Source organism: Camelina sativa, chromosome 13 (genome assembly GCF_030686135.1).
Source record: "Camelina sativa cultivar CO46 ecotype springtype chromosome 13, ASM3068613v1".
In the NCBI taxonomy this organism is placed as follows: domain Eukaryota; kingdom Viridiplantae; phylum Streptophyta; class Magnoliopsida; order Brassicales; family Brassicaceae; genus Camelina; species Camelina sativa.
The window spans coordinates 17,702,730-17,846,908 of record NC_141892.1 but is presented as its reverse complement, the minus strand read 5'-3'; positions in this window follow the sequence as shown (position 1 = coordinate 17,846,908).

Sequence of the window (144,179 nt, the reverse complement as noted above, 5' to 3'; positions counted from 1 at the left end):
CTTATAATTAGTCAAATGTATTAGATTGTTACATATATTGACCCTAGAAAGAGTAACATAGCTGTTTACTGCTTCGAATCAATGTTTTCTCTCAGTTTTAGCTTGTTTTCTTGGTTTAAGCCTGTTTTGGGATAAAACGGGTTTAAGTGTTGTCGAAACACTCGAAATTCATCCCGAACTCTTAAAATTAGTCAATTGCATTGGAATGTCACACATTCTGACCCTAGAAACAGTAACAACGCTGTTTATTGCTTAGAATCAATATTTTCTCAGTTTTAGCCTGTTTCAAGACAAAATGGGTATAAGTGGTGTTTAAACACTCCAAATTCAACCCGAACTATTATAATTAGTCAAATGCATTGGATTGTTACATATTTTGACCCTAGAAAGAGTAACATAGCTTTTTACTGCTTCGAATACATGTTTTCTCATGGTTTTCGCCTGTTTTCTCGGTTTAAGCCTTTTTCGGGACAAAATGGGTATAAGTGGTGTCTAAACACTCCAAATTCAACCCGAACTCTTATAATTAGTAAAATGCACTGGATTGTTATATATTTTGACCCTAGCAAGAGTAACATAGCTGTTTACTGCTTCGAATCAATGTTTTCTCTCGGTTCTAGCCTGTTTTCTCGGTTTAAGCCTGTTTTGGGATAAACGGGGTTAAGTGTTGTCTAAACACTCCAAATTCATCCCGAACTCTTACAATTAGTAAATTTCATTGAAATGTCACACATTCTGACTCTAGAAACAGTAACAACGCTGTTTACTGCTTAGAATCAATGTTTTCTCAGTTTTAGCCTGTTTCAAGACAAAATGGGTATAAGTGGTGTTTAAACACTCCAACTTCAACCCGAACTATTATAATTAGTCAAATGCATTGGATTGTTACATATTTTGATCCTATAAAGAGTAACATAGCTGTTTACTGCTTCAGATCAATGTTTTCTCTCGGTTTAGCTTTTTAAAGCCTGTTTTGGGATAAAACGGGTTTAATTGTTGTCTAAACACTCCAAATTCATCCAGAACTCTTACAATTAGTCAAATGCATTGGATTGTCACACATTCTTACCCTAGAAACAGTAACAAAGCTGTTTACTGCATCAAATCTGTATTTTCTTGGTTTTAGCCTGTTTCGGGACAAAATGGGTAAAAGTGGTGTCTAAACACTCCAAATTGAACACAAACTATTATAATTAGTCACATGCATTGGATTGTTACATATTTTGACCCTATAGAGAGTAACATACTTGCTTACAGATTCGAATCAATGTTTTCTCTCGGTTTTAGCCTGTTTTCTCATTTTAATCATGTTTCGGGACAAAATGGGTATAAGTGGTGTCTAAACACTCCAAATTCAACCCGAACTCTTAAAATTAGTCAATTGGATTGGAATGTCACACATTCTAACCCTAGAAACAGTAAAAACGCTGTTTACTGCTTAGAATCAATGTTTTCTCAGTTTTAGCCTGTCTCAAGACCAAATGGGTATAAGTGGTGTTTAAACACTCAAAATTCAACCCGAACACTTATAATTAGTCAAATGCAATGGATTGTTACATATTTTGACCCTATAAAGAGTAACATAGCTGTTTACTGCTTTGAATCAAAGTTTTCTCTCGGTTTTAGCCTATTTAAGCCTGTTTTGGGATAAAACGGGTTTAAGTGTTGTCTAAACACTCCAAATTCATCCCGAACTCTAACAATTAGTCAAATGCATTGGATTGTCACACATTATTACCCTAGAAACAGTAAAAAAGCTGTTTACTGCTTCAAATCTATATTTCTCGGTTTTAGCCTGTTTTGGGACAAAATGGGTAAAAGTGGTGTCTAAACACTGAAAATTAAACCCAAACTCGTATAATTAGTCAAATGCATTGGATTATTCCATATTTTGACCCTAGAAAGAGTAACATAGCTGTTTACTGCTTCGAATCAATATTTTCGCGGTATAAGCCTGTTTTGGGATAAAACGGGTTTACGTGTTGTCTAAACACTCCAAATTCTTCTCGAACTCTTAAAATTAGTCAATTGCATTGGAATGTCACACATTCTGACCCTAGAAACAGTAACAATGCTGTTTACTGCTAAAAATCAATGTTTTCTTAGTTTTAGCCTGTTTCAAGACAAAATGGGTATAAGTGGTGTTTAAACACTCCAAATTCAACCCGAACTCTTATAATTAGTCAAATGCATTTGTTTGTTACATATTTTGACCCTAGAAAGAGTAACATAGATGTTTATTGCTTCGAATCAATGTTTTCTCTCGGGTTTAGCCTGTTTTCTCTAGGTTTAAGCCTGTTTCGGGACAAAATGGGTATAAGTGGTGTCTAAACACTCCAAATAACTCTTATAATGAGTAAAATGCAGTGGATTATTACATATTTTGACCCTAGAAAGAGTAACATAGCTGTTTACTGCTTCGAATCAATGTTTTCTCTCGGTTTTAGCCTTTTTAAGCCTGTTTTGGGATAAAACGGGTTTAAGTGTTGTCTAAACACTTAAAATTCATCCCGAACTCTTACAATTAGTCAAATGCATTGGATTGTCACACATTCTTACCCTAGAAGCAGTAACAAAGCTGATTTCTGCTTCAAATCTATATTTTCTCGGTTTTAGCTTGTTTCGGGACAACATGGGTAAAAGTGGTGTCTAAACACTCCAAATTCAACCCAAACTCTTATAATTAGTCAAATGTATTGGATTGTTACATATATTGACCCTAGAAAGAGTAACATAGCTGTTTACTGCTTCGAATCAATGTTTTCTCTCAGTTTTAGCTTGTTTTCTCGGTTTAAGCCTGTTTTGGGATAAAACGGGTTTAAGTGTTGTCTAAACACTCGAAATTCATCCCGAACTCTTAAAATTAGTCAATTGCATTGGAATGTCACACATTCTGACCCTAGAAACAGTAACAACGCTGTTTATTGCTTAGAATCAATATTTTCTCAGTTTTAGCCTGTTTCAAGACAAAATGGGTATAAGTGGTGTTTAAACACTCCAAATTCAACCCGAACTATTATAATTAGTCAAATGCATTGGATTGTTACAAATTTTGATCCTATAAAGAGTAACATAGCTGTTTACTGCTTCGGATCAATGTTTTCTCTCGGTTTTAGCTTTTTAAAGCCTGTTTTGGGATAAAACGGGTTTAATTGTTGTCTAAACACTCCAAATTCATCCAAAACTCTTACAATTAGTCAAATAAATTGGATTGCCACACATTCTTACCCTAGAAACAGTAACAAAGCTGTTTACTGCTTCAAATCTGTATTTTCTTGGTTTTAGCCTGTTTCGGGACAAAATGGGTAAAAGTGGTGTCTAAACACTCCAAATTGAACACAAACTATTATAATTAGTCACATGCATTGGATTGTTACATATTTTGACCCTATAGAGAGTAACATACTTGCTTACAGATTCGAATCAATGTTTTCTCTCGGTTTTAGCCTGTTTTCTCATTTTAATCATGTTTCGGGACAAAATGGGTATAAGTGGTGTCTAAACACTCCAAATTCAACCCGAACTCTTAAAATTAGTCAATTGCATTGGAATGTCACACATTCTGACCCTAGAAACAGTAACAACGCTGTTTACCGCTTAGAATCAATGTTTTCTCAGTTTTAGCCTGTTTCAAGACCAAATGGGTATAAGTGGTGTTTAAACACTTAAAATTCAACCCGAACTCTTATAATTAGTCAAATGCATTGGATTGTTACATATTTTGACCCTATAAAGAGTAACATAGCTGTTTACTGCTTCGAATCAAAGTTTTCTCTCGGTTTTAGCCTGTTTAAGCATGTTTTGGGATAAAACGGGTTTAAGTGTTGTCTAAACACTCCAAATTCATCCCGAACTCTAACAATTAGTCAAATGCATTGGATTGTCACACATTCTTACCCTAGAAACAGTAACAAAGCTGTTTACTGCTTCAAATCTATATTTTCTCGGTTTTAACCTGTTTTGGGACAAAATGGGTAAAAGTGGTGTCTAAACACTCAAAATTAAACCCAAACTCGTATAATTAGTCAAATGCATTGGATTATTCCATATATTGACCCTAGAAAGAGTAACATAGCTGTTTACTGCTTCGAATCAATATTTTCGCGGTATAAGCCTGTTTTGGGATAAAACGGGTTTAAGTGTTGGAATGTCACACATTCTGACCCTAGAAACAGTAACAATGCTGTTTACTGCTAAAAATCAATGTTTTCTTACTTTTAGCCTGTTTCAAGACAAAATGGGTATAAGTGGTGTTTAAACACTCCAAATTCAACCCGAACTCTTATAATTAGTCAAATGCATTTGTTTGTGACATATTTTGACCCTAGAAAGAGTAACATAGATGTTTATTGCTTTGAATCAATGTTTTCTCTCGGGTTTAGCCTGTTTTCTCTAGGTTTAAGCCTGTTTCGGGACAAAATGGGTATAAGTGGTGTCTAAACACTCCAAATAACTCTTATAATTAGTAAAATGCAGTGGATTGTTACATATTTTGACCCTAGAAAGAGTAACATAGCTGTTTACTGCTTCGAATCACTGTTTTCTCTCGGTTTTAGCCTTTTTAAGCCTGTTTTGGGATAAAACGGGTTTAAGTGTTGTCTAAACACTCGAAATTCATCCCGAACTCTTACAATGAGTCAAATGCATTGGATTGTCACACATTCTTACCCTAGAAACAGTAACAAAGCTGATTTCTGCTTCAAATCTATATTTTCTCGGTTTTAGCCTGTTTCGGGACAACATGGGTAAAAGTGGTGTCTAAACACTCCAAATTCAACCCAAACTCTTATAATTAGTCAAATGTATTAGATTGTTACATATATTGACCCTAGAAAGAGTAACATAGCTGTTTACTGCTTCGAATCAATGTTTTCTCTCAGTTTTAGCTTGTTTTCTTGGTTTAAGCCTGTTTTGGGATAAAACGGGTTTAAGTGTTGTCGAAACACTCGAAATTCATCCCGAACTCTTAAAATTAGTCAATTGCATTGGAATGTCACACATTCTGACCCTAGAAACAGTAACAACGCTGTTTATTGCTTAGAATCAATATTTTCTCAGTTTTAGCCTGTTTCAAGACAAAATGGGTATAAGTGGTGTTTAAACACTCCAAATTCAACCCGAACTATTATAATTAGTCAAATGCATTGGATTGTTACATATTTTGACCCTAGAAAGAGTAACATAGCTTTTTACTGCTTCGAATACATGTTTTCTCATGGTTTTCGCCTGTTTTCTCGGTTTAAGCCTTTTTCGGGACAAAATGGGTATAAGTGGTGTCTAAACACTCCAAATTCAACCCGAACTCTTATAATTAGTAAAATGCACTGGATTGTTATATATTTTGACCCTAGCAAGAGTAACATAGCTGTTTACTGCTTCGAATCAATGTTTTCTCTCGGTTCTAGCCTGTTTTCTCGGTTTAAGCCTGTTTTGGGATAAACGGGGTTAAGTGTTGTCTAAACACTCCAAATTCATCCCGAACTCTTACAATTAGTAAATTTCATTGAAATGTCACACATTCTGACTCTAGAAACAGTAACAACGCTGTTTACTGCTTAGAATCAATGTTTTCTCAGTTTTAGCCTGTTTCAAGACAAAATGGGTATAAGTGGTGTTTAAACACTCCAACTTCAACCCGAACTATTATAATTAGTCAAATGCATTGGATTGTTACATATTTTGATCCTATAAAGAGTAACATAGCTGTTTACTGCTTCAGATCAATGTTTTCTCTCGGTTTAGCTTTTTAAAGCCTGTTTTGGGATAAAACGGGTTTAATTGTTGTCTAAACACTCCAAATTCATCCAGAACTCTTACAATTAGTCAAATGCATTGGATTGTCACACATTCTTACCCTAGAAACAGTAACAAAGCTGTTTACTGCATCAAATCTGTATTTTCTTGGTTTTAGCCTGTTTCGGGACAAAATGGGTAAAAGTGGTGTCTAAACACTCCAAATTGAACACAAACTATTATAATTAGTCACATGCATTGGATTGTTACATATTTTGACCCTATAGAGAGTAACATACTTGCTTACAGATTCGAATCAATGTTTTCTCTCGGTTTTAGCCTGTTTTCTCATTTTAATCATGTTTCGGGACAAAATGGGTATAAGTGGTGTCTAAACACTCCAAATTCAACCCGAACTCTTAAAATTAGTCAATTGGATTGGAATGTCACACATTCTAACCCTAGAAACAGTAAAAACGCTGTTTACTGCTTAGAATCAATGTTTTCTCAGTTTTAGCCTGTCTCAAGACCAAATGGGTATAAGTGGTGTTTAAACACTCAAAATTCAACCCGAACACTTATAATTAGTCAAATGCAATGGATTGTTACATATTTTGACCCTATAAAGAGTAACATAGCTGTTTACTGCTTTGAATCAAAGTTTTCTCTCGGTTTTAGCCTATTTAAGCCTGTTTTGGGATAAAACGGGTTTAAGTGTTGTCTAAACACTCCAAATTCATCCCGAACTCTAACAATTAGTCAAATGCATTGGATTGTCACACATTATTACCCTAGAAACAGTAAAAAAGCTGTTTACTGCTTCAAATCTATATTTCTCGGTTTTAGCCTGTTTTGGGACAAAATATTAGAATGTACCAAGGAGGAGAGAGGAGAGGCCGGTAAGGCCGAACCTTGGAAGAAGAGAAGAAAGGCCGGAAAGGCCATGTAAAGGCCGGTAAGGCCATGTCCGTGTCCGTGAGCGACCATGTACCGTGTCCGGTACCATGTACCGTGTCCGTGAACGGACCCATGTCCGGTGAGCGGCCAGGTAGGCCGTGAACACCAGGAAGAGAAGGCCCATGAAGATGCCCGTCCGTACAGGTCCGTCCGTACAGGCCCGTCCGTACAGGCCCGTCCGTACAGGCCCGTCCGTACGGTCTCGGCCTGTTACGTCCGTACGGCCTGCGCTTGGTCCAAGGGGCCTCACAAGAGAAAGGCCGAGTTTGAGAGAAGGAAAACAAGGCCTTACAAGAGAGAGAGGCCCATGGGAAGAAGAGAAGAAAAGAGAGGCCAATGGGAAGAAGAAGAAGGGAAAAGCGCACAAGGAAGGAAGGGAAGGAAGAATCACGTGGCCTTTGGTTGGTGAAGGAAGGAGCTGTCCCTTTCACCATTGTCTTGCCCAAGAGAAGACCACTTTATGTCCCTATCTCCCTTCTTCTCTCTCTAACGGTCATATAACATTTTGTACTCATATATTACATTGTATACACTCTCATATGTAATAACACAACAATAATATTGAATAAAAGAAGAGAAACGATTTTTCCTCTCTCTACCTTGTGTTCTTGTTCATGTCACCAATGTAGAGAGATTAGGGTAAACGATTTAGGGGCTGCCCTTAAGGCAGCCTATTCTCTTCTCAAATCCACCTAAAATCTTCCTTATTTACTGTTTTCTATAGCCTAGATTACTGATTCTTAATCCTCTTTCTCCTAAGTACACAAACTTGAGTGTTGTGATACTAGAAGAGGATAAGTCTCAAACTAGGCTGTTTGTTCCTCATAGATCCGATTTATATCTAGTATTTGGGGTCTATTGAGGTTGTTTGTGGGGAGTTCATCACAAGTTGATGTCCTCTCCTTCCCCCTTGAGAATGAGCTAGTTTGTTGTGGGTATAAGGAGATTCAATCCTTGGGAGTTGTCTCTCCTTTGTCAAGAGCCATCTCTCTTGAAATCCCAACATGGTATCAGAGCCCAGGTTCTGTTCTTGGTGATTCAAACTCGTTCTCAAGGTTTAAATCTCTTAGGAGATAGCTTAGTGAAAGTTTTAAACTTTGCTTAAGTGTTAATTCGCTTAGCCTTGTTCTTTAAAGCTTTAACTTTGCTTTTGTTGTTAAAAACGATTCTCTAACAGCTCAATGTTGAGTAAGCTTGGTCTCTTGTCTTGTTAGAACTTGTAGACCAAGTGTGTAAAGAGAAATCGATTTTACAGCCCCATCCTTAAGCTTTAAAAGCCTCATTCTTAAGCTTTACCGATTTGGTGAAAGTTGGGTACAAAATGAGGTAGTGATGAACTAATGAGCAAATCGGTTGTGTTCATGGTTAGGATTCACGCTTGAGGAAGAGAGAGACCTTGTTTTTCGCATATATGGTCTGCTTGGTCAAAGAGATTAAAGCTGGTCCAAGAATGCTTTGTTTTAACCGATGGACAATAGGGTGTTCCAAAGGCTCTTTTGTTTCTTGTTTGCTTGTGACCACGAAAAGCATCTTCTTTATGTTATTTTCGTGGATCTAAAGCCTTAAGATCTTGGAGAACACTTTGTTTAAGTGATTCTACCATGAAATTTGTCTAAACCGTTGGAGAGATTAATTTTCCAATCGGTCCATGTGTTTCAGCCACTAAAGCACCAAAAGAGATTGTCTTGTTGGTTGTTCTTGGCTGTCAAAGTTGTCTCAAACTCAAGAAAACAGAGTATAACTCTGTCCATTGGAACTCTTGAGTCCAATTCTACACTCCATCCATCTTATACTACCCCCCATTCTCTTATATATATACTCTATTATACTCTCTTTGGTTACTTATTCTCCATTTACACTCTATACTCTACTCTACACTCTATACTCTAACCCCTAACAATCTCTTGTTTAGAATCTGTCCCATTAAATTTTGGTTTCAGTTTCAAACTTGAAGATTGTGTGGAGCTCACTTGCTATCTCAAGAAGAAGTGGCGAGGTTGAAGGCTACAAAGAAGCCATGAGAAGGCGCAGCACAATGCTTGGAGTTAGAACCAATGGCCATCAAGCTTCTTAGACCACACGTTTCACCACCATAGTAATAAACTCCGGCGGTCAGGTTTACCCGAGGAGAGCAGAAGACTCTTTTGAGCGAGGTAACCTATTAAGCTGACCGAGAGAGATAAAGCTTTGGGTATTAAACTCCGGCGGTTAGACTCATCCGAGGAGAGCAGAAGACTCTTTTGAGCGAGGTGGTCTATTTAAGGCTGACCGAGAGAGATAAAGCTATGGAGGAAGTTCTAGTGGAGAGAGCTGGTGGAAGGTGATGAATCAGCCCAAGGACATGTGTATTAGTGCCAAGTTGTTGATCGGATGTGCACAATGGTCTTTAGGAAAGGTGATGCACAAGGTTTCAACTGTTGATTGGATGTGCACAAGAACGGTGATGCACAAGGCTTCAACTGAGGTGATGAGGTTTCAGCCCATCATCAAGTAAAGGTTACGGGGGAGATCAAGTGACTTCAGACCGTACCTCACAGATTCTGCTCGGCCACAAGCAAAAGTCTTTACTTAAAGCTCAGCCGAAGCGTCTCAAAGATCGACTCGGACGAAACCCTTCCACTGCGATTCGGCTTCCGCGTTCTTCATTAAAGTTCGAGACCACAGAGTCATCTTGCCAGTGGAAGTGGAATCATACCAATCCGAGCAGCCGTTCGAAAGTTATGTCCGATTCAGTGGGCATGTGTCAGTCTGACAAATAAAACTGACCAGGTTTAAAAACCATGGTTAGAGTAGGAGCGGTCTCAAGGAGGAATTCCAAACCGCAACAGTGATCAACTCTCTCCCTCCTATCCATCAAAACACCATAAAGGCTGTGCTCTAAACTCTTCTCTATTTTAATTCATAAATTCATTACCTTAGTTTCATTACTAGTCTTTAGTCTTTAATATGTTCTCTTAAATGGTCACACTTTTAGAAATTTTCTTTGATATTCCTCATAGCAAACCCTTATTCTTTTCTTCTTTATCACTTGTTTAAGGGGTAAAGGAGACTATGAGAGCCTCAAAGAAATTCTAAAGGCGCAAGGATGGAGATCATAAGGAATGTGCTAAAGGCAAGGTGGGCTAAGGAGTAGGAGCGGTTCAAATCATGAAGAGAAGGGAGCTAGTTCTTTGCAAACCAAGGTCAAGGGACATCATGGATAGTGGAGTCTATACTCTTTTTCCCTTAACAAAGTTTTATCCCAAGAGGTTTTCTTTGTTGAGGTTTTTAATGAGGTAGATGACACTAGTCCACCCTTGATCTTTGGTCCCCATGGTGTCCCACCGATCAAGCGTGCGGGGGAGTATTAGAATGTACCAAGGAGGAGAGAGGAGAGGCCGGTAAGGCCGAACCTTGGAAGAAGAGAAGAAAGGCCGGAAAGGCCATGTAAAGGCCGGTAAGGCCATGTCCGTGTCCGTGAGCGACCATGTACCGTGTCCGGTACCATGTACCGTGTCCGTGAACGGACCCATGTCCGGTGAGCGGCCAGGTAGGCCGTGAACACCAGGAAGAGAAGGCCCATGAAGATGCCCGTCCGTACAGGTCCGTCCGTACAGGCCCGTCCGTACAGGCCCGTCCGTACAGGCCCGTCCGTACGGTCTCGGCCTGTTACGTCCGTACGGCCTGCGCTTGGTCCAAGGGGCCTCACAAGAGAAAGGCCGAGTTTGAGAGAAGGAAAACAAGGCCTTACAAGAGAGAGAGGCCCATGGGAAGAAGAGAAGAAAAGAGAGGCCAATGGGAAGAAGAAGAAGGGAAAAGCGCACAAGGAAGGAAGGGAAGGAAGAATCACGTGGCCTTTGGTTGGTGAAGGAAGGAGCTGTCCCTTTCACCATTGTCTTGCCCAAGAGAAGACCACTTTATGTCCCTATCTCCCTTCTTCTCTCTCTAACGGTCATATAACATTTTGTACTCATATATTACATTGTATACACTCTCATATGTAATAACACAACAATAATATTGAATAAAAGAAGAGAAACGATTTTTCCTCTCTCTACCTTGTGTTCTTGTTCATGTCACCAATGTAGAGAGATTAGGGTAAACGATTTAGGGGCTGCCCTTAAGGCAGCCTATTCTCTTCTCAAATCCACCTAAAATCTTCCTTATTTACTGTTTTCTATAGCCTAGATTACTGATTCTTAATCCTCTTTCTCCTAAGTACACAAACTTGAGTGTTGTGATACTAGAAGAGGATAAGTCTCAAACTAGGCTGTTTGTTCCTCATAGATCCGATTTATATCTAGTATTTGGGGTCTATTGAGGTTGTTTGTGGGGAGTTCATCACAAGTTGATGTCCTCTCCTTCCCCCTTGAGAATGAGCTAGTTTGTTGTGGGTATAAGGAGATTCAATCCTTGGGAGTTGTCTCTCCTTTGTCAAGAGCCATCTCTCTTGAAATCCCAACACAAAATGGGTAAAAGTGGTGTCTAAACACTGAAAATTAAACCCAAACTCGTATAATTAGTCAAATGCATTGGATTATTCCATATTTTGACCCTAGAAAGAGTAACATAGCTGTTTACTGCTTCGAATCAATATTTTCGCGGTATAAGCCTGTTTTGGGATAAAACGGGTTTACGTGTTGTCTAAACACTCCAAATTCTTCTCGAACTCTTAAAATTAGTCAATTGCATTGGAATGTCACACATTCTGACCCTAGAAACAGTAACAATGCTGTTTACTGCTAAAAATCAATGTTTTCTTAGTTTTAGCCTGTTTCAAGACAAAATGGGTATAAGTGGTGTTTAAACACTCCAAATTCAACCCGAACTCTTATAATTAGTCAAATGCATTTGTTTGTTACATATTTTGACCCTAGAAAGAGTAACATAGATGTTTATTGCTTCGAATCAATGTTTTCTCTCGGGTTTAGCCTGTTTTCTCTAGGTTTAAGCCTGTTTCGGGACAAAATGGGTATAAGTGGTGTCTAAACACTCCAAATAACTCTTATAATGAGTAAAATGCAGTGGATTATTACATATTTTGACCCTAGAAAGAGTAACATAGCTGTTTACTGCTTCGAATCAATGTTTTCTCTCGGTTTTAGCCTTTTTAAGCCTGTTTTGGGATAAAACGGGTTTAAGTGTTGTCTAAACACTTAAAATTCATCCCGAACTCTTACAATTAGTCAAATGCATTGGATTGTCACACATTCTTACCCTAGAAGCAGTAACAAAGCTGATTTCTGCTTCAAATCTATATTTTCTCGGTTTTAGCTTGTTTCGGGACAACATGGGTAAAAGTGGTGTCTAAACACTCCAAATTCAACCCAAACTCTTATAATTAGTCAAATGTATTGGATTGTTACATATATTGACCCTAGAAAGAGTAACATAGCTGTTTACTGCTTCGAATCAATGTTTTCTCTCAGTTTTAGCTTGTTTTCTCGGTTTAAGCCTGTTTTGGGATAAAACGGGTTTAAGTGTTGTCTAAACACTCGAAATTCATCCCGAACTCTTAAAATTAGTCAATTGCATTGGAATTCATCCTAGAAACAGTAACAACGCTGTTTATTGCTTAGAATCAATATTTTCTCAGTTTTAGCCTGTTTCAAGACAAAATGGGTATAAGTGGTGTTTAAACACTCCAAATTCAACCCGAACTATTATAATTAGTCAAATGCATTGGATTGTTACATATTTTGACTCTAGAAAGAGTAACATAGCTTTTTACCGCTTCGAATACATGTTTTCTCAAGGTTTTAGCCTGTTTTCTCGGTTTAAGCCTTTTTCGGGACAAAATGGGTATAAGTGGTGTCTAAAAACTCCACATTCAACCCGAACTCTTATAATTAGTAAAATGCAGTGGATTGTTATATCTTTTGACCCTAGCAAGAGTAACATAGCTGTTTACTGCTTCGAATCAATGTTTTCTCTCGGTTTTAACCTGTTTTCTCGGTTTAAGCTTGTTTTGGGATAAAACGGGTTATGTGTTGTCTAAACACTCAAATTCATCCCGAACTCTTACAATTAGTAAATTTCATTGGAATGTCACACATTCTGACTCTAGAAACAGTAACAACGCTGTTCACTGCTTAGAATCAATGTTTTCTCAGTTTTAGCCTGTTTCAAGACAAAATGGGTATAAGTGGTGTTTAAACACTCTAAATTCAACCCGAACTATTATAATTAGTCAAATGCATTGGATTGTTACAGATTTTCATCCTATAAAGAGTAACATAGTTGTTTACTGCTTCAGATCAATGTTTTCTCTCGGTTTTAGCTTTTCAAAGCCTGTTTTGGGATAAAACGGGTTTAATTGTTGTCTAAACACTCCAAATTCATCCAGAACTCTTACAATTAGTCAAATGCAATGGATTGTCACACATTCTTACCCTAGAAACAGTAACAAAGCTGTTTACTGCTTCAAATCTGTATTTTCTTTGTTTTAGCCTGTTTCGGGACAAAATGGGTAAAAGTGGTGTCTAAACACTCCAAATTGAACACAAACTCTTATAATTAGTCACATGCATTGGATTGTTACATATTTTGACCCTATAGAGAGTAACATAGCTGCTTACAGATTCGAATCAATGTTTTCTCTCGGTTTTAGCCTGTTTTCTCATTTTAAGCATGTTTCGGGACAAAATGGGTATAAGTGGTGTCTAAACACTCCAAATTCAACCCGAACTCTTAAAATTAGTCAATTGCATTGGAATGTCACACATTCTGACCCTAAAAACAGTAACAACGCTGTTTACTGCTTATAATCAATGTTTTCTCAGTTTTAGCCTGTTTCAAGACAAAATGGGTATAAGTGGTGTTTAAACACTCAAAAATCAACCCGAACTCTTATAATTAGTCAAATGCATTGGATTGTTACATATTTTGACCCTATAAAGAGTAACATAGCTGTTTACTGCTTCGAATCGAAGTTTTCTCTCGGTTTTAGCCTGTTTTCTCGGTTTAAACCTGTTTTGGGATAAAACGGGTTTAAGTGTTGTCTAAACAATCCAAATTCATCCCGAACTCTTACAATTAGTAAAATGCAGTGGATTGTTATATATTTTTACCCTAGCAAGAGTAACATAGCTGTTTACTGCTTCGAATCAATGTTTTCTCTCGGTTTTAGCCTGTTTTCTCGGTTTAAGCCTGTTTTGGGATAAAACGGGTTTAAGTGTTGTCTAAACACTCCAAATTCATCCCGAACTCTTACAGTTAGTAAATTTCATTGTAATGTCACACATTCTGACTCTAGAAACAGTACAAAGCTGTTTACTGCTTAGAATCAATGTTTTCTCAGTTTTAGCCTGTTTCAAGACAAAATGGGTATAAGTGGTGTTTAAACACTCCAAATTCAACCCGAACTATTATAATTAGTCAAATGCATTGGATTGTTACATATTTTGATCCTATAAAGAGTAACATAGCTGTTTACTGCTTCGGATCAATGTTTTCTCTCGGTTTTAACTTTTTAAAGCCTGTTTTGGGATAAAACGGGTTTAATTGTTGTCTAAACACTCCAAATTCATCCAGAAATCTTACAATTAGTCAAATGCATTGGATTGTCACACATTCTTACCCTAGAAACAGTAACAAAGCTGTTTACTGCTTCAAATCTGTATTTTCTTGGTTTTAGCCTGTTTCGGGACAAAATGGGTAAAAGTGGTGTCTAAACACTCCAAATTGAACACAAACTATTATAATTAGTCACATGCATTGGATTGTTACATATTTTGACCCTATAGAGAGTAACATACTTGCTTACAGATTCGAATCAATGTTTTCTCTCGGTTTTAGCCTGTTTTCTCATTTTAATCATGTTTCGGGACAAAATGGGTATAAGTGGTGTCTAAACACTCCAAATTCAACCCGAACTCTTAAAATTAGTCAATTGCATTGGAATGTCACACATTCTGACCCTAGAAACTGTAACAACGCTGTTTACTGCTTAGAATCAATGTTTTCTCTGTTTTAGCCTGTTTCAAGACCAAATGGGTATAAGTGGTGTTTAAACACTCAAAATTCAACCCGAACTCTTATAATTAGTCAAATGCATTGGATTGTTACATAGTTTGACCCTATAAAGAGTAACATAGCTGTTTACTGCTTCGAATCAAAGTTTTCTCTCGGTTTTAGCCTGTTTAAGCCTGTTTTGGGATAAAACGGGTTTAAGTGTTGTCTAAACACTCCAAATTCATCCCGAACTCTAACAATTAGTCAAATGCATTGGATTGTCACACATTCTTACCCTAGAAACAGTAACAAAGCTGTTTACTGCTTCAAATCTATATTTTCTCGGTTTTAACCTGTTTTGGGACAAAATGGGTAAAAGTGGTGTCTAAACACTCAAAATTAAACCCAAACTCGTATAATTAGTCAAATGCAATGGATTATTCCATATATTGACCCTAGAAAGAGTAACATAGCTGTTTACTGCTTCGAATCAATATTTTCGCGGTATAAGCCTGTTTTGGGATAAAACGGGTTTAAGTGTTGTCTAAACACTCCAAATTCTTCTCGAATTCTTAAAATTAGTCAATTGCATTGGAATGTCACACATTCTGACCCTAGAAACAGTAACAATGCTGTTTAATGCTAAAAATCAATGTTTTCTTAGTTTTAGCCTGTTTCAAGACAAAATGGGTATAAGTGGTGTTTAAACACTCCAAATTCAACCCGAACTCTTATAATTAGTCAAATGCATTTGTTTGTTACATATTTTGACCCTAGAAAGAGTAACATAGATGTTTATTGCTTTGAATCAATGTTTTCTCTCGGATTTAGCCTGTTTTCTCTAGGTTTAAGCCTGTTTCGGGACAAAATGGGTATAAGTGTTGTCTAAACACTCCAAATAACTCTTATAATTAGTAAAATGCAGTGGATTGTTACATATTTTGACCCTAGAAAGAGTAACATAGCTGTTTACTGCTTCGAATCACTGTTTTCTCTCGGTTTTAGCCTTTTTAAGCCTGTTTTGGGATAAAACGGGTTTAAGTGTTGTCTAAACACTCGAAATTCATCCCGAACTCTTACAATGAGTCAAATGCATTGGATTGTCACACATTCTTACCCTAGAAACAGTAACAAAGCTGATTTCTGCTTCAAATCTATATTTTCTCGGTTTTAGCCTGTTTCGGGACAACATGGGTAAAAGTGGTGTCTAAACACTCCAAATTCAACCCAAACTCTTATAATTAGTCAAATGTATTAGATTGTTACATATATTGACCCTAGAAAGAGTAACATAGCTGTTTACTGCTTCGAATCAATGTTTTCTCTCAGTTTTAGCTTGTTTTCTTGGTTTAAGCCTGTTTTGGGATAAAACGGGTTTAAGTGTTGTCGAAACACTCGAAATTCATCCCGAACTCTTAAAATTAGTCAATTACATTGGAATGTCACACATTCTGACCCTAGAAACAGTAACAACGCTGTTTATTGCTTAGAATCAATATTTTCTCAGTTTTAGCCTGTTTCAAGACAAAATGGGTATAAGTGGTGTTTAAACACTCCAAATTCAACCCGAACTATTATAATTAGTCAAATGCATTGGATTGTTACATATTTTGACTCTAGAAAGAGTAACATAGCTTTTTACTGCTTCGAATACATGTTTTCTCAAGGTTTTAGCTTGTTTTATCGGTTTAAGCCTTTTTCGGGACAAAATGGGTATAAGTGGTGTCTAAACACTCCAAATTCAACCCGAACTCTTATAATTAGTAAAATGCAGTGGATTGTTATATATTTTGATCCTAGCAAGAGTAACATAGCTGTTTACTGCTTCGAATCAATGTTTTCTCTCGGTTTTAGCCTGTTTTCTCGGTTTAAGCCTGTTTTGGGATAAAACGGGTTTAAGTGTTGTCTAAACACTCCAAATTCATCCCGAACTCTTACAATTAGTAAATTTCATTGTAATGTCACACATTCTGACTCTAGAAACAGTAACAACGCTGTTTACTGCTTAGAATCAATGTTTTCTCAGTTTTAGCCTGTTTCAAGACAAAATGGGTATAAGTGGTGTTTAAACACTCCAAATTCAACCCGAACTATTATAATTAGTCAAATGCATTGGATTGTTACATATTTTGATCCTATAAAGAGTAACATAGCTGTTTACTGCTTCGAATCAAAGTTTTCTCTCGGTTTTAGCCTGTTTAAGCCTGTTTTGGGATAAAACGGGTTTAAGTGTTGTCTAAACACTCCAAATTCATCCCGAACTCTAACAATTAGTCAAATGCATTGGATTGTCACACATTCTTACCCTAGAAACAGTAACAAAGCTGTTTACTGCTTCAAATCTATATTTTCTCGGTTTTAACCTGTTTTGGGACAAAATGGGTAAAAGTGGTGTCTAAACACTCAAAATTAAACCCAAACTCGTATAATTAGTCAAATGCATTGGATTATTCCATATATTGACCCTAGAAAGAGTAACATAGCTGTTTACTGCTTCGAATCAATATTTTCGCGGTATAAGTCTGTTTTGGGATAAAACGGGTTTAAGTGTTGTCTAAACACTCCAAATTCTTCTCGAATTCTTAAAATTAGTCAATTGCATTGGAATGTCACACATTCTAACCCTAGAAACAGTAACAATGCTGTTTACTGCTAAAAATCAATGTTTTCTTAGTTTTAGCCTGTTTCAAGACAAAATGGGTATAAGTGGTGTTTAAACACTCCAAATTCAACCCGAACTCTTATAATTAGTCAAATGCATTTGTTTGTTACATATTTTGACCCTAGAAAGAGTAACATAGATGTTTATTGCTTTGAATCAATGTTTTCTCTCGGGTTTAGCCTGTTTTCTCTAGGTTTAAGCCTGTTTCGGGACAAAATGGGTATAAGTGGTGTCTAAACACTCCAAATAACTCTTATAATTAGTAAAATGCAGTGGATTGTTACATATTTTGACCCTAGAAAGAGTAACATAGCTGTTTACTGCTTCGAATCAATGTTTTCTCTCGATTTTAGCCTTTTTAAGCCTGTTTTGGGATAAAACGGGTTTAAGTGTTGTCTAAACACTCGAAATTCATCCCGAACTCTTACAATGAGTCAAATGCATTGGATTGTCACATATTCTTACCATAGAAACAGTAACAACGCTGATTTCTGCTTCAAATCTATATTTTCTCGGTTTTAGCCTGTTTCGGGACAACATGGGTAAAAGTGGTGTCTAAACACTCCAAATTCAACCCAAACTCTTATAATTAGTCAAATGTATTGGATTGTTACATATATTGACCCTAGAAAGAGTAACATAGCTGTTTACTGCTTCGAATCAATGTTTTCTCTCAGTTTTAGCTTGTTTTCTCGGTTTAAGCCTGTTTTGGGATAAAACGGGTTTAAGTGTTGTCTAAACACTCGAAATTCATCCCGAACTCTTAAAATTAGTCAATTGCATTGGAATGTCACACATTCTGACCCTAGAAACAGTAACAACGCTGTTTATTGCTTAGAATCAATATTTTCTCAGTTTTAGCCTGTTTCAAGACAAAATGGGTATAAGTGGTGTTTAAACACTCCAAATTCAACCCGAACTATTATAATTAGTCAAATGCATTGGATTGTTACATATTTTGACTCTAGAAAGAGTAACATAGCTTTTTACTGCTTCGAATACATGTTTTCTCAAGGTTTTAGCTTGTTTTATCGGTTTAAGCCTTTTTCGGGACAAAATGAGTATAAGTGGTGTCTAAACACTCCAAATTCAACCCGAACTCTTATAATTAGTAAAATGCAGTGGATTGTTATATATTTTGATCCTAGCAAGAGTAACATAGCTGTTTACTGCTTCGAATCAATGTTTTCTCTCGGTTTTAGCCTGTTTTCTCGGTTTAAGCCTGTTTTGGGATAAAACGGGTTTAAGTGTTGTCTAAACACTCCAAATTCATCCCGAACTCTTACAATTAGTAAATTTCATTGTAATGTCACACATTCTGACTCTAGAAACAGTAACAACGCTGTTTACTGCTTAGAATCAATGTTTTCTCAGTTTTACAATGTTTCAAGACAAAATGGGTATAAGTGGTGTTTAAACACTCAAAATTCAACCCGAACTCTTATAATTAGTCAAATACATTGGATTGTTACATATTTTGACCCTATAAAGAGTAACATAGCTGTTTACTGCTTCGAATCAAAGTTTTCTCTCGGTTTTAGCCTGTTTAAGCCTGTTTTGGGATAAAACGGGTTTAAGTGTTGTCTAAACACTCCAAATTCATCCCGAACTCTAACAATTAGTCAAATGCATTGGATTGTCACACATTCTTACCCTAGAAACAGTAACAAAGCTGTTTACTGCTTCAAATCTATATTTTCTCGGTTTTAGCCTGTTTTGGGACAAAATGGGTAGAAGTGGTGTCTAAACACTCAAAATTAAACCCAAACTCGTATAATTAGTCAAATGCATTGGATTATTCCATATTTTGACCCTAGAAAGAGTAACATAGCTGTTTACTGCTTCGAATCAATATTTTCGCGGTATAAGTCTGTTTTGGGATAAAACGGGTTTAAGTGTTGTCTAAACACTCCAAATTCTTCTCAAATTCTTAAAATTAGTCAATTGCATTGGAATATCACACATTCTGACCCTAGAAACAGTAACAATGCTGTTTACTGCTAAAAATCAATGTTTTCTTAGTTTTAGCCTGTTTCAAGACAAAATGGGTATAAGTGGTGTTTAAACACTCCAAATTCAACCCGAACTCTTATAATTAGTCAAATGCATTTGTTTGTTACATATTTTGACCCTAGAAAGAGTAACATAGATGTTTATTGCTTCAAATCAATGTTTTCTCTCGGGTTTAGCCTGTTTTCTCTAGGTTTAAGCCTGTTTCGGGACAAAATGGGTATAAGTGGTGTCTAAACACTCCAAATAACTCTTATAATTAGTCAAATGCAGTGGATTGTTACATATTTTGACCCTAGAAAGAGTAACATAGCTGTTTACTGCTTCGAATCAATGTTTTCTCTCGGTTTTAGCCTTTTTAAGCCTGTTTTGGGATAAAACGGGTTTAAGTGTTGTCTAAACACTCCAAATTCATCCCGAACTCTAACAATTAGTCAAATGCATTGGATTGTCACACATTCTTACCCTAGAAACAGTAACAAAGCTGTTTACTGCTTCAAATCTATATTTTCTCGGTTTTAACCTGTTTTGGGACAAAATGGGTAAAAGTGGTGTCTAAACACTCAAAATTAAACCCAAACTCGTATAATTAGTCAAATGCATTGGATTATTCCATATATTGACCCTAGAAAGAGTAACATAGCTGTTTACTGCTTCGAATCAATATTTTCGCGGTATAAGTCTGTTTTGGGATAAAACGGGTTTAAGTGTTGTCTAAACACTCCAAATTCTTCTCGAATTCTTAAAATTAGTCAATTGCATTGGAATGTCACACATTCTAACCCTAGAAACAGTAACAATGCTGTTTACTGCTAAAAATCAATGTTTTCTTAGTTTTAGCCTGTTTCAAGACAAAATGGGTATAAGTGGTGTTTAAACACTCCAAATTCAACCCGAACTCTTATAATTAGTCAAATGCATTTGTTTGTTACATATTTTGACCCTAGAAAGAGTAACATAGATGTTTATTGCTTTGAATCAATGTTTTCTCTCGGGTTTAGCCTGTTTTCTCTAGGTTTAAGCCTGTTTCGGGACAAAATGGGTATAAGTGGTGTCTAAACACTCCAAATAACTCTTATAATTAGTAAAATGCAGTGGATTGTTACATATTTTGACCCTAGAAAGAGTAACATAGCTGTTTACTGCTTCGAATCAATGTTTTCTCTCGATTTTAGCCTTTTTAAGCCTGTTTTGGGATAAAACGGGTTTAAGTGTTGTCTAAACACTCGAAATTCATCCCGAACTCTTACAATGAGTCAAATGCATTGGATTGTCACATATTCTTACCATAGAAACAGTAACAACGCTGATTTCTGCTTCAAATCTATATTTTCTCGGTTTTAGCCTGTTTCGGGACAACATGGGTAAAAGTGGTGTCTAAACACTCCAAATTCAACCCAAACTCTTATAATTAGTCAAATGTATTGGATTGTTACATATATTGACCCTAGAAAGAGTAACATAGCTGTTTACTGCTTCGAATCAATGTTTTCTCTCAGTTTTAGCTTGTTTTCTCGGTTTAAGCCTGTTTTGGGATAAAACGGGTTTAAGTGTTGTCTAAACACTCGAAATTCATCCCGAACTCTTAAAATTAGTCAATTGCATTGGAATGTCACACATTCTGACCCTAGAAACAGTAACAACGCTGTTTATTGCTTAGAATCAATATTTTCTCAGTTTTAGCCTGTTTCAAGACAAAATGGGTATAAGTGGTGTTTAAACACTCCAAATTCAACCCGAACTATTATAATTAGTCAAATGCATTGGATTGTTACATATTTTGACTCTAGAAAGAGTAACATAGCTTTTTACTGCTTCGAATACATGTTTTCTCAAGGTTTTAGCTTGTTTTATCGGTTTAAGCCTTTTTCGGGACAAAATGAGTATAAGTGGTGTCTAAACACTCCAAATTCAACCCGAACTCTTATAATTAGTAAAATGCAGTGGATTGTTATATATTTTGATCCTAGCAAGAGTAACATAGCTGTTTACTGCTTCGAATCAATGTTTTCTCTCGGTTTTAGCCTGTTTTCTCGGTTTAAGCCTGTTTTGGGATAAAACGGGTTTAAGTGTTGTCTAAACACTCCAAATTCATCCCGAACTCTTACAATTAGTAAATTTCATTGTAATGTCACACATTCTGACTCTAGAAACAGTAACAACGCTGTTTACTGCTTAGAATCAATGTTTTCTCAGTTTTACAATGTTTCAAGACAAAATGGGTATAAGTGGTGTTTAAACACTCAAAATTCAACCCGAACTCTTATAATTAGTCAAATACATTGGATTGTTACATATTTTGACCCTATAAAGAGTAACATAGCTGTTTACTGCTTCGAATCAAAGTTTTCTCTCGGTTTTAGCCTGTTTAAGCCTGTTTTGGGATAAAACGGGTTTAAGTGTTGTCTAAACACTCCAAATTCATCCCGAACTCTAACAATTAGTCAAATGCATTGGATTGTCACACATTCTTACCCTAGAAACAGTAACAAAGCTGTTTACTGCTTCAAATCTATATTTTCTCGGTTTTAGCCTGTTTTGGGACAAAATGGGTAGAAGTGGTGTCTAAACACTCAAAATTAAACCCAAACTCGTATAATTAGTCAAATGCATTGGATTATTCCATATTTTGACCCTAGAAAGAGTAACATAGCTGTTTACTGCTTCGAATCAATATTTTCGCGGTATAAGTCTGTTTTGGGATAAAACGGGTTTAAGTGTTGTCTAAACACTCCAAATTCTTCTCAAATTCTTAAAATTAGTCAATTGCATTGGAATATCACACATTCTGACCCTAGAAACAGTAACAATGCTGTTTACTGCTAAAAATCAATGTTTTCTTAGTTTTAGCCTGTTTCAAGACAAAATGGGTATAAGTGGTGTTTAAACACTCCAAATTCAACCCGAACTCTTATAATTAGTCAAATGCATTTGTTTGTTACATATTTTGACCCTAGAAAGAGTAACATAGATGTTTATTGCTTCAAATCAATGTTTTCTCTCGGGTTTAGCCTGTTTTCTCTAGGTTTAAGCCTGTTTCGGGACAAAATGGGTATAAGTGGTGTCTAAACACTCCAAATAACTCTTATAATTAGTCAAATGCAGTGGATTGTTACATATTTTGACCCTAGAAAGAGTAACATAGCTGTTTACTGCTTCGAATCAATGTTTTCTCTCGGTTTTAGCCTTTTTAAGCCTGTTTTGGGATAAAACGGGTTTAAGTGTTGTCTAAACACTCGAAATTCATCCCGAACTCTTACAATGAGTCAAATGCATTGGATTGTCACACATTATTACCCTAGAAACAGTAACAAAGCTGATTTCTGCTTCAAATCTATATTTTCTCGGTTTTAGCCTGTTTCGGGACAACATGGGTAAAAGTGGTGTCTAAACACTCCAAATTCAACCCAAACTCTTATAATTAGTCAAATGTATTGGATTGTTACATATATTGACCCTAGAAAGAGTAACATAGCTGTTTACTACTTCGAATCAATGTTTTCTCTCAGTTTTAGCTTGTTTTCTCGGTTTAAGCCTGGTTTGGGATAAAACGGGCTTAAGTGTTGTCTAAACACTCGAAATTCATCCCGAACTCTTAAAATTAGTCAATTGCATTGGAATGTCACACATTCTGACCCTAGAAACAGTAACAACGCTGTTTATTTCTTAGAATCAATATTTTCTCAGTTTTAGCCTGTTTCAAGACAAAATGGGTATAAGTGGTGTTTAAACACTCCAAATTCAACCCAAACTGTTATAATTAGTCAAATGCATTGGATTATTACATATTTTGACCCTAGAAAGAGTAACATAGCTTTTTACTGCTTCGAATACATGTTTTCTCAAGGTTTTAGCCTGTTTTCTCGGTTTAAGCCTTTTTCGGGACAAAATGGGTATAAGTGATGTCTAAACACTCCAAATTCAACCCGAACTCTTATAATTAGTAAAATGCAGTGGATTGTTATATATTTTGACCCTAGCAAGAGTAACATACTTGCTTACAGATTCGAATCAATGTTTTCTCTTGGTTTTAGCCTGTTTTCTCATTTTAATCATGTTTCGGGACAAAATGGGTATAAGTGGTGTCTAAACACTCCAAATTCAACCCGAACTCTTAAAATTAGTCAATTGCATTGGAATGTCACACATTCTAACCCTAGAAACTGTAAAAACGCTGTTTACTGCTTAGAATCAATGTTTTCTCAGTTTTAGCCTGTTTCAAGACCAAATGGGTATAATATGAACCGGCACACACACTTGTCCGTACGACCGTACGGACGTCCGTACGACCAACCAACGGGCCATCCTCAAATAGAAGTCTTCATGAGCCCAATCCACCAAAGAGATCCTCCAACGGTCGCCATTCATCTCGATCCTTCCTTTGTAGCCGTTGGAGCAAGTTGTAAGAGAGAAGAGGAGATCACATGTTAGAATAAGGAGATGTCGCTTTCTCCTCATATTAGTGTGCATAGGATCCTAAGAGAATATCCTATTTGTATATGTCTTTAAAAAGTTTGTAAGTATCATACTAATAGAAGTAAGAAAAGAGTTTATTCTCTTTCTCCAACACTCTCTCTCTCAATCGTTCACTCTCCTCACTCTTTACACGATTTCACTCTCTTCCATAATCTCTTGATTACTCTACTCTCAAACTTACATGGTATCAGAGCAGATTTGATTCTGTTCTTGCCTCAAATCTCCATCACTCCCTTCCGCATTCTCTTTCTTGTTCTTGAAATTTCTTGTTCTTGAATCTTCTTTCTTTAACCGTTGGACAATAGCTTTAACCAACGGTCTCTTCATCTTTTTCCATGGAAACTACCAAAACTCTCATTGTTCCAGTTACTCTCAAGGGAGAGAATTACTTACTGTGGGCTAGAACCACAAAGACAGCCCTATGCGGCCGAGGACTTTGGTCCCATGTTGAGACGAGCGAAGCTCCTAGTGGCGAGACCACCAAAGACGGCAAGGATCTTGTCGATGAGAAGAACAAGTGGTTTCAAGAAGATCAGGGAGTCCTAGCTATCATTCAAAACTCCCTAGATGCACCTATACTTGAAGCTTACTCTTATTGCGAGACAGCAAAAGACTTGTGGGACACTCTCAAGAATGTTTTTGGGAATGTTACAAATGTAGACCGAATTTTTGAGATTAAGAGGGCCATCAACAACCTCAACCAAGAAGACATGGAGTTCACCAAGCACTTTGGGAAGTTTAGGTCCCTTTGGGCTGAACTAGAGATGCTCCGGCCGGCGACTATAGATCCGGCCATTCTGAATGAGAGGCGTGAACAAGATAAGGTGTTCGGCCTTCTCTTGACCTTGAACCCCTCCTACAATGACCTTATCAAGCATATTCTACGGTCGGACAAGCTCCCTAGCCTTGATGATGTCTGTAACCAAATTCAAAAGGAGCATGGCTCCATGGGATTGTTTGGCGGCAAGGGAGAACTTGTGACCGCTAACAAAGCTGAGACGGCATCAGCAAACAAGGGCTACTACAAGCCGGAGGACAAGAACAACCCGCCATTTTGTGAGCATTGTAAGAAGCTTGGTCACTTCAAGAGCCGCTGCTGGATTCTACACCCTCATCTAGCACCACCGCCGGGTACCATCCGAGGTGGACGACCAAACCGCGGAGGACCACCGAGAGCTCATCAAGCAGTAGCCATGGGGGAGTCATCAATCTCTGAGCAACCTCAACAAGTGACCAGTGGAACTGCTCTTGCTGCAGCATCGTCCGAGCTGGTAAGGCGGTCCGACCTTGATGCGCTCATCAAAGCCATCAAAGAGGCCACCGGTAAGGCGTTTCTTGCCTCAAACAAAATTAAACCCCTCATAGTTGATTCTGGTGCATCCCATCACATGATTAGTGATTCTAGGCTAATTAGTGATATTAAACCTGCTAATGGTAATGTGATAATAGCAAATGGTGAGAAAGTACCAGTTAAAGGCATTGGAAACTTGAAACTATTTGATAAGGAGACTAAGGCATTTTATATGCCAAACTTTACTTCTAACTTGCTATCAGTTAAGAGAGCCACTACTGATTTAAATTGTTATGCTATATTTGGTCCTAACAATGTTCATTTTCAGGATATTGAGACAAGTAAGGTTCTTGGTCAAGGAGGATCCAAGGATGACCTCTATGTGTTTGAGGACTTGAACTTATCTTCTAATGCATCTTGTTTTAATTCGGTTATTATGAAACCTAGTGATTCTATTTTACATGCTAGGCTAGGACACCCTCACACAAGAGCTTTATCTTTAATATTTCCTAATGTTTCTTTTCAAAATGATGAGTGTGAGGCTTGTATTCTTGGTAAACATTGCAAGGCTGTTTTTCCTAAATCTATTACTATTTATGAAAAATGTTTTGATTTAATTCATTCTGATGTTTGGACATCTCCTTGCTTATCTAGAGATAATCAAAAGTATTTTGTGACTTTTATTGATGAAAAATCAAAATATACTTGGATAACTTTACTTCCCTCTAAGGATAGAGTCCTTGAGGCCTTTACTAATTTTCAAAATTATGTCACTAACCACTTTCATGCCAAGATTAAAATTTTGAGATCAGATAATGGTGGAGAGTACACAAGCCATGCGTTTAAGCAATATCTAGCCAAACATGGAATTCTTCATCAAACTAGCTGTCCTTACACACCACAACAAAATGGAGTGGCTGAGAGAAAGAATAGGCATCTCATGGAAGTAGCAAGGTCTATGATGTTTCACACAAGGGTTCCAAAGAGGTTTTGGGGAGATGCTGTGCTAGCCGCTTGTTATCTTATTAACCGCACACCAACAAAGATCCTAAAGGATGTGTCTCCATTTGAGGTATTAACGAATGACAAACCTACATTTGATCACTTACGAGTGTTTGGTTGTGTGTGCTATGTGTTGCGACCAGGTGAGCTAAGAGACAAGCTTGATGCAAAGAGTACAAAGGCTATGTTTCTTGGCTACTCCACCACACAGAAGGGGTATAAGTGCTATGAACCTACAACAAGGAGGGTTCTAGTATCTCGTGATGTCAAGTTCATGGAGACACAAGGTTTTTACGATGAGAAGAATTGGGATGAGCTCCGTAACCTCTCTGATTCACCATCTGATCGGACGCGCAACCTCCGAGTAATCCTTGAGCGACTAGGTCTTGAAAACGATCGGATCACTACCGAGTCAGCCAGACCAGCATCACCAGAGCAACCTGAGCCATTTACTGAGCCTGAGCCTGCTACACATGCCGATGACCATACTGAGCAGCATGAGGAAGCACCCGAGTCACTCGCGGACAACACGGCCGAAACAACCGAGGAGACGGCTGAACAGCTTGAGGAGATCATTACTCCAGGACGAGCCAACTCCGAAGCTGGGGCTATAGTTCCTCTTCGGCGCAGCCAACGTATTAGGTATCCTCCTAGTCATTGGAAGAACACCCGTGTGTACTACAACAACATGGCCGTTGCTCATCCGATTCAGGCCGTGTGCACCTTGGCTCATTTTCCGATAGAGCATCAAGTGTTTCTTGGCCATATTGATGAGGATTGGATCCCCAAGACCTATGATGAGGCTAAGCAGCACAAAGTATGGAGAGATGCAGTGGATGCCGAGAATACGGCCATGGTGCAAAATCATACATGGGACGAGGCTGACTTACCCAAGGGCAAGAAGGCTGTCACCTCTCGGTATATCTTCACAATCAAATATAAGAGCAATGGGGAGATTGAACGCCACAAAGCCCGCCTAGTCGCACGAGGGTTCACGCAAACGTATGGGGAGGACTATCTTGATACGTTTGCTCCGGTGGCTAAGCTTCACACGGTTCGAGTTGTACTCTCTCTCGCCACCAACCTCGACTGGGAACTTTGGCAAATGGACGTGAAGAACGCCTTCTTGCAAGGAGAACTGGAGGATGAAGTGTATATGCGACCACCACCGGGTTTGGAGGATACTATTGGTCCGGGAAAGGTCTTGAAACTCAACAAAGCTATCTATGGCTTGAAGCAGTCACCAAGGGCTTGGTATCACAAGCTTAGCACCACACTCCTTGACAAAGGCTTTCGCAAATCCGAAGCTGACCACACCTTGTTCACCTTACCAAGCGCCAAAGGTATAGTAGTCATTCTAGTGTATGTTGATGATATCATCATCACTGGAAGTGACTCGGTAGGTATTCAAGACTCTAAAACATTCTTGAAATCAGTTTTTGATATTAAAGATCTTGGAGAGTTGAAATACTTTCTTGGGATAGAAGTTTATAGATCAAATGAAGGGTTATTGTTGTCTCAAAGAAAGTATGCACTAGACTTATTGAGTGAAACAGGAAAACTAGGAGCTAAGGCAGTAACAACGCCCCTAGAAGAGAATTACAAGGATGGAGGACAGGGGGAGCTTGACACCGCTCCATTCGAGGACGTTAGCCTCTACCGGCGGCTAGTCGGTAAGCTCATTTATTTGACTATCACACGGCCTGACATTTGCTTTGCCGTGAACCAGGTAAGCCAGCATATGAAGAACCCCACCGTGCACCATTGGAACATGCTGACACGGATCCTCAAGTACATCAAGGGCTCACCCGGCCAAGGCATATGGATGGGACGCAACAAGAGCACTGAGTTGGTAGGCTACTGCGACGCTGACTATGCCGGAGATCGTGGGGACCGACGCTCAACCACAGGCTATTGCACGTTCCTTGGAGGGAACCTGGTCACATGGAAGAGCAAGAAGCAAAAGGTCGTCTCACTCTCAAGTGCCGAATCCGAGTATAGAGCTATGAGGAAGCTAACGACGGAGCTAATGTGGCTGAAGATGTTACTCAAGGATCTTGGAATAGAATCAACAAAGCCGATCACCATGCACTGTGATAACGAAGCAGCCATTCATATAGCAACCAATTCAGTGTTCCATGAGCGGACCAAGCACATTGAAGTGGATTGCCATAAGGTCCGAGAACAAATCAAGCTTGGAGTTGTCTTACCTTGCCATACCGAAAGCAAAGAACAACTTGCAGACGTCCTGACTAAAGCTGCGAGCCCCCAAGTGTGTGAATACATCCATCCTAAGCTTGGCCTCCTAAACCTCACTCGGCCATGACTTGCTTTGTTTTGGCGCCTACACTCTTTTTCCCTTAAGTATAGTTTTCCCAAGAGGTTTTTCTATACTAAGGTTTTTAATGAGGTGGGTGCCTATGTTGTCAAGCTTGACTAGTTCCCCAAGTCAAGCTTGAGGGGGAGTATGAACCGGCACACACACTTGTCCGTACGACCGTACGGACGTCCGTACGACCAACCAACGGGCCATCCTCAAATAGAAGTCTTCATGAGCCCAATCCACCAAAGAGATCCTCCAACGGTCGCCATTCATCTCGATCCTTCCTTTGTAGCCGTTGGAGCAAGTTGTAAGAGAGAAGAGGAGATCACATGTTAGAATAAGGAGATGTCGCTTTCTCCTCATATTAGTGTGCATAGGATCCTAAGAGAATATCCTATTTGTATATGTCTTTAAATAGTTTGTAAGTATCATACTAATACAAGTAAGAAAAGAGTTTATTCTCTTTCTCCAACACTCTCTCTCTCAATCGTTCACTCTCCTCACTCTTTACACGATTTCACTCTCTTCCATAATCTCTTGATTACTCTACTCTCAAACTTACATATAAGTGGTGTTTAAACACTCAAAATTCAACCCGAACTCTTATAATTAGTCAAATGCATTGGATTGTTACATATTTTGACCCTATAAAGAGTAACATAGCTGTTTACTGCTTCGAATCAAAGTTTTCTCTCGGTTTTAGCCTGTTTAAGCCTGTTTTGGGATAAAACGGGTTTAAGTGTTGTCTAAACACTCCAAATTCATCCCGAACTCTAACAATTAGTCAAATGCATTGGATTGTCACACATTCTTACCCTAGAAACAGTAACAAAGCTGTTTACTGCTTCAAATCTATATTTTCTCGGTTTTAGCCTGTTTTGGGACAAAATGGGTAAAAGTGGTTTCTAAACACTCAAAATTAAACCCAAACTCGTATAATTAGTCAAATGCATTGGATTGTTCCATATTTTGACCCTAGAAAGAGTAACATACTTGCTTACAGATTCGAATCAATGTTTTCTCTCGATTTTAGCCTGTTTTCTCATTTTAATCATGTTTCGGGACAAAATGGGTATAAGTGGTGTCTAAACACTCCAAATTCAACCCGAACTCTTTAAATTAGTCAATTGCATTGGAATGTCACACATTCTGACCCTAGAAACAGTAAAAACGCTGTTTACTGCTTAGAATCAATGTTTTCTCAGTTTTAGCCTGTTTCAAGACCAAATGGGTATAAGTGGTGTTTAAACACTCAAAATTCAACCCGAACTCTTATAATTAGTCAAATGCATTGGATTGTTACATATTTTGACCCTATATAGAGTAACATAGCTGTTTACTGCTTTGAATCAAAGTTTTCTCTCGGTTTTAGCCTGTTTAAGCCTGTTTTGGGATAAAACGGGTTTAAGTGTTGTCTAAACACTCCAAATTCATCCCGAACTCTAACAATTAGTCAAATGCATTGGATTGTCACACATTCTTACCCTAGAAACAGTAACAAAGCTGTTTACTGCTTCAAATCTATATTTTCTCGGTTTTAGCCTGTTTTGGGACAAAATGGGTAAAAGTGGTGTCTAAACACTCAAAATGAAACCCAAACTCGTATAATTAGTCAAATGCATTGGATTATTCCATATTTTGACCCTAGAAAGAGTAACATAGCTGTTTACTGCTTCGAATCAATATTTTCGCGGTATAAGCCTGTTTTGGGATAAAACGGGTTTAAGTGTTGTCTAAACACTCCAAATTCTTCTCGAATTCTTAAAATTAGTCAATTGCATTGGAATGTCACACATTCTGACCCTAGAAACAGTAACAATGCTGTTTAATGCTAAAAATCAATGTTTTCTTAGTTTTAGCCTGTTTCAAGACAAAATGGGTATAAGTGGTGTTTAAACACTCCAAATTCAACCCGAACTCTTATAATTAGTCAAATGCATTTGTTTGTTACATATTTTGACCCTAGAAAGAGTAACATAGATGTTTATTGCTTTGAATCAATGTTTTCTCTCGGATTTAGCCTGTTTTCTCTAGGTTTAAGCCTGTTTCGGGACAAAATGGGTATAAGTGTTGTCTAAACACTCCAAATAACTCTTATAATTAGTAAAATGCAGTGGATTGTTACATATTTTGACCCTAGAAAGAGTAACATAGCTGTTTACTGCTTCGAATCAATGTTTTCTCTCGGTTTTAGCCTTTTTAAGCCTATTTTGGGATAAAACGGGTTTAAGTGTTGTCTAAACACTCGAAATTCATCCCGAACTCTTACAATGAGTCAAATGCCTTGGATTGTCACACATTCTTATCCTAGAAACAGTAACAACGCTGATTTCTGCTTCAAATCTATATTTTCTCGGTTTTAGCCTGTTTCGGGACAACATGGGTAAAAGTGGTGTCTAAACACTCCAAATTCAACCCAAACTCTTATAATTAGTCAAATGTATTGGATTGTTACATATATTGACCCTAGAAAGAGTAACATAGCTGTTTACTGCTTCGAATCAATGTTTTCTCTCAGTTTTAGCTTGTTTTCTCGGTTTAAGCCTGTTTTGGGATAAAACGGGTTTAAGTGTTGTCTAAACACTCGAAATTCATCCCGAACTCTTAAAATTAGTCAATTACATTGGAATGTCACACATTCTGACCCTAGAAACAGTAACAACGCTGTTTATTGCTTAGAATCAATATTTTCTCAGTTTTAGCCTGTTTCAAGACAAAATGGGTATAAGTGGTGTTTAAACACTCCAAATTCAACCCGAACTATTATAATTAGTCAAATGCATTGGATTGTTACATATTTTGACTCTAGAAAGAGTAACATAGCTTTTTACTGCTTCGAATACATGTTTTCTCAAGGTTTTAGCTTGTTTTATCGGTTTAAGCCTTTTTCGGGACAAAATGGGTATAAGTGGTGTCTAAACACTCCAAATTCAACCCGAACTCTTATAATTAGTAAAATGCAGTGGATTGTTATATATTTTGATCCTAGCAAGAGTAACATAGCTGTTTACTGCTTCGAATCAATGTTTTCTCTCGGTTTTAGCCTGTTTTCTCGGTTTAAGCCTGTTTTGGGATAAAACGGGTTTAAGTGTTGTCTAAACACTCCAAATTCATCCCGAACTCTTACAATTAGTAAATTTCATTGTAATGTCACACATTCTGACTCTAGAAACAGTAACAACGCTGTTTACTGCTTAGAATCAATGTTTTCTCAGTTTTAGCCTGTTTCAAGACAAAATGGGTATAAGTGGTGTTTAAACACTCCAAATTCAACCCGAACTATTATAATTAGTCAAATGCATTGGATTGTTACATATTTTTACCCTATAAAGAGTAACATAGCTGTTTACTGCTTCGAATCAAAGTTTTCTCTCGGTTTTAGCCTGTTTAAGCCTGTTTTGGGATAAAACGGGTTTAAGTGTTGTCTAAACACTCCAAATTCATCCCGAACTCTAACAATTAGTCAAATGCATTGGATTGTCACACATTCTTACCCTAGAAACAGTAACAAAGCTGTTTACTGCTTCAAATCTATATTTTCTCGGTTTTAACCTGTTTTGGGACAAAATGGGTAAAAGTGGTGTCTAAACACTCAAAATTAAACCCAAACTCGTATAATTAGTCAAATGCATTGGATTATTCCATATATTGACCCTAGAAAGAGTAACATAGCTGTTTACTGCTTCGAATCAATATTTTCGCGGTATAAGTCTGTTTTGGGATAAAACGGGTTTAAGTGTTGTCTAAACACTCCAAATTCTTCTCGAATTCTTAAAATTAGTCAATTGCATTGGAATGTCACACATTCTAACCCTAGAAACAGTAACAATGCTGTTTACTGCTAAAAATCAATGTTTTCTTAGTTTTAGCCTGTTTCAAGACAAAATGGGTATAAGTGGTGTTTAAACACTCCAAATTCAACCCGAACTCTTATAATTAGTCAAATGCATTTGTTTGTTACATATTTTGACCCTAGAAAGAGTAACATAGATGTTTATTGCTTTGAATCAATGTTTTCTCTCGGGTTTAGCCTGTTTTCTCTAGGTTTAAGCCTGTTTCGGGACAAAATGGGTATAAGTGGTGTCTAAACACTCCAAATAACTCTTATAATTAGTAAAATGCAGTGGATTGTTACATATTTTGACCCTAGAAAGAGTAACATAGCTGTTTACTGCTTCGAATCAATGTTTTCTCTCGGTTTTAGCCTTTTTAAGCCTGTTTTGGGATAAAACGGGTTTAAGTGTTGTCTAAACACTCGAAATTCATCCCGAACTCTTACAATGAGTCAAATGCATTGGATTGTCACATATTCTTACCCTAGAAACAGTAACAACGCTGATTTCTGCTTCAAATCTATATTTTCTTGGTTTTAGCCTGTTTCGGGACAACATGGGTAAAAGTGGTGTCTAAACACTCCAAATTCAACCCAAACTCTTATAATTAGTCAAATGTATTGGATTGTTACATATATTGACCCTAGAAAGAGTAACATAGCTGTTTACTGCTTCGAATCAATGTTTTCTCTCAGTTTTAGCTTGTTTTCTCGGTTTAAGCCTGTTTTGGGATAAAACGGGTTTAAGTGTTGTCTAAACACTCGAAATTCATCCCGAACTCTTAAAATTAGTCAATTGCATTGGAATGTCACACATTCTGACCCTAGAAACAGTAACAACGCTGTTTATTGCTTAGAATCAATATTTTCTCAGTTTTAGCCTGTTTCAAGACAAAATGGGTATAAGTGGTGTTTAAACACTCCAAATTCAACCCGAACTATTATAATTAGTCAAATGCATTGGATTGTTACATATTTTGACTCTAGAAAGAGTAACATAGCTTTTTACTGCTTCGAATACATGTTTTCTCAAGGTTTTAGCTTGTTTTATCGGTTTAAGCCTTTTTCGGGACAAAATGAGTATAAGTGGTGTCTAAACACTCCAAATTCAACCCGAATGTTGGTTTAAATTGAGTATGCGGAAGCAAATTAGAGAGAATGTGAGATAAAATGAGAGCTTGTATTAGAATAGCTTTTACAATGTCGGCCAAAGGCCTTAAATAGAATGAAAACTAGGTTAACAATCCCACCAACTCGACAACTTGTAGATAGAGACATGAAGAGAGAGAAGGGAGCGATCCCAAGATAGAAAGCGACGTGACCTTGTCTCCCTAAGGGAAGCTATCTCGTGACTCTTATCCTCCAACGGTCACATTCTTCTTCGAGATCCTTCTAATGGGCTTGGTATTGTTTCCAACCCCAAGCCTTCTCATTTCTCTCAATAGGCCTCAACCTTAAGGGTGGCCATTAGGACGATCGTACGGACGTCCGTACGGACAACCTCCAAGTCTTAAGTAACATGGTCAATACTCCCCCTCAAGCTTAGCCAAGTGAAACGGCTAAGCTTGGAACCCGCACAAGACCACCTCGTTAAAAACCTTAATATGGAAAACCACATGGGACAAAACCATATCAAGGAAAAGAGTGTGCTCTCCACGGGTTAGAGGAGTCTTCTCATGGATGTGTAGGATCGACTAGTCCAAGTTTGCTAGAGATATACTCGCAAATCTGTGGACTAGTGGCTTTTGTGAAAATATCGGCCAGTTGGTCCTTGCTCGGCGTGTGACACGGTAAGACAACCCCTTCTTCAATCTTCTCTCGCACTGTGTGGCAGTCTACTTCGATATGCTTGGTCCTCTCATGGAAAACAGAGTTGGTTGCTATATGTATTGCAGCCTTGTTGTCACAGTGCATAGTGATGGGTTCATCTATCTCCACTCCAAGGTCCTTGAGAAGACCTTTGAGCCAAGTTAGCTCGTTTGTGAGCTTCTTCATGGCCCTATATTCTGACTCGGCACTAGATTGAGACACCACCTTCTGTTTCTTCGACTTCCAAGTGACTAGGTTCCCACCAACAAACGTACAGTATCCTGTTGTAGACCTTCTATCGGTTGTGTCGCCCGCATAATCCGCGTCGCAATAGCCAACAAGCTCGGTATTGTTGTTCTTTCCCATCCAAATGCCGCGGCCAGGGCTTCCCTTTAGATAGCATAGGATCCTCTCAACAGTGTTCCAATCAAAGTTTGTTGGTGCTTTCATGTGCTGGCTTACTTGGTTCACAGCATAGCACAGATCCGGCCGTGTGATGGTGAGGTAAATCAGCTTCCCAACCAGCCGCCTATATCTGCCCACGTCCTCATATGGCTCAGCCAACTTGTTCGGTAACGTCTTCATCTCCCCCTTTCGCTTGACCTGGTAGCCTTCTTCTAGTGGCGTAGAGACCGGTTTAGCCCCCAGCTTACCAGTTTCCTTGAGCAAGTCCAGCGTGTACTTCCGTTGGGAGAGAAAGAGTCCTTCCGGCGATCGGGAGATTTCAATCCCAAGAAAATATTTCAGTTCGCCGAGGTCCTTGATGTCAAAGGCTGAGTGAAGGAGAGTCTTGGTAGTGGAAATACCTTCCTTGTCATCGCCAGTGATGATTATATCATCGACATAGACGAGCACCACGACGCGACCGCCGGCAGTCCGTAGAGTGAACAATGTGTGGTCGGCTTCCGAGCGTCGAAAACCATTGGTGCGAAGTGTCGAGCTGAGTTTGTGGTACCACGCCCGAGGGGATTGTTTGAGGCCGTAGATGGCCTTGCGAAGGCGGAGAACTTTGCCCGGAGCCACAAGATGTTCGAAGCCCGGAGGTGGGTGCATATACACTTCTTCTTCAAGCTCCCCCTGAAGGAAGGCATTCTTGACGTCCATCTGCCAAAGGTCCCACGAGAGGTTTGTAGCCAAGGAGAGAACGACACGAACGGTGTGCAGCTTGGCGACCGGGGCAAACGTGTCCGTATAGTCGGTACCGTATGTTTGTGTGAAACCGCGAGCCACAAGGCGAGCCTTATAGCGCTCCACGTCGCCATTGCTCAGGTACTTAATTGTGAAGACCCATTTTGAGCTGACCACCTTCTTTCCCTTGGGAAGATCCGCTTCGTCCCAAGTGTGGTTCCTGATCATAGCATCGGTCTCAGCATCAACCGCCGCTAACCACTCTTTGTGCTCTTTGGCTTCATCATAGGTTTGAGGAACGAATTGAGCATCAATCTTGGTGAGGAAGGCAGCGTGTTCCTGAGGGACCAGGTCAAGTGAACACACCGCTTGGATAGGATGGGCCACGGCCTGATTGTTGTAGTAGACCCGCTTATCTTTCCATGTCGAAGGATGAAACTTTAGACGTTGACTTCGCCGGGGAAGAGCAACCATAGATTCCCGTGGGAGAGCATCGGTTGAGGTCACGAGATGATCATTGTCCTCATGAGTAGGCTCGGCACATGGTTCAGCCGGAGGAGGAACAGGCGGCACGGAGGCATTTTCTTGAACTTCTTCTTCTACGGGTGAGATAGCGGGTACATCCGGTTCATGTGAGGTCGGAGTAGGCTGAGCATGGCTCGACGGGCTTGATGGAGTGGTGATGCCGAGGTGATCGAGGAGGAACCGTAGGTTGGCCGAACGATCAGAGTTGGACCGAGAGAGATCCTTGAGACTGTCCCAATCCTTTGTCGCATAGTATCCTTGGTGTTCAAGGAACCGCACTTCTCGAGAGATATGTAGGCGGCCAGCAGCTGGATCATAGCACTTATAGCCCTTCTGACTTGTCGAGTAGCCAATGAACATACATTTGGTGCTTTTGGCGTCGAGCTTAGTCCTTTGTTCCCCTGGAACCAAAACAAAGCATACACACCCGAAAACGCGTAAGTGATCCAAAGATGGTTTAAATTGATTGAGTACCTCATATGGAGATTTGTCTTGTAGAACTTTGGTAGGAGTCCTATTAATCAAGTAGCAAGCCGTCATGACAGCATCTCCCCAGAATCGTTTGGTGACATTGGTTTGGAACATCATCGACCTCGCCACTTCCATAAGGTGCCGGTTCTTCCTCTCGGCCACGCCATTCTGTTGGGGCGTATATGGACAACTCGTTTGTTGTAGAATGCCGTGTTTGGACAAATGATCTTTGAGTCTATGACTGATGTACTCTCCCCCATTATCTGATCTTAGTACCTTTATTTTTGCATTGAAATGATTAGTAACATAATTCTGAAAATTAACAAATGCATCATAAACCCTATCTTTAGATGGTAACAATGTGAGCCAAGTATATTTTGATTTTTCATCAATAAAAGTCACAAAATACTTGTTATTGTCTCTAGATAGGCATGGTGAGGTCCAAACATCAGAATGTACTAAGTCAAAACAATGTTCATAAATGGTAGTAGATTTAGGGAAAACCGATTTGCAATGTTTGCCAAGAATACAAGGTTCACAACTTGAACTATCAAAAGAAAATTTAGGCAACATTAATTGAAAAGCTCTAGAGTGAGGGTGGCCTAGTCTAGCATGCCACACTTCACTTGAAATACTACTAAGGTCCGATTTAAAAGAAAACATATTAGGTGAACTTGATGAGTTTTTCTCTAGGACATAGAGATCTCCCTTAGCATCTCCACCTCCAAGAATCTTGCCAGTCTCAATATCCTGAAAATGCACACTGTTAGGACCAAATATGGTATAACAATTCAAATCGGTTGTAGCTCTCTTAACCGATAATAGGTTAGAAGTGAAAGTAGGCATAAAGAAGGCCTTTGAGTTCTTATCAAACAACTTTAAATCTCCTACACCTTTAACTGGTATCCTATCCCCATTTGCAATAATCACATTTCCCACAGTCGGCTTTATGTTGTGTATAAGGCTCGGGTTACTTATCATGTGATGAGAAGCACCCGAGTCTACAACAAGCGTTTTACTAGGTTGTGAAGCGAAGAAAGTGATACCAGATTCCTTTAGGGCTGCGATGGACTTGATGAGGGCCTCCAGGTCTGATTTCCTCACAAGATCTCCAAGAGAAGCCGCCATGGCCGTAGCCGCCGCGTTGCCTTGGTTTGCTGCACCGAAACCTTGGCCGCTTGGTCCTTCTTGCGAGATATGCGCCTTGAACTTAGCCGGTTTGAGATGAGGGTGAAGGATCCAGCACTTGTCCTTCATGTGTCCCTTCTTCTTGCAATGGTCGCACACCATTGTTTTCCGGTCATCTTGCTTGTAGACTCCTTTGTTCGCGGTAGCCAAGTCGTCCTTTCCACAAAAGAGACCAAGTGAACCTTGTTCCTTTTGCACTTGAGAACACACGTCTTCAAGAGTAGGTAGCTTGTCTCCACGGAGGATGTGCTTAATCAGGTCATTGAACGCCGGATTGAGAGTGAGCAGGAGACCAAACACCTTGTCTTGCTCCTTTCGTTCATTGAGGATGGCCGGATCGATAGTACTTGGCCGGAGCATCTCCAACTCGGCCCACAATGACCGGAACTTCCCAAAATGCTTGGTAAACTCCAAGTCTTCTTGATGGAGACCATTGATAGCCTTCTTGACCTCAAATACCCGAGTCAAGTTGGTCACGTTCCCATACACATTCGCTAGCGTCTCCCATAGTTCTTTGGCCGTCTCGCAGTACGAGTAGGCTTCAAGAATAGGTGCGTCTAGCGAGTTTTGGAGAATGGCAAGCACGGTCTGATCTTCTTGGAACCACTTGACTTCCTTCTCGAGATCAGCCTCCTTGTCTTCTTCCGTTCCTTCTTTACCGTCCTCCTTAGTGGCTTTCTTGGGGAGTTGGTCCGTTTCTACATGGATCCAAAGTCCTCGGCCACTGAGAGCGGTCTTTGTGGTTCTTTTCCACAACAGGTAGTTTGCTCCTTTGAGCACCACCGGGGTAACAATAGGCTTGTTGTTGTCCATTGTTAGGTAGAGTAGCGAGAAAAACGATAGAGTAGCGGATAGAATGAAGCGCGAATGAGTGAGTGGAATGAAGAATAGAGTAAAGGAGTAGTATACGAGTAGAGAATGCAAAGTAGAATCAAATAAGAACAAGAAAAAGAAGAGGAGAAAGTTTATAGAACCATGGATCAATAAACTTGCTCTGCTACCATGTTGGTTTAAATTGAGTATGCGGAAGCAAATTAGAGAGAATGTGAGATAAAATGAGAGCTTGTATTAGAATAGCTTTTACAATGTCGGCCAAAGGCCTTAAATAGAATGAAAACTAGGTTAACAATCCCACCAACTCGACAACTTGTAGATAGAGACATGAAGAGAGAGAAGGGAGCGATCCCAAGATAGAAAGCGACGTGACCTTGTCTCCCTAAGGGAAGCTATCTCGTGACTCTTATCCTCCAACGGTCACATTCTTCTTCGAGATCCTTCTAATGGGCTTGGTATTGTTTCCAACCCCAAGCCTTCTCATTTCTCTCAATAGGCCTCAACCTTAAGGGTGGCCATTAGGACGATCGTACGGACGTCCGTACGGACAACCTCCAAGTCTTAAGTAACATGGTCAATACCGAACTCTTATAATTAGTAAAATGCAGTGGATTGTTATATATTTTGATCCTAGCAAGAGTAACATAGCTGTTTACTGCTTCGAATCAATGTTTTCTCTCGGTTTTAGCCTGTTTTCTCGGTTTAAGCCTGTTTTGGGATAAAACGGGTTTAAGTGTTGTCTAAACACTCCAAATTCATCCCGAACTCTTACAATTAGTAAATTTCATTGTAATGTCACACATTCTGACTCTAGAAACAGTAACAACGCTGTTTACTGCTTAGAATCAATGTTTTCTCAGTTTTACAATGTTTCAAGACAAAATGGGTATAAGTGGTGTTTAAACACTCAAAATTCAACCCGAACTCTTATAATTAGTCAAATGCATTGGATTGTTACATATTTTGACCCTATAAAGAGTAACATAGCTGTTTACTGCTTCGAATCAAAGTTTTCTCTCGGTTTTAGCCTGTTTAAGCCTGTTTTGGGATAAAACGGGTTTAAGTGTTGTCTAAACACTCCAAATTCATCCCGAACTCTAACAATTAGTCAAATGCATTGGATTGTCACACATTCTTACCCTAGAAACAGTAACAAAGCTGTTTACTGCTTCAAATCTATATTTTCTCGGTTTTAGCCTGTTTTGGGACAAAATGGGTAAAAGTGGTGTCTAAACACTCAAAATTAAACCCAAACTCGTATAATTAGTCAAATGCATTGGATTATTCCATATTTTGACCCTAGAAAGAGTAACATAGCTGTTTACTGCTTCGAATCAATATTTTCGCGGTATAAGCCTGTTTTGGGATAAAACGGGTTTAAGTGTTGTCTAAACACTCCAAATTCTTCTCAAATTCTTAAAATTAGTCAATTGCATTGGAATATCACACATTCTGACCCTAGAAACAGTAACAATGCTGTTTACTGCTAAAAATCAATGTTTTCTTAGTTTTAGCCTGTTTCAAGACAAAATGGGTATAAGTGGTGTTTAAACACTCCAAATTCAACCCGAACTCTTATAATTAGTCAAATGCATTTGTTTGTTACATATTTTGACCCTAGAAAGAGTAACATAGATGTTTATTGCTTCAAATCAATGTTTTCTCTCGGGTTTAGCCTGTTTTCTCTAGGTTTAAGCCTGTTTCGGGACAAAATGGGTATAAGTGGTGTCTAAACACTCCAAATAACTCTTATAATTAGTCAAATGCAGTGGATTGTTACATATTTTGACCCTAGAAAGAGTAACATAGCTGTTTACTGCTTCGAATCAATGTTTTCTCTCGGTTTTAGCCTTTTTAAGCCTGTTTTGGGATAAAACGGGTTTAAGTGTTGTCTAAACACTCGAAATTCATCCCGAACTCTTACAATGAGTCAAATGCATTGGATTGTCACACATTATTACCCTAGAAACAGTAACAAAGCTGATTTCTGCTTCAAATCTATATTTTCTCGGTTTTAGCCTGTTTCGGGACAACATGGGTAAAAGTGGTGTCTAAACACTCCAAATTCAACCCAAACTCTTATAATTAGTCAAATGTATTGGATTGTTACATATATTGACCCTAGAAAGAGTAACATAGCTGTTTACTACTTCGAATCAATGTTTTCTCTCAGTTTTAGCTTGTTTTCTCGGTTTAAGCCTGTTTTGGGATAAAACGGGTTTAAGTGTTGTCTAAACACTCGAAATTCATCCCGAACTCTTAAAATTAGTCAATTGCATTGGAATGTCACACATTCTGACCCTAGAAACAGTAACAACGCTGTTTATTTCTTAGAATCAATATTTTCTCAGTTTTAGCCTGTTTCAAGACAAAATGGGTATAAGTGGTGTTTAAACACTCCAAATTCAACCCGAACTGTTATAATTAGTCAAATGCATTGGATTATTACATATTTTGACCCTAGAAAGAGTAACATAGCTTTTTACTGCTTCGAATACATGTTTTCTCAAGGTTTTAGCCTGTTTTCTCGGTTTAAGCCTTTTTCGGGACAAAATGGGTATAAGTGATGTCTAAACACTCCAAATTCAACCCGAACTCTTATAATTAGTAAAATGCAGTGGATTGTTATATATTTTGACCCTAGCAAGAGTAACATACTTGCTTACAGATTCGAATCAATGTTTTCTCTCGGTTTTAGCCTGTTTTCTCATTTTAATCATGTTTCGGGACAAAATGGGTATAAGTGGTGTCTAAACACTCCAAATTCAACCCGAACTCTTAAAATTAGTCAATTGCATTGGAATGTCACACATTCTAACCCTAGAAACTGTAAAAACGCTGTTTACTGCTTAGAATCAATGTTTTCTCAGTTTTAGCCTGTTTCAAGACCAAATGGGTATAAGTGGTGTTTAAACACTCAAAATTCAACCCGAACTCTTATAATTAGTCAAATGCATTGGATTGTTACATATTTTGACCCTATAAAGAGTAACATAGCTGTTTACTGCTTCGAATCAAAGTTTTCTCTCGGTTTTAGCCTGTCTAAGCCTGTTTTGGGATAAAACGGGTTTAAGTGTTGTCTAAACACTCCAAATTCATCCCGAACTCTAACAATTAGTCAAATGCATTGGATTGTCACACATTCTTACCCTAGAAACAGTAACAAAGCTGTTTACTGCTTCAAATCTATATTTTCTCGGTTTTAGCCTGTTTTGGGACAAAATGGGTAAAAGTGGTTTCTAAACACTCAAAATTAAACCCAAACTCGTATAATTAGTCAAATGCATTGGATTGTTCCATATTTTGACCCTAGAAAGAGTAACATACTTGCTTACAGATTCGAATCAATGTTTTCTCTCGATTTTAGCCTGTTTTCTCATTTTAATCATGTTTCGGGACAAAATGGGTATAAGTGGTGTCTAAACACTCCAAATTCAACCCGAACTCTTTAAATTAGTCAATTGCATTGGAATGTCACACATTCTGACCCTAGAAACAGTAAAAACGCTGTTTACTGCTTAGAATCAATGTTTTCTCAGTTTTAGCCTGTTTCAAGACCAAATGGGTATAAGTGGTGTTTAAACACTCAAAATTCAACCCGAACTCTTATAATTAGTCAAATGCATTGGATTGTTACATATTTTGACCCTATATAGAGTAACATAGCTGTTTACTGCTTTGAATCAAAGTTTTCTCTCGGTTTTAGCCTGTTTAAGCCTGTTTTGGGATAAAACGGGTTTAAGTGTTGTCTAAACACTCCAAATTCATCCCGAACTCTAACAATTAGTCAAATGCATTGGATTGTCACACATTCTTACCCTAGAAACAGTAACAAAGCTGTTTACTGCTTCAAATCTATATTTTCTCGGTTTTAGCCTGTTTTGGGACAAAATGGGTAAAAGTGGTGTCTAAACACTCAAAATGAAACCCAAACTCGTATAATTAGTCAAATGCATTGGATTATTCCATATTTTGACCCTAGAAAGAGTAACATAGCTGTTTACTGCTTCGAATCAATATTTTCGCGGTATAAGCCTGTTTTGGGATAAAACGGGTTTAAGTGTTGTCTAAACACTCCAAATTCTTCTCGAATTCTTAAAATTAGTCAATTGCATTGGAATGTCACACATTCTGACCCTAGAAACAGTAACAATGCTGTTTACTGCTAAAAATCAATGTTTTCTTAGTTTTAGCCTGTTTCAAGACAAAATGGGTATAAGTGGTGTTTAAACACTCCAAATTCTATTAGAATGTACCAAGGAGGAGAGAGGAGAGGCCGGTAAGGCCGAGCCTTGGAAGAAGAGAAGAAAGGCCGGAAAGGCCATGTAAAGGCCGGTAAGGCCATGTCCGTGTCCGTGAGCGACCATGTACCGTGTCCGGTACCATGTACCGTGTCCGTGAACGGACCCATGTCCGGTGAGCGGCCAGTTAGGCCGTGAACACGATGAAGAGAAGGCCCGTCCGTACAGGCCCGTCCGTACGATGAAGAGAAGGCCCGTCCGTACAATGAAGAGAAGGCCCGTCCGTACAGTCTCGGCCCTTAGGCCTGCGCTCGGTCCAGTAGATAGAGAGGCCGGGTTTGAGAGGAGGAAAGCGAGGCCCTACAAGAGAGAGAGGCTTATGGGAAGATCACATGTGCCCTTGGTTGGTGAAGGAAGGAAAGGTCACTCTCACCAACACCAAATCGAGAATGTCACTTTCATCACTCTCTTCTTCTCTCCAACGGTCATATGGCATTTGTATCTCTATATTAAGCTTTGTATACACTCTCATATAAAACATATAACATTATTATTCAATAGAAGAGAAACCGATTTCCTCTCTATACTTGTGTTCTTGTTTCATATTAACAATGTAGAGAGTTTAGGATTAGCGGTTAGGGGCTGCCCTTAAGGCAGCCTATTCTCTTCTCAAATCCACCTAAACTCTTCTTATTTACTGCTTTACTTAGCCTAGATTACTGATTCTTAATCCTCCTTCTCCTAAGTATACAAACTCTAAGTGTTGTGATACTAGAAGAGGATAAGTCTCAAACTAGTGCTTCTCCTAGTTAGGATCCGCTTACTCTCTAGTATTTGGGTTCTATCTAGCCTAGTCTATGGGGAGTTCATCACAAGTTGATGTTCTCTCCTCCCCCTTGAGAATGAGTTAGTTTGTTGTGGGTAAAGGGGGATTCATTCACCAAGTGTTTGTCTACCCTCTCTTGTGAGCTTTGTCTCATAAATCCCAACATGGTATCAGAGCAGGCTCTGTTCTTGGTGACTCAAACTCGTTCTCAAGTTGGTTCTCTTAGGAGTTAGCTTAATTAAAGTTTTAATCCTAGCCTAGGTGTTAAATCGCTTAGCTTAGTTTCTTTAAAACTTTAATTTTGCTTTTGTTGTTAAATCGATTCTCTAGCAGCTCAATGTTGAGTAAGCTTGGTCTTGGGTCTTTGTAGAGTTCATAGACCAAGTGTGTGAAAGAAATCGATTTTAAAACCTCATCCTTAGGCTTCACCGATTGGGTAAAAGCTTGGGTTTAAATTGAGGTGGTGATGAACCAAGGAGCAAATTGTTCTTGTTCTTGGTAAGGATTCACGTGTTTTTAGGCTTGTATAGAGCCACGAAATCCTTAGGATTTTTCCTAGGATTCTCTTAAGATTTAGTTAATTTTTCCTTTAAAGGTTTAATTTTGCTTTTGTTAAATTTCCTTTAAAGTTTAATTACTAAATCACTTCTTCTTCTTCTCAAGGTTGAGAAAGCTTTGTTTCTGGTCATATGGTGTGTCCAGGTTCGAGTTTGAGGAAGAGAGAGACTTTATTTTAGCATGTAGAGCCCGCTTGGTCAAATAGATTCAAGTTGGTCCAAGATGCATTCTTTTAACCGTTGGACAATAGGCTGTTCCAAAGGCTTTTGTTGTTTCTTCTTTGCTTGGGACCACGAAAAACATCTTCTATATGTTATCTTCGTGGATCTAAAGCCTTAATCTCTTGAAGAACACTTGTTTAAGTGATTCTACAAGGAGTTTTGTTGTTAAACCTTTGGAGAAACTAATTTTCCATAAGGTCCATTGTGTTTCAGCCATTAAAGCACCAAAAGAGATTGTCTTCTTGGATGTTCTTGGCTGTCAAAGCTTCTTTCAACTCAAGAAAACAGAGTTAAACTCTGTCCATAAGAATTCTTGAGCAGATTCTCTATTCTACTCTCCATTCATCTTATACTACCGCCAATACTCTCCCTTATACTCTCACTTTCTATTCTCCATATATACTCTTATTAATTCTCTAAATTCTCTATTTAATTTCAGTATTATTCTCTATACTCTAATCTCTAACAATCTCTTGTTTAGAATCTGTTCCATTGATTTTTGGTTTCAGTTTCAGCATTGAAGATTGTGTGGAGCTCGCTCACTATCTCAAGGAGAAGAAGTGGCGAGGTTGAAGGCTACAAGATAGCCATGTAAGAGCGCAGCACAATGCCTGGAGTTAGAACCAAGGGCCACCAAGTCTTTGTTAAGCTGGTGGAAGGTGATGAATCAGTCCAAGAGCATGTGTGTTAGTGCCAAGTTGTTGATCGGATGTGCACAATGGTCTTTAGGAAAGGTGATGCACAAGGTTTCAACTGTTGATTGGATGTGCACAAGAACGGTGATGCACAAGGCTTCAACTGAGGTGATGAGGTTTCAGCCCATCATCAAGTAAAGGTTACGGGGGAGATCAAGTGACTTCAGACCGTACCTCACAGATTCTGCTCGGCCACAAGCAAAAGTCTTTACTTAAAGCTCAGCCGAAGCGTCTCAAAGATCGACTCGGACGAAACCCTTCCACTGCGATTCAGCTTCCGCGTTCTTCACAAAAGTTCTAGACCATGGAGTCATCTTGCCAGTGGAAGTGGAATCATACCAATCCGAGCAGCCGTTCGAAAGTTATGCCCGATTCAGTGGGCATATGTCAGTCTGACGAATAAAGCTAGCCGGGTTTAAAACCATGGTTAGAGAAGCGGTCTCAAGGAGGAATTCCAAACCGCATCAGTGATCAACTCTCTCCTTCCTATCCATCAAAACACCATAAAGGCTGTGCTCTAAACTCTACTCTATTTAAATTTCTTAAATTCATTACCTTAGCTTCATTACTAGTCTTTACTCTTTAATATGTTCTCTTAAATTGTCACATTTTTAGAAATTTTCTTTGATATTCCTCATAGCAAACACTTATTCTTTTCTTCTTTATCACTTGTTTAAGGGGTAAAGGAGACTATGAGAGCCTCAAAGAAATTCTAAAGGCACAAGGATGGAGATCATAAGGAATGTGCTAAAGGCAAGGTGGGCTAAGGAGTAGGAGCGGTTCAATTCATGAAGAGAAGGGAGCTAGTTCTTTGCAAACCAAGGTCAGGGGACATCATGGATAGTGGAGTCTATACTCTTTTTCCCTTAACAAAGTTTTATCCCAAGAGGTTTTCTTTGTTGAGGTTTTTAATGAGGTAGATGACACTAGTCCACCCTTGATCTTTGGTCCCCATGGTGTCCCACCGATCAAGCGTGCGGGGGAGTATTAGAATGTACCAAGGAGGAGAGAGGAGAGGCCGGTAAGGCCGAGCCTTGGAAGAAGAGAAGAAAGGCCGGAAAGGCCATGTAAAGGCCGGTAAGGCCATGTCCGTGTCCGTGAGCGACCATGTACCGTGTCCGGTACCATGTACCGTGTCCGTGAACGGACCCATGTCCGGTGAGCGGCCAGTTAGGCCGTGAACACGATGAAGAGAAGGCCCGTCCGTACAGGCCCGTCCGTACAGGCCCGTCCGTACGATGAAGAGAAGGCCCGTCCGTACAATGAAGAGAAGGCCCGTCCGTACAGTCTCGGCCCTTAGGCCTGCGCTCGGTCCAGTAGATAGAGAGGCCGGGTTTGAGAGGAGGAAAGCGAGGCCCTACAAGAGAGAGAGGCTTATGGGAAGATCACATGTGCCCTTGGTTGGTGAAGGAAGGAAAGGTCACTCTCACCAACACCAAATCGAGAATGTCACTTTCATCACTCTCTTCTTCTCTCCAACGGTCATATGGCATTTGTATCTCTATATTAAGCTTTGTATACACTCTCATATAAAACATATAACATTATTATTCAATAGAAGAGAAACCGATTTCCTCTCTATACTTGTGTTCTTGTTTCATATTAACAATGTAGAGAGTTTAGGATTAGCGGTTAGGGGCTGCCCTTAAGGCAGCCTATTCTCTTCTCAAATCCACCTAAACTCTTCTTATTTACTGCTTTACTTAGCCTAGATTACTGATTCTTAATCCTCCTTCTCCTAAGTATACAAACTCTAAGTGTTGTGATACTAGAAGAGGATAAGTCTCAAACTAGTGCTTCTCCTAGTTAGGATCCGCTTACTCTCTAGTATTTGGGTTCTATCTAGCCTAGTCTATGGGGAGTTCATCACAAGTTGATGTTCTCTCCTCCCCCTTGAGAATGAGTTAGTTTGTTGTGGGTAAAGGGGGATTCATTCACCAAGTGTTTGTCTACCCTCTCTTGTGAGCTTTGTCTCATAAATCCCAACAAATTCAACCCGAACTCTTATAATTAGTCAAATGCATTTGTTTGTTACATATTTTGACCCTAGAAAGAGTAACAAAGATGTTTATTGCTTCGAATCAATGTTTTCTCTCTGGTTTAGCCTGTTTTCTCTAGGTTTAAGCCTGTTTCGGGACAAAATGGGTATAAGTGGTGTCTAAACACTCCAAATAACTCTTATAATTAGTAAAATGCAGTGGATTGTTACATATTTTGACCCTAGAAAGAGTAACATAGCTATTTACTGCTTCGAATCAATGTTTTCTCTCGGTTTTAGCCTTTTTAAGCCTATTTTGGGATAAAACGGGTTTAAGTGTTGTCTAAACACTTGAAATTCATCCCGAACTCTTACAATGAGTCAAATGCATTGGATTGTCACAGATTATTACCCTAGAAACAGTAACAAAGCTGATTTCTGCTTCAAATCTATATTTTCTCGGTTTTAGCCTGTTTCGGGACAACATGGGTAAAAGTGGTGTCTAAACACTCCAAATTCAACCCAACTCTTATAATTAGTCAAATGTATTGGATTGTTACATATATTGACCCTAGAAAGAGTAACATAGCTGTTTACTACTTCGAATCAATGTTTTCTCTCAGTTTTAGCTTGTTTTCTCTGTTTAAGCCTGTTTTGGGATAAAACGGGTTTAAGTGTTGTCTAAACACTCGAAATTCATCCCGAACTCTTAAAATTAGTCAATTGCATTGGAATGTCACACATTCTTACCCTAGAAACAGTAACAACGCTGTTTATTGCTTAGAATCAATATTTTCTCAGTTTTAGCCTGTTTCAAGACAAAATGGGTATAAGTGGTTTTTAAACACTCCAAATTCAACCCGAACTATTATAATTAGTCAAATGCATTGGACTGTTACATATTTTGACCCTAGAAAGAGTAACATAGCTTTTTACTGCTTCGAATACATGTTTTCTCAAGGTTTTAGCCTGTTTTCTCGGTTTAAGCCTTTTTCGGGACAAAATGGGTATAAGTGATGTCTAAACACTCCAAATTCAACCCGAACTCTTATAATTAGTAAAATGCAGTGGATTGTTATATATTTTGACCCTAGCAAGAGTAACATAGCTGTTTACTGCTTCGAATCAATGTTTTCTCTTGGTTTTAGCCTGTTTTCTCGGTTTAAGCCTGTTTTGGGATAAAACGGGTTTAAGTGTTGTCTAAACACTCCAAATTCATCCCGAACTCTTACAATTAGTAAATTTCATTGTAATGTCACACATTCTGACTCTAGAAACAGTAACAACGCTGTTTACTGCTTAGAATCAATGTTTTCTCAGTTTTAGCCTGTTTCAAGACAAAATGGGTATAAGTGGTGTTTAAACACTCCAAATTCAACCCGAACTATTATAATTAGTCAAATGCATTGGATTGTTACATATTTTGATCCTATAAAGAGTAACATAGATGTTTACTGCTTCGGATCAATGTTTTCTCTCGGTTTTAGCTTTTTAAAGCCTGTTTTGGGATAAAACGGGTTTAATTGTTGTCTAAACACTGCAAATTCGTCCAGAACTCTTACAATTAGTCAAATGCATTGGATTGTCACACATTCTTACCCTAGAAACAGTAACAAAGCTGTTTACTGCTTCAAATCTGTATTTTCTTGGTTTTAGCCTGTTTCGGGACAAAATGGGTAAAAGTGGTGTCTAAACCCTCCAAATTGAACACAAACCATTATAATTAGTCACATGCATTGGATTGTTACATATTTTGACCCTATAGAGAGTAACATACTTGCTTACAGATTCGAATCAATGTTTTCTCTCGGTTTTAGCCTGTTTTCTCATTTTAATCATGTTTCGGGACAAAATGGGTATAAGTGGTGTCTAAACACTCCAAATTCAACCCGAACTCTTAAAATTAGTCAATTGCATTGGAATGTCACACATTCTAACCCTAGAAACAGTAAAAACGCTGTTTACTGCTTAGAATCAATGTTTTCTCAGTTTTAGCCTGTTTCAAGACCAAATGGGTATAAGTGGTGTTTAAACACTCAAAATTCAACCCGAACTCTTATAATTAGTCAAATGCATTGGATTGTTACATATTTTGACCCTATAAAGAGTAACATAGCTGTTTACTGCTTCGAATCAAAGTTTTCTCTCGGTTTTAGCCTGTTTAAGCCTGTTTTGGGATAAAACGGGTTTAAGTGTTGTCTAAACACTCCAAATTCATCCCGAACTCTAACAATTAGTCAAATGCATTGGATTGTCACACATTCTTACCCTAGAAACAGTAACAAAGCTGTTTACTGCTTCAAATCTATATTTTCTCGGTTTTAGCCTGTTTTGGGACAAAATGGGTAAAAGTGGTTTCTAAACACTCAAAATTAAACCCAAACTCGTATAATTAGTCAAATGCATTGGATTGTTCCATATTTTGACCCTAGAAAGAGTAACATAACTGTTTACTGCTTCGAATCAATATTTTCTCAGTATAAGCCTGTTTTGGGATAAAACGTGTTTAAGTGTTGTCTAAACACTCCAAATTCTTCTCGAACTCTTAAAATTAGTCAATTGCATTGGAATGTCACACATTCTGACCCTAGAAACAGTAACAATGCTGTTTACTGCTAAAAATCAATGTTTTCTTAGTTTTAGCCTGTTTCAAGACAAAATGGGTATAAGTGGTGTTTAAACACTCCAAATTCAACCCGAACTCTTATAATTAGTCAAATGCATTTGTTTGTTACATATTTTGACCCTAGAAAGAGTAACATAGATGTTTATTGCTTCGAATCAATGTTTTCTCTCGGGTTTAGCCTGTTTTCTCTAGGTTTAAGCCTGTTTCGGGACAAAATGGGTATAAGTGGTGTCTAAACACTCCAAATAACTCTTATAATTAGTAAAATGCAGTGGATTATTACATATTTTGACCCTAGAAAGAGTAACATAGCTGTTTACTGCTTCGAATCAATGTTTTCTCTCGGTTTTAGCCTTTTTAAGCCTGTTTTGGGATAAAACGGGTTTAAGTGTTGTCTAAACACTTAAAATTCATCCCGAACTCTTACAATTAGTCAAATGCATTGGATTGTCACACATTCTTACCCTAGAAACAGTAACAACGCTGTTTATTGCTTAGAATCAATATTTTCTCAGTTTTAGCCTGTTTCAAGACAAAATGGGTATAAGTGGTGTTTAAACACTCCAAATTCAACCCGAACTATTATAATTAGTCAAATGCATTGGATTGTTACATATTTTGACTCTAGAAAGAGTAACATAGCTTTTTACCGCTTCGAATACTTGTTTTCTCAAGGTTTTAGCCTGTTTTCTCGGTTTAAGCCTTTTTCGGGACAAAATGGGTATAAGTGGTGTCTAAAAACTCCACATTCAACCCGAACTCTTATAATTAGTAAAATGCAGTGGATTGTTATATCTTTTGACCCTAGCAAGAGTAACATAGCTGTTTACTGCTTCGAATCAATGTTTTCTCTCGGTTTTAGCCTGTTTTCTCGGTTTAAGCCTGTTTTGGGATAAAACGGGTTAAGTGTTTTCTAAACACTCAAATTCATCCCGAACTCTTACAATTAGTAAATTTCATTGGAATGTCACACATTCTGACTCTAGAAACAGTAACAACGCTGTTCACTGCTTAGAATCAATGTTTTCTCAGTTTTAGCCTGTTTCAAGACAAAATGGGTATAAGTGGTGTTTAAAAACTCTAAATTCAACCCGAACTATTATAATTAGTCAAATGCATTGGATTGTTACAGATTTTCATCCTATAAAGAGTAACATAGTTGTTTACTGCTTTGGATCAATGTTTTCTCTCGGTTTTAGCTTTTCAAAGCCTGTTTTGGGATAAAACGGGTTTAATTGTTGTCTAAACACTCCAAATTCATCCAGAACTCTTACAATTAGTCAAATGCAATGGATTGTCACACATTCTTACCCTAGAAACAGTAACAAAGCTGTTTACTGCTTCAAATCTGTATTTTCTTTGTTTTAGCCGGTTTCGGGACAAAATGGGTAAAAGTGGTGTCTAAACACTCCAAATTGAACACAAACTCTTATAATTAGTCACATGCATTGGATTGTTACATATTTTGACCCTATAGAGAGTAACATAGCTGCTTACAGATTCGAATCAATGTTTTCTCTCGGTTTTAGCCTGTTTTCTCATTTTAAGCATGTTTCGGGACAAAATGGGTATAAGTGGTGTCTAAACACTCCAAATTCAACCCGAACTCTTAAAATTAGTCAATTGCATTGGAATGTCACACATTCTGACCCTAGAAACAGTAACAACGCTGTTTACTGCTTATAATCAATGTTTTCTCAGTTTTAGCCTGTTTCAAGACAAAATGGGTATAAGTGGTGTTTAAACACTCAAAATTCAACCCGAACTCTTATAATTAGTCAAATGCATTGGATTGTTACATATTTTGACCCTATAAAGAGTAACATAGCTGTTTACTGCTTCGAATCGAAGTTTTCTCTCGGTTTTAGCCTGTTTTCTCGGTTTAAACCTGTTTTGGGATAAAACGGGTTTAAGTGTTGTCTAAACACTCCAAATTCATCCCGAACTCTTACAATTAGTAAATTTCATTGGATTGTCACATATTATTACCCTAGAAACAGTAACAATGCTGTTTACTGCTAAAAATCAATGTTTTCTTAGTTTTAGCCTGTTTCAAGACAAAATGGGTATAAGTGGTGTTTAAACACTCCAAATTCAACCCGAACTCTTATAATTAGTCAAATGCATTTGTTTGTTACATATTTTGACCCTAGAAAGAGTAACATAGCTGTTTAGTGCTTCGAATCAATGTTTTCTCTGGGTTTAGCCTGTTTTCTCTAGGTTTAAGCCTGTTTCGGGACAAAATGGGTATAAATGGTGTCTAAACACTCCAAATAACTCTTATAATTAGTAAAATGCAGTGGATTGTTACATATTTTGACCCTAGAAAGAGTAACATAGCTGTTTACTGCTTCGGATCAATGTTTTCTCTCGGTTTTAGCTTTTTAAAGCCTGTTTTGGGATAAAACGGGTTTAATTGTTGTCTAAACACTGCAAATTCGTCCAGAACTCTTACAATTAGTCAAATGCATTGGATTGTCACACATTCTTACCCTAGAAACAGTAACAAAGCTGTTTACTGCTTCAAATCTGTATTTTCTTGGTTTTAGCCTGTTTTCTCGGTTTAAGCCTGTTTTGGGATAAAACGGGTTTAAGTGTTGTCTAAACACTCGAAATTCATCCCGAACTCTTAAAATTAGTCAATTGCATTGGAATGTCACACATTCTGACCCTAGAAACAGTAACAACGCTGTTTATTGCTTAGAATCAATATTTTCTCAGTTTTAGCCTGTTTCAAGACAAAATGGGTATAAGTGGTGTTTAAACACTCCAAATTCAACCCGAACTATTATAATTAGTCAAATGCATTGGATTGTTACATATTTTGACCCTAGAAAGAGTAACATAGCTTTTTACTGCTTCGAATACATGTTTTCTCAAGGTTTTAGCCTGTTTTCTCGGTTTAAGCCTTTTTCGGGACAAAATGGGTATAAGTGATGTCTAAACACTCCAAATTCAACCCGAACTCTTATAATTAGTAAAATGCAGTGGATTGTTATATATTTTGACCCTAGCAAGAGTAACATAGCTGTTTACTGCCTCGAATCAATGTTTTCTCTCGGTTTTAGCCTGTTTTCTCGGTTTAAGCCTGTTTTGGGATAAAACGGGTTTAAGTGTTGTCTAAACACTCCAAATTCATCTCGAACTCTTACAATTAGTAAATTTCATTGTAATGTCACACATTCTGACTCTAGAAACAGTACAAAGCTGTTTACTGCTTAGAATCAATGTTTTCTCAGTTTTAGCCTGTTCCAAGACCAAATGGGTATAAGTGGTGTTTAAACACTCCAAATTCAACCCGAACTATTATAATTAGTCAAATGCATTGGATTGTTACATATTTTGATCCTATAAAGAGTAACATAGCTGTTTACTGCTTCGGATCAATGTTTTCTCTCGGTTTTAGCTTTTTAAAGCCTGTTTTGGGATAAAACGGGTTTAATTGTTGTCTAAACACTCCAAATTCATCCAGAACTCTTACAATTAGTCAAATGCATTGGATTGTCACACATTCTTACCCTAGAAACAGTAACAAAGCTGTTTACTGCTTCAAATCTGTATTTTCTTGGTTTTAGCCTGTTTCGGGACAAAATGGGTAAAAGTGGTGTCTAAACACTCCAAATTGAACACAAACTATTATAATTAGTCACATGCATTGGATTGTTACATATTTTGACCCTATAGAGAGTAACATACTTGCTTACAGATTCGAATCAATGTTTTCTCTCGGTTTTAGCCTGTTTTCTCATTTTAATCATGTTTCGGGACAAAATGGGTATAAGTGGTGTCTAAACACTCCAAATTCAACCCGAACTCTTAAAATTAGTCAATTGCATTGGAATGTCACACATTCTAACCCTAGAAACAGTAAAAACGCTGTTTACTGCTTAGAATCAATGTTTTCTCAGTTTTAGCCTGTTTCAAGACCAAATGGGTATAAGTGGTGTTTAAACACTCAAAATTCAACCCGAACTCTTATAATTAGTCAAATGCATTGGATTGTTACATATTTTGACCCTATATAGAGTAACATAGCTGTTTACTGCCTCGAATCAAAGTTTTCTCTCGGTTTTAGCCTGTTTAAGCCTGTTTTGGGATAAAACGGGTTTAAGTGTTGTCTAAACACTCCAAATTCATCCCGAACTCTAACAATTAGTCAAATGCATTGGATTGTCACACATTCTTACCCTAGAAACAGTAACAAAGCTGTTTACTGCTTCAAATCTATATTTTCTCGGTTTTAGCCACTTTTGGGACAAAATGGGTAAAAGTGGTGTCTAAACACTCAAAATTAAACCCAAACTCGTATAATTAGTCAAATGCATTGGATTATTCCATATTTTGACAATAGAAAGAGTAACATAGCTGTTTACTGCTTCGAATCAATATTTTCGCGGTATAATCCTGTTTTGGGATAAAACGGGTTTAAGTGTTGTCTAAACACTCCAAATTCTTCTCGAATTCTTAAAATTAGTCAATTGCATTGGAATGTCACACATTCTGACCCTAGAAACAGTAACAATGCTGTTTACTGCTAAAAATCAATGTTTTCTTAGTTTTAGCCTTTTTCAAGACAAAATGGGTATAAGTGGTGTTTAAACACTCCAAATTCAACCCGAACTATTATAATTAGTCAAATGCATTGGATTGTTACATATTTTGATCCTATAAAGAGTAACATAGCTGTTTACTGCTTCGGATCAATGTTTTCTCTCGGTTTTAGCTTTTTAAAGCCTCTTTTGAGATAAAACGGGTTTAATTGTTGTCTAAACACTGCAAATTCGTCCAGAACTCTTACAATTAGTCAAATGCATTGGATTGTCACACATTCTTACCCTAGAAACAGTAACAAAGCTGTTTACTGCTTCAAATCTGTATTTTCTTGGTTTTAGCCTGTTTCAGGACAAAATGGGTAAAAGTGGTGTCTAAACCCTCCAAATTGAACACAAACTATTATAATTAGTCACATGCATTGGATTGTTACATATTTTGACCCTATAGAGAGTAACATACTTGCTTACAGATTCGAATCAATGTTTTCTCTCGGTTTTAGCCTGTTTTCTCATTTTAATCATGTTTCGGGACAAAATGGGTATAAGTGGTGTCTAAACACTCCAAATTCAACCCGAACTCTTAAAATTAGTCAATTGCATTGGAATGTCACACATTCTAACCCTAGAAACAGTAAAAACGCTGTTTACTGCTTAGAATCAATGTTTTCTCAGTTTTAGCCTGTTTCAAGACCAAATGGGTATAAGTGGTGTTTAAACACTCAAAATTCAACCCGAACTCTTATAATTAGTCAAATGCATTGGATTGTTACATATTTTGACCCTATATAGAGTAACATAGCTGTTTACTGCCTCGAATCAAAGTTTTCTCTCGGTTTTAGCCTGTTTAAGCCTGTTTTGGGATAAAACGGGTTTAAGTGTTGTCTAAACACTCCAAATTCATCCCGAACTCTAACAATTAGTCAAATGCATTGGATTGTCACACATTCTTACCCTAGAAACAGTAACAAAGCTGTTTACTGCTTCAAATCTATATTTTCTCGGTTTTAGCCACTTTTGGGACAAAATGGGTAAAAGTGGTGTCTAAACACTCAAAATTAAACCCAAACTCGTATAATTAGTCAAATGCATTGGATTATTCCATATTTTGACAATAGAAAGAGTAACATAGCTGTTTACTGCTTCGAATCAATATTTTCGCGGTATAAGCCTGTTTTGGGATAAAACGGGTTTAAGTGTTGTCTAAACACTCCAAATTCTTCTCGAATTCTTAAAATTAGTCAATTGCATTGGAATTTCACACATTCTGACCCTAGAAACAGTAACAATGCTGTTTACTGCTAAAAATCAATGTTTTCTTAGTTTTAGCCTGTTTCAAGACAAAATGGGTATAAGTGGTGTTTAAACACTCCAAATTCAACCCGAACTCTTATAATTAGTCAAATGCATTGGATTGTTACATATTTTGACCCTATAAAGAGTAACATAGCTGTTTACTGCTTCGAATCGAAGTTTTCTCTCGGTTTTAGCCTGTTTTCTCGGTTTAAACCTGTTTTGGGATAAAACGGGTTTAAGTGTTGTCTAAACACTCCAAATTCATCCCGAACTCTTACAATTAGTAAATTTCATTGGATTGTCACATATTATTACCCTAGAAACAGTAACAATGCTGTTTACTGCTAAAAATCAATGTTTTCTTAGTTTTAGCCTGTTTCAAGACAAAATGGGTATAAGTGGTGTTTAAACACTCCAAATTCAACCCGAACTCTTATAATTAGTCAAATGCATTTGTTTGTTACATATTTTGACCCTAGAAAGAGTAACATAGCTGTTTAGTGCTTCGAATCAATGTTTTCTCTGGGTTTAGCCTGTTTTCTCTAGGTTTAAGCCTGTTTCGGGACAAAATGGGTATAAATGGTGTCTAAACACTCCAAATAACTCTTATAATTAGTAAAATGCAGTGGATTGTTACATATTTTGACCCTAGAAAGAGTAACATAGCTGTTTACTGCTTCGGATCAATGTTTTCTCTCGGTTTTAGCTTTTTAAAGCCTGTTTTGGGATAAAACGGGTTTAATTGTTGTCTAAACACTGCAAATTCGTCCAGAACTCTTACAATTAGTCAAATGCATTGGATTGTCACACATTCTTACCCTAGAAACAGTAACAAAGCTGTTTACTGCTTCAAATCTGTATTTTCTTGGTTTTAGCCTGTTTTCTCGGTTTAAGCCTGTTTTGGGATAAAACGGGTTTAAGTGTTGTCTAAACACTCGAAATTCATCCCGAACTCTTAAAATTAGTCAATTGCATTGGAATGTCACACATTCTGACCCTAGAAACAGTAACAACGCTGTTTATTGCTTAGAATCAATATTTTCTCAGTTTTAGCCTGTTTCAAGACAAAATGGGTATAAGTGGTGTTTAAACACTCCAAATTCAACCCGAACTATTATAATTAGTCAAATGCATTGGATTGTTACATATTTTGACCCTAGAAAGAGTAACATAGCTTTTTACTGCTTCGAATACATGTTTTCTCAAGGTTTTAGCCTGTTTTCTCGGTTTAAGCCTTTTTCGGGACAAAATGGGTATAAGTGATGTCTAAACACTCCAAATTCAACCCGAACTCTTATAATTAGTAAAATGCAGTGGATTGTTATATATTTTGACCCTAGCAAGAGTAACATAGCTGTTTACTGCCTCGAATCAATGTTTTCTCTCGGTTTTAGCCTGTTTTCTCGGTTTAAGCCTGTTTTGGGATAAAACGGGTTTAAGTGTTGTCTAAACACTCCAAATTCATCTCGAACTCTTACAATTAGTAAATTTCATTGTAATGTCACACATTCTGACTCTAGAAACAGTACAAAGCTGTTTACTGCTTAGAATCAATGTTTTCTCAGTTTTAGCCTGTTCCAAGACCAAATGGGTATAAGTGGTGTTTAAACACTCCAAATTCAACCCGAACTATTATAATTAGTCAAATGCATTGGATTGTTACATATTTTGATCCTATAAAGAGTAACATAGCTGTTTACTGCTTCGGATCAATGTTTTCTCTCGGTTTTAGCTTTTTAAAGCCTGTTTTGGGATAAAACGGGTTTAATTGTTGTCTAAACACTCCAAATTCATCCAGAACTCTTACAATTAGTCAAATGCATTGGATTGTCACACATTCTTACCCTAGAAACAGTAACAAAGCTGTTTACTGCTTCAAATCTGTATTTTCTTGGTTTTAGCCTGTTTCGGGACAAAATGGGTAAAAGTGGTGTCTAAACACTCCAAATTGAACACAAACTATTATAATTAGTCACATGCATTGGATTGTTACATATTTTGACCCTATAGAGAGTAACATACTTGCTTACAGATTCGAATCAATGTTTTCTCTCGGTTTTAGCCTGTTTTCTCATTTTAATCATGTTTCGGGACAAAATGGGTATAAGTGGTGTCTAAACACTCCAAATTCAACCCGAACTCTTAAAATTAGTCAATTGCATTGGAATGTCACACATTCTAACCCTAGAAACAGTAAAAACGCTGTTTACTGCTTAGAATCAATGTTTTCTCAGTTTTAGCCTGTTTCAAGACCAAATGGGTATAAGTGGTGTTTAAACACTCAAAATTCAACCCGAACTCTTATAATTAGTCAAATGCATTGGATTGTTACATATTTTGACCCTATATAGAGTAACATAGCTGTTTACTGCCTCGAATCAAAGTTTTCTCTCGGTTTTAGCCTGTTTAAGCCTGTTTTGGGATAAAACGGGTTTAAGTGTTGTCTAAACACTCCAAATTCATCCCGAACTCTAACAATTAGTCAAATGCATTGGATTGTCACACATTCTTACCCTAGAAACAGTAACAAAGCTGTTTACTGCTTCAAATCTATATTTTCTCGGTTTTAGCCACTTTTGGGACAAAATGGGTAAAAGTGGTGTCTAAACACTCAAAATTAAACCCAAACTCGTATAATTAGTCAAATGCATTGGATTATTCCATATTTTGACAATAGAAAGAGTAACATAGCTGTTTACTGCTTCGAATCAATATTTTCGCGGTATAATCCTGTTTTGGGATAAAACGGGTTTAAGTGTTGTCTAAACACTCCAAATTCTTCTCGAATTCTTAAAATTAGTCAATTGCATTGGAATGTCACACATTCTGACCCTAGAAACAGTAACAATGCTGTTTACTGCTAAAAATCAATGTTTTCTTAGTTTTAGCCTTTTTCAAGACAAAATGGGTATAAGTGGTGTTTAAACACTCCAAATTCAACCCGAACTATTATAATTAGTCAAATGCATTGGATTGTTACATATTTTGATCCTATAAAGAGTAACATAGCTGTTTACTGCTTCGGATCAATGTTTTCTCTCGGTTTTAGCTTTTTAAAGCCTCTTTTGAGATAAAACGGGTTTAATTGTTGTCTAAACACTGCAAATTCGTCCAGAACTCTTACAATTAGTCAAATGCATTGGATTGTCACACATTCTTACCCTAGAAACAGTAACAAAGCTGTTTACTGCTTCAAATCTGTATTTTCTTGGTTTTAGCCTGTTTCAGGACAAAATGGGTAAAAGTGGTGTCTAAACCCTCCAAATTGAACACAAACTATTATAATTAGTCACATGCATTGGATTGTTACATATTTTGACCCTATAGAGAGTAACATACTTGCTTACAGATTCGAATCAATGTTTTCTCTCGGTTTTAGCCTGTTTTCTCATTTTAATCATGTTTCGGGACAAAATGGGTATAAGTGGTGTCTAAACACTCCAAATTCAACCCGAACTCTTAAAATTAGTCAATTGCATTGGAATGTCACACATTCTAACCCTAGAAACAGTAAAAACGCTGTTTACTGCTTAGAATCAATGTTTTCTCAGTTTTAGCCTGTTTCAAGACCAAATGGGTATAAGTGGTGTTTAAACACTCAAAATTCAACCCGAACTCTTATAATTAGTCAAATGCATTGGATTGTTACATATTTTGACCCTATATAGAGTAACATAGCTGTTTACTGCCTCGAATCAAAGTTTTCTCTCGGTTTTAGCCTGTTTAAGCCTGTTTTGGGATAAAACGGGTTTAAGTGTTGTCTAAACACTCCAAATTCATCCCGAACTCTAACAATTAGTCAAATGCATTGGATTGTCACACATTCTTACCCTAGAAACAGTAACAAAGCTGTTTACTGCTTCAAATCTATATTTTCTCGGTTTTAGCCACTTTTGGGACAAAATGGGTAAAAGTGGTGTCTAAACACTCAAAATTAAACCCAAACTCGTATAATTAGTCAAATGCATTGGATTATTCCATATTTTGACAATAGAAAGAGTAACATAGCTGTTTACTGCTTCGAATCAATATTTTCGCGGTATAAGCCTGTTTTGGGATAAAACGGGTTTAAGTGTTGTCTAAACACTCCAAATTCTTCTCGAATTCTTAAAATTAGTCAATTGCATTGGAATTTCACACATTCTGACCCTAGAAACAGTAACAATGCTGTTTACTGCTAAAAATCAATGTTTTCTTAGTTTTAGCCTGTTTCAAGACAAAATGGGTATAAGTGGTGTTTAAACACTCCAAATTCAACCCGAACTCTTATAATTAGTCAAATGCATTTGTTTGTTACATATTTTGACGCTAGAAAGAGTAACATAGATGTTTATTGCTTCGAATCAATGTTTTCTCTCGGGTTTAGCCTGTTTTCTCTAGGTTTAAGCCTGTTTCGGGACAAAATGGGTATAAGTGGTGTCTAAACACTCCAAATAAATCTTATAATTAGTAAAATGCAGTGGATTGTTACATATTTTGACCCTAGAAAGAGTAACATAGCTGTTTACTGCTTCGAATCAATGTTTTCTCTCGGTTTTAGCCTTTTTAAGCCTGTTTTGGGATAAAACGGGTTTAAGTGTTGTCAAAACACTCGAAATTCATCCCGAACTCTTACAATGAGTCAAATGCATTGGATTGTCACACATTATTACCCTAGAAACAGTAACAAAGCTGATTTCTGCTTCAAATCTATATTTTCTCGGTTTTAGCCTGTTTCGAGACAACATGGGTAAAAGTGGTGTCTAAACACTCCAAATTCAACCCAAACTCTTATAATTAGTCAAATATATTGGATTGTTACATATATTGACCCTAGAAAGAGTAACATAGCTGTTTACTACTTCGAATCAATGTTTTCTCTCAGTTTTAGCTTGTTTTCTCTGTTTAAGCATGTTTTGGGATAAAACGGGTTTAAGTGTTGTCTAAACACTCGAAATTCATCCCGAACTCTTAAAATTAGTCAATTGCATTGGAATGTCACACATTCTGACCCTAGAAACAGTAACAACGCTGTTTATTGCTTAGAATCAATATTTTATCAGTTTTAGCCTGTTTCAAGACAAAATGGGTATAAGTGGTGTTTAAACACTCCAAATTCAACCCGAACTATTATAATTAGTCAAATGCATTGGATTGTTACATATTTTGACCCTAGAAAGAGTAACATAGCTTTTTACTGCTTCGAATACATGTTTTCTCAAGGTTTTAGCCTGTTTTCTCGGTTTAAGCCTTTTTCGGGACAAAATGGGTATAAGTGATGTCTAAACACTCCAAATTCAACCCGAACTCTTATAATTAGTAAAATGCAGTGGATTGTTATATATTTTGACCCTAGCAAGAGTAACATAGCTGTTTACTGCTTCGAATCAATGTTTTCTCTTGGTTTTAGCCTGTTTTCTCGGTTTAAGCCTGTTTTAGGATAAAACGGGTTTAAGTGTTGTCTAAACACTCCAAATTCATCCGGAACTCTTACAATTAGTAAATTTCATTGTAATGTCACACATTCTGACTCTAGAAACAGTAACAACGCTGTTTACTGCTTAGAATCAATGTTTTCTCAGTTTTAGCCTGTTTCATATTAGAATGTACCAAGGAGGAGAGAGGAGAGGCCGGTAAGGCCGAACCTTGGAAGAAGAGAAGAAAGGCCGGAAAGGCCATGTAAAGGCCGGTAAGGCCATGTCCGTGTCCGTGAGCGACCATGTACCGTGTCCGGTACCATGTACCGTGTCCGTGAACGGACCCATGTCCGGTGAGCGGCCAGGTAGGCCGTGAACACCAGGAAGAGAAGGCCCATGAAGATGCCCGTCCGTACAGGTCCGTCCGTACAGGCCCGTCCGTACAGGCCCGTCCGTACAGGCCCGTCCGTACGGTCTCGGCCTGTTACGTCCGTACGGCCTGCGCTTGGTCCAAGGGGCCTCACAAGAGAAAGGCCGAGTTTGAGAGAAGGAAAACAAGGCCTTACAAGAGAGAGAGGCCCATGGGAAGAAGAGAAGAAAAGAGAGGCCAATGGGAAGAAGAAGAAGGGAAAAGCGCACAAGGAAGGAAGGGAAGGAAGAATCACGTGGCCTTTGGTTGGTGAAGGAAGGAGCTGTCCCTTTCACCATTGTCTTGCCCAAGAGAAGACCACTTTATGTCCCTATCTCCCTTCTTCTCTCTCTAACGGTCATATAACATTTTGTACTCATATATTACATTGTATACACTCTCATATGTAAGAACACAACAATAATATTGAATAAAAGAAGAGAAACGATTTTTCCTCTCTCTACCTTGTGTTCTTGTTCATGTCACCAATGTAGAGAGATTAGGGTAAACGATTTAGGGGCTGCCCTTAAGGCAGCCTATTCTCTTCTCAAATCCACCTAAAATCTTCCTTATTTACTGTTTTCTATAGCCTAGATTACTGATTCTTAATCCTCTTTCTCCTAAGTACACAAACTTGAGTGTTGTGATACTAGAAGAGGATAAGTCTCAAACTAGGCTGTTTGTTCCTCATAGATCCGATTTATATCTAGTATTTGGGGTCTATTGAGGTTGTTTGTGGGGAGTTCATCACAAGTTGATGTCCTCTCCTTCCCCCTTGAGAATGAGCTAGTTTGTTGTGGGTATAAGGAGATTCAATCCTTGGGAGTTGTCTCTCCTTTGTCAAGAGCCATCTCTCTTGAAATCCCAACATGGTATCAGAGCCAGGTTCTGTTCTTGGTGATTCAAACTCGTTCTCAAGGTTTAAATCTCTTAGGAGATAGCTTAGTGAAAGTTTTAAACTTTGCTTAAGTGTTAATTCGCTTAGCCTTGTTCTTTAAAGCTTTAACTTTGCTTTTGTTGTTAAAAACGATTCTCTAACAGCTCAATGTTGAGTAAGCTTGGTCTCTTGTCTTGTTAGAACTTGTAGACCAAGTGTGTAAAGAGAAATCGATTTTACAGCCCCATCCTTAAGCTTTAAAAGCCTCATTCTTAAGCTTTACCGATTTGGTGAAAGTTGGGTACAAAATGAGGTAGTGATGAACTAATGAGCAAATCGGTTGTGTTCATGGTTAGGATTCACGCTTGAGGAAGAGAGAGACCTTGTTTTTCGCATATATGGTCTGCTTGGTCAAAGAGATTAAAGCTGGTCCAAGAATGCTTTGTTTTAACCGATGGACAATAGGGTGTTCCAAAGGCTCTTTTGTTTCTTGTTTGCTTGTGACCACGAAAAGCATCTTCTTTATGTTATTTTCGTGGATCTAAAGCCTTAAGATCTTGGAGAACACTTTGTTTAAGTGATTCTACCATGAAATTTGTCTAAACCGTTGGAGAGATTAATTTTCCAATCGGTCCATGTGTTTCAGCCACTAAAGCACCAAAAGAGATTGTCTTGTTGGTTGTTCTTGGCTGTCAAAGTTGTCTCAAACTCAAGAAAACAGAGTATAACTCTGTCCATTGGAACTCTTGAGTCCAATTCTACACTCCATCCATCTTATACTACCCCCCATTCTCTTATATATATACTCTATTATACTCTCTTTGGTTACTTATTCTCCATTTACACTCTATACTCTACTCTACACTCTATACTCTAACCCCTAACAATCTCTTGTTTAGAATCTGTCCCATTAAATTTTGGTTTCAGTTTCAAACTTGAAGATTGTGTGGAGCTCACTTGCTATCTCAAGAAGAAGTGGCGAGGTTGAAGGCTACAAAGAAGCCATGAGAAGGCGCAGCACAATGCTTGGAGTTAGAACCAATGGCCATCAAGCTTCTTAGACCACACGTTTCACCACCATAGTAATAAACTCCGGCGGTCAGGTTTACCCGAGGAGAGCAGAAGACTCTTTTGAGCGAGGTAACCTATTAAGCTGACCGAGAGAGATAAAGCTTTGGGTATTAAACTCCGGCGGTTAGACTCATCCGAGGAGAGCAGAAGACTCTTTTGAGCGAGGTGGTCTATTTAAGGCTGACCGAGAGAGATAAAGCTATGGAGGAAGTTCTAGTGGAGAGAGCTGGTGGAAGGTGATGAATCAGCCCAAGGACATGTGTATTAGTGCCAAGTTGTTGATCGGATGTGCACAATGGTCTTTAGGAAAGGTGATGCACAAGGTTTCAACTGTTGATTGGATGTGCACAAGAACGGTGATGCACAAGGCTTCAACTGAGGTGATGAGGTTTCAGCCCATCATCAAGTAAAGGTTACGGGGGAGATCAAGTGACTTCAGACCGTACCTCACAGATTCTGCTCGGCCACAAGCAAAAGTCTTTACTTAAAGCTCAGCCGAAGCGTCTCAAAGATCGACTCGGACGAAACCCTTCCACTGCGATTCGGCTTCCGCGTTCTTCATTAAAGTTCGAGACCACAGAGTCATCTTGCCAGTGGAAGTGGAATCATACCAATCCGAGCAGCCGTTCGAAAGTTATGTCCGATTCAGTGGGCATGTGTCAGTCTGACAAATAAAACTGACCAGGTTTAAAAACCATGGTTAGAGTAGGAGCGGTCTCAAGGAGGAATTCCAAACCGCAACAGTGATCAACTCTCTCCCTCCTATCCATCAAAACACCATAAAGGCTGTGCTCTAAACTCTTCTCTATTTTAATTCATAAATTCATTACCTTAGTTTCATTACTAGTCTTTAGTCTTTAATATGTTCTCTTAAATGGTCACACTTTTAGAAATTTTCTTTGATATTCCTCATAGCAAACCCTTATTCTTTTCTTCTTTATCACTTGTTTAAGGGGTAAAGGAGACTATGAGAGCCTCAAAGAAATTCTAAAGGCGCAAGGATGGAGATCATAAGGAATGTGCTAAAGGCAAGGTGGGCTAAGGAGTAGGAGCGGTTCAAATCATGAAGAGAAGGGAGCTAGTTCTTTGCAAACCAAGGTCAAGGGACATCATGGATAGTGGAGTCTATACTCTTTTTCCCTTAACAAAGTTTTATCCCAAGAGGTTTTCTTTGTTGAGGTTTTTAATGAGGTAGATGACACTAGTCCACCCTTGATCTTTGGTCCCCATGGTGTCCCACCGATCAAGCGTGCGGGGGAGTATTAGAATGTACCAAGGAGGAGAGAGGAGAGGCCGGTAAGGCCGAACCTTGGAAGAAGAGAAGAAAGGCCGGAAAGGCCATGTAAAGGCCGGTAAGGCCATGTCCGTGTCCGTGAGCGACCATGTACCGTGTCCGGTACCATGTACCGTGTCCGTGAACGGACCCATGTCCGGTGAGCGGCCAGGTAGGCCGTGAACACCAGGAAGAGAAGGCCCATGAAGATGCCCGTCCGTACAGGTCCGTCCGTACAGGCCCGTCCGTACAGGCCCGTCCGTACAGGCCCGTCCGTACGGTCTCGGCCTGTTACGTCCGTACGGCCTGCGCTTGGTCCAAGGGGCCTCACAAGAGAAAGGCCGAGTTTGAGAGAAGGAAAACAAGGCCTTACAAGAGAGAGAGGCCCATGGGAAGAAGAGAAGAAAAGAGAGGCCAATGGGAAGAAGAAGAAGGGAAAAGCGCACAAGGAAGGAAGGGAAGGAAGAATCACGTGGCCTTTGGTTGGTGAAGGAAGGAGCTGTCCCTTTCACCATTGTCTTGCCCAAGAGAAGACCACTTTATGTCCCTATCTCCCTTCTTCTCTCTCTAACGGTCATATAACATTTTGTACTCATATATTACATTGTATACACTCTCATATGTAAGAACACAACAATAATATTGAATAAAAGAAGAGAAACGATTTTTCCTCTCTCTACCTTGTGTTCTTGTTCATGTCACCAATGTAGAGAGATTAGGGTAAACGATTTAGGGGCTGCCCTTAAGGCAGCCTATTCTCTTCTCAAATCCACCTAAAATCTTCCTTATTTACTGTTTTCTATAGCCTAGATTACTGATTCTTAATCCTCTTTCTCCTAAGTACACAAACTTGAGTGTTGTGATACTAGAAGAGGATAAGTCTCAAACTAGGCTGTTTGTTCCTCATAGATCCGATTTATATCTAGTATTTGGGGTCTATTGAGGTTGTTTGTGGGGAGTTCATCACAAGTTGATGTCCTCTCCTTCCCCCTTGAGAATGAGCTAGTTTGTTGTGGGTATAAGGAGATTCAATCCTTGGGAGTTGTCTCTCCTTTGTCAAGAGCCATCTCTCTTGAAATCCCAACATTTCAAGACAAAATGGGTATAAGTGGTGTTTAAACACTCCAAATTCAACCCGAACTATTATAATTAGTCAAATGCATTGGATTGTTACATATTTTGATCCTATAAAGAGTAACATAGCTGTTTACTGCTTCGGATCAATGTTTTCTCTCGGTTTTAGCTTTTTAAAGCCTCTTTTGGGATAAAACGGGCTTAATTGTTGTCTAAACACTGCAAATTCGTCCAGAACACTTACAATTAGTCAAATGCATTGGATTGTCACACATTCTTACCCTAGAAACAGTAACAAAGCTGTTTACTGCTTCAAATCTGTATTTTCTTGGTTTTAGCCTGTTTCAGGACAAAATGGGTAAAAGTGGTGTCTAAACCCTCCAAATTGAACACAAACTATTATAATTAGTCACATGCATTGGATTGTTACATATTTTGACCCTATAGAGAGTAACATACTTGCTTACAGATTCGAATCAATGTTTTCTCTCGGTTTTAGCCTGTTTTCTCATTTTAATCATGTTTCGGGACAAAATGGGTATAAGTGGTGTCTAAACACTCCAAATTCAACCCGAACTCTTAAAATTAGTCAATTGCATTGGAATGTCACACATTCTAACCCTAGAAACAGTAAAACGCTGTTTACTGCTTAGAATCAATGTTTTCTCAGTTTTAGCCTGTTTCAAGACCAAATGGGTATAAGTGGTGTTAAAACACTCAAAATTCAACCCGAACTCTTATAATTAGTCAAATGCATTGGATTGTTACATATTTTGACCCTATATAGAGTAACATAGCTGTTTACTGCTTCGAATCAAAGTTTTCTCTCGGTTTTAGCCTGTTTAAGCCTGTTTTGGGATAAAACGGGTTTAAGTGTTGTCTAAACACTCCAAATTCATCCCGAACTCTAACAATTAGTCAAATGCATTGGATTGTCACACATTCTTACCCTAGAAACAGTAACAAAGCTGTTTACTGCTTCAAATCTATATTTTCTCGGTTTTAGCCACTTTTGGGACAAAATGGGTAAAAGTGGTGTCTAAACACTCAAACTCGTATAATTAGTCAAATGCATTGGATTATTCCATATTTTGACAATAGAAAGAGTAACATAGCTGTTTACTGCTTCGAATCAATATTTTCGCGGTATAAGCCTGTTTTGGGATAAAACGGGTTTAAGTGTTGTCTAAACACTCCAAATTCTTCTCGAATTCTTAAAATTAGTCAATTGCATTGGAATGTCACACATTCTGACCCTAGAAACAGTAACAATGCTGTTTACTGCTAAAAATCAATGTTTTCTTAGTTTTAGCCTGTTTCAAGACAAAATGGGTATAAGTGGTGTTTAAACACTCCAAATTCAACCCGAACTCTTATAATTAGTCAAATGCATTTGTTTGTTACATATTTTGACGCTAGAAAGAGTAACATAGATGTTTATTGCTTCGAATCAATGTTTTCTCTCGGGTTTAGCCTGTTTTCTCTAGGTTTAAGCCTGTTTCGGGACAAAATGGGTATAAGTGGTGTCTAAACACTCCAAATAAATCTTATAATTAGTAAAATGCAGTGGATTGTTACATATTTTGACCCTAGAAAGAGTAACATAGCTGTTTACTGCTTCGAATCAATGTTTTCTCTCGGTTTTAGCCTTTTTAAGCCTGTTTTGGGATAAAACGGGTTTAAGTGTTGTCTAAACACTCGAAATTCATCCCGAACTCTTACAATGAGTCAAATGCATTGGATTGTCACACATTATTACCCTAGAAACAGTAACAAAGCTGATTTCTGCTTCAAATCTATATTTTCTCGGTTTTAGCCTGTTTCGGGACAACATGGGTAAAAGTGGTGTCTAAACACTCCAAATTCAACCCAAACTCTTATAATTAGTCAAATATATTGGATTGTTACATATATTGACCCTAGAAAGAGTAACATAGCTGTTTACTACTTCGAATCAATGTTTTCTCTCAGTTTTAGCTTGTTTTCTCTGTTTAAGCCTGTTTTGGGATAAAACGGGTTTAAGTGTTGTCTAAACACTCGAAATTCATCCCGAACTCTTAAAATTAGTCAATTGCATTGGAATGTCACACATTCTGACCCTAGAAACAGTAACAACGCTGTTTATTGCTTAGAATCAATATTTTATCAGTTTTAGCCTGTTTCAAGACAAAATGGGTATAAGTGGTGTTTAAACACTCCAAATTCAACCCGAACTATTATAATTAGTCAAATGCATTGGATTGTTACATATTTTGACCCTAGAAAGAGTAACATAGCTTTTTACTGCTTCGAATACATGTTTTCTCAAGGTTTTAGCCTGTTTTCTCGGTTTAAGCCTTTTTCGGGACAAAATGGGTATAAGTGATGTCTAAACACTCCAAATTCAACCCGAACTCTTATAATTAGTAAAATGCAGTGGATTGTTATATATTTTGACCCTAGCAAGAGTAACATAGCTGTTTACTGCTTCGAATCAATGTTTTCTCTTGGTTTTAGCCTGTTTTCTCGGTTTAAGCCTGTTTTAGGATAAAACGGGTTTAAGTGTTGTCTAAACACTCCAAATTCATCCGGAACTCTTACAATTAGTAAATTTCATTGTAATGTCACACATTCTGACTCTAGAAACAGTAACAACGCTGTTTACTGCTTAGAATCAATGTTTTCTCAGTTTTAGCCTGTTTCAAGACAAAATGGGTATAAGTGGTGTTTAAACACTCCAAATTCAACCCGAACTATTATAATTAGTCAAATGCATTGGATTGTTACATATTTTGATCCTATAAAGAGTAACATAGCTGTTTACTGCTTCAGATCAATGTTTTCTCTCGGTTTTAGCTTTTTAAAGCCTCTTTTGGGATAAAACGGGTTTAATTGTTGTCTAAACACTGCAAATTCGTCCAGAACTCTTACAATTAGTCAAATGCATTGGATTGTCACACATTCTTACCCTAGAAACAGTAACAAAGCTGTTTACTGCTTCAAATCTGTATTTTCTTGGTTTTAGCCTGTTTCAGGACAAAATGGGTAAAAGTGGTGTCTAAACCCTCCAAATTGAACACAAACTATTATAATTAGTCACATGCATTGGATTGTTACATATTTTGACCCTATAGAGAGTAACATACTTGCTTACAGATTCGAATCAATGTTTTCTCTCGGTTTTAGCCTGTTTTCTCATTTTAATCATGTTTCGGGACAAAATGGGTATAAGTGGTGTCTAAACACTCCAAATTCAACCCGAACTCTTAAAATTAGTCAATTGCATTGGAATGTCACACATTCTAACCCTAGAAACAGTAAAAACGCTGTTTACTGCTTAGAATCAATGTTTTCTCAGTTTTAGCCTGTTTCAAGACCAAATGGGTATAAGTGGTGTTTAAACACTCAAAATTCAACCCGAACTCTTATAATTAGTCAAATGAATTGGATTGTTACATATTTTGACCCTATAAAGAGTAACATAGCTGTTTACTGCTTCGAATCAAAGTTTTCTCTCGGTTTTAGCCTGTTTAAGCCTGTTTTGGGATAAAACGGGTTTAAGTGTTGTCTAAACACTCCAAATTCATCCTGAACTCTAACAATTAGTCAAATGCATTGGATTGTCACACATTCTTACCCTAGAAACAGTAACAAAGCTGTTTACTGCTTCAAATCTATATTTTCTCGGTTTTAGCCTGTTTTTGGACAAAATGGGTAAAAGTGGTGTCTAAACACTCAAAATTAAACCCAAACTCGTATAATTAGTCAAATACATTGGATTGTTCCATATTTTGACCCTAGAAAGAGTAACATAGCTGTTTACTGCTTCAAATCAATATTTTCGCGGTATAAGCCTGTTTTGGGATAAAACAGGTTTAAGTGTTGTCTAAACACTCCAAATTCTTCTCGAACTCTTAAAATTAGTCAATTGCATTGGAATGTCACACATTCTGACCCTAGAAACAGTAACAATGCTGTTTACTGCTAAAAATCAATGTTTTCTTAGTTTTAGCCTGTTTCAAGACAAAATGGGTATAAGTGGTGTTTAAACACTCCAAATTCAACCCGAACTCTTATAATTAGTCAAATGCATTTGTTTGTTACATATTTTGACCCTAGAAAGAGTAACATAGATGTTTATTGCTTCGAATCAATGTTTTCTCTCGGGTTTAGCCTGTTTTCTCTAGGTTTAAGCCTGTTTCGGGACAAAATGGGTATAAGTGGTGTCTAAACAGTCCAAATAACTCTTATAATTAGTAAAATGCAGTGGATTGTTACATATTTTGACCCTAGAAAGAGTAACATAGCTGTTTACTGCTTCGAATCAATGTTTTCTCTCGGTTTTAGCCTTTTTAAGCTTGTTTTGGGATAAAACGGGTTTAAGTGTTGTCTAAACACTTGAAATTCATCCCGAACTCTTACAATTAGTCAAATGCATTGGATTGTCACACATTCTTACCCTAGAAGCAGTAACAAAGCTGATTTCTGCTTCAAATCTATATTTTCTCGGTTTTAGCTTGTTTCGGGACAACATGGGTAAAAGTGGTGTCTAAACACTCCAAATTCAACCCAAACTCTTATAATTAGTCAAATGTATTGGATTGTTACATATATTGACCCTAGAAAGAGTAACATAGCTGTTTACTGCTTCGAATCAATGTTTTCTCTCAGTTTTAGCTTGTTTTCTTGGTTTAAGCCTGTTTTGGGATAAAACGGGTTTAAGTGTTGTCTAAACACTCGAAATTCATCCCGAACTCTTAAAATTAGTTAATTGCATTGGAATGTCACACATTCTGACCCTAGAAACAGTAACAACGCTGTTTATTGCTTAGAATCAATATTTTCTCAGTTTTAGCCTGTTTCAAGACAAAATGGGTATAAGTGGTGTTTAAACACTCCAAATTCAACCCGAACTATTATAAATAGTCAAATGCATTGGATTGTTACATATTTTGACACTAGAAAGAGTAACATAGCTTTTTACCGCTTCGAATACATGTTTTCTCAAGGTTTTAGCCTGTTTTCTCGGTTTAAGCCTTTTTCGGGACAAAATGGGTATAAGTGGTGTCTAAAAACTCCACATTCAACCCGAACTCTTATAATTAGTAAAATGCAGTGGATTGTTATCTTTTGACCCTAGCAAGAGTAACATAGCTGTTTACTGCTTCGAATCAATGTTTTCTCTCGGTTTTAGCCTGTTTTCTCGGCTTAAGCCTGTTTTGGGATAAAACGGGTTAAGTGTTGTCTAAACACTCAAATTCATCCCGAACTCTTACAATTAGTAAATTTCATTGTAATGTCACACATTCTGACTCTAGAAACAGTAACAACGCTGTTCACTGCTTAGAATCAATGTTTTCTCAGTTTTAGCCTGTTTCAAGACAAAATGGGTATAAGTGGTGTTTAAACACTCTAAATTCAACCCGAACTATTATAATTAGTCAAATGCATTGGATTGTTACAGATTTTCATCCTATAAAGAGTAACATAGTTGTTTACTGCTTCGGATCAATGTTTTCTCTCGGTTTTAGCTTTTCAAAGCCTGTTTTGGGATAAAACGGGTTTAATTGTTGTCTAAACACTCCAAATTCATCCAGAACTCTTACAATTAGTCAAATGCAATGGATTGTCACACATTCTTACCCTAGAAACAGTAAAAAAGCTATTTACTGCTTCAAATCTGTATTTTCTTTGTTTTAGCCTGTTTCGGGACAAAATGGGTAAAAGTGGTGTCTAAACACTCCAAATTGAACACAAACTCTTATAATTAGTCACATGCATTGGATTGTTACATATTTTGACCCTATAGAGAGTAACATAGCTGCTTACAGATTCGAATCAATGTTTTCTCTCGGTTTTAGCGTGTTTTCTCATTTTAAGCATGTTTCGGGACAAAATGGGTATAAGTGGTGTCTAAACACTCCAAATTCAACCCGAACTCTTAAAATTAGTCAATTGCATTGGAATATCACACATTCTGACCCTAGAAACAGTAACAACGCTGTTTACTGCTTATAATCAATGTTTTCTCAGTTTTATCCTGTTTCAAGACAAAATGGGTATAAGTGGTGTTTAAACACTCAAAATTCAACCCGAACTCTTATAATTAGTCAAATGCATTGGATTGTTACATATTTTGACCCTATAAAGAGTAACATAGCTGTTTACTGCTTCGAATCGAAGTTTTCTCTCGGTTTTAGCCTGTTTTCTCGGTTTAAACCTGTTTTGGGATAAAACGGGTTTAAGTGTTGTCTAAACACTCCAAATTCATCCTGAACTCTTACAATTAGTAAATTTCACTGGAATGTCACACATTCTGACTCTAGAAACAGTAACAACGCTGTTTACTGCTTAGAATCAATGTTTTCTCAGTTTTAGCCTGTTTCAAGACAAAATGGGTATAAGTGGTGTTTAAACACTCCAAATTCAACCCGAACTATTATAATTAGTCAAATGCATTGGATTGTTACATATTTTGATCCTATAAAGAGTAACATAGCTGTTTACTGCTTCGAATCAATGTTTTCTCTGGGTTTTAGCTTTTTAAAGCCTGTTTTGGGATAAAACGGGTATAAGTGGTGTCCAAACACTCCAAATTCATTCCGAACTCTAACAATTAGTCAAATGCATTGGATTGTCACACATTCTTACCCTAGAAACAGTAACAATGCTGTTTACTGCTAAAAATCAATGTTTTCTTAGTTTTAGCCTGTTTCAAGACAAAATGGGTATAAGTGGTGTTTAAACACTCCAAATTCAACCCGAACTCTTATAATTAGTCAAATGCATTTGTTTGTTACATATTTTGACCCTAGAAAGAGTAACATAGATGTTTATTGCTTCGAATCAATGTTTTCTCTCGGGTTTAGCCTGTTTTCTCTAGGTTTAAGCCTGTATCGGGACAAAATGGGTATAAGTGGTGTCTAAACACTCCAAATAACTCTTATAATTAGTAAAATGCAGTGGATTGTTACATATTTTGACCCTAGAAAGAGTAACATAGCTGTTTACTGCTTCGAATCAATGTTTTCTCTCGGTTTTAGCCTTTTTAAGCCTGTTTTGGGATAAAACGGGTTTAAGTGTTGTCTAAACACTCGAAATTCATCCCGAACTCTTACAATGAGTCAAATGCATTGGATTGTCACACATTCTTACCCTAGAAACAGTAACAAAGCTGATTTTGTTGTGAAACTAGAGAGTTGAAGGATGAAATCTCTTAGTCTTATTCATGAATGTCGAGGTTTACAAGTATATATATAGTAGAGTACAAAGGCTAAAGCCCATAAACCGACTAGGACATAGAATAGGCCAATGGGCCGTAAAGCAATGGCCGATGGGCCGTATAAGGATGGACCGTACATGGGCCGTAGGGCCATGTCCTAATGGACTGTGAACGGGCCGGTCTATAGAGTCCACTAAGTGTTTTACAACACTCCCCCTTGGACGAGATGATCGTGCCTAAGTTGGATGGGATCGCTGCAATGTGCTTAGGGGATGCTGCCTCATTAAAACCTTACCAGGAAAACCCAATGGGATAAAACCTTGGTGAAGGAAAAAGAGTACAGCACACATTGCTCCCCCTGATCCAAACATCACTCCAAGTCCTGAAGCCTCCGCATCCCAATCTTGTGCGTGAGCTTGTTGAACGTTGATGTCGGCAATGCTTTGGTGAAGAGATCGGCTGAGTTGTCGCATGATTGAATTTGCACCACTTGAACTTCAGTAAGATGTGCTTCGTCCGATCTCCCTTGATGTAACCTTCCTTGAGTTGTGCGATACATGCCGAATTGTCCTCATATATGACCGTTGCTTCTTTGCTGTCGTCCATGCCGCTTTCCGTCCATATATGTTGAGTCATCGAACAAAACGCACTAAACTTTCTTTGTTATAACCTGCATCAACAAAACCAACTAAAACCTTTTTTGTTATAGTTAGTATAATATAAACCCAAATTTAAAGTTCCTTGTAGGTAACGTAATAAATACTTAATTTCACTCTAGTGCCTTTGGGTTTGACAAGAACTAATTCTTGCTAGGAGGTTCACGGCAAAACATATGTCTGGTCTAGTGTGGCTAGCCAAAGACATTAACACCCCTATAGCACTGAGGTATGGCATTTTAGGTCCGAGAATTTCTTCATCGGCCTTCTTTGGACCAAATGGATCTTTATCCAAGTCTAAGCTTCTAAACAACCATTGGGCTAGTCAATGGGTGAGCTTGGTCCATTTTAAAACTCTTGAGTACCTTTCTGTATATGCCATTTGATGCACAAGGATTCTATCATTTATGTACTCAAGCTGTAACCCCAAACTGAATTTTATTCTTTTGCCTAGGTCTTTCATTTCAAATTCTACTTGTTTGGGCGATTTAACCAGGGGTTCCAAGGATGTTTAAATCATCCATATAGACTGCTATTATCACAAATCCTTTGTTTGCAAACTTGTTTATAAATACATGGACTGATGGGATCATTTTATAGCCTTCTTTGGCTAGGTACTTGCTTAATCTATTGTACCATATACACCCACTTTGTTTCAGTCCATAAAGGTATTTGTCTAGCCTTATGCAGTATTATCTCGAGAACCACTCTTATAATTGAGCTCTATACCCTCTGGTAATCTCATTTCATTTTCCAGTGGACCATGTAAGTATACGGTTTTAACATCCATTAACCGTAAATCCAGTTTTTCTTTTATAGCCAGACTTATTAAAGTCGTTGCATCCATCACAGGGAGTAAGTCTCCTCATAATCTATTCCTGGTCTTTGAGAGAATCCTTGTGCTATAAGTCGTGCTTTATCTCACGCTTTCATTACTCTCATTTCTCTTTCTTACAAAGACCAACTTATGTCCAACTGGTTTATATCAAGTGTTGTCCTTAAGGTCGGACCAAACACATTTCTCTTCTTTAAAGAGTTTAACTCCACGTCAATGGCTTCTTTCTATTTTAGCCAATCTTTACTTTGAGTGCACTCTAATATAGACGTGAGTTTCTGATCCTCATTTACTGCAAGTGCTACCTTGCATGCAATTATTTCATTAATGTCGACATCTTTGCATTTCCATTTTATTCTAGACATGATATAGTTTATCGAGCTCTTATTATTATTAATACCTTAAGGACCTTGAGGTTTAGCGTCCCAAACCTCATTGTTGGTACCTTAGGATTTGCCGCGGCCATGTCTATACTCTTTCCTTAACCTCGGTTTTATTTGCACCTTTCTTAGATTTCCGAAGGGTATTTTCTATGGAACATTTTGGTCTATTTAGACTCTGTAGCAACTTGATTATTGTGTTCCTTTTGAACATCAATACGTACTGGTGCATTACAAGCTGGTATGTATGATTTCATAATTCTCTTTGGGTCATTAAAAGGAATCTTGGCAATTGAATAGCTAGCTTTTGCAAATGTATAATCTCGAGGATCTTGCCAATTTAAGGATGTTTGATTCCATAATATTTCTTTGACCAGCTTGTCTTTCTCTCCACCCAATGTAGGGAATTCGGATTCAGCAAACTGACAATCCGTGTATCTGGCCACATATAAATCACCCATAGTTGGCTCAAGATACTTAACAATGGTGGGAGAATCATATCAATATATATTCCCATCCTCCTTTGAGGTCCCATCTTTGTTCTCTGTGATTATGCAATATAAACGGCACACCCGTATATTATTTTAGATGGGATATGTCTGGCTTATGACCCGTTATGCATTTGGGAATATTTATACTCACTAGATGGCCTGATGCGTATAAGTTCTGTTGCATGTAATACTGTGTGTCCCCAAGCCGACACAAGAAGCTTCGACCTCATGAGTAATGGTCGAGCAATTTATTAAGTGCGTTTAATGAAGGATTCATCTAATCCATTCTCTGTATGTACATGTGCCATAGGATGGTCCACACTTCCCCCCATGGACATACCGCAATTATTAAACGCTTGGGATATAAATTAACCAGCACTATCTAGACTTATAGTCTTAAGTGGAAAATTTCTTTAGTTACATTTGCTGGTGATGGCCTTATAAATGAGTTTCCCTTGTGTACATGCTACACACGTGAGATTGTAGGGATAACTCTTCTCTCTCTTAGGAGTGTGCCAATTTTATTTAATATCAACATACGCATCATGTTAGAAACACGGATGGCCAATCCGGTCATGCCATAAAGTGAATTATTGAACATTTCGTTCATTGCCATATTAGTCTCTATTATATTAATCTTAGCATGGTAAAAACCAGTGGCTAGTGCAAGGTATAGACTTCTAGGATTCTCTTTAGATCCTTGGGTGATTTTAGTAATATATATAGGAACTCTTGGTTTCCTTCACCCTTAGTTTCAATATGGAAATCATTCAAATGAATGTCCTTAAAGCTCAATAAGCTTCTCTTAGAGCTGGGTGATTATAATGCAACACTTAGTTCAAAATGTGTGCCATAAAATATATGCCTGGCCGTAGCCTTCATTTAGGCTTGCTATACCCGCTTATCTTTGCTAATATTGGCTTTTTCAAAAAAATTTGTGTGGCTTAATCCACTATCCACCACACTTATTTTCTTGTCCATAACCATTTCCAATAATGGACAAGGATTTTAAGTTTTAAACAAGCAAATATATAATATAATTGAATTTAAACCAAAATAATAATTCAATCAAATTCAAAAGCATAGAAATTAAAATAATACACCACATGAGTTTAAATGTTTTTCTTTAGGCAATCAAAATCTCATAATCCAATTTAGGAGTTCTGCATGTCTTTATCTTATGGTTTTCTATACCATAATTATTATTACAAGTGGACTTGGTCTTATGTTGCGGGTTTAGATAACCCGCGGCCTTTACCCCGACCACGGCCGAAGCCTAATCGGTTTCTATAACCTTGACCATCATAATTATGTCTTTGGTAAGTCCCATGACCAGGACCACCATGTCCACTTCTTCCTCGGCCACGACCATACTTGTCTTTATGGACATAGATAGACTCATTAGTCTCTTTGGCTCTTTAGGCTCTTTAGGAGTTTTCTTCGTCATGTCAACCTTGTGAGCTTCATTGCACTTTTCATTTACATATCAGTGATAAACCGATTTAGCCTTGATTTGCGGTTTAAAGGACCCACGGCCCCTACCACCGCGGCCACGGCTACTACGGCCGTAACCATCAAAACGGCTTGCCTGGCCCCAACGACCACCACGTCCTCGGCCACCACGGCCATGGCCATAGTGTCTTTTTCTGTGGACGTAGTTGGTCTACGGCCGTAACCATCAAAACGGCTTGCCTGGCCCCAACGACCACCACGTCCTCTGCCACCACGGCCATGGCCATAGTGTCTTTTTCTGTGGACGTAGTTGGTCTCCTTGGGCTCTTTTTCCGGTAATGGGGTTGTACCGGGAGGTCTCATAGCACTATTCATCAACAGCTCATTTTCACGGTACTGTTGCTGAAGTACTATATTGTGAGTACTAAAAGTAAACAAAGTCTTCTCTAGTAACTCTCTCTCTGTGACTTCAGTACCACACAACCTTAGGATTGAGACAATCTTAAAAGCTCTGAGTTATACTCATCCATGGATTGGAATTCCTGGATCCTTAGGTTTTTCGAATTGAGCCTTTGGTAGGAGCACCATCTATTGGTGTCCATATTGTTTTTCAACTCTGTCCAAAGGTCAATAAGATTCTCAATGGTATGGTACTTGGTTCTTGAGACTCTCAGCAAGGTGATGGTGTGTATGCAAAATTGCCTTACATTTATTCTTTTAGTGCAACCATTATCATCCTTAATACACTCACATAGGTACTTTGATTTTACAAAACATGCACCCGATTATATCATGCGGTTTTTAAGACCGAACCATGTAATTCATTTGGATCATGCCATGCGGTGTTTAAGACCGAACCATGGAATCATTTTTGTCTTAGGTCATGCGGTATTTGAGACCGAAACATGCCTTACCTTTACTTATAATTTCGAACTTAGGTCATGCGGTATTTGAGACCGAAACATGCCTTTATTCTACTCAATTTCGTGGCTTAATATGCATGAACAACAAACCTAGATAGGAACTAGCATGCATGCAATAATTTCCTTTTTCTAGATAAGATTTCCTTTTCTTAAGTTTTCCTTTTCAATTTTGGATTAAGACAAGTTTTAGGAAATATTTTATTTAAATTTTAGGATAATTACCAAATTAAATTTGGAAGTTATCCTGATAGTTCTAGCAACCTAGAACAGTTCTATGATTTTTGAATTTTATGGTTTAAGGATCCGAAATTTTTTTCTTTGTTTACAAGAATAGTTTATGTTATAATTGATCCTATATCGTTTCTATGTTTTAAGGATCCGATTTCAACAATCCTAAAACAAGTCTATCCAATTCGATTTTAAGGTTCATACAATTTTAATAATTTATGCAATTTATGGTTCTCTTAATACCCTATGCATAATTTGATTTCATTATGATGCATGAACAACCAAGTTTTAAATCTCCTAGACCAGTTTGATTAACATCTTATGAATCTAACAAATTTAGTTCTAGGTTCTTATGCAACAATCAATCAAGCAATAATAATCAATCAACCAAATTCAAGCTTGATATCTTTTGGTGCAATTCACAAACAATCTAACAGTCTTATGCAACCGATTTTAAAGTTTTACAAGAATAGAACTCTTAAGATTTGTTTGTTTGTATAATTGGATGTTTTATGGTTCAATAGCTGTTAGGGTTCAGATTCGATTATATGGTTCTAAGAGGGTTAGACTTTATTTTACCTTTCACCAATTAGGGTCTGACTGGTTTTGATCTGGGAGCTAAAGACCTCAGATTTCACTCACGAACCTCGATCAGAACCGCTATCAACCCAATCCTCATACCACTCTCGCACTGCTCTCGGACTGCTCTCGGACAGATCCTCGTACCGCCTACGTACCGCTCTCGGCCGGAACTGCGAACTGCTATCGTCAGGAACCGCGAACTGCGAACGTCAGGAACCGCGAACTGCGAACGTCAGGAACCGCGAACTGTGAACGTCAGGAACCGCGAACTGTGAACGTCAGGAACCGCGAACTGCGAACGTCAGGAACCGCGAACTGCGAACGTCAGGAACTGCGAACCTCGAACTTTGAACAAGTCTTCAATAAAATTTCGATCACGAACACGCCTTGGTTTCGAACTCGAACATAACTCGGATAAAACTCGATCTTCGAACAGGAACAGGACCGCGGACGATGGTGGATTCCGAGCAAGGAGTAATCGTCGAGAGTTTTGGATTATCACCGAGAGATCTCCGGACAGGAACTTACCCCGGATCCGCGAACCGCGAACATGGACGGAACCTGCTCGCCGAATTTGGGCGGCGGTTTTTAGGGTTTTAGGGTAAGAGATAGAGGCGGCGGCCGATTAGGGTTTTTAGGGTTTTAGGGTAAGAGAGAAACGGCGGCTGCCTTTAGGGTTTTAGGGTTAGGGTTTTCTCAGCTGGCCTTAGAGGCTATCGTGCTGATAACGTATTGTGAAACTAGAGAGTTGAAGGATGAAATCTCTTAGTCTTATTCATGAATGTCGAGGGTTACAAGTATATATATAGTAGAGTACAAAGGCTAAAGCCCATAAACCGACAATGGCCGATGGGCCGTACAAGGATGGACCGTACATGGGTAGTAGGGCCATGTCCTAATGGACTGTGAACGGGCCGGTCTATAGAATCCACTAAGTGTTTTACAACAGATTTCTGCTTCAAATCTATATTTTCTCGGTTTTAGCCTGTTTCGGGACAACATGGGTAAAAGTGGTGTCTAAACACTCCAAATTCAACCCAAACTCTTATAATTAGTCAAATGTATTGGATTGCTACATATATTGACCCTAGAAAGAGTAACATAGCTGTTTACTGCTTCAAATCAATGTTTTCTCTCAGTTTTAGCTTGTTTTCTCGGTTTAAGCATGTTTTGGGATAAAACGGGTTTAAGTGTTGTCTAAACACTCGAAATTCATCCCGAACTCTTAAAATTAGTCAATTGCATTGGAATGTCACACATTCTGACCCTAGAAACAGTAACAACGCTGTTTATTGCTTAGAATCAATATTTTCTCAGTTTTAGCCTGTTTCAAGACAAAATGGGTATAAGTGGTGTTTAAACACTCCAAATTCAACCCGAACTATTATAATTAGTCAAATGCATTGGATTGTTACATATTTTGACTCTAGAAAGAGTAACATAGCTTTTTACTGCTTCGAATACATGTTTTCTCAAGGTTTTAGCCTGTTTTCTCGGTTTAAGCCTTTTTCGGGACAAAATGGGTATAAGTGGTGTCTAAACACTCCAAATTCAACCCGAACTCTTATAATTAGTAAAATGCAGTGGATTGTTATATATTTTGACCCTAGCAAGAGTAACATAGCTGTTTACTGCTTCGAATCAATGTTTTCTCTCGGTTTTAGCCTGTTTTCTTGGTTTAAGCCTGTTTTGGGATAAAACGGGTTTAAGTGTTGTCTAAACACTCCAAATTCATCCCGAACTCTTACAATTAGTAAATTTCATTGTAATGTCACACATTCTGACTCTAGAAACAGTAACAACGCTGTTTACTGCTTAGAATCAATGTTTTCTCAGTTTTAGCCTGTTTCAAGACAAAATGGGTATAAGTGGTGTTTAAACACTCCAACTTCAACCCGAACTATTATAATTAGTCAAATGCATTGGATTGTTACATATTTTGATCCTATAAAGAGTAACATAGCTGTTTACTGCTTTGGATCAATGTTTTCTCTCGGTTTTAGCTTTTTAAAGCCTGTTTTGGGATAAAACGGGTTTAATTGTTGTCTAAACACTCCAAATTCATCCAGAACTCTTACAATTAGTCAAATGCATTGGATTGTCACACATTCTTACCCTAGAAACAGTAACAAAGCTGTTTACTGCTTCAAATCTGTATTTTCTTGGTTTTAGCCTGTTTCGGGACAAAATGGGTAAAAGTGGTGTCTAAACACTCCAAATTGAACACAAACTACTATAATTAGTCACATGCATTGGATTGTTACATATTTTGACCCTATAGAGAGTAACATAGTTGCTTACATATTCGAATCAATGTTTTCTCTCGGTTTTAGCCTGTTTTCTCATTTTAATCATGTTTCGGGACAAAATGGGTATAAGTGGTGTCTAAACACTCCAAATTCTACCCGAACTCTTAAAATTAGTCAATTGCATTGGAATGTCACACATTCTGACCCTAGAAACAGTAAAAACGCTGTTTACTGCTTAGAATCAATGTTTTCTCAGTTTTAGCCTGTTTCAAGACCAAATGGGTATAAGTGGTGTTTAAACACTCAAAATTCAACCCGAACTCTTATAATTAGTCAAATGCATTGGATTATTACATATTTTGACCCTATAAAGAGTAACATAGCTGTTTACTGCTTCAAATCAAAGTTTTCTCTCGGTTTTAGCCTGTTTAAGCCTGTTTTGGGATAAAACGGGTTTAAGTGTTGTCTAAACACTCCAAATTCATCTCGAACTCTAACAATTAGTCAAATGCATTGGATTGTCACACATTCTTACCCTAGAAACAGTAACAAAGCTGTTTACTGCTTCAAATCTATATTTTCTCGGTTTTAGCCTGTTTTGGGACAAAATGGGTAAAATTGGTGTCTAAACACTCCAAATAACTCTTATAATTAGTAAAATGCAGTGGATTGTTACATATTTTGACCCTAGAAAGAGTAACATAGCTGTTTACTGCTTCGAATCAATGTTTTCTCTCGGTTTTAGCCTTTTTAAGCCTGTTTTGGGATAAAACGGGTTTAAGTGTTGTCTAAACACTCGAAATTCATCCCGAACTCTTACAATGAGTCAAATGCATTGGATTGTCACACATTCTTACCCTAGAAACAGTAACAAAGCTGATTTCTGCTTCAAATCTATATTTTCTCGGTTTTAGCCTGTTTCGGGACAACATGGGTAAAAGTGGTGTCTAAACACTCCAAATTCAACCCAAACTCTTATAATTAGTCAAATTTATTGGATTGTTACATATATTGACCCTAGAAAGAGTAACATAGCTGTTTACTGCTTCGAATCAATGTTTTCTCTCAGTTTTAGCTTGTTTTCTCGGTTTAAGCCTGTTTTGGGATAAAACGGGTTTAAGTGTTGTCGAAACACTCGAAATTCATCCCGAACTCTTAAAATTAGTCAATTGCATTGGAATGTCACACATTCTGACCCTAGAAACAGTAACAACACTGTTTATTGCTTAGAATCAATATTTTCTCAGTTTTAGCCTGTTTCAAGACAAAATGGGTATAAGTGGTGTTTAAACACTCCAAATTCAACCCGAACTATTATAATTAGTCAAATGCATTGGATTGTTACATATTTTGACCCTAGAAAGAGTAACATAGCTTTTTACTGCTTCGAATACATGTTTTCTCATGGTTTTAGCCTGTTTTCTCGGTTTAAGCCTTTTTCGGGACAAAATGGGTATAAGTGGTGTCTAAACACTCCAAATTCAACCCGAACTCTTATAATTAGTAAAATGCACTGGATTGTTATATATTTTGACCCTAGCAAGAGTAACATAGCTGTTTACTGCTTCGAATCAATGTTTTCTCTCGGTTTTAGCCTGTTTTCTCGGTTTAAGCCTGTTTTGGGATAAACGGGGTTAAGTGTTGTCTAAACACTCCAAATTCATCCCGAACTCTTACAATTAGTAAATTTCATTGAAATGTCACACATTCTGACTCTAGAAACAGTAACAACGCTGTTTACTGCTTAGAATCAATGTTTTCTCAGTTTTAGCCTGTTTCAAGACAAAATGGGTATAAGTGGTGTTTAAACACTCCAACTTCAACCCGAACTATTATAATTAGTCAAATGCATTGGATTGTTACATATTTTGATCCTATAAAGAGTAACATAGCTGTTTACTGCTTCAGATCAATGTTTTCTCTCGGCTTTAGCTTTTTAAAGCCTGTTTTGGGATAAAACGGGTTTAATTGTTGTCTAAACACTCCAAATTCATCCAGAACTCTTACAATTAGTCAAATGCATTGGATTGTCACACATTCTTACCCTAGAAACAGTAACAAAGCTGTTTACTGCATCAAATCTGTATTTTCTTGGTTTTAGCCTGTTTCGGGACAAAATGGGTAAAAGTGGTGTCTAAACACTCCAAATTGAACACAAACTATTATAATTAGTCACATGCATTGGATTGTTACATATTTTGACCCTATAGAGAGTAACATACTTGCTTACAGATTCGAATCAATGTTTTCTCTCGGTTTTAGCTTGTTTTCTCATTTTAATCATGTTTCGGGACAAAATGGGTATAAGTGGTGTCTAAACACTCCAAATTCAACCCGAACTCTTAAAATTAGTCAATTGGATTGGAATGTCACACATTCTAACCCTAGAAACAGTAAAAACGCTGTTTACTGCTTAGAATCAATGTTTTCTCAGTTTTAGCCTGTTTCAAGACAAAATGGGTATAAGTGGTGTTTAAACACTCCAAATTCAACCCGAACTCTTATAATTAGTCAAATGCATTTGTTTGTTACATATTTTGACCCTAGAAAGAGTAACATAGCTGTTTACTGCTTCGAATCAATGTTTTCTCTCGGGTTTAGCCTGTTTTCTCTAGGTTTAAGCCTGTTTCGGGACAAAATGGGTATAAGTGGTGTCTAAACACTCCAAATAACTCTTATAATTAGTAAAATGCAGTGGATTGTTACATATTTTGACCCTAGAAAGAGTAACATAGCTGTTTACTGCTTCGAATCAATGTTTTCTCTCGGTTTTAGCCTTTTTAAGCCTGTTTTGGGATAAAACGGGTTTAAGTGTTGTCTAAACACTTAAAATTCATCCCGAACTCTTACAATTAGTCAAATGCATTGGATTGTCACACATTCTTACCCTAGAAGCAGTAACAAAGCTGATTTCTGCTTCAAATCTATATTTTCTCGGTTTTAGCTTGTTTCGGGACAACATGGGTAAAAGTGGTGTCTAAACACTCCAAATTCAACCCAAACTCTTATAATTAGTCATATGTATTGGATTGTTACATATATTGACCCTAGAAAGATTAACATAGCTGTTTACTGCTTCGAATCAATGTTTTCTCTCAGTTTTAGCTTGTTTTCTCGGTTTAAGCCTGTTTTGGGATAAAACGGGTTTAAGTGTTGTCTAAACACTCGAAATTCATCCCGAACTCTTAAAATTAGTCAATTGCATTGGAATGTCACACATTCTGACCCTAGAAACAGTAACAACGCTGTTTATTGCTTAGAATCAATATTTTCTCAGTTTTAGCCTGTTTCAAGACAAAATGGGTATAAGTGGTGTTTAAACACTCCAAATTCAACCCGAAATATTATAATTAGTCAAATGCATTGGATTGTTACATATTTTGACTCTAGAAAGAGTAACATAGCTTTTTACCGCTTCGAATAGATGTTTTCTCAAGGTTTTAGCCTGTTTTCTCGGTTTAAGCCTTTTTCAGGACAATATGGGTATAAGTGGTGTCTAAAAACTCCACATTCAACCCGAACTCTTATAATTAGTAAAATGCAGTGGATTGTTATATCTTTTGACCCTAGCAAGAGTATCATAGCTGTTTACTGCTTCGAATCAATGTTTTCTCTCGGTTTTAACCTGTTTTCTCGGTTTAAGCCTGTTTTGGGATAAAACGGGTTAAGTGTTGTCTAAACACTCAAATTCATCCCGAACTCTAACAATTAGTCAAATGCATTGGATTGTCACACATTCTTACCCTAGAAACAGTAACAAAGCTGTTTACTGCTTCAAATATATATTTTCTCGGTTTTAGCCTGTTTTGGGACAAAATGGGTACAAGTGGTGTATAAACCCTCAAAATTAAACCCAAACTCGTATAATTAGTCAAATGCATTGGATTATTCCATATTTTGACCCTATAAAGAGTAACATAGCTGTTTACTGCTTCGAATCAATATTTTCGCGGTATAAGCCTGTTTTGGGATAAAACGGGTTTAAGTGTTGTCTAAACACTCCAAATTCTTCTCGAACTCTTAAATTAGTCAATTGCATTGGAATGTCACACATTCTGACCCTAGAAACAGTAACAATGCTGTTTACTGCTAAAAATCAATGGTTTCTCAGTTTTAGCCTGTTTCAAGACAAAATGGGTATAAGTGGTGTTTAAACACTCCAAATTCAACCCGAACTATTATAATTAGTCAAATGCATTGGATTGTTACATATTTTGATCCTATAAAGAGTAACATAGCTGTTTACTGCTTCGGATCAATGTTTTCTCTCGGTTTTAGCTTTTTAAAGCCTGTTTTGGGATAAAACGGGTTTAATTGTTGTCTAAACACTCCAAATTCATCCAGAACTCTTACAATTAGTCAAATGCATTGGATTGTCACACATTCTTACCCTAGAAACAGTAACAAAGCTGTTTACTGCTTCAAATCTGTATTTTCTTGGTTTTAGCCTGTTTCGGGACAAAATGGGTAAAAGTGGTGTCTAAACACTCCAAATTGAACACAAACTATTATAATTAGTCACATGCATTGGATTGTTACATATTTTGACCCTATAGAGAGTAACATACTTGCTTACAGATTCGAATCAATGTTTTCTCTCGGTTTTAGCCTGTTTTCTCATTTTAATCATGTTTCGGGACAAAATGGGTATAAGTGGTGTCTAAACACTCCAAATTCAACCCGAACTCTTAAAATTAGTCAATTGCATTGGAATGTCACACATTCTAACCCTAGAAACAGTAAAAACGCTGTTTACTGCTTAGAATCAATGTTTTCTCAGTTTTAGCCTGTTTCAAGACCAAATGGGTATAAGTGGTGTTTAAACACTCAAAATTCAACCCGAACTCTTATAATTAGTCAAATGAATTGGATTGTTACATATTTTGACCCTATAAAGAGTAACATAGCTGTTTACTGCTTCGAATCAAAGTTTTCTCTCGGTTTTAGCCTGTTTAAGCCTGTTTTGGGATAAAACGGGTTTAAGTGTTGTCTAAACACTCCAAATTCATCCTGAACTCTAACAATTAGTCAAATGCATTGGATTGTCACACATTCTTACCCTAGAAACAGTAACAAAGCTGTTTACTGCTTCAAATCTATATTTTCTCGGTTTTAGCCTGTTTTTGGACAAAATGGGTAAAAGTGGTGTCTAAACACTCAAAATTAAACCCAAACTCGTATAATTAGTCAAATACATTGGATTGTTCCATATTTTGACCCTAGAAAGAGTAACATAGCTGTTTACTGCTTCAAATCAATATTTTCGCGGTATAAGCCTGTTTTGGGATAAAACAGGTTTAAGTGTTGTTTAAACACTCCAAATTCTTCTCGAACTCTTAAAATTAGTCAATTGCATTGGAATGTCACACATTCTGACCCTAGAAACAGTAACAATGCTGTTTACTGCTAAAAATCAATGTTTTCTTAGTTTTAGCCTGTTTCAAGACCAAATGGGTATAAGTGGTGTTTAAACACTCAAAATTCAACCCGAACGCTTATAATTAGTCAAATGCATTGGATTGTTACATATTTTGACCCTAGAAAGAGTAACATAGCTGATTACTGCTTCGAATCAAAGTTTTCTCTCGGTTTTAGCCTGTTTAAGCCTGTTGTGGGATAAAACGGGTTTAAGTGTTGTCTAAACACTCCAAATTCATCCCGAACTCTAACAATTAGTCAAATGCATTGGATTGTCACACATTCTTACCCTAGAAACAGTAACAAAGCTGTTTACTGCTTCAAATCTATATTTTCTCGGTTTTAGCCTGTTTTGGGACAAAATGGGTAAAAGTGGTGTATAAACACTCAAAATTAAACCCAAACTCGTATAATTAGTCAAATGCATTGGATTATTCCATATTTTGACCCTAGAAAGAGTAACATAGCTGTTTACTGCTTCGAATCAATATTTTCGCGGTATAAGCCTGTTTTGGGATAAAATGTTGGGATTTATGAGACAAAGCTCACAAGAGAGGGTAGACAAACACTTGGTGAATGAATCCCCCTTTACCCACAACAAACTAACCCATTCTCAAGGGGGAGGAGAGAACATCAACTTGTGATGAACTCCCCATAAACTAGCTAAATAGAACCCAAATACTAGAGAGTAAGCGGATCCTACCTAGGAGAAGCACTAGTTTGAGACTATCCCCTTCTAGTATCACAACACTTAGAGTTTGTGTACTTAGGAGAAGGAGGATTAGAATCAGTAATCTAGGCTAAGTAAAGCAGTAAATAAAGAAGAGTTTAGGTGGGTTTGAGAAGAGAATTAGGCTGCCATAAGGGCAGCCCCTAACCGCTAATCACCTAAACAATCTACATTGTGAATATGAACAAGAACACAAGTAGAGAGGGGAAATCAGATTCTCTTCTATTAGATAATATTTTGTTATATTTTACATATGAGAACACAAGGTCATATGACCGTTAGACACAAAGAGAGAAGGGGAAGGTATGAAAGTGACTTGTAGCCGTTTGTCTCGAGTAGAGGAAGAAGAGAGCGACTTCTCTCTTCCTTCACCTAACCAAAAGCACATGTGATCTTCCCATAAGCCTCTCTCTCTTGTAGGGCCTCGCTTTCCTCCTCTCAAACTCGGCCTCTCTATCTACTGGACCGAGCGCAGGCCTAAGGGCCGAGACCGTACGGACGGGCCTTCTCTTCATTGTACGGACGGGCCTGTACGGACGGGCCTGTACGGACGGGCCTGTACGGACGGGCCTTCTCTTCAATGTGTTCACGGCCTAACTGGCCGCTCACCGGACATGGGTCCGTTCACGGACACGGTACATGGTACCGGACACGGTACATGGTCGCTCACGGACACGGACATGGCCTTACCGGCCTTTACATGGCCTTTCCGGCCTTTCTTCTCTTCTTCCAAGGCTCGGCTTCACCGGCCTCACTCTCTCTTCTCCTTCATATATACTAATATAAAACGGGTTTAAGTGTTGTCTAAACACTCCAAATTCTTCTCGAACTCTTAAAATTAGTCAATTGCATTGGAATGTCACACATTCTGACCCTAGAAACAGTAACAATGCTGTTTACTGCTAAAAATCAATGTTTTCTTAGTTTTAGCCTGTTTCAAGACAAAATGGGTATAAGTGGTGTTTAAACACTCCAAATTCAACCCGAACTCTTATAATTAGTCAAATGCATTTGTTTGTTACATATTTTGACCCTAGAAAGAGTAACATAGATGTTTATTGCTTCGAATCAATGTTTTCTCTCGGGTTTAGCCTGTTTTCTCTAGGTTTAAGCCTGTTTCGGGACAAAATGGGTATAAGTGGTGTCTAAACACTCCAAATAACTCTTATAATTAGTAAAATGCAGTGGATTGTTACATATTTTGACCCTAGAAAGAGTAACATAGCTGTTTACTGCTTCGAATCAATGTTTTCTCTCGGTTTTAGCCTTTTTAAGCCTGTTTTGGGATAAAACGGGTTTAAGTGTTGTCTAAACACTTAAAATTCATCCCGAACTCTTACAATTAGTCAAATGCATTGGATTGTCACACATTCTTACCCTAGAAGCAGTAACAAAGCTGATTTCTGCTTCAAATCTATATTTTCTCGGTTTTAGCTTGTTTCGGGACAACATGGGTAAAAGTGGTGTCTAAACACTCCAAATTCAACCCAAACTCTTATAATTAGTCATATGTATTGGATTGTTACATATATTGACCCTAGAAAGATTAACATAGCTGTTTACTGCTTCGAATCAATGTTTTCTCTCAGTTTTAGCTTGTTTTCTCGGTTTAAGCCTGTTTTGGGATAAAACGGGTTTAAGTGTTGTCTAAACACTCGAAATTCATCCCGAACTCTTAAAATTAGTCAATTGCATTGGAATGTCACACATTCTGACCCTAGAAACAGTAACAACGCTGTTTATTGCTTAGAATCAATATTTTCTCAGTTTTAGCCTGTTTCAAGACAAAATGGGTATAAGTGGTGTTTAAACACTCCAAATTCAACCCGAAATATTATAATTAGTCAAATGCATTGGATTGTTACATATTTTGACTCTAGAAAGAGTAACATAGCTTTTTACCGCTTCGAATAGATGTTTTCTCAAGGTTTTAGCCTGTTTTCTCGGTTTAAGCCTTTTTCAGGACAATATGGGTATAAGTGGTGTCTAAAAACTCCACATTCAACCCGAACTCTTATAATTAGTAAAATGCAGTGGATTGTTATATCTTTTGACCCTAGCAAGAGTATCATAGCTGTTTACTGCTTCGAATCAATGTTTTCTCTCGGTTTTAACCTGTTTTCTCGGTTTAAGCCTGTTTTGGGATAAAACGGGTTAAGTGTTGTCTAAACACTCAAATTCATCCCGAACTCTAACAATTAGTCAAATGCATTGGATTGTCACACATTCTTACCCTAGAAACAGTAACAAAGCTGTTTACTGCTTCAAATATATATTTTCTCGGTTTTAGCCTGTTTTGGGACAAAATGGGTACAAGTGGTGTATAAACCCTCAAAATTAAACCCAAACTCGTATAATTAGTCAAATGCATTGGATTATTCCATATTTTGACCCTATAAAGAGTAACATAGCTGTTTACTGCTTCGAATCAATATTTTCGCGGTATAAGCCTGTTTTGGGATAAAACGGGTTTAAGTGTTGTCTAAACACTCCAAATTCTTCTCGAACTCTTAAATTAGTCAATTGCATTGGAATGTCACACATTCTGACCCTAGAAACAGTAACAATGCTGTTTACTGCTAAAAATCAATGGTTTCTCAGTTTTAGCCTGTTTCAAGACAAAATGGGTATAAGTGGTGTTTAAACACTCCAAATTCAACCCGAACTATTATAATTAGTCAAATGCATTGGATTGTTACATATTTTGATCCTATAAAGAGTAACATAGCTGTTTACTGCTTCGGATCAATGTTTTCTCTCGGTTTTAGCTTTTTAAAGCCTGTTTTGGGATAAAACGGGTTTAATTGTTGTCTAAACACTCCAAATTCATCCAGAACTCTTACAATTAGTCAAATGCATTGGATTGTCACACATTCTTACCCTAGAAACAGTAACAAAGCTGTTTACTGCTTCAAATCTGTATTTTCTTGGTTTTAGCCTGTTTCGGGACAAAATGGGTAAAAGTGGTGTCTAAACACTCCAAATTGAACACAAACTATTATAATTAGTCACATGCATTGGATTGTTACATATTTTGACCCTATAGAGAGTAACATACTTGCTTACAGATTCGAATCAATGTTTTCTCTCGGTTTTAGCCTGTTTTCTCATTTTAATCATGTTTCGGGACAAAATGGGTATAAGTGGTGTCTAAACACTCCAAATTCAACCCGAACTCTTAAAATTAGTCAATTGCATTGGAATGTCACACATTCTAACCCTAGAAACAGTAAAAACGCTGTTTACTGCTTAGAATCAATGTTTTCTCAGTTTTAGCCTGTTTCAAGACCAAATGGGTATAAGTGGTGTTTAAACACTCAAAATTCAACCCGAACTCTTATAATTAGTCAAATGAATTGGATTGTTACATATTTTGACCCTATAAAGAGTAACATAGCTGTTTACTGCTTCGAATCAAAGTTTTCTCTCGGTTTTAGCCTGTTTAAGCCTGTTTTGGGATAAAACGGGTTTAAGTGTTGTCTAAACACTCCAAATTCATCCTGAACTCTAACAATTAGTCAAATGCATTGGATTGTCACACATTCTTACCCTAGAAACAGTAACAAAGCTGTTTACTGCTTCAAATCTATATTTTCTCGGTTTTAGCCTGTTTTTGGACAAAATGGGTAAAAGTGGTGTCTAAACACTCAAAATTAAACCCAAACTCGTATAATTAGTCAAATACATTGGATTGTTCCATATTTTGACCCTAGAAAGAGTAACATAGCTGTTTACTGCTTCAAATCAATATTTTCGCGGTATAAGCCTGTTTTGGGATAAAACAGGTTTAAGTGTTGTTTAAACACTCCAAATTCTTCTCGAACTCTTAAAATTAGTCAATTGCATTGGAATGTCACACATTCTGACCCTAGAAACAGTAACAATGCTGTTTACTGCTAAAAATCAATGTTTTCTTAGTTTTAGCCTGTTTCAAGACCAAATGGGTATAAGTGGTGTTTAAACACTCAAAATTCAACCCGAACGCTTATAATTAGTCAAATGCATTGGATTGTTACATATTTTGACCCTAGAAAGAGTAACATAGCTGATTACTGCTTCGAATCAAAGTTTTCTCTCGGTTTTAGCCTGTTTAAGCCTGTTGTGGGATAAAACGGGTTTAAGTGTTGTCTAAACACTCCAAATTCATCCCGAACTCTAACAATTAGTCAAATGCATTGGATTGTCACACATTCTTACCCTAGAAACAGTAACAAAGCTGTTTACTGCTTCAAATCTATATTTTCTCGGTTTTAGCCTGTTTTGGGACAAAATGGGTAAAAGTGGTGTATAAACACTCAAAATTAAACCCAAACTCGTATAATTAGTCAAATGCATTGGATTATTCCATATTTTGACCCTAGAAAGAGTAACATAGCTGTTTACTGCTTCGAATCAATATTTTCGCGGTATAAGCCTGTTTTGGGATAAAATGTTGGGATTTATGAGACAAAGCTCACAAGAGAGGGTAGACAAACACTTGGTGAATGAATCCCCCTTTACCCACAACAAACTAACCCATTCTCAAGGGGGAGGAGAGAACATCAACTTGTGATGAACTCCCCATAAACTAGCTAAATAGAACCCAAATACTAGAGAGTAAGCGGATCCTACCTAGGAGAAGCACTAGTTTGAGACTATCCCCTTCTAGTATCACAACACTTAGAGTTTGTGTACTTAGGAGAAGGAGGATTAGAATCAGTAATCTAGGCTAAGTAAAGCAGTAAATAAAGAAGAGTTTAGGTGGGTTTGAGAAGAGAATTAGGCTGCCATAAGGGCAGCCCCTAACCGCTAATCACCTAAACAATCTACATTGTGAATATGAACAAGAACACAAGTAGAGAGGGGAAATCAGATTCTCTTCTATTAGATAATATTTTGTTATATTTTACATATGAGAACACAAGGTCATATGACCGTTAGACACAAAGAGAGAAGGGGAAGGTATGAAAGTGACTTGTAGCCGTTTGTCTCGAGTAGAGGAAGAAGAGAGCGACTTCTCTCTTCCTTCACCTAACCAAAAGCACATGTGATCTTCCCATAAGCCTCTCTCTCTTGTAGGGCCTCGCTTTCCTCCTCTCAAACTCGGCCTCTCTATCTACTGGACCGAGCGCAGGCCTAAGGGCCGAGACCGTACGGACGGGCCTTCTCTTCATTGTACGGACGGGCCTGTACGGACGGGCCTGTACGGACGGGCCTGTACGGACGGGCCTTCTCTTCAATGTGTTCACGGCCTAACTGGCCGCTCACCGGACATGGGTCCGTTCACGGACACGGTACATGGTACCGGACACGGTACATGGTCGCTCACGGACACGGACATGGCCTTACCGGCCTTTACATGGCCTTTCCGGCCTTTCTTCTCTTCTTCCAAGGCTCGGCTTCACCGGCCTCACTCTCTCTTCTCCTTCATATATACTAATATAAAACGGGTTTAAGTGTTGTCTAAACACTCCAAATTCTTCTCGAACTCTTAAAATTAGTCAATTGCATTGGAATGTCACACATTCTGACCCTAGAAACAGTAACAATGCTGTTTACTGCTAAAAATCAATGTTTTCTTAGTTTTAGCCTGTTTCAAGACAAAATGGGTATAAGTGGTGTTTAAACACTCCAAATTCAACCCGAACTCTTATAATTAGTCAAATGCATTTGTTTGTTACATATTTTGACCCTAGAAAGAGTAACATAGATGTTTATTGCTTCGAATCAATGTTTTCTCTCGGGTTTAGCCTGTTTTCTCTAGGTTTAAGCCTGTTTCGGGACAAAATGGGTATAAGTGGTGTCTAAACACTCCAAATAACTCTTATAATTAGTAAAATGCAGTGGATTGTTACATATTTTGACCCTAGAAAGAGTAACATAGCTGTTTACTGCTTCGAATCAATGTTTTCTCTCGGTTTTAGCCTTTTTAAGCCTGTTTTGGGATAAAACGGGTTTAAGTGTTGTCTAAACACTTAAAATTCATCCCGAACTCTTACAATTAGTCAAATGCATTGGATTGTCACACATTCTTACCCTAGAAGCAGTAACAAAGCTGATTTCTGCTTCAAATCTATATTTTCTTGGTTTTAGCTTGTTTCGGGACAACATGGGTATAAGTGGTGTCTAAACACTCCAAATTCAACCCAAACTCTTATAATTAGTCAAATGTATTGGATTGTTACATATATTGACCCTAGAAAGAGTAACATAGCTGTTTACTGCTTCGAATCAATGTTTTCTCTCAGTTTTAGCCTTTTTAAGCCTGTTTTGGGATAAAACGGGTTTAAGTGTTGTCTAAACACTCGAAATTCATCCCGAACTCTTACAATGAGTCAAATGCATTGGATTGTCATACATTCTTACCCTAGAAACAGTAACAACGCTGATTTCTGCTTCAAATCTATATTTTCTCGGTTTTAGCCTGTTTCGGGACAACATGGGTAAAAGTGGTGTCTAAACACTCCAAATTCAACCCAAACTCTTATAATTAGTCAAATGTATTGGATTGTTACATATATTGACCCTAGAAAGAGTAACATAGCTGTTTACTGCTTCGAATCAATGTTTTCTCTCAGTTTTAGCTTGTTTTCTCGGTTTAAGCCTGTTTTGGGATAAAACGGGTTTAAGTGTTGTCTAAACACTCGAAATTCATCCCGAACTCTTAAAATTAGTCAATTGCATTGGAATGTCACACATTCTGACCCTAGAAACAGTAACAACGCTGTTTATTGCTTAGAATCAATATTTTCTCAGTTTTAGCCTGTTTCAAGACAAAATGGGTATAAGTGGTGTTTAAACACTCCAAATTCAACCCGAACTATTATAATTAGTCAAATGCATTGGATTGTTACATATTTTGACTCTAGAAAGAGTAACATAGCTTTTTACTGCTTCGAATACATGTTTTCTCAAGGTTTTAGCTTGTTTTATCGGTTTAAGCCATTTTCGGGACAAAATGAGTATAAGTGGTTTCTAAACACTCCAAATTCAACCCGAACTCTTGTAATTAGTAAAATGCAGTAGATTGTTATATATTTTGATCCTAGCAAGAGTAACATAGCTGTTTACTGCTTCGAATCAATGTTTTCTCTCGGTTTTAGCCTGTTTTCTCGGTTTAAGCCTGTTTTGAGATAAAACGGGTTTAAGTGTTGTCTAAACACTCCAAATTCATCCCGAACTCTTACAATTAGTAAATTTCATTGTAATGTCACACATTCTGACTCTAGAAACAGTAACAACGCTGTTTACTGCTTAGAATCAATGTTTTCTCAGTTTTAGCCTGTTTCAAGACAAAATGGGTATAAGTGGTGTTTAAACACTCCAAATTCAACCCAAACTATTATAATTAGTCAAATGCATTGGATTGTTACATATTTTGATCCTATAAAGAGTAACATAGCTGTTTACTGCTTCGGATCAATGTTTTCTCTCGGTTTTAGCTTTTTAAAGCCTGTTTTGGGATAAAACGGGTTTAATTGTTGTCTAAACACTCCAAATTCATCCAGAACTCTTACAATGAGTCAAATGCATTGGATTGCCACACATTCTTACCCTAGAAACAGTAACAAAGCTGTTTACTGCTTCAAATCTGTATTTTCTTGGTTTTAGCCTGTTTCGGGACAAAATGGGTAAAAGTGGTGTCTAAACACTCCAAATTGAACACAAACTATTATAATTAGTCACATGCATTGGATTGTTACATATTTTGACCCTATAGAGAGTAACATACTTGCTTACAGATTCGAATCAATGTTTTCTCTCGATTTTAGCCTGTTTTCTCATTTTAATCATGTTTCGGGACAAAGTGGGTATAAGTGGTGTCTAAACACTCCAAATTCAACCCGAACTCTTATAATTAGTCAAATGCATTTGTTTGTTACATATTTTGACCCTAGAGAGAGTAACATAGATGTTTATTGCTTCAAATCAATGTTTTCTCTCGGGTTTAGCCTGTTTTCTCTAGGTTTAAGCCTGTTTCGGGACAAAATGGGTATAAGTGGTGTCTAAACACTCCAAATAACTCTTATAATTAGTCAAATGCAGTGGATTGTTACATATTTTGACCCTAGAAAGAGTAACATAGCTGTTTACTGCTTCGAATCAAAGTTTTCTCTCGGTTTTCGCGGTATAAGCCTGTTTTGGGATAAAACGGGTTTAAGTGTTGTCTAAACACTCGAAATTCATCCCGAACTCTTACAATGAGTCAAATTCCTTGGATTGTCACACATTCTTACCCTAGAAACAGTAACAACGCTGATTTCTGCTTCAAATCTATATTTTCTCGGTTTTAGCCTGTTTCGGGACAACATGGGTAAAAGTGGTGTCTAAACACTCCAAATTCAACCCAAACTCTTATAATTAGTCAAATGTATTGGATTGTTACATATATTGACCCTAGAAAGAGTAACATAGCTGTTTACTGCTTCGAATCAATGTTTTCTCTCAGTTTTAGCTTGTTTTCTTGGTTTAAGCCTGTTTTGGGATAAAACGGGTTTAAGTGTTGTCTAAACACTCGAAATTCATCCCGAACTCTTAAAATTAGTCAATTACATTGGAATGTCACACATTCTGACCGTAGAAACAGTAACAACGCTGTTTATTGCTTAGAATCAATATTTTCTCAGTTTTAGCCTGTTTCAAGACAAAATGGGTATAAGTGGTGTTTTAACACTCCAAATTCAACCCGAACTATTATAATTAGTCAAATGCATTGGATTGTTACATATTTTGACTCTAGAAAGAGTAACATAGCTTTTTACTGCTTCGAATACATGTTTTCTCAAGGTTTTAGCTTGTTTTATCGGTTTAAGCCTTTTTCGGGACAAAATGGGTATAAGTGGTGTCTAAACACTCCAAATTCAACCCGAACTCTTATAATTAGTAAAATGCAGTGGATTGTTATATATTTTGATCCTAGCAAGAGTAACATAGCTGTTTACTGCTTCGAATCAATGTTTTCTCTCGGTTTTAGCCTGTTTTCTCGGTTTAAGCCTGTTTTGGGATAAAACGGGTTTAAGTGTTGTCTAAACACTCCAAATTCATCCCGAACTCATACAATTAGTAAATTTCATTGTAATGTCACACATTCTGACGCTAGAAACAGTAACAACGCTGTTTACTGCTTAGAATCAATGTTTTCTCAGTTTTAGCCTGTTTCAAGACAAAATGGGTATAAGTGGTGTTTAAACACTCCAAATTCAACCCGAACTATTATAATTAGTCAAATGCATTGGATTGTTACATATTTTGATCCTATAAAGAGTAACATAGCTGTTTACTGCTTCGAATCAAAGTTTTCTCTCGATTTTAGCCTGTTTAAGCCTGTTTTGGGATAAAACGGGTTTAAGTGTTGTCTAAACACTCCAAATTCATCCCGAACTCTAACAATTAGTCAAATGCATTGGATTGTCACACATTCTTACCCTAGAAACAGTAACAAAGCTGTTTACTGCTTCAAATCTATATTTTCTCGGTTTTAACCTGTTTTGAGACAAAATGGGTAAAAGTGGTGTCTAAACACTCAAAATTAAACCCAAACTCGTATAATTAGTCAAATGCATTGGATTATTCCATATATTGACCCTAGAAAGAGTAACATAGCTGTTTACTGCTTTGAATCAATATTTTCGCGGTATAAGCCTGTTTTGGGATAAAACGGGTTTAAGTGTTATCTAAACACTCCAAATTCTTCTCGAACTCTTAAAATTAGTCAATTGCATTGGAATGTCACACATTCTGACCCTAGAAACAGTAACAATGCTGTTTACTGCTAAAAATCAATGTTTTCTTAGTTTTAGCCTGTTTCAAGACCAAATGGGTATAAGTGGTGTTTAAACACTCAAAATTCAACCCGAACTCTTATAATTAGTCAAATGCATTTGTTTGTTACATATTTTGACCCTAGAAAGAGTAACATAGATGTTTATTGCTTTGAATCAATGTTTTCTCTCGGGTTTAGCCTGTTTTCTCTAGGTTTAAGCCTGTTTCGGGACAAAATGGGTATAAGTGGTGTCTAAACACTCCAAATAACTCTTATAATTAGTAAAATGCAGTGGATTGTTACATATTTTGACCCTAGAAAGAGTAACATAGCTGTTTACTGCTTCGAATCAATGTTTTCTCTCGGTTTTAGCCTTTTTAAGCCTGTTTTGGGATAAAACGGGTTTAAGTGTTGTCTAAACACTTGAAATTCATCCCGAACTCTTACAATGAGTCAAATGCATTGGATTGTCACAGATTATTACCCTAGAAGCAGTAACAAAGCTGATTTCTGCTTCAAATCTATATTTTCTCGGTTTTAGCCTGTTTCGGGACAACATGGGTAAAAGTGGTGTCTAAACACTCCAAATTCAACCCAAACTCTTATAATTAGTCAAATGTATTGGATTGTTACATATATTGACCCTAGAAAGAGTAACATAGCTGTTTACTACTTCGAATCAATGTTTTCTCTCAGTTTTAGCTTGTTTTCTCTGTTTAAGCCTGTTTTGGGATAAAACGGGTTTAAGTGTTGTCTAAACACTCGAAATTCATCCCGAACTCTTAAAATTAGTCAATTGCATTGGAATGTCACACATTCTGACCCTAGAAACAGTAACAACGCTGTTTATTGCTTAGAATCAATATTTTCTCAGTTTTAGCCTGTTTCAAGACAAAATGGGTATAAGTGGTGTTTAAACACTCCAAATTCAACCCGAACTATTATAATTAGTCAAATGCATTGGATTGTTACATATTTTGACCCTAGAAAGAGTAACATAGCTTTTTACTGCTTCGAATACATGTTTTCTCAAGGTTTTAGTATTGATCAAAAGAATAAGCCTAAGGCAGCCATGGCCGTCCGTACGAGTGTTGAATATGGGCTGTCCGTACAAGTGTGGTGAAATGGCCGAGTCTTCTAGTGATAAGGAATGGAGAGGAGGCCTGAAGCCCACTAGAAGGATCGAGAAGCACATTATAACCGTTAGAGAGAAGGGAAGGAAATAGTCACATGTTTGGTAAGGATGGGCTGTCGCTTTCACCTTGGGATGTAGTGTGTCTCTCTCCTAATGTCCCTATCCCACTTGTGTGTCTCGGTCAAGGGTGTAGCCCTAGTTTGTGTTTCCTTAAATAGGCTCATAGCCACCTTGTATTATCGCTTCTTATGGAATAAGAAAACCTAATCTTTTCTCCTTCCTCATTCTCTTTGTCTACCGAAACCTACCTCCATTCTCTTGATTCTCTTCTTTATTCTACAAAGTCTTACATGGTATCAGAGCAAGTTGTTCGATTCTCTACAGTCTAATCTCATTCTTCTACTTGTTTCTATTCTCTAGTCTCCTTTCCTTCTTTTCTTCTCACTCGCATTCTTTTGTTTATTCTCCGGGTAAAAGCTTTATCCATCGGTCCATAGAAATCCGACCATGGAAAACGCCAAGCCCATCGTTTCACCGATTGTCCTAAAGGGGACAAACTACTTGCTGTGGACAAGAACCACAAGAACCGCCCTTGGAGGTCGTGGCCTTTGGAGTCATGTCGAGTCCGACTATGTCCCAAAGCAAAACCCCAAAGAAGAAGATGCTTCCGAGGCGGAAGCGGAGGAAGAGAGCGAGAGGAAGGCCAAATGGTTCCAAGAAGACCAAGTTGTCCTATCTGTTCTCCAAAACTCTCTGGACACGCCTATCCTTGAGGCCTACTCATACTGCGAGACGGCCAAGGAACTGTGGGAAACACTTAAAGGCGTGTATGGTAATGTCTCTAACATGACTAGAGTCTTTGAGGTCAAGAAGGCCATAAACGACCTTAACCAAGATGATGTGGAGTTCACTAAGCATCTTGGTAAGTTCCGTGCACTATGGTCCGAACTTGACATGTTGCGGCCAAGTACACTTGAGGCGAGTGTGCTAAACGAAAGGAAGGAGCAAGACAAGATCTTTGGACTCCTCCTTACCTTGAACCCATCCTTCAATGACCTCTTGAAGCACATCCTAAGGGCAGAGAAGCTTCCCTCCTTTGAAGATATTTGCTCCCAAATTCAGAAAGAACAAGGATCTCTTGATTTGTTTAGCGGTAAGGGGGAGCTTGCTACGGCCAACAAAGGAGTGTACAAGCAAGAGGAGAGGAAGGTGTGGGTATGCGACCACTGCAAGAAGCGGGGCCACCTGAAAGACAAATGCTGGGTTCTCCATCCTCATCTCAAGCCGGCCAAGTTCAAAGCCAACTTCTCAAAGGAAGCGGTTAGCGACAAGGGAGCCGGATCATCAAAGCAGGGAGATGAGGTGGCCATGACCGCAGCCTATGGAGATGTGGTGAGGAAGTCAGACCTTGAGGCTCTCATCCGCTCCATTGCCTCACTCAAGGAGTCTGGTATCTCTTTCTTTACCTCTAAGCCTAGTAAATCGCTTGTTATTGACTCGGGGGCTTCACATCATATGATTAGCAACCCTAGGTTAATTGACAACATAAAACCGGCTTTAGGGAATGTTGTTATTGCCAATGGAGATCAAATACCAGTAAAAGGGATAGGGGACTTGAAACTTTTTGATAAAACCTCAAAAGCTTTCTTTATGCCTACATTTACCTCCAATCTTCTATCGGTTAAGAGGGCCACAAATGATTTGAATTGTTATGCAATTTTTGGTCCTAACAGTGTTCATTTTCAGGATATTGAGACTGGAAAGGTTCTTGGAGAAGGTCAAGGGAGTGGAGATCTCTATGTCCTAGAGAAAACTGATCCAAATTTATCTTCTATTAAGTCTTGTTTTGTTGTTGATTCGAATATGGTGTGGCATGCTAGGCTAGGCCACCCTCATTCGCGTGCTTTAGGACTAATGTTTCCTAATATTTCTTTTGATAATTCTACTTGTGAACCTTGTATTCTTGGAAAACATTGCAAGTCTATCTTTCCTAAGTCAACTACTATTTATGAAAATTGTTTTGATTTAGTTCACTCAGATGTTTGGACTTCACCATGCCTATCTAGAGATAATAACAAGTATTTTGTGACTTTTATTGATGAAAAATCAAAATATACTTGGATTACCTTATTGCCTTCTAAAGATAGAGTGTTTGATGCCTTTGTCAACTTTCAAAACTATGTGACTAATCATTTTAATGCAAAACTTAAGGTACTTAGGTCTGATAATGGTGGAGAATACACAAGTTGCAAGTTCAAAGAACATCTCTCCAAGCATGGCATTCTCCATCAAACTAGTTGTCCCTACACGCCACAACAAAATGGTGTGGCCGAGAGAAAGAACCGGCATCTCATGGAAGTGGCGCGGGCAATCATGTTCCACTCTAGTGTTCCCAAACGATATTGGGGTGATGCTGTGATGACTGCATGCTATCTCATCAACCGGACACCAACCCGAGTTCTTCATGACTTATCTCCATTTGAAGTACTAAACAAATTTAAACCATCCCTTGATCACTTACGCGTTTTTGGTTGTGTTTGTTTTGTGTTAGTACCAGGAGAACAAAGGAGTAAGCTGGATGCCAAGAGTACAAAGTGCATGTTCATTGGCTACTCTACCACACAAAAGGGGTACAAATGTTATGATCCGGCCACAAGTCGTCTATATGTCTCCCGAGATGTCCGGTTCCTAGAGAATGTGGGCTACTATGACAAGAAGGACTGGAACAACCTTAAAGACCTCTCTCACTCACCTAATGACCGAGCTTCAAGTCTAAGGTTCCTTCTTGATCACCTTGGCAACCCGTCTCCACCAACGGGTGTCGTGCAGCCTATGCTACGCCAAACTCCTACCGACGGTGGGTCTGACCAAGGAGATACGAATAACAATGTTTCAGCCCAAGATAGTGTGTCCCTTGAGTCTGGCCTACCCATAGCCGGTGTTCCTGTTCCTGGCCCTACACCGGACACACATGCTCCGGCAGCGGCTCCTACCGAGGAAAACACGGAGACGGTTCTTACGGACGGTACGTCAACGGAGTTGCCTAGGACGGATCCACCTCCTGCACCAGTCCTGCGTCGGAGCACCAGACCTCGATCTGACCCCTCCACTTGGAAGAACAAGCGTGTATATTACAACAGTCAAGCCGTCGCTCATCCCATCCAGTCCGTTTGTTCCCTTGAGCTGTTACCTGCTGATCACCAAGCTTTCTTCGGCCAAGTTGACGCCAATTGGATCCCGCAGACATATGATGAAGCCAAGGAGCATCAGGTTTGGTTAGATGCGGTCAAGGATGAAACCGGCGCCATGATCCGGAATCATACGTGGGACGAATCGGATCTTCCTCAAGGCAAGCGGGCAGTTAGCTCCAAATGGGTGTTCACCATAAAGTATTTGAGCAATGGTGACATTGAACGGCATAAAGCCCGGTTAGTGGCCCGTGGCTTCACCCAAACCTATGGTGCGGACTACACGGACACCTTTGCACCCGTGGCCAAGCTCCATACGGTTCGGGTTGTGCTGTCTCTTGCTGTCAACCTATCATGGGACTTATGGCAGATGGATGTGAAGAACGCCTTTCTTCAAGGTGAACTTGATGAAGAAGTGTACATGACGCCTCCTCCCGGCCTTGAAGACATGGTTACACCCGGAAAAGTCTTGAGGCTACGTAAGGCCATCTATGGCCTTAAGCAGTCCCCACGAGCTTGGTACCACAAACTAAGCTCTACTCTCAAGACTTATGGTTTTAAGCGATCGGAGGCTGATCATACTCTCTTCACACGTTGCACCTCTATTGGTTGGGTGGTGGTGCTCATATACGTCGACGACATCATCGTGACTGGTGATGATAAGGCGGCCATTCAGGACACCAAGGACTCCCTCAAGTCGGCATTTGACATCAAGGACCTTGGGGAACTCAAATACTTTCTTGGTATTGAAATTTGTCGCTCACCGGAAGGACTCTTCCTCTCACAACGCAAGTACACTCTTGACTTGTTAGAGGAGACTGGCAAGCTTGGTGTGTCTCCGGTCGCTACGCCACTTGATGAAGACTACCAGCTCAAGCGAAAGGGGGAGAGCTTACGGGAAAAAGAAGGCCGACCTAAGGAACCAATGGACGAGCCATTCTTAGACGTCACACGCTACCGCCGGCTTGTAGGTAAGCTAATATACCTTACTATCACACGACCTGACATATGTTATGCTGTGAATCAGGTTAGCCAACATATGAAGGCACCAAGCAAGTACCAATGGAGTCAAGTCGAGAGGATCCTAAGCTATCTCAAGGGCAGTCCGGGTCAAGGTATTTGGATGGGCAAGAATGACAACACCGAGATTGTTGGCTACTGTGATGCGGATTACAATGGCGACACGCTGGATAGAAGATCCACTACTGGGTACTGCACGTTCGTTGGAGGCAACATGGTTACATGGAGGTCTAAGAAACAAAAGGTGGTTTCATGCTCTAGCGCCGAGGCCGAGTATAGAGCTATGAGGAAGCTCACTAACGAGATGACATGGCTGAAGGGTCTACTCAAGGACTTAGGCATCGAAACAAAGCAGCCCATGACCATGCATTGCGACAATGAAGCGGCCATCCACATTGCCACAAACTCGGTCTTTCATGAGAGGACCAAGCACATAGAAAGCGATTGCCACAAGGTGAGAGAGAAGATTGAAGAAGGAGTGGTGTTACCATGCCACACAAGGAGTCAAGATCAGCTAGCTGACATCTTCACCAAGTCTGCAAGCTCCAAGGTTTGTGATCACATCTATAGCAAACTTGGACTTGTAGACATTACACGGCCATGATCAAGCTTCTCTAATCCGTGGACAGCACACTCTTTTTCCCTTGACTTGGTTTTGTCCCATGAGGTTTTCTAAGTCAAGGTTTTTAATGAGGTGCTGCTTCACGGGTTCCAAGCTTAGCCATTTCATTAGGCTAAGCTTGAGGGGGAGTATTGATCAAAAGAATAAGCCTAAGGCAGCCATGGCCGTCCGTACGAGTGTTGAATATGGGCTGTCCGTACAAGTGTGGTGAAATGGCCGAGTCTTCTAGTGATAAGGAATGGAGAGGAGGCCTGAAGCCCACTAGAAGGATCGAGAAGCACATTATAACCGTTAGAGAGAAGGGAAGGAAATAGTCACATGTTTGGTAAGGATGGGCTGTCGCTTTCACCTTGGGATGTAGTGTGTCTCTCTCCTAATGTCCCTATCCCACTTGTGTGTCTCGGTCAAGGGTGTAGCCCTAGTTTGTGTTTCCTTAAATAGGCTCATAGCCACCTTGTATTATCGCTTCTTATGGAATAAGAAAACCTAATCTTTTCTCCTTCCTCATTCTCTTTGTCTACCGAAACCTACCTCCATTCTCTTGATTCTCTTCTTTATTCTACAAAGTCTTACATTTAGCCTGTTTTCTCGGTTTAAGCCTTTTTCGGGACAAAATGGGTATAAGTGATGTCTAAACACTCCAAATTCAACCCGAACTCTTATAATTAGTAAAATGCAGTGGATTGTTATATATTTTGACCCTAGCAAGAGTAACATAGCTGTTTACTGCTTCGAATCAATGTTTTCTCTCGGTTTTAGCCTGTTTTCTCGGTTTAAGCCTGTTTTGGGATAAAACGGGTTTAAGTGTTGTCTAAACACTCCAACTTCATCCCGAACTCTTACAATTAGTAAATTTCATTGTAATGTCACACATTCTGACTCTAGAAACAGTAACAACGCTGTTTACTGCTTAGAATCAATGTTTTCTCAGGTTAAGCCTGTTTCAAGACAAAATGGGTATAAGTGGTGTTTAAACACTCCAAATTCAACCCGAACTATTATAATTAGTCAAATGCATTGGATTGTTACATATTTTGACCCTATAAAGAGTAAAATATCTGTTTACTGCTTCGAATCAAAGTTTTCTCTCGGTTTTAGCCTGTTTAAGCCTGTTGTGGGATAAAACGGGGTTAAGTGTTGTCTAAACACTCCAAATTCATCCCGAACTCTAACAATTAGTCAAATGCATTGGATTGTCACACATTCTTACCCTAGAAACAGTAACAAAGCTGTTTACTGCTTCAAATCTATATTTTCTCGGTTTTAGCCTGTTTTGGGACAAAATGGGTAAAAGTTGTGTATAAACACTCAAAATTAAACCCAAACTCGTATAATTAGTCAAATGCATTGGATTATTCCATATTTTGACCCTAGAAAGAGTAACATAGCTGTTTACTGCTTCGAATCAATATTTTCGCGGTATAAGCCTGTTTTGGGATAAAACGGGTTTAAGTGTTGTCTAAACACTCCAAATTCTTCTCGAACTCTTAAAATTAGTCAATTGCATTGGAATGTCACACATTCTGACCCTAGAAACAGTAACAATGCTGTTTACTGCTAAAAATCAATGTTTTCTTAGTTTTAGCCTGTTTCAAGACAAAATGGGTATAAGTGGTGTTTAAACACTCCAAATTCAACCCGAACTCTTATAATTAGTCAAATGCATTTGTTTGTTACATATTTTGACCCTAGAAAGAGTAACATAGATGTTTATTGCTTCGAATCAATGTTTTCTCTCGGGTTTAGCCTGTTTTCTCTAGGTTTAAGCCTGTTTCGGGACAAAATGGGTATAAGTGGTGTCTAAACACTCCAAATAACTCTTATAATTAGTAAAATGCAGTGGATTGTTACATATTTTGACCCTAGAAAGAGTAACATAGCTGTTTACTGCTTCGAATCAATGTTTTCTCTCGGTTTTAGCCTTTTTAAGCCTGTTTTGGGATTAAACGGGTTTAAGTGTTGTCTAAACACTTAAAATTCATCCCGAACTCTTACAATTAGTCAAATGCATTGGATTGTCACACATTCTTACCCTAGAAGCAGTAACAAAGCTGATTTCTGCTTCAAATCTATATTTTCTTGGTTTTAGCTTGTTTCGGGACAACATGGGTATAAGTGGTGTCTAAACACTCCAAATTCAACCCAAACTCTTATAATTAGTCAAATGTATTGGATTGTTACATATATTGACCCTAGAAAGAGTAACATAGCTGTTTACTGCTTCGAATCAATGTTTTCTCTCAGTTTTAGCCTTATTAAGCCTGTTTTGGGATAAAACGGGTTTAAGTGTTGTCTAAACACTCGAAATTCATCCCGAACTCTTACAATGAGTCAAACGCATTGGATTGTCACACATTCTTACCCTAGAAACAGTAACAACGCTGATTTCTGCTTCAAATCTATATTTTCTCGGTTTTAGCCTGTTTCGGGACAACATGGGTAAAAGTGGTGTCTAAACACTCCAAATTCAACCCAAACTCTTATAATTAGTCAAATGTATTGGATTGTTACATATATTGACCCTAGAAAGAGTAACATAGCTGTTTACTGCTTCGAATCAATGTTTTCTCTCGGTTTTAGCCTTTTTAAGCCTGTTTTGGGATAAAACGGGTTTAAGTGTTGTCTAAACACTCGAAATTCATCCCGAACTCTTACAATGAGTCAAACGCATTGGATTGTCACACATTCTTACCCTAGAAACAGTAACAACGCTGATTTCTGCTTCAAATCTATATTTTCTCGGTTTTAGCCTGTTTCGGGACAACATGGGTAAAAGTGGTGTCTAAACACTCCAAATTCAACCCAAACTCTTATAATTAGTCAAATGTATTGGATTGTTACATATATTGACCCTAGAAAGAGTAACATAGCTGTTTACTGCTTCGAATCAATGTTTTCTCTCAGTTTTAGCTTGTTTTCTCGGTTTAAGCCTGTTTTGGGATAAAACGGGTTTAAGTGTTGTCTAAACACTCGAAATTCATCCCGAACTCTTAAAATTAGTCAATTGCATTGGAATGTCACATATTCTGACCCTAGAAACAGTAACAACGCTGTTTATTGCTTAGAATCAATATTTACTCAGTTTTAGCCTGTTTCAAGACAAAATGGGTATAAGTGGTGTTTAAACACTCCAAATTCAACCCGAACTATTATAATTAGTCAAATGCATTGGATTGTTACATATTTTCACCCTAGAAAGAGTAACATAGCTTTTGACTGCTTCGAATACATGTTTTCTCAAGGTTTTAGCTTGTTTTATCGGTTTAAGCCTTTTTCGGGACAAAATGAGTATAAGTGGTGTCTAAACACTCCAAATTCAACCCGAACTCTTATAATTAGTAAAATGCAGTGGATTGTTATATATTTTGATCCTAGCAAGAGTAACATAGCTGTTTACTGCTTCGAATCAATGTTTTCTCTCGGTTTTAGCCTGTTTTCTCGGTTTAAGCCTGTTTTGAGATAAAACGGGTTTAAGTGTTGTCTAAACACTCCAAATTCATCCCGAACTCTTACAATTAGTAAATTTCATTGTAATGTCACACATTCTGACTCTAGAAACAGTAACAACGCTGTTTACTGCTTAGAATCAATGTTTTCTCAGTTTTAGCCTGTTTCAAGACAAAATGGGTATAAGTGGTGTTTAAACACTCCAAATTCAACCCGAACTATTATAATTAGTCAAATGCATTGGATTGTTACATATTTTGATCCTATAAAGAGTAACATAGCTGTTTACTGCTTCGGATCAATGTTTTCTCTCGGTTTTAGCTTTTTAAAGCCTGTTTTGGGATAAAACGGGTTTAATTGTTGTCTAAACACTGCAAATTCGTCCAGAACTCTTACAATTAGTCAAATGCATTGGATTGTCACACATTCTTACCCTAGAAACAGTAACAAAGCTGTTTACTGCTTCAAATCTGTATTTTCTTGGTTTTAGCCTGTTTCGGGACAAAATGGGTAAAAGTGGTGTCTAAACCCTCCAAATTGAACACAAACTATTATAATTAGTCACATGCATTGGATTGTTACATATTTTGACCCTATAGAGAGTAACATACTGGCTTACAGATTCGAATCAATGTTTTCTCTCGGTTTTAGCCTGTTTTCTCATTTTAATCATGTTTCGGGACAAAATGGGTATAAGTGGTGTCTAAACACTCCAAATTCAACCGGAACTCTTAAAATTAGTCAATTGCATTGGAATGTCACACATTCTAACCCTAGAAACAGTAAAAACGCTGTTTACTGCTTAGAATCAATGTTTTCTCAGTTTTAGCCTGTTTCAAGACCAAATGGGTATAAGTGGTGTTTAAACACTCAAAATTCAACCCGAACTCTTATAATTAGTCAAATGCATTGGATTGTTACATATTTTGACCCTATAAAGAGTAACATAGCTGTTTACTGCTTCGAATCAAAGTTTTCTCTCGGTTTTAGCCTGTTTAAGCCTGTTTTGGGATAAAACGGGTTTAAGTGTTGTCTAAACACTCCAAATTCATCCCGAACTCTAACAATTAGTCAAATGCATTGGATTGTCACACATTCTTACCCTAGAAACAGTAACAAAGCTGTTTACTGCTTCAAATCTATATTTTCTCGGTTTTAGCCTGTTTTGGGACAAAATGGGTAAAAGTGGTATCTAAACACTCAAAATTAAACCTAAACTCGTATAATTAGTCAAATGCATTGGATTGTTCCATATTTTGACCCTAGAAAGAGTAACATAACTGTTTACTGCTTCGAATCAATATTTTCTCAGTATAAGCCTGTTTTGGGATAAAACGGGTTTAAGTGTTGTCTAAACACTCCAAATTCATCCCGAACTCTTAAAATTAGTCAATTGCATTGGAATGTCACACATTCTGACCCTAGAAACAGTAACAATGCTGTTTACTGCTAAAAATCAATGTTTTCTTAGTTTTAGCCTGTTTCAAGACAAAATGGGTATAAGTGGTGTTTAAACACTCCAGATTCAACCCGAACTCTTATAATTAGTCAAATGCATTGAATTGTTACATATTTTGACCCTAGAGAGAGTAACATAGATGTTTATTGCTTCGAATCAATGTTTTCTCTCGGGTTTAGCCTGTTTTCTCTAGGTTTAAGCCTGTTTCGGGACAAAATGGGTATAAGTGGTGTCTAAACACTCCAAATAACTCTTATAATTAGTAAAATGCAGTGGATTGTTACATATATTGACCCTAGAAAGAGTAACATAGCTGTTTACTGCTTCGAATCAATGTTTTCTCTCAGTTTTAGCCTTTTTAAGCCTGTTTTGGGATAAAACGGGTTTAAGTGTTGTCTAAACACTCGAAATTCATCCCGAACTCTTACAATGAGTCAAACGCATTGGATTGTCACACATTCTTACCCTAGAAACAGTAACAACGCTGATTTCTGCTTCAAATCTATATTTTCTCGGTTTTAGCCTGTTTCGGGACAACATGGGTAAAAGTGGTGTCTAAACACTCCAAATTCAACCCAAACTCTTATAATTAGTCAAATGTATTGGATTGTTACATATATTGACCCTAGAAAGAGTAACATAGCTGTTTACTGCTTCGAATCAATGTTTTCTCTCAGTTTTAGCTTGTTTTCTCGGTTTAAGCCTGTTTTGGGATAAAACGGGTTTAAGTGTTGTCTAAACACTCGAAATTCATCCCGAACTCTTAAAATTAGTCAATTGCATTGGAATGTCACACATTCTGACCCTAGAAACAGTAACAACGCTGTTTATTGCTTAGAATCAATATTTTCTCAGTTTTAGCCTGTTTCAAGACAAAATGGGTATAAGTGGTGTTTAAACACTCCAAATTCAACCCGAACTATTATAATTAGTCAAATGCATTGGATTGTTACATATTTTGACTCTAGAAAGAGTAACATAGCTTTTTACCGCTTCGAATACATGTTTTCTCAAGGTTTTAGCCTGTTTTCTCGGTTTAAGCCTTTTTCGGGACAAAATGGGTATAAGTGGTGTCTAAAAACTCCACATTCAACCCGAACTCTTATAATTAGTAAAATGCAGTGGATTGTTATATCTTTTGACCCTAGCAAGAGTAACATAGCTGTTTACTGCTTCGAATCAATGTTTTCTCTCGGTTTTAGCCTGTTTTCTCGGTTTAAGCCTGTTTTGGGATAAAACGGGTTAAGTGTTGTCTAAACACTCAAATTCATCTCGAACTCTTACAAATAGTAAATTTCATTGGAATGTCACACATTCTGACTCTAGAAACAGTAACAACGCTGTTCACTGCTTAGAATCAATGTTTTCTCAGTTTTAGCCTGTTTCAAGACAAAATGGGTATAAGTGGTGTTTAAACACTCTAAATTCAACCCGAACTATTATAATTAGTCAAATGCATTGGACTGTTACAGATTTTCATCCTATAAAGAGTAACATAGTTGTTTACTGCTTCGGATCAATGTTTTCTCTCGGTTTTAGCTTTTCAAAGCCTGTTTTGGGATAAAACGGGTTTAATTGTTGTCTAAACACTCCAAATTCATCCAGAACTCTTACAATTAGTCAAATGCAATGGATTGTCACACATTCTTACCCTAGAAACAGTAACAAAGCTGTTTACTGCTTCAAATCTGTATTTTCTTTGTTTTAGCCTGTTTCGGGACAAAATGGGTAAAAGTGGTGTCTAAACACTCCAAATTGAACACAAACTCTTATAATTAGTCACATGCATTGGATTGTTACATATTTTGACCCTATAGAGAGTAACATAGCTGCTTACAGATTTGAATCAATGTTTTCTCTCGGTTTTAGCCTGTTTTCTCATTTTAAGCATGTTTCGGGACAAAATGGGTATAAGTGGTGTCTAAACACTCCAAATTCAACCCGAACTCTTAAAATTAGTTATTTGCATTGGAATGTCACACATTCTGACCCTAGAAACAGTAACAACGCTGTTTACTGCTTATAATCAATGTTTTCTCAGTTTTAGCCTATTTCAAGACAAAATGGGTATAAGTGGTGTTTAAACACTCAAAATTCAACCCGAACTCTTATAATTAGTCAAATGCATTGGATTGTTACATATTTTGACCCTATAAAGAGTAACATAGCTGTTTACTGCTTCGAATCGAAGTTTTCTCTCGGTTTTAGCCTGTTTTCTCGGTTTAAACCTGTTTTGGGATAAAACGGGTTTAAGTGTTGTCTAAACACTCCAAATTCATCCTGAACTCTTACAATTAGTAAATTTCACTGGAATGTCACACATTCTGACTCTAGAAACAGTAACAACGCTGTTTACTGCTTAGAATCAATGTTTTCTCAGTTTTAGCCTGTTTCAAGACAAAATGGGTATAAGTGGTGTTTAAACACTCCAAATTCAACCCGAACTATTATAATTAGTCAAATGCATTGGATTGTTACATATTTTGATCCTATAAAGAGTAACATAGCTGTTTACTGCTTCGAATCAATGTTTTCTCTGGGTTTTAGCTTTTTAAAGCCTGTTTAGGGATAAAACGGGTATAAGTGGTGTCCAAACACTCCAAATTCATTCCGAACTCTAACAATTAGTCAAATGCATTGGATTGTCACACATTCTTACCCTAGAAACAGTAACAATGCTGTTTACTGCTAAAAATCAATGTTTTCTTAGTTTTAGCCTGTTTCAAGACAAAATGGGTATAAGTGGTGTTTAAACACTCCAAATTCAACCCGAACTCTTATAATTAGTCAAATGCATTTGTTTGTTACATATTTTGACCCTAGAAAGAGTAACATAGATGTTTATTGCTTCGAATCAATGTTTTCTCTCGGGTTTAGCCTGTTTTCTCTAGGTTTAAGCCTGTATCGGGACAAAATGGGTATAAGTGGTGTCTAAACACTCCAAATAACTCTTATAATTAGTAAAATGCAGTGGATTGTTACATATTTTGACCCTAGAAAGAGTAACATAGCTGTTTACTGCTTCGAATCAATGTTTTCTCTCGGTTTTAGCCTTTTTAAGCCTGTTTTGGGATAAAACGGGTTTAAGTGTTGTCTAAACACTCGAAATTCATCCCGAACTCTTACAATGAGTCAAATGCATTGGATTGTCACACATTCTTACCCTAGAAACAGTAACAAAGCTGATTTTGTTGTGAAACTAGAGAGTTGAAGGATGAAATCTCTTAGTCTTATTCATGAATGTCGAGGTTTACAAGTATATATATAGTAGAGTACAAAGGCTAAAGCCCATAAACCGACTAGGACATAGAATAGGCCAATGGGCCGTAAAGCAATGGCCGATGGGCCGTACAAGGATGGACCGTACATGGGCCGTAGGGCCATGTCCTAATGGACTGTGAACGGGCCGGTCTATAGAGTCCACTAAGTGTTTTACAACACTCCCCCTTGGACGAGATGATCGTGCCTAAGTTGGATGGGATCGCTGCAATGTGCTTAGGGGATGCTGCCTCATTAAAACCTTACCAGGAAAACCCAATGGGATAAAACCTTGGTGAAGGAAAAAGAGTACAGCACACATTGCTCCCCCTGATCCAAACATCACTCCAAGTCCTGAAGCCTCCGCATCCCAATCTTGTGCGTGAGCTTGTTGAACGTTGATGTCGGCAATGCTTTGGTGAAGAGATCGGCTGAGTTGTCGCATGATTGAATTTGCACCACTTGAACTTCAGTAAGATGTGCTTCGTCCGATCTCCCTTGATGTAACCTTCCTTGAGTTGTGCGATACATGCCGAATTGTCCTCATATATGACCGTTGCTTCTTTGCTGTCGTCCATGCCGCTTTCCGTCCATATATGTTGAGTCATCGAACAAAACGCACTAAACTTTCTTTGTTATAACCTGCATCAACAAAACCAACTAAAACCTTCTTTGTTATAGTTAGTATAATATAAACCCAAATTTAAAGTTCCTTGTAGGTAACGTAATAAATACTTAATTTCACTCTAGTGCCTTTGGGTTTGACAAGAACTAATTCTTGCTAGGAGGTTCACGGCAAAACATATGTCTGGTCTAGTGTGGCTAGCCAAAGACATTAACACCCCTATAGCACTGAGGTATGGCATTTTAGGTCCGAGAATTTCTTCATCGGCCTTCTTTGGACCAAATGGATCTTTATCCAAGTCTAAGCTTCTAAACAACCATTGGGCTAGTCAATGGGTGAGCTTGGTCCATTTTAAAACTCTTGAGTACCTTTCTGTATATGCCATTTGATGCACAAGGATTCTATCATTTATGTACTCAAGCTGTAACCCCAAACTGAATTTTATTCTTTTGCCTAGGTCTTTCATTTCAAATTCTACTTGTTTGGGCGATTTAACCAGGGGTTCCAAGGATGTTTAAATCATCCATATAGACTGCTATTATCACAAATCCTTTGTCCTAATGGACTGTGAACGGGCAGGTCTATAGAATCCACTAAGTGTTTTACAACAGATTTCTGCTTCAAATCTATATTTTCTCGGTTTTAGCCTGTTTCGGGACAACATGGGTAAAAGTGGTGTCTAAACATTCCAAATTCAACCCAAACTCTTATAATTAGTCAAATGTATTGGATTGCTACATATATTGACCCTAGAAAGAGTAACATAGCTGTTTACTGCTTCGAATCAATGTTTTCTCTCAGTTTTAGCTTGTTTTCTCGGTTTAAGCATGTTTTGGGATAAAACGGGTTTAAGTGTTGTCTAAACACTCGAAATTCATCCCGAACTCTTAAAATTAGTCAATTGCATTGGAATGTCACACATTCTGACCCTAGAAACAGTAACAACGCTGTTTATTGCTTAGAATCAATATTTTCTCAGTTTTAGCCTGTTTCAAGACAAAATGGGTATAAGTGGTGTTTAAACACTCCAAATTCAACCCGAACTATTATAATTAGTCAAATGCATTGGATTGTTACATATTTTGACTCTAGAAAGAGTAACATAGCTTTTTACTGCTTCGAATACATGTTTTCTCAAGGTTTTAGCCTGTTTTCTCGGTTTAAGCCTTTTTCGGGACAAAATGGGTATAAGTGGTGTCTAAACACTCCAAATTCAACCCGAACTCTTATAATTAGTAAAATGCAGTGGATTGTTATATATTTTGACCCTAGAAAGAGTAACATAGCTGTTTACTGCTTCGAATCAATGTTTTCTCTCGGTTTTAGCCTGTTTTCTCGGTTTAAGCCTGTTTTGGGATAAAACGGGTTTAAGTGTTGTCTAAACACTCCAAATTCATCCCGAACTCTTACAATTAGTAAATTTCATTGTAATGTCACACATTCTGACTCTAGAAACAGTAACAACGCTGTTTACTGCTTAGAATCAATGTTTTCTCAGTTTTAGCCTGTTTCAAGACAAAATGGGTATAAGTGGTGTTTAAACACTCCAAATTCAACCCGAACTATTATAATTAGTCAAATGCATTGGATTGTTACATATTTTGATCCTGTAATGAGTAACATAGCTGTTTACTGCTTCGGATCAATGTTTTCTCTCGGTTTTAGCTTTTTAAAGCCTGTTTTGGGATAAAACGGGTTTAATTGTTGTTTGAACACTCCAAATTCATCCAGAACTCTTACAATTAGTCAAATGCATTGGATTGTCACACATTCTTACCCTAGAAACAGTAACAAAGCTGTTTACTGCTTCAAATCTGTATTTTCTTGGTTTTAGCCTGTTTCGGGACAAAATGGGTAAAAGTGGTGTCTAAACACTCCAAATTGAAACTACTATAATTAGTCACATGCATTGGATTGTTACATATTTTGACCCTATAGAGAGTAACATAGTTGCTTACATATTCGAATCAATGTTTTCTCTCGGTTTTAGCCTGTTTTCTCATTTTAATCATGTTTCGGGACAAAATGGGTATAAGTGGTGTCTAAACACTCCAAATTCTACCCGAACTCTTAAAATTAGTCAATTGCATTGGAATGTCACACATTCTGACCCTAGAAACAGTAAAAACGCTGTTTACTGCTTAGAATCAATGTTTTCTCAGTTTTAGCCTGTTTCAAGACCAAATGGGTATAAGTGGTGTTTAAACACTCAAAATTCAACCCGAACTCTTATAATTAGTCAAATGCATTGGATTTATTACATATTTTGACCCTATAAAGAGTAACATAGCTGTTTACTGCTTCGAATCAAAGTTTTCTCTCGGTTTTAGCCTGTTTAAGCCTGTTTTGGGATAAAACGGGTTTAAGTGTTGTCTAAACACTCGAAATTCATCTCGAACTCTAACAATTAGTCAAATGCATTGGATTGTCACACATTCTTACCCTAGAAACAGTAACAAAGCTGTTTACTGCTTCAAATCTATATTTTCTCGGTTTTAGCCTGTTTTGGGACAAAATGGGTAAAAGTGGTGTCTAAACACTCAAAATTAAACCCAAACTCGTATAATTAGTCAAATGCATTGGATTGTTCCATATTTTGACCCTAGAAAGAGTAACATAACTGTTTACTGCTTCGAATCAATATTTTCTTGGTATAAGCCTGTTTTGGGATAAAACGGGTTTAAGTGTTGTCTAAACACTCCAAATTCTTCTCGAACTCTTAAAATTAGTTAATTGCATTGGAATGTCACACATTCTGACCCTAGAAACAGTAACAATGCTGTTTACTGCTAAAAATCAATGTTTTCTTAGTTTTAGCCTGTTTCAAGACAAAATGGGTATAAGTGGTGTTTAAACACTCCAAATTCAACCTGAACTCTTATAATTAGTCAAATGCATTTGTTTGTTACATATTTCGACCCTAGAAAGAGTAACATAGATGTTTATTGCTTCGAATCAATGTTTTCTCTCGGGTTTAGCCTGTTTTCTCTAGGTTTAAGCCTGTTTCGGGACAAAATGGGTATAAGTGGTGTCTAAACACTCCAAATAACTCTTATAATTAGTAAAATGCAGTGGATTGTTACATATTTTGACCCTAGAAAGAGTAACATAGCTGTTTACTGCTTCGAATCAATGTTTTCTCTCGGTTTTAGCCTTTTTAAGCCTGTTTTGGGATAAAACGGGTTTAAGTGTTGTCTAAACACTCGAAATTCATCCCGAACTCTTACAATGAGTCAAATGCATTGGATTGTGACACATTATTACCCTAGAAACAGTAACAAAGCTGATTTCTGCTTCAAATCTATATTTTCTCAGTTTTAGCCTGTTTTGGGACAACATGGGTAAAACTGGTGTCTAAACACTCCAAATTCAACCCAAACTCTTATAATTAGTCAAATGTATTGGATTGTTACATATATTGACCCTAGAAAGAGTAACATAGCTGTTTACTGCTTCGAATCATTGTTTTCTCTCAGTTTTAGCTTGTTTTCTCGGTTTAAGCCTGTTTTGGGATAAAACGGGTTTAAGTGTTGTCTAAACACTCGAAATTCATCCCGAACTCTTAAAATTAATCAATTGCATTGGAATGTCACACATTCTGACCCTAGAAACAGTAACAACGCTGTTTATTGCTTAGAATCAATATTTTCTCAGGTTTAGCCTGTTTCAAGACAAAATGGGTATAAGTGGTGTTTAAACACTCCAAATTCAACCCGAACTATTATAATTAGTCAAATGCATTGGATTGTTACATATTTTGACTCTAGAAAGAGTAACATAGCTTTTTACTGCTTCGAATACATGTTTTCTCAAGGTTTTAGCCTGTTTTCTCGGTTTAAGCCTTTTTCGGGACAAAATAGGTATAAGTGGTGTCTAAACACTCCAAATTCTATGAAGTAGCACACCACCATATGAAGTAGCACACCACCGTCCGTACGACTGTACGGACGTCCGTACCATCGACCAAGTGGGCCGTCCGTACAACCAACGAGAATATCAAGCCCGGTCCATCAAAGGGAAGCCTCCAACGGTCACAAGGCCTCAAGTCTTCGAGATCCTTCCTCCTTGGAGTCGTTGGACGAGTTGCACAAGTGGGAGAAGTCACATGTGCAGTTTAGGAGATGTCACTATCTCTCTTTGTAAATGTGTAGAGTATCTTAGGAGAATATTCTTGTGTAAAGTAGTCTATAATTAGATTGTAACTAGGTTTCTGTTTTTGTAAGAAGAGAAAATATCTCTTTCTCCAACTCTCTCTCAATTGCTTACACTCTCCTCACACTCCACACGGTTTCAAACTCTCTTGGTTACACTAAAGCATTCTTCTTCAAATCTAACACATTCTTCTTCAATTCTTACATGGTATCAGAGCAGATTGTTCCTGTTTCTTGACTCCATCTCCATCACAATCTTCCGCATCATCTCTCTTTGTTCTCTAACCGTTGTTCTTAAAATCTCTTTCTTTTTTTAACCGTTGGATAAACACTTAAACCAACGAGTTTACCATGGAAACCACCAAAACTATGATTGTTCCAGTTGTTGGGATTTATGAGACAAAGCTCACAAGAGAGGGTAGACAAACACTTGGTGAATGAATCCCCCTTTACCCACAACAAACTAACTCATTCTCAAGGGGGAGGAGAGGACATCAACTTGTGATGAACTCCCCATAAATAAGCTAAATAGATCCCCAATACTAGGTAGTAAACGGATCTATGAAGGAGCAAACAATCCTAGTTTGAGACTAATCCTTGTTAAAGTATCACAACACTTAAGAGTTTGTGTACTTAGGTAGAAAGGATTTAGAATCAGTAAGCTAGGGAAATAGAAGGAGATAAAGAAGAGTTTAGGTGGATTTGAGAAGAGAATAGGCTGCCTTAAGGGCAGCCTCTAATCGTTTATCCCTAAGCTATCTACATTGAAGATGATAGCATAAACATAAGTAAAAGAGGGAAAACGTTTCTCTTCTTATTAGATTGTTGTATTGTGTTACATATGAGATGAAATACAAAGCTTAATATAGGAGAATACAAGGTCATATGACCGTTAGAGAGAAGAAGAAGGTGATAGAGACTTGTAGCCGTTTGTCTCGAGTAAAGGATGGTGAAAGCGACTCCTTCTTTCTTTCTCCTACCAAAGGCACGAGATTCTCCTTCCCTTCCATTCCTTGTGACCGTTAGATCCTCCCTTCTTTCCTTTCTTTGTGGCCATTAGATCCTTCTCCCTTTTCCTTGTGAGATATTTCCTTCTTCTTGGGCCTCTTCTTCTTATAAGGCCTTGGTTCTTCTTATAAGGCACTTATGGCCTTGCTGACTTCTCTCACTCTTCACACGGCCCATATGGCCTTACTCATTGTGTTCACGGCCTAACTGGCCGCTCACACACCACTAATGGCCTTACCGGCCACACTTCTTGTACTAGCAGCCTTACCGGCCACTCTCTTCTTCCTTGTGCAGCTCGGCCTCACCGGCCTCACTCTCTCTTCTCCTTCATATATACTAATACTCCCCCGCACGTTTGATCTGCAGGGCACCATGGGGACCAAAGATCAAGCGTGGACACGTGAGGACTACCTCATTAAAAACCTTAACAAAGAAAACCACTTGGGAGAAAACTTTGTTAAGTAAAAAGAGTGTAGTCTCCACGTTCCTTGATGTCGCAATGATCTTGGTTTGTCAAGAACCAGCTCTCTTCTCTTTAAGCCTTTGAACCGCTACACTTCCTTAGCCCTCCTTGCCTTTAGCACATTCCTTATGATCTCCATCCTTGTTCCTTTAGAATTCCTTTGAGGCTCTCATAGTCTCCTTTACCCTTAAACAAGTGATAAAGAAGAAAAGAATAAGTGTTTGCTATGAGGAATATCAAAGAAAAATTCTAAAAGTGTGACAATTTAAGAAGAATCATATTAAAGACTAAAGACTAGTAATGAAGCTAAGGTAATGAATTTATGAATTAAAATAGAGAAGGGTTTAGAGCACAGCCTTTATGGTGTTTTGATGGATAGGAAGGAGAGAGTTGATCACAGTTGCGGTTTGGAATTCCTCCTTGAGACCGCTCCTCTAACCATGGTTTTAAACCCGGTCAGTTTTATTTGTCAGACTGACACATGCCCACTGAATCGGACATAACTTTCGAACGGCTGCTCGGATTGGTATGATTCCACTTCCACTGGCAAGATGACTCTGTGGTCTCGAACTTTAATGAAGAACGCGGAAGCCGAATCGCAGTGGAAGGGTTTCGTCCGAGTCGATCTTTGAGACGCTTCGGCTGAGCTTTAAGTAAAGACTTTTGCTTGTGGCCGAGCAGAATCTGTGAGGTACGGTCTGAAGTCACTTGATCTCCCCCGTAACCTTTACTTGATGATGGGCTGAAACCTCATCACCTCAGTTGAAGCCTTGTGCATCACCGTTCTTGTGCACATCCAATCAACAGTTGAAACCTTGTGCATCACCTTTCCTAAAGACCATTGTGCACATCCGATCAACAACTTGGCACTAACACACATGCTCTTGGACTGATTCATCACCTTCCACCAGCTTAACAAAGACTTGGTGGCCCTTGGTTCTAACTCCAGGCATTGTGCTGCGCTCTTACATGGCTATCTTGTAGCCTTCAACCTCGCCACTTCTTCTTCTTGAGATAGTGAGCGAGCTCCACACAATCCTCAATGCTGAAACTGAAACCAAAATTCAATGGAACAGATTCTAAACAAGAGATTGTTAGAGATTAGAGTATAGAGAATATTACTGAAAAATAAAATAGAATTTAGAGAATAAGTAAGAGTATAAATAGAGAACAGAGAATCAGTAACCAAGAGTATAGAAAGTGAGAGTATAAGGGAGAGTATAGGCGGTAGTATAAGATGAATGGAGAGTAGAGTAGAGCTCAAGAGTTCCTATGGACAGAGTTAGACTCTGTTTTCTTGAGTTTGCGGAAGCTGTGACAGCCAGGAACAACCAAGAAGACAAACTCTTGGTGCTTTAATGGCTGAAATTCATGGACCTTATGGAGAATTAATTTCTCCAAAGGTTTAACAACAAAACTCATTGTAGAATCACTTAAACAAGTTTTCTCCAAGAGATTAAGGCTTGAAGATCCACGAAGATAACATATAGAAGATGTTTTTCGTGGTCCCAAGCAAAGAAGAAACAACAAAAGCCTTTGGAACAACCTATTGTCCAACGGTTAAAAGAATGCATCTTGGACCAACTTGAATCTATTTGACCAAGCGGGCTCTACATGCTAAAATAAAGTCTCTCTCTTCCTCAAACTCGAACCTGGACACACCATATGACCAGAAACAAAGCTTTCTCAACCTTGAGAAGAAGAAGAAGTGATTTAGTAATTAAACTTTAAAGGAAATTTAACAAAAGCAAAATTAAACCTTTAAAGGAAAATTAACTAAATCTTAAGAGAACTAAATCCTAAGAATTTCGTGGCTCATACAAGCACACAAAAACGTGAATCCTTACCAAGAACAAAACCGATTTGCTCCTTGGTTCATCACCACCTCATTTAAACCCAAGCTTTCACCAAATCGGTAAGCCTAAAGATGAGGTTTTAAAATCGATTTCTTTCACACACTTGGTCTACAAATTCTAACAAGACAAGAGACCAAGCTTACTCAACAATGAGCTGCTAGAGAATCGATTTAACAACAAAAGCAAAATTAAAGCTTTAAAGAACTAAGCTAAGCGAATTAACACCTAAGCTAGGATTAAAACTTTAACTAAGCTAACTCCTAAGAAAACGACATTGAGAATGAGTTTGAATCACCAAGAACAGAACCTGCTCTGATACCATGTTGGGATTTATGAGACAAAGCTCACAAGAGAGGGTAGACAAACACTTGGTGAATGAATCCCCCTTTACCCACAACAAACTAACTCATTCTCAAGGGGGAGGAGAGGACATCAACTTGTGATGAACTCCCCATAAATAAGCTAAATAGATCCCCAATACTAGGTAGTAAACGGATCTATGAAGGAGCAAACAATCCTAGTTTGAGACTAATCCTTGTTAAAGTATCACAACACTTAAGAGTTTGTGTACTTAGGTAGAAAGGATTTAGAATCAGTAAGCTAGGGAAATAGAAGGAGATAAAGAAGAGTTTAGGTGGATTTGAGAAGAGAATAGGCTGCCTTAAGGGCAGCCTCTAATCGTTTATCCCTAAGCTATCTACATTGAAGATGATAGCATAAACATAAGTAAAAGAGGGAAAACGTTTCTCTTCTTATTAGATTGTTGTATTGTGTTACATATGAGATGAAATACAAAGCTTAATATAGGAGAATACAAGGTCATATGACCGTTAGAGAGAAGAAGAAGGTGATAGAGACTTGTAGCCGTTTGTCTCGAGTAAAGGATGGTGAAAGCGACTCCTTCTTTCTTTCTCCTACCAAAGGCACGAGATTCTCCTTCCCTTCCATTCCTTGTGACCGTTAGATCCTCCCTTCTTTCCTTTCTTTGTGGCCATTAGATCCTTCTCCCTTTTCCTTGTGAGATATTTCCTTCTTCTTGGGCCTCTTCTTCTTATAAGGCCTTGGTTCTTCTTATAAGGCACTTATGGCCTTGCTGACTTCTCTCACTCTTCACACGGCCCATATGGCCTTACTCATTGTGTTCACGGCCTAACTGGCCGCTCACACACCACTAATGGCCTTACCGGCCACACTTCTTGTACTAGCAGCCTTACCGGCCACTCTCTTCTTCCTTGTGCAGCTCGGCCTCACCGGCCTCACTCTCTCTTCTCCTTCATATATACTAATACCAGTTACTCTCAAGGGAGAGAACTACTTACTGTGGGCTAGAACCACGAAGATAGCCCTATGCGGCCGAGGACTTTGGTCCCATGTTGAAACGAGCGAAGCTCCAAGTGGCGAGACCACCAAAGAAGGCAAGGATCTTGCCGAAGATGAAAGGAACAAATGGTTTCAAGAAGACCAAGGAGTCCTAGCTATCATTCAAAACTCAATTGATGCCCCTATCCTTGAAGCTTACTCCTATTGCGAAACCGCAAAGGACTTATGGGACACTCTCAAGAACGTGTTTGGAAATATTACCAATGTCAACCGTATCTTTGAGATTAAGAGGGCCATTAACAATCTCAACCAAGAAGATATGGAGTTCACCAAGCATTTTGGGAAGTTTAGGTCCTTGTGGGCTGAACTAGAGATGCTTAGGCCGGCGACAATAGATCCAGCCATACTGAACGAGAGGCATGAACAAGACAAGGTGTTTGGTCTACTCTTGACCTTAAACCCCTCCTACAACGACCTCATCAAGCACATCTTGCAGTCAGATAAACTTCCAAGCCTTGACGACGTTTGCAACCAAGTCCAAAAGGAGCATGGCTCCATGGGTCTATTTGGCAGCAAAGGAGAGCTAGTGACCGCCAACAAAGTCGAGATTGCGTTCGCAAACCGAGGCTACTACAAACCGGATGACAAGAACCCACCGGTATGTGAGCACTGCAAGAAGGTTGGCCACTTCAAGAGCCGCTGCTGGATTCTTCATCCACACCTTCGCATTAACCGTGGAGGACCAAGCCGCGGAGAACCACCGAGAGCCCATCAAGCAGCTGTAGTGGGGGAAACACCAACTTCCGAACCAAACCAACAAGCTGTCGGAGGAAATGGAACTGCACTCGCTGCCTCCTCCGAGCTGGTGAGGCGATCCGACCTTGATGCGCTCATCAAAGCCCTCAAGGAGGCCTCCGGTAAAACCTTTCTTGCCTTAAACAAAACTAAGCCCCTTATTGTTGATTCTGGTGCATCACATCACATGATTAGTGATCCTAGGTTGATTAGTGATATTAAACCTGCTAATGGTAATGTTGTGATAGCTAATGGTGAGAAGGTACCAGTTAAAGGCATAGGGAATTTGAAATTGTTTGATAAGGAAACTAAAGCCTTTTATATGCCAAATTTCACATCTAACTTGCTATCAGTTAAGAGAGCCACCACTGATTTAAATTGTTATGCAATATTTGGTCCTAACAAGGTTCACTTTCAGGATATTGAGACAAGTAAGGTTCTTGGACAAGGAGGTTCCAAGGATGATCTCTATGTGCTTGAGGACTTAAATTTATCTCCCTCTTCTGCATCTTGTTTTAATTCGGTTGTTGTTAAACCTAATGACTCTATCTTACATGCTAGGCTAGGACATCCTCACACTAGAGCATTAGCCTTAATGTTTCCTAAAATTTCTTTTAAAAATGATGAGTGTGAGGCTTGTATTCTTGGTAAACATTGCAAGACTGTTTTCCCTAAATCTATTACTATTTATGAAAAATGTTTTGATTTAATTCATTCTGATGTTTGGACATCTCCATGCCTATCTAGAGAAAATCAAAAGTATTTTGTGACTTTCATTGATGAAAAATCAAAATATACTTGGATAACCTTGCTTCCTTCTAAGGATATAGTTCTTGAGGCCTTTACAAATTTTCAAAATTATGTTACTAACCATTACCATGCCAAGATTAAAATTTTAAGATCAGATAATGGTGGAGAGTACACAAGCCATGTGTTTAAACAATACCTAGCCAAACATGGAATTCTTCACCAAACTAGTTGCCCATACACACCACAACAAAATGGAGTGGCTGAGAGGAAGAAGAGGCATCTCATGGAGGTAGCAAGGTCTATGATGTTCCATACAAGGGTGCCAAAACGTTTTTGGGGAGATGCTGTACTCACAGCTTTCTACCTTATCAACCGCACACCAACAAAGATTCTTAATGACATATCCCCCTTTGAGGTATTGAATAATGCAAAACCTAACTTTGATCACTTAAGAGTATTTGGTTGTGTGTGCTATGTGTTGCGACCAGGTGAACTACGAGACAAGCTTGATGCTAAGAGCACTAAAAGCATGTTTATCGGCTACTCTACAACACAAAAAGGGTATAAGTGCTATGAACCGGAGACCAGGAAAGTTCTCGTATCTCGTGATGTCAAGTTTGTGGAGACACGAGGGTTTTATGATGAGAAGAACTGGGATGAGCTTCGTAACCTCTCGACCTCACCATCCGATCAGACACGCAACCTGCGAGTGATTCTTGAGCGGCTAGGTATCGAAAATGATCGGGTCAGTCACGAACCTGTCGGGTCAACATCACCAGCACACCCTGAGACGCCTATGGAACCTGCTCATGATGCACCTCCACCCGAGGAATCACCTACGGAAGACAATGTCGAGTCATCGCCTACCGATGAAGTCCTGACCAAAGAACCAGTTCCACAAGACAGTGCTGCCCCTGAGGCTGGAGCTATAGTTCCTCTTAGGCGTAGCCAACGCATCAAGTACCCTCCTACCAATTGGAAGAACACTCGTGTCTACTACAACAACATGGTTGTTGCCCATCCGATTCAAGCCGTTTGCTCTCTTGCCCACTTCCCTATGGATCATCAAGTGTTCCTTGGTCACATTGATGAAAATTGGATTCCTAGGACCTATGATGAGGCTAAGCATCACCAGGTATGGAGAGAAGCGGTCGATGCCGAGAACACGGCCATGGTTCAAAACCACACATGGGACGAATCCGACTTACCCAAGGGCAAGAAGGCCATAACCTCTCGGTATATCTTCACTATCAAATATAAGAGCAATGGGGAGATTGAGCGCTATAAAGCACGCCTTGTTGCTCGAGGTTTCACGCAAACGTATGGGGAGGACTACCTTGATACGTTTGCTCCGGTGGCTAAACTTCACACTGTCCGAGTTGTGCTCTCACTCGCCACTAACTTCGATTGGGAACTTTGGCAAATGGATGTGAAGAACGCCTTCTTGCAAGGAGAACTTGAAGATGAAGTGTATATGCGGCCACCACCGGGTTTAGAAGACACCATTGGTCCGGGAAAGGTCTTAAAACTAAACAAGGCGATCTATGGCTTGAAACAGTCTCCAAGGGCATGGTACCATAAGCTAAGCACCACTCTCCTTGACAAAGGTTTTCGTAAGTCCGAGGCCGATCACACCCTCTTCACCTTACCAAGAGCCAAAGGTATAGTAGTCATTCTAGTGTATGTTGATGATATCATCATCACTGGAAGTGACTCGGTAGGTATTCAGGACACTAAAACCTTCTTGAAATCAGTGTTTGACATTAAATATCTTGGAAAGTTGAAATATTTTCTTGGGATAGAAGTTTATAGATCAAGTGAAGGATTATTTTTGTCTCAAAGGAAATATGCACTTGACTTATTGAGTGAAACAGGAAAATTAGGATCTAAGGCAGTGTCAACACCCCTTGAAGAGAACTATAAGGCCGGAGGACAGGGGGAGCTTGACAATGCCCCATTCAAGGATGTTAGCCTCTACCGGCGGCTAGTAGGTAAGCTTATCTACTTAACCATCACACGGCCTGACATTTGTTTTGCTGTGAATCAGGTGAGCCAGCATATGAAGAATCCTACCGAGTACCACTGGAACATGCTGACCCGGATCCTCAAGTACATCAAAGGTTCACCGGGACAAGGCATTTGGATGGGATGCAACAAGAACACCAAACTAGTAGGCTACTGTGATGCCGACTATGCCGGAGATCGTGGAGACCGACGCTCGACAACAGGCTACTGCACGTTCCTTGGTGGTAACCTAGTCACGTGGAAGAGCAAGAAGCAAAAGGTTGTATCGCTTTCAAGTGCCGAATCCGAATATAGAGCCATGAGGAAGCTTACAACGGAACTAATGTGGCTCAAGGCTCTCCTCAAAGATCTTGGAATTGAGTCAACAAAGCCGATCACAATGCACTGTGATAACGAAGCCGCCATCCATATAGCAACCAATTCAGTGTTTCATGAGAGGACCAAACATATTGAAGTGGATTGCCATAAGGTTCGCAAGCAAATCAAGCTTGGAGTTGTCTTACCATGCCATACCGAGAGCAAAGAACAGCTTGCTGACATCCTCACGAAAGCAACAAGCCCTCAAGTGTGTGAATACATTCACCCAAAACTTGGCCTTATGGATCTCACTCGGCCATAGGCTCCTTATTTGGCACCTACACTCTTTTTCCCTTATGTATAGTTTTTCCCAAGTGGTTTTCTATACTAAAGGTTTTTAATGAGGTGGGTGCCTATGTTGTCAAGCTTGACCAATAATCTTAGTCAAGCTTGAGGGGGAGTATGAAGTAGCACACCACCGTCCGTACGACGGTACGGACGTCCGTACCATCGACCAAGTGGGCCGTCCGTACAACCAACGAGAATATCAAGCCCGGTCCATCAAAGGGAAGCCTCCAACGGTCACAAGGCCTCAAGTCTTCGAGATCCTTCCTCCTTGGAGCCGTTGGACGAGTTGCACAAGTGGGAGAAGTCACATGTGCAGTTTAGGAGATGTCACTATCTCTCTTTGTAAATGTGTAGAGTATCTTAGGAGAATATTCTTGTGTAAAGTAGTCTATAATTAGATTGTAACTAGGTTTCGATTTTAGTAAGAAGAGAAAATATCTCTTTCTCCAACTCTCTCTCAATCGCTTACACTCTCCTCACACTCCACACGGTTTCAAACTCTCTTGGTTACACTAAAGCATTCTTCTTCAAATCTAACACATTCTTCTTCAATTCTTACAAATTCAACCCGAACTCTTATAATTAGTAAAATGCAGTGGATTGTTATATATTTTGACCCTAGCAAGAGTAACATAGCTGTTTACTGCTTCGAATCAATGTTTTCTCTCGGTTTTAGCCTGTTTTCTCGGTTTAAGCCTGTTTTGGGATAAAACGGGTTTAAGTGTTGTCTAAACACTCCAAATTCATCCCGAACTCTTACAATTAGTAACTTTCATTGGAATGTCACACATTCTGACTCTAGAAACAGTAACAACACTGTTACTGCTTAGAATCAATGTTTTCTCAGTTTTAGCCTGTTTCAAGACAAAATGGGTATAAGTGATGTTTAAACACTCCAAATTCAACCCGAACTCTTATAATTAGTCAATGCATTGGATTGTTACATATTTTGATCCTATAAAGAGTAACATAGCTGTTTACTGCTTCGAATCAAAGTTTTCTCTCGGTTTTAGCCTGTTTTCTCGGTTTAAGCCTGTTTTGGGATAAAATGGGTTTAAGTGTTGTCTAAACACTCCAAATTCATCCCGAACTCTTACAATTAGTAAATTTCATTTGAATGTCACACATTCTGACTCTAGAAACAGTAACAACGCTGTTTACTGCTTAGAATCAATGTTTTCTTAGTTTTAGCCTGTTTCAAGACAAAATGGGTATAAGTGGTGTTTAAACACTCCAAATTCAACCCGAACTATTATAATTAGTCAAATGCATTGTATTGTTACATATTTGGATCCTATAAAGAGTAACATAGCTGTTTACTGCTTCGAATCAATATTTTCTCTCGGTTTTAGCTTTTTAAAGCCTGTTTTGGGATAAAACGGGTTTAATTGTTGTCTAAACACTCCAAATTCATCCAGAACTCTTACAATTAGTCAAATGCATTGGATTGTCACACATTCTTACCCTAGAAACAGTAACAAAGCTGTTTACTGCTTCAAATCTGTATTTTCTTGGTTTTAGCCTGTTTCGGGACAAAATGGGTAAAAGTGGTGTCTAAACACTCCAAATTGAACAAAAACTCTTATAAATAGTCACATGCATTGGATTGTTACATATTTTGACCCTATAGAGAGTAACATAGCTGCTTACAGATTCGAATCAATGTTTTCTCTCGGTTTTAGCCTGTTTTCTCATTTTAAGCATGTTTCGGGACAAAATGGGTATAAGTGGTGTCTAAACACTCCAAATTCAACCCGAACTCTTAAATTTAGTCAATTGCATTGGAATGTCACACATTCTGACCCTAGAAACAGTAACAACACTGTTTACTGCTTAGAATCAATGTTTTCTCAGTTTTAGACTGTTTCAAGACAAAATGGGTATAAGTGGTGTTTAAACACTTAAAATTCAACCCGAACTCTTATAATTAGTCAAATGCATTGGATTGTTACATATTTTGACCCTATAAAGAGTAACATAGCTGTTTACTGCTTCGAATCAAAGTTTTCTCTCGGTTTTAGCCTGTTTAAGCCTGGTTTGGGATAAAACGGGCTTAAGTGTTGTCTAAACACTCCAAATTCATCCCGAACTCTAACAGTTAGTCAAATGCATTGGATTGTCACACATTCTTACCCTAGAAACAGTAACAAAGCTGTTTACTGCTTTAAATCTATATTTTCTTGGTTCTAGCCTGTTTCGGCACAAAATGGGTAAAAGTGGTGTCTAAACACTCCAAATTGAACACAAACTCTTATAATTAGTCACATGCATTGGATTGTTACATATTTTGACCCTATAGAGAGTAACATAGCTACTTACAGATTCGAATCAATGTTTTCTCTCGGTTTTAGCCTGTTTTCTCATTTTAAGCATGTTTCGGGACAAAATGGGTATAAGTGGTGTCTAAACACTCCAAATTCAACCCGAACTCTTAAAATTAGTCAATTGCATTGGAATGTCACACATTCTGACCCTAGAAACAGTAACAACGCTGTTTACTGCTTAGAATCAATGTTTTCTCAGTTTTAGCCTGTTTCAAGACAAAATGGGTATAAGTGGTGTTTAAACACTCAAAATTCAACCCGAACTCTTATAATTAGTCAAATGCATTGGATTGTTACATATTTTGACCCTATAATGAGTAACATAGCTGTTTACTGCTTCAGATCAATGTTTTCTCTCGGTTTTAGCCTGTTTTCTCATTTTAAGCATGTTTCGGGACAAAATGGGTATAAGTGGTGTCTAAACACTCCAAATTCAACCCGAACTCTTAAAATTAGTCAATTGCATTGGAATGTCTCACATTCTGACCCTAGAAACAGTAACAACGCTGTTTACTGCTTAGAATCAATGTTTTCTCAGTTTTAGCCTGTTTCAAGACAAAATGGGTATAAGTGGTGTTTAAACACTCAAAATTCAACCCGAACTCTTATAATTAGTAAAATGCATTGGATTGTTACATATTTTGACCCTATAAAGAGTAACATAGCTGTTTACTGCTTCGAATCAAAGTTTTCTCTCGGTTTTAGCCTGTTTTCTCGGTTTAAGCCTGTTTTGGGATAAAACGGGTTTAAGTGTTGTCTAAACACTCCAAATTCATCCCGAACTCTTACAATTAGTAAATTTCATTGGAATGTCACACATTCTGACTTTAGAAACAGTAACAACGCTGTTTACTGCTTAGAATCAATGTTTTCTTAGTTTTAGCCTGTTTCAAGACAAAATGGGTATAAGTGGTGTTTAAACACTCCAAATTCAACCCGAACTATTATAATTAGTCAAATGCATTGGATTGTTACATATTTTGATCCTATAAAGAGTAACATAGCTGTTTACTGCTTCGAATCAATATTTTCTCTCGGTTTTAGCTTTTTAAAGCCTGTTTTGGGATAAAACGGGTTTAATTGTTGTCTAAACACTCCAAATTCATCCAGAACTCTTACAATTAGTCAAATGCATTGGATTGTCACACATTCTTACCCTAGAAACAGTAACAAAGCTGTTTACTGCTTCAAATCTGTATTTTCTTGGTTCTAGCCTGTTTCGGGACAAAATGGGTAAAAGTGGTGTCTAAACACTCCAAATTGAACACAAACTCTTATAATTAGTCACATGCATTGGATTGTTACATATTTTGACCCTATAGAGAGTAACATAGCTGCTTACAGATTCGAATCAATGTTTTCTCTCGGTTTTAGCCTGTTTTCTCATTTTAAGCATGTTTCGGGACAAAATGGGTATAAGTGGTGTCTAAACACTCCAAATTCAACCCGAACTCTTAAAATTAGTCAATTGCATTGGAATGTCACACATTCTGACCCTAGAAACAGTAACAACGCTGTTTACTGCTTAGAATCAATGTTTTCTCAGTTTTACAATGTTTCAAGACAAAATGGGTATAAGTGGTGTTTAAACACTCAAAATTCAACCCGAACTCTTATAATTAGTCAAATGCATTGGATTGTTACATATTTTGACCCTATAAAGAGTAACATAGCTGTTTACTGCTTCGAATCAAAGTTTTCTCTCGGTTTTAGCCTGTTTTCTCGGTTTAAGCCTGTTTTGGGATAAAACGGGTTTAAGTGTTGTCTAAACACTCCAAATTCATCCCGAACTCTTACAATTAGTATATTTCATTGGAATGTCACACATTCTGACTTTAGAAACAGTAACAACGCTGTTTACTGCTTAGAATCAATGTTTTCTTAGTTTTAGCCTGTTTCAAGACAAAATGGGTATAAGTGGTGTTTAAACACTCCAAATTCAACCCGAACTATTATAATTAGTCAAATGCATTGGATTGTTACATATTTTGATCCTATAAAGAGTAACATAGCTGTTTACTGCTTCGAATCAATATTTTCTCTCGGTTTTAGCTTTTTAAAGCCTGTTCTGGGATAAAACGGGTTTAATTGTTGTCTAAACACTCCAAATTCATCCAGAACTCTTACAATTAGTCAAATGCATTGGATTGTCACACATTCTTACCCTAGAAACAGTAACAAAGCTGTTTACTGCTTCAAATCTGTATTTTCTTGGTTCTAGCCTGTTTCGGGACAAAATGGGTAAAAGTGGTGTCTAAACACTCCAAATTGAACACAAACTCTTATAATTAGTCACATGCATTGGATTGTTACATATTTTGACCCTATAGAGAGTAACATAGCTGCTTACAGATTCGAATCAATGTTTTCTCTCGGTTTTAGCCTGTTTTCTCATTTTAAGCATGTTTCGGGACAAAATGGGTATAAGTGGTGTCTAAACACTCCAAATTCAACCCGAACTCTTAAATTTAGTCAATTGCATTGGAATGTCACACATTCTGACCCTAGAAACAGTAACAACGCTGTTTACTGCTTAGAATCAATGTTTTCTCAGTTTTAGACTGTTTCAAGACAAAATGGGTATAAGTGGTGTTTAAACACTTAAAATTCAACCCGAACTCTTATAATTAGTCAAATGCATTGGATTGTTACATATTTTGACCCTATAAAGAGTAACATAGCTGTTTACTGCTTCGAATCAAAGTTTTCTCTCGGTTTTAGCCTGTTTAAGCCTGGTTTGGGATAAAACGGGCTTAAGTGTTGTCTAAACACTCCAAATTCATCCCGAACTCTAACAGTTAGTCAAATGCATTGGATTGTCACACATTCTTACCCTAGAAACAGTAACAAAGCTGTTTACTGCTTTAAATCTATATTTTCTTGGTTCTAGCCTGTTTCGGCACAAAATGGGTAAAAGTGGTGTCTAAACACTCCAAATTGAACACAAACTCTTATAATTAGTCACATGCATTGGATTGTTACATATTTTGACCCTATAGAGAGTAACATAGCTACTTACAGATTCGAATCAATGTTTTCTCTCGGTTTTAGCCTGTTTTCTCATTTTAAGCATGTTTCGGGACAAAATGGGTATAAGTGGTGTCTAAACACTCCAAATTCAACCCGAACTCTTAAAATTAGTCAATTGCATTGGAATGTCACACATTCTGACCCTAGAAACAGTAACAACGCTGTTTACTGCTTAGAATCAATGTTTTCTCAGTTTTAGCCTGTTTCAAGACAAAATGGGTATAAGTGGTGTTTAAACACTCAAAATTCAACCCGAACTCTTATAATTAGTCAAATGCATTGGATTGTTACATATTTTGACCCTATAATGAGTAACATAGCTGTTTACTGCTTCAGATCAATGTTTTCTCTCGGTTTTAGCCTGTTTTCTCATTTTAAGCATGTTTCGGGACAAAATGGGTATAAGTGGTGTCTAAACACTCCAAATTCAACCCGAACTCTTAAAATTAGTCAATTGCATTGGAATGTCTCACATTCTGACCCTAGAAACAGTAACAACGCTGTTTACTGCTTAGAATCAATGTTTTCTCAGTTTTAGCCTGTTTCAAGACAAAATGGGTATAAGTGGTGTTTAAACACTCAAAATTCAACCCGAACTCTTATAATTAGTCAAATGCATTGGATTGTTACATATTTTGACCCTATAAAGAGTAACATAGCTGTTTACTGCTTCGAATCAAAGTTTTCTCTCGGTTTTAGCCTGTTTTCTCGGTTTAAGCCTGTTTTGGGATAAAACGGGTTTAAGTGTTGTCTAAACACTCCAAATTCATCCCGAACTCTTACAATTAGTAAATTTCATTGGAATGTCACACATTCTGACTTTAGAAACAGTAACAACGCTGTTTACTGCTTAGAATCAATGTTTTCTTAGTTTTAGCCTGTTTCAAGACAAAATGGGTATAAGTGGTGTTTAAACACTCCAAATTCAACCCGAACTATTATAATTAGTCAAATGCATTGGATTGTTACATATTTTGATCCTATAAAGAGTAACATAGCTGTTTACTGCTTCGAATCAATATTTTCTCTCGGTTTTAGCTTTTTAAAGCCTGTTTTGGGATAAAACGGGTTTAATTGTTGTCTAAACACTCCAAATTCATCCAGAACTCTTACAATTAGTCAAATGCATTGGATTGTCACACATTCTTACCCTAGATACAGTAACAAAGCTGTTTACTGCTTCAAATCTGTATTTTCTTGGTTCTAGCCTGTTTCGGGACAAAATGGGTAAAAGTGGTGTCTAAACACTCCAAATTGAACACAAACTCTTATAATTAGTCACATGCATTGGATTGTTACATATTTTGACCCTATAGAGAGTAACATAGCTGCTTACAGATTCGAATCAATGTTTTCTCTCGGTTTTAGCCTGTTTTCTCATTTTAAGCATGTTTCGGGACAAAATGGGTATAAGTGGTGTCTAAACACTCCAAATTCAACCCGAACTCTTAAAATTAGTCAATTGCATTGGAATGTCACACATTCTGACCCTAGAAACAGTAACAACGCTGTTTACTGCTTAGAATCAATGTTTTCTCAGTTTTACAATGTTTCAAGACAAAATGGGTATAAGTGGTGTTTAAACACTCAAAATTCAACCCGAACTCTTATAATTAGTCAAATGCATTGGATTGTTACATATTTTGACCCTATAAAGAGTAACATAGCTGTTTACTGCTTCGAATCAAAGTTTTCTCTCGGTTTTAGCCTGTTTTCTCGGTTTAAGCCTGTTTTGGGATAAAACGGGTTTAAGTGTTGTCTAAACACTCCAAATTCATCCCGAACTCTTACAATTAGTATATTTCATTGGAATGTCACACATTCTGACTTTAGAAACAGTAACAACGCTGTTTACTGCTTAGAATCAATGTTTTCTTAGTTTTAGCCTGTTTCAAGACAAAATGGGTATAAGTGGTGTTTAAACACTCCAAATTCAACCCGAACTATTATAATTAGTCAAATGCATTGGATTGTTACATATTTTGATCCTATAAAGAGTAACATAGCTGTTTACTGCTTCGAATCAATATTTTCTCTCGGTTTTAGCTTTTTAAAGCCTGTTTTGGGATAAAACGGGTTTAATTGTTGTCTAAACACTCCAAATTCATCCAGAACTCTTACAATTAGTCAAATGCATTGGATTGTCACACATTCTTACCCTAGATACAGTAACAAAGCTGTTTACTGCTTCAAATCTGTATTTTCTTGGTTCTAGCCTGTTTCGGGACAAAATGGGTAAAAGTGGTGTCTAAACACTCCAAATTGAACACAAACTCTTATAATTAGTCACATGCATTGGATTGTTACATATTTTGACCCTATAGAGAGTAACATAGCTGCTTACAGATTCGAATCAATGTTTTCTCTCGGTTTTAGCCTGTTTTCTCATTTTAAGCATGTTTCGGGACAAAATGGGTATAAGTGGTGTCTAAACACTCCAAATTCAACCCGAACTCTTAAAATTAGTCAATTGCATTGGAATGTCACACATTCTGACCCTAGAAACAGTAACAACGCTGTTTACTGCTTAGAATCAATGTTTTCTCAGTTTTACAATGTTTCAAGACAAAATGGGTATAAGTGGTGTTTAAACACTCAAAATTCAACCCGAACTCTTATAATTAGTCAAATGCATTGGATTGTTACATATTTTGACCCTATAAAGAGTAACATAGCTGTTTACTGCTTCGAATCAAAGTTTTCTCTCGGTTTTAGCCTGTTTTCTCGGTTTAAGCCTGTTTTGGGATAAAACGGGTTTAAGTGTTGTCTAAACACTCCAAATTCATCCCGAACTCTTACAATTAGTATATTTCATTGGAATGTCACACATTCTGACTTTAGAAACAGTAACAACGCTGTTTACTGCTTAGAATCAATGTTTTCTTAGTTTTAGCCTGTTTCAAGACAAAATGGGTATAAGTGGTGTTTAAACACTCCAAATTCAACCCGAACTATTATAATTAGTCAAATGCATTGGATTGTTACATATTTTGATCCTATAAAGAGTAACATAGCTGTTTACTGCTTCGAATCAATATTTTCTCTCGGTTTTAGCTTTTTAAAGCCTGTTTTGGGATAAAACGGGTTTAATTGTTGTCTAAACACTCCAAATTCATCCAGAACTCTTACAATTAGTCAAATGCATTGGATTGTCACACATTCTTACCCTAGAAACAGTAACAAAGCTGTTTACTGCTTCAAATCTGTATTTTCTTGGTTCTAGCCTGTTTCGGGACAAAATGGGTAAAAGTGGTGTCTAAACACTCCAAATTGAACACAAACTCTTATAATTAGTCACATGCATTGGATTGTTACATATTTTGACCCTATAGAGAGTAACATAGCTGCTTACAGATTCGAATCAATGTTTTTCTCTCGGTTTTAGCCTGTTTTCTCATTTTAAGCATGTTTCGGGACAAAATGGGTATAAGTGGTGTCTAAACACTCCAAATTCAACCCGAACTCTTAAAATTAGTCAATTGCATTGGAATGTCACACATTCTGATCCTAGAAACAGTAACAACGCTGTTTACTGCTTAGAATCAATGTTTTCTCAGTTTTACAATGTTTCAAGACAAAATGGGTATAAGTGGTGTTTAAACACTCAAAATTCAACCCGAACTCTTATAATTAGTCAAATGCATTGGATTGTTACATATTTTGACCCTATAAAGAGTAACATAGCTGTTTACTGCTTCGAATCAAAGTTTTCTCTCGGTTTTAGCCTGTTTTCTCGGTTTAAGCCTGTTTTGGGATAAAACGGGTTTAAGTGTTGTATAAACACTCCAAATTCATCCCGAACTCTTACAATTAGTATATTTCATTGGAATGTCACACATTCTGACTTTAGAAACAGTAACAACGCTGTTTACTGCTTAGAATCAATGTTTTCTTAGTTTTAGCCTGTTTCAAGACAAAATGGGTATAAGTGGTGTTTAAACACTCCAAATTCAACCCGAACTATTATAATTAGTCAAATGCATTGGATTGTTACATATTTTGATCCTATAAAGAGTAACATAGCTGTTTACTGCTTCGAATCAATATTTTCTCTCGGTTTTAGCTTTTTAAAGCCTGTTTTGGGATAAAACGGGTTTAATTGTTGTCTAAACACTCCAAATTCATCCAGAACTCTTACAATTAGTCAAATGCATTGGATTGTCACACATTCTTACCCAAGAAACAGTAACAAAGCTGTTTACTGCTTCAAATCTGTATTTTCTTGGTTCTAGCCTGTTTCAGGACAAAATGGGTAAAAGTGGTGTCTAAACACTCCAAATTGAACACAAACTCTTATAATTAGTCACATGCATTGGATTGTTACATATTTTGACCCTATAGAGAGTAACATAGCTGCTTACAGATTCGAATCAATGTTTTCTCTCGGTTTTAGCCTGTTTTCTCATTTTATGCATGTTTCGGGACAAAATGGGTATAAGTGGTGTCTAAACACTCCAAATTCAACCCGAACTCTTAAAATTAGTCAATTGCATTAGAATGTCACACATTCTGACCCTAGAAACAGTAACAACGCTGTTTACTGCTCAGAATCAATGTTTTCTCAGTTTTAGCCTGTTTCAAGACAAAATGGGTATAAGTGGTGTTTAAACACTCAAAATTCAACCCGAACTCTTATAATTAGTCAAATGCATTGGATTGTTACATATTTTGACCCTATAATGAGTAACATAGCTGTTTACTGCTTCGGATCAATGTATTCTCTCGGTTTTAGCTTTTTAAAGCCTGTTTTGGGATAAAACGGGTTTAATTGTTGTCTAAACACTCCAAATTCATCCAGAACTCTTAAAATTAGTCAAATGCATTGGATTGTCACACATTATTTGTTGGGATTTATGAGACAAAGCTCACAAGGGGGAGGAGAGAACATCAACTTGTGATGAACTCCCCATAAACTAGCTAAATAGAACCCAAATACTAGAGAGTAAGCGGATCCTACCTAGGAGAAGCACTAGTTTGAGACTATCCCCTTCTAGTATCACAACACTTAGAGTTTGTGTACTTAGGAGAAGGAGGATTAGAATCAGTAATCTAGGCTAAGTAAAGCAGTAAATAAAAAGACTTTAGGTGAGATTTGGGAAGAGAATAGGCTGCCTTAAGGGCAGCCTCTAACCGATTCCCTAAACTATCTACATTGAAGCTAAGAACAAGAACACAAGGTAAAAGAGGGGAAATCGGATTCTCTTCTTATTAGAATGTGTTATTTTTACATATGAGAGATTACATCTTAATATAGGAGAAACAAGGTCATATGACCGTTAGACACAAAGAGAGAAGGGGAAGGTATGAAAGTGACTTGTAGCCGTTTGTCTCGAGTAGAGGAAGAAGAGAGCGACTTCTCTCTTCCTTCACCTAACCAAAAGCACATGTGATCTTCAAATAAGCCTCTCTCTCTTGTAGGGCCTCGCTTTCCTCCTCTCAAACTCGGCCTCTCTATCTACTGGACCGAGCGCAGGCCTAAGGGCCGAGACCGTACGGACGGGCCTTCTCTTCATTGTACGGACGGGCCTTCTCTTCATCGTACGGACGGGCCTGTACGGACGGGCCTGTACGGACGGGCCTTCTCTTCAATGTGTTCACGGCCTAACTGGCCGCTCACCGGACATGGGTCCGTTCACGGACACGGTACATGGTACCGGACACGGTACATGGTCGCTCACGGACACGGACATGGCCTTACCGGCCTTTACATGGCCTTTCCGGCCTTTCTTCTCTTCTTCCAAGGCTCGGCTTCACCGGCCTCAATCTCTCTTCTCCTTCATATATACTAATATTATTACCCTAGAAACAGTAACAAAGCTGTTTACTGCTTCAAATCTGTATTTTCTTGGTTCTAGCCTGTTTCGGGACAAAATGGGTAAAAGTGGTGTCTAAACACTCCAAATTGAACACAAACTCTTATAATTAGTCACATGCATTGGATTGTTACATATTTTGACCCTATAGAGAGTAACATAGCTGCTTACAGATTCGAATCAATGTTTTCTCTCGGTTTTAGCCTGTTTTCTCATTTTAAGCATGTTTCGGGACAAAATGGGTATAAGTGGTATCTAAACACTCCAAATTCAACCCGAACTCTTAAAATTAGTCAATTGCATTGGAATGTCACACATTCTGACCCTAGAAACAGTAAAAACGCTGTTTACTACTTAGAATCAATGTTTTCTCAGTTTTAGCATGTTTCAAGACAAAATGGGTATAAGTGGTGTTTAAACACTCAAAATTCAACCCGAACTCTTATAATTAGTCAAATGCATTGGATTGTTACATATTTTGACCCTATTAAAGAGTAACATAGCTGTTTACTGCTTCGAATCAAAGTTTTCTCTCGGTTTTAGCCTCTTTTCTCGGTTTAAGCCTGTTTTGGGATAAAACGGGTTTAAGTGTTGTCTAAACACTCCAAATTCATCCCGAACTCTTACAATTAGTAAATTTCATTGGAATGTCACACATTCTGACTCTAGAAACAGTAACAACGCTGTTTACTGCTTAGAATCAATGTTTTCTTAGTTTTAGCCTGTTTCAAGACAAAATGGGTATAAGTGGTGTTTAAACACTCCAAATTCAACCCGAACTATTATAATTAGTCAAATGCATTGGATTGTTACATATTTTGATCCTATAAAGAGTAACATAGCTGTTTACTGCTTCAAATCAATATTTTCTCTGGGTTTTAGCTTTTTAAAGCCTGTTTTGGGATAAAACGGGTTTAATTGTTGTCTAAACACTCCAAATTCATCCAGAACTCTTACAATTAGTCAAATGCATTGGATTGTCACACATTCTTACCCTAGAAACAGTAACAAAGCTGTTTACTGCTTCAAATCTGTATTTTCTTGGTTTTAGCCTGTTTCGGGATAAAATGGGTAAAAGTGGTGTCTAAACACTCCAAATTGAACACATACTCTTATAATTAGTCACATGCATTGGAGTGTTACATATTTTGACCCTATAGAGAGTAACATAGCTGCTTACAGATTCGAATCAATGTTTTCTCTCGGTTTTAGCCTGTTTTCTCATTTTAAGCATGTTTCGGGACAAAATGGGTATAAGTGGTGTCTAAACACTCCAAATTCAACCCGAACTCTTAAAATTAGTCAATTGCATTGGAATGTCACACATTTTGACCCTAGAAACAGTAACAACGCTGTTTACTGCTTAGAATCAATGTTTTCTCAGTTTTAGCCTGTTTCAAGACAAAATGGGTATAAGTGGTGTTTAAACACTCAAAATTCAACCCGAACTCTTATAATTAGTCAAATGCATTGGATTGTTACATATTTTGACCCTATAAAGAGTAACATAGCTGTTTACTGCTTCGAATCAAAGTTTTCTCTCGGTTTTAGCCTGTTTAAGCCTGTTTTGGGATAAAACGGGTTTAAGTGTTGTCTAAACACTCCAAATTCATCCCGAACTCTAACAGTTAGTCAAATGCATTGGATTGTCACACATTCTTACCCTAGAAACAGTAACAAAGCTGGTTACTGCTTCAAATCTATATTTTCTTGGTTCTAGCCTGTTTCGGGACAAAATGGGTAAAAGTAGTGTCTAAACACTCCAAATTGAACACAAACTCTTATAATTAGTCACATGCATTGGATTGTTACATATTTTGACCCTATAGAGAGTAACATAGCTACTTACAGATTCGAATCAATGTTTTCTCTCGGTTTTAGCCTGTTTTCTCATTTTAAGCATGTTTCGGGACAAAATGGGTATAAGTGGTGTCTAAACACTCCAAGTTCAACCCGAACTCTTAAAATTAGTCAATTGCATTGGAATGTCACACATTCTGACCCTAGAAACAGTAACAACGCTGTTTACTGCTTAGAATCAATGTTTTCTCAGTTTTAGCCTGTTTCAAGACAAAATGGGTATAAGTGGTGTTTAAACACTCAAAATTCAACCCGAACTCTTACAATTAGTCAAACGCATTGGATTGTTACATATTTTGACCCTATAAAAAGTAACATAGCTGTTTACTGCTTCGAATCAAAGTTTTCTCTCGGTTTTAGCCTGTTTTCTCGGTTTAAGCCTGTTTTGGGATAAAACGGGTTTAAGTGTTGTCTAAACACTCCAAATTCATCCCGAACTCTTACAATTAGTAAATTTCATTGGAATGTTACACATTCTGACTCTAGAAACAGTAACAACGCTGTTTACTGTTTAGAATCAATGTTTTCTCAGTTTTAGCCTGTTTCAAGACAAAATGGGTATAAGTGGTGTTTAAACACTCCAAATTCAACCCGAACTATTATAATTAGTCAAATGCATTGGATTGTTACATATTTTGATCCTATAAAGAGTAACATAGCTGTTTACTGCTTCGAATCAATATTTTCTCTCGGTTTTAGCTTTTTAAAGCCTGTTTTGGGATAAAACGGGTTTAATTGTTGTCTAAACACTCCAAATGCATCCAGAACTCTTACAATTAGTCAAATGCATTGGATTGTCACACATTCTTACCCTAGAAACAGTAACAAAGCTGTTTACTGCTTCAAATCAGTATTTTCTTGGTTTTAGCCTGTTTCGGGACAAAATGGGTAAAAGTGGTGTCTAAACACTCCAAATTGAACACATACTCTTATAATTAGTCACATGCATTGGATTGTTACATATTTTGACCCTATAGAGAGTAACATAGCTGCTTACAGATTCGAATCAATGTTTTCTCTCGGTTTTAGCCTGTTTTCTCATTTTAAGCATGTTTCAGGACAAAATGGGTATAAGTGGTGTCTAAACACTCCAAATTCAACCCGAACTCTTAAAATTAGTCAATTGCATTGGAATGTCACACATTTTGACCCTAGAAACAGTAACAACGCTGTTTACTGCTTAGAACAAATGTTTTCTCAGTTTTAGCCTGTTTCAAGACAAAATGGGTATAAGTGGTGTTTAAACACTCAAAATTCAACCCGAACTCTTATAAATTGTCAAATGCATTGGATTGTTACATATTTTGACCCTATAAAGAGTAACATAGCTGTTTACTGCTTCGAATCAAAGTTTTCTCTCGGTTTTAGCTTTTTAAAGCCTATTTTGGGATAAAACGGGTTTGATTGTTGTCTAAACACTCCATATTCATCTAGACCTCTTACAATTAGTCAAATACATTGGATTGTCACACATTATTACCCTAGAAACAATAACAAAGCTGTTTACTGCTTCAAATCTGTATTTTCTTGGTTTTAGCCTGTTTCAGGACAAAATGGGTAAAAGTGGTGTCTAAACACTCCAAATTGAACACAAACTCTTATAATTAGTCACATGCATTGGATTGTTACATATTTTGACCCTATTGAGAGTAACATAGCTGCTTAAAGATTCGAATCAATGTTTTCTCTCGGTTTTATCCTGTTTTCTCATTTTAAGCATGTTTCAGGACAAAATGGGTATAAGTGGTGTCTAAACACTCCAAATTCAACCCGAACTCTTAAAATTAGTCAATTGCATTGGAATGTCACACATTCTGACCCTAGAAACAGTAACAACGCTGTTTACTGCTTAGAATCAATGTTTTCTCAGTTTTAGCCTGTTTCAAGACAAAATGGGTATAAGTGGTGTTTAAACACTCAAAATTCAACCCGAACTCTTATAATTAGTCAAATGCATTGGATTGTTACATATTTTGACCCTATAAAGAGTAACATAGCTGTTTACTGCTTCAGATCAATGTTTTCTCTCGGTTTTAGCTTTTTAAAGCCTGTTTTGGGATAGAACGGGTTTAATTGTTGTCTAAACACTCTAAATTCATCCAGAACTCTTACAATTAGTCAAATGCATTGGATTGTCACACATTCTTACCCTAGAAACAGTAACAAAGCTGTTTACTGCTTCAAATCTGTATTTTCTTGGTTCTAGCCTGTTTCGGGACAAAATGGGTAAAAGTGGTGTCTAAACACTCCAAATTAAACCCAAACTCGTATAATTAGTCAAATGCATTGGATTGTTCCATATTTTGACCCTAGAAAGAGTAACATAACTGTTTACTGCTTCAAATCAATGTTTTCTCTCGGTTTTAGCCTGTTTTCTCATTTTAAGCATGTTTCGGGACAAAATGGGTATAAGTGGTGTCTAAATGTTGGTTTAAATTGAGTATGCGGAAGCAAATTAGAGAGAATGTGAGATAAAATGAGAGCTTGTATTAGAATAGCTTTTACAATGTCGGCCAAAGGCCTTAAATAGAATGAAAACTAGGTTAACAATCCCACCAACTCGACAACTTGTAGATAGAGACATGAAGAGAGAGAAGGGAGCGATCCCAAGATAGAAAGCGACGTGACCTTGTCTCCCTAAGGGAAGCTATCTCGTGACTCTTATCCTCCAACGGTCACATTCTTCTTCGAGATCCTTCTAATGGGCTTGGTATTGTTTCCAACCCCAAGCCTTCTCATTTCTCTCAATAGGCCTCAACCTTAAGGGTGGCCATTAGGACGATCGTACGGACGTCCGTACGGACAACCTCCAAGTCTTAAGTAACATGGTCAATACTCCCCCTCAAGCTTAGCCAAGTGAAACGGCTAAGCTTGGAACCCGCACAAGACCACCTCGTTAAAAACCTTAATATGGAAAACCACATGGGACAAAACCATATCAAGGAAAAGAGTGTGCTCTCCACGGGTTAGAGGAGTCTTCTCATGGATGTGTAGGATCGACTAGTCCAAGTTTGCTAGAGATATACTCGCAAATCTGTGGACTAGTGGCTTTTGTGAAAATATCGGCCAGTTGGTCCTTGCTCGGCGTGTGACACGGTAAGACAACCCCTTCTTCAATCTTCTCTCGCACTGTGTGGCAGTCTACTTCGATATGCTTGGTCCTCTCATGGAAAACAGAGTTGGTTGCTATATGTATTGCAGCCTTGTTGTCACAGTGCATAGTGATGGGTTCATCTATCTCCACTCCAAGGTCCTTGAGAAGACCTTTGAGCCAAGTTAGCTCGTTTGTGAGCTTCTTCATGGCCCTATATTCTGACTCGGCACTAGATTGAGACACCACCTTCTGTTTCTTCGACTTCCAAGTGACTAGGTTCCCACCAACAAACGTACAGTATCCTGTTGTAGACCTTCTATCGGTTGTGTCGCCCGCATAATCCGCGTCGCAATAGCCAACAAGCTCGGTATTGTTGTTCTTTCCCATCCAAATGCCGCGGCCAGGGCTTCCCTTTAGATAGCATAGGATCCTCTCAACAGTGTTCCAATCAAAGTTTGTTGGTGCTTTCATGTGCTGGCTTACTTGGTTCACAGCATAGCACAGATCCGGCCGTGTGATGGTGAGGTAAATCAGCTTCCCAACCAGCCGCCTATATCTGCCCACGTCCTCATATGGCTCAGCCAACTTGTTCGGTAACGTCTTCATCTCCCCCTTTCGCTTGACCTGGTAGCCTTCTTCTAGTGGCGTAGAGACCGGTTTAGCCCCCAGCTTACCAGTTTCCTTGAGCAAGTCCAGCGTGTACTTCCGTTGGGAGAGAAAGAGTCCTTCCGGCGATCGGGAGATTTCAATCCCAAGAAAATATTTCAGTTCGCCGAGGTCCTTGATGTCAAAGGCTGAGTGAAGGAGAGTCTTGGTAGTGGAAATACCTTCCTTGTCATCGCCAGTGATGATTATATCATCGACATAGACGAGCACCACGACGCGACCGCCGGCAGTCCGTAGAGTGAACAATGTGTGGTCGGCTTCCGAGCGTCGAAAACCATTGGTGCGAAGTGTCGAGCTGAGTTTGTGGTACCACGCCCGAGGGGATTGTTTGAGGCCGTAGATGGCCTTGCGAAGGCGGAGAACTTTGCCCGGAGCCACAAGATGTTCGAAGCCCGGAGGTGGGTGCATATACACTTCTTCTTCAAGCTCCCCCTGAAGGAAGGCATTCTTGACGTCCATCTGCCAAAGGTCCCACGAGAGGTTTGTAGCCAAGGAGAGAACGACACGAACGGTGTGCAGCTTGGCGACCGGGGCAAACGTGTCCGTATAGTCGGTACCGTATGTTTGTGTGAAACCGCGAGCCACAAGGCGAGCCTTATAGCGCTCCACGTCGCCATTGCTCAGGTACTTAATTGTGAAGACCCATTTTGAGCTGACCACCTTCTTTCCCTTGGGAAGATCCGCTTCGTCCCAAGTGTGGTTCCTGATCATAGCATCGGTCTCAGCATCAACCGCCGCTAACCACTCTTTGTGCTCTTTGGCTTCATCATAGGTTTGAGGAACGAATTGAGCATCAATCTTGGTGAGGAAGGCAGCGTGTTCCTGAGGGACCAGGTCAAGTGAACACACCGCTTGGATAGGATGGGCCACGGCCTGATTGTTGTAGTAGACCCGCTTATCTTTCCATGTCGAAGGATGAAACTTTAGACGTTGACTTCGCCGGGGAAGAGCAACCATAGATTCCCGTGGGAGAGCATCGGTTGAGGTCACGAGATGATCATTGTCCTCATGAGTAGGCTCGGCACATGGTTCAGCCGGAGGAGGAACAGGCGGCACGGAGGCATTTTCTTGAACTTCTTCTTCTACGGGTGAGATAGCGGGTACATCCGGTTCATGTGAGGTCGGAGTAGGCTGAGCATGGCTCGACGGGCTTGATGGAGTGGTGATGCCGAGGTGATCGAGGAGGAACCGTAGGTTGGCCGAACGATCAGAGTTGGACCGAGAGAGATCCTTGAGACTGTCCCAATCCTTTGTCGCATAGTATCCTTGGTGTTCAAGGAACCGCACTTCTCGAGAGATATGTAGGCGGCCAGCAGCTGGATCATAGCACTTATAGCCCTTCTGACTTGTCGAGTAGCCAATGAACATACATTTGGTGCTTTTGGCGTCGAGCTTAGTCCTTTGTTCCCCTGGAACCAAAACAAAGCATACACACCCGAAAACGCGTAAGTGATCCAAAGATGGTTTAAATTGATTGAGTACCTCATATGGAGATTTGTCTTGTAGAACTTTGGTAGGAGTCCTATTAATCAAGTAGCAAGCCGTCATGACAGCATCTCCCCAGAATCGTTTGGTGACATTGGTTTGGAACATCATCGACCTCGCCACTTCCATAAGGTGCCGGTTCTTCCTCTCGGCCACGCCATTCTGTTGGGGCGTATATGGACAACTCGTTTGTTGTAGAATGCCGTGTTTGGACAAATGATCTTTGAGTCTATGACTGATGTACTCTCCCCCATTATCTGATCTTAGTACCTTTATTTTTGCATTGAAATGATTAGTAACATAATTCTGAAAATTAACAAATGCATCATAAACCCTATCTTTAGATGGTAACAATGTGAGCCAAGTATATTTTGATTTTTCATCAATAAAAGTCACAAAATACTTGTTATTGTCTCTAGATAGGCATGGTGAGGTCCAAACATCAGAATGTACTAAGTCAAAACAATGTTCATAAATGGTAGTAGATTTAGGGAAAACCGATTTGCAATGTTTGCCAAGAATACAAGGTTCACAACTTGAACTATCAAAAGAAAATTTAGGCAACATTAATTGAAAAGCTCTAGAGTGAGGGTGGCCTAGTCTAGCATGCCACACTTCACTTGAAATACTACTAAGGTCCGATTTAAAAGAAAACATATTAGGTGAACTTGATGAGTTTTTCTCTAGGACATAGAGATCTCCCTTAGCATCTCCACCTCCAAGAATCTTGCCAGTCTCAATATCCTGAAAATGCACACTGTTAGGACCAAATATGGTATAACAATTCAAATCGGTTGTAGCTCTCTTAACCGATAATAGGTTAGAAGTGAAAGTAGGCATAAAGAAGGCCTTTGAGTTCTTATCAAACAACTTTAAATCTCCTACACCTTTAACTGGTATCCTATCCCCATTTGCAATAATCACATTTCCCACAGTCGGCTTTATGTTGTGTATAAGGCTCGGGTTACTTATCATGTGATGAGAAGCACCCGAGTCTACAACAAGCGTTTTACTAGGTTGTGAAGCGAAGAAAGTGATACCAGATTCCTTTAGGGCTGCGATGGACTTGATGAGGGCCTCCAGGTCTGATTTCCTCACAAGATCTCCAAGAGAAGCCGCCATGGCCGTAGCCGCCGCGTTGCCTTGGTTTGCTGCACCGAAACCTTGGCCGCTTGGTCCTTCTTGCGAGATATGCGCCTTGAACTTAGCCGGTTTGAGATGAGGGTGAAGGATCCAGCACTTGTCCTTCATGTGTCCCTTCTTCTTGCAATGGTCGCACACCATTGTTTTCCGGTCATCTTGCTTGTAGACTCCTTTGTTCGCGGTAGCCAAGTCGTCCTTTCCACAAAAGAGACCAAGTGAACCTTGTTCCTTTTGCACTTGAGAACACACGTCTTCAAGAGTAGGTAGCTTGTCTCCACGGAGGATGTGCTTAATCAGGTCATTGAACGCCGGATTGAGAGTGAGCAGGAGACCAAACACCTTGTCTTGCTCCTTTCGTTCATTGAGGATGGCCGGATCGATAGTACTTGGCCGGAGCATCTCCAACTCGGCCCACAATGACCGGAACTTCCCAAAATGCTTGGTAAACTCCAAGTCTTCTTGATGGAGACCATTGATAGCCTTCTTGACCTCAAATACCCGAGTCAAGTTGGTCACGTTCCCATACACATTCGCTAGCGTCTCCCATAGTTCTTTGGCCGTCTCGCAGTACGAGTAGGCTTCAAGAATAGGTGCGTCTAGCGAGTTTTGGAGAATGGCAAGCACGGTCTGATCTTCTTGGAACCACTTGACTTCCTTCTCGAGATCAGCCTCCTTGTCTTCTTCCGTTCCTTCTTTACCGTCCTCCTTAGTGGCTTTCTTGGGGAGTTGGTCCGTTTCTACATGGATCCAAAGTCCTCGGCCACTGAGAGCGGTCTTTGTGGTTCTTTTCCACAACAGGTAGTTTGCTCCTTTGAGCACCACCGGGGTAACAATAGGCTTGTTGTT